Raw genomic sequence first — 144,179 nt, 5'->3', positions numbered from 1 at the left:
CTAATGATGATAGTTGCCATCAAATAAGTAACAAATAATTTTTTTGATAACAAAGGATTTCTATTTTATTATTGATTGGTATTTGCCAGTTCAAGGATATTAGTCCTAAATATCTATATAAAATATAACTTATATATAAGATATTAACACTAATTTTTGAGAGCACAGATTACTTGACCAAAAAAAATCAATCTTTGTAAATATATTTGTAAATAAACATATATTTATATAGATGAATATGTGTATATATTTATATATATGTGTATATATAAATATACGAGGCTCTATCTCTTATGTTTTGAAGTGAGAGAAAATAAAACCAAGAGTTTCTACTCACAAATAAAGAAAACTATGAAATGTGTTTAGATATTTTGAATTATTTTAGGTGCACAGCCTTGTCTGAATCTGGCCTTCTGGACAAAAACGTCTCCAGTAGACTTTCACTCTGGGTATTGTTTTCTATACTTGAAGGGAGTAACCAAACTTTAAATTATCAAGATGCTTGTTATTCACTCAGGAATATGCACATGCCTTAATTCTCTTCCTTCAGACAACTGCCTAAATGTTGCAAGTTTTATACATATTATCTAGAAGTGGGCAGAGAAACAAGAGAAGGCAAAGGTAGAGTTAATGAAAACATCTGTTCATTCTGTTAACAGAATGAGATTAAAACTATGGAGCATAAAGGAATTTAGAGTAATTTGAACATTTTGAAGTATCCGTTTTTTCCTGCCTCTGCCCAACTGAAGTCATTATAAAGAAGGAATCAAATATGTAATATTACATTTCGAACTGAAACCGCAAATTACTTTCCAAATTCCTGTCCAAAACTCTCCCACACTGGCAGTTAATTACTAGATATCATCCTTTGATTTTGTAACTTGCCACGTATCTATCTGTTCGGTGACCGCTGCCGTTGATTACTGCCCACGTCATTGTGTTTACATTGATTGTATGGCTTAGTCGCCTCGTGTTCTTCATGAGCTATATACGCATTTTGGTATTCATATTTATTATGTTACTGTCTGATATTTTAATATTGGCAAATGTTTGCTGTAACTTTTGACATTACTTTTTATAACCCTCTTGTTTTTATAGAGCAATGAAAGTTAAGGCTTTAAAAGTAGTTGCCTTTCTCATATGGTCAAACATATTTCTTCTTTATGATACCCCAGTGCTTCATCTTTTTCCATAATTCTCTATTATTATGTATTTTAAATATTTTTTCCTATCACTTTGAAAAACTTCAATGTCCGTTCTTCATTAGAAAATGTGCCAAAAGTACTACCCCATGTGAATATGCAGAAACAATTACTATAAAAGTGTCATCATGGTTTAAATGTATTACCTTGATGACTATAAAGATATATATATATATATATATATATATATATATATACACATATGTTTTTCAAGTTATTGGAATTAAGATGTATCTAAAACAAGGGCTCAGTTCCTTTAAAAATAATAAAGCTTTTTTTTATGAACATTACATATATATCCACCAGAAATTTTTTTTTGCAATTTTCTACACAACCATTTTAAGACCTTTTTGAAATAAATAATGCTGTTTTGATTTTAAATAAGGTGTTCTGTTGATTTCTAAACAGCATTTATGAATAATCTTTAGTAGCTGTTGATATGCAAGGGCTCTTTCTACATTTTAAAAAGCAGCTAAATAAAATAAATTCTAGACACCAAAAACAAGGACACAAACTTTTATTGAGAGCAAGTCAGACACAGCAATTTTTTTATTTAAGTTGTAGACAGATGATAGACAGATTCGGACATATTCCATGTCTTTAAATGTAGCATTATATGAAAGGTGAATTTTATATTGACTATGAAACAGAGCTTTTTATTAATTCCTGTTCACCCAAAAACTAAGAAAAATTAAAACTCGTGTAAGGAGTATCAACATTCTCACAATAAACCAATTTCCCTCCTACCAGGTACCAGAGTCCTTCTTCCACCCTCAAAGCTTGAATCACAAAAGCAGTAAATCTTCCAGTATAATTACCAATTTATGTTCTAATTTATCCCATAGGAGTGTCTAATATGTCAAATATCCCTCGTGCAATCTGAATCATACCCTTGCCTTTCCTAGGTTATGAAGAATCAAACAGTCATCTAACCCCATCATGTTACTTATAATCACTCAAGTCTGTGGCCTTCGTGTAAGATGGCAGCACAGAGCAGTGGGCATTAATGTCAAAGAATAGTTTCAGTGCTCTTTTGCAACTACACTGCCTCATCCATGAGCACTAAGCATTTACTCATTGAGCTTACCCTGAAAAAGTCTTTGTTGACAAAATATTTTGTGGTTGGTTAATTTTTGGTAAGAGCACAAAGCTAAAAAGGCCACGGTTACTAGGCGTTGGATCCCCATAAGAGCTAGGTGCTTGGCCGTGTCACACTATAGATGGTGGCCGTAGACCACCCACCTCACTCAGATTCCACAGGGATTCAACACTTCTGCTGGAACAGTTCATAATATAGGCTCTGCTGATGGTAGGTTAACAAAATGCTCCTATTCCATGATGGATAACACAATACTGTGTTCTGAAGTTAAGTGGAAAATTGTAGGGGTCATCAGTAATCCAGAAAAGAAAATAGGTTGTCCAGGTGGAATGATTTAGAGGATCTAAATAAATAGGAAATTGTCCTAGTGCACTAATCTTCTACCTAAATTTATCAAGAAAGACCTGATTTCCCTGGCTTTATTCTGAGAACTTGCATTGTCAAGAATGAAATCTTTAAGTTCCACAGATGAAGAGTGACAGAACTTTTACGTGATCAGGTTGCAAAATATCTGTTTGAAAGAATAAAAGGAGCACTTCAATCTTGAATTCAAAATTGAGTCTTGTAAACAGTAAATAATAGTACATGATACCCTGGAAATATATGACCAGGAAGAATTAAAGAAATTTCCATTAGAATGTGCAGGATTTGTTACACATAAATAAGCAATAATCTAAGAAGGGCTAACCCAGGGTTTTTCACAAAATGAAAAAGAAATAAACAAAGGGTTGAATAGTACAATGAAGACTGTATTGCATTCAGACAATAAGGAATTGTCTTTTTATTTGCGGGGCCAAAAATATCTTTAACGGTGGTGACAGAAAGTTCAGAGTGATATATATGGAAGCATGAAATGAAAAATTATGAAACTATCTAAGAATATAAATATAGACTCTCCCTTTTCATAAATATTCAATACATTATTTGACACACCGGTTTGAGTGAAGCTCCATAAGTACAATTTTAAGCATCTTGATTTGGGCTGAGGTCCAGTAAATTATATATTCCCAACTATCAGACTTTCTCACTAAAAATACAGGCTCACGCTCTACTTTGAAAATACCCTAAGATAATTATTTCCATTTTCATAGTAACTAGTACAGTTATGACGAGACTTCTCTTGGGTTTCTAAGGAAAGAAAATTCTTCTGAGATACTGTTAATAAGAGCAAGTATAGTAATAGAGAAGGATATCCTCTTAAAATTTCACCGAAGCTGTCATTTTCATTTTTAATGAATTTAACTATGCCAGATGAGATTTTATTTTCCATCACAGAAATAAACTATCTGACTCTTTAATCTATTGCCCACCCATCTTCTAGCCCCTCCTTGTACCAACCTTACAATGAATTTCATTCATCCTGAGAACATAAAGCCAACATTTAGTCAACACAATTGTCCTGACTGACAATTGCTCAGCCCCTCTAGTGAGAAAATTTAGTGAATGATAACACCTACGAAGGAGGCCTATACAGAGTTTTCACTCTGTAGATGCCAAGGAAAACCACTTAAAATCTTTTCTGAAGATAATAGGAAAGCAAAGTATTTTGGAAAGCTTATTGCCAGAGTCTATAAAAGCATATTTAAAAGAAAGAGAACGGAACCAGTCTTTCCAGCACCCTCAATGTACAGGAAGAAAGATACCAAAAGAAATACAGGTCATTTCTAAGAGTCCTCTTTCATTTGAAGACTGTGTTTTCCAGTGTTGCTACTTTTAAAGCCGAATCATGCTACAGTCTCCAAGAGTACTTGCTATTTGCTATCTAGTGCTTACCACACGAGGCTATATTAGTAAAGTTTTAAAAAGCAAATGCCCAAGAATGAATCTAAAGCATTTTGATTTGAGGTTACCAGACTGAATTTTGTCTAGGGTTATTTCCATATTATTCTACAGTGAAGCAGGGGTTAACCTCTCACATCTTTAAAGGGGATGACTCAAATAAGGCAGGCAAAGACGCATCTCAGGAAAATAGAATTAGCTTTTGCTTTAGTGGGCACAAGAACTTCTCAGTTCCATTTAGTTTATAAATGCATCATTGACTCGAATTCATCAATTCTTTGTTTGGTGTTCCCCTTCCTGATTTTCCGATAAGATATTGTATTGTATCTTGAATAAGCATTTCTGGAGATATCACTCTTCTTCTCAAAGGTTGGCTGCTCATCAGGTGTCACAGGTTGGGAACTAGGGCTGCTCAGTGGGGAGTCCTCATTTGCATTTCCTTCCTCTTTTAATTGGGAATCTTCAACATTTTTTTTCTGAAATTCTATCACTCGAACTTCATCTTCGTCATCATTGCAACCATCATCATCATCGTTATTAATTTCTTCATCCCAAACCTCTTGCTCCTCCTCATGTTTAGAATGCAACACATCGACTTGGCTAGGTTTCCGATATCCCAACCATTCAATTTCAGTTGCTTGATGAGCTTTGTTCTTCCCGTCCTCCTCTCCTTTCTCTTCTAGAGATTGTTCAGCAATCCTTTCCTGTCTACTTATTTCCTGGTTACCGACGCTCAGAGGAATCTTCTTCCATTGATACCCTGTAGCAAAATCAATTCATAATTGAAATACCCAGCTGTTATTCTTTAAATTACCTTTCTGGGCAATCATTTCCCCACAATATTCTTTATAGGATATTATTCTGTGGGCTATGGGTATGTTTTACACAATAAAATGGGTTGCACCATCTAATTAGTTTGGGCCATGGGTGGTCAGGAGTCAAATGCTAGGCTAACCATAACATCAAGCCCCCCAAAGCACACACAATGTAGTCTAAGATCTGCCTCTGATTTCTGGAGAGCCTAGATTTAAAAATCATGCTGAGATCATCTCTATATAGCTAGATTGGCCTATCATTTTAGACATGTCCCTAAAGACAACTGAATCAAGTGGTTTGGTATCATGGAGTGACTTTTACATGGCTTAATTCATCACAAATTTCACTTTTCAAGCAGATCACATCAGCATATCTGCACAATTACTACAGCATATCAGCACAATATTTATTTTACATGCTAAAGAGAACTAATTATAAGAGAATGGAGAGTGGAAGTTGTTCTCTAGGCTTTTACCACTAAAGGAACTTCTTTTATATATATATTTTCTAAATTTGTTCTTAATGTTTATTTATCATCGACAGAGAGACAGAGCGTGAGTGGGGGAGGAGCAGAGAGAGAGGGAGACAGAATCTGAAGCAGATTCCAGGCTCTGAGCTGTCAGCCCAGAGCCCGATAGAGGGCTCGAACTCAGAAACCATGAGATCATGGTCAAAGTCAGATGCTTAACCCACTGAGCCACCCAGGTGCCCCTCTAAAGGGACTTCTGTGGGAAGTTTCAGTCTATCGTATGCATGACTCCAAGATATTGTCTGGATTCTGTCCCTTGTTGGGCCTTGGTTCACTATTCCCTTTCAACACCATAAGAGTCTTTAAAATAAAATGAGAGACAATGTTCCTCTTTGCCTTTCCCCTCCACGATTTTCTACTTTTACTGAAAGATGTTCACAAATCCATGTCCAGTTAAGAATTTTCATTTTTTTTTCATTGTTTTGTTTTCCCAACTACAGGAACCAGATTGTAAACTCGTAAAAAGAGACAGAAGTAAAGATGGATTATCATTCCTAACTAGTTATACACGGTTCCTATCAGCATGTTGGTGCCTAGTCAATGTTCTTTACATTATAAATAAATATATGTTAGAATGTTTGCTATAATATTAAGCTTTCTTTTATTCACTTTTTTTCCCCCACAGAAACAAAGAAGCTGATCTTAGAAGAAGAAGAAGAAGAAGAAGAAGAAGAAGAAGAAGAAGAAGCTGATCTTTTTGCTCATATCATGACTCAGGCCTGGAGTTGTCACGCACGAAATTACTTCTTGAATTTAAATTACAGTTTTTCCTCAGTTTTTTTAGCATCTTGCTATTTTCAACCCAGGAGTATTCTCTTTGGAGACTTTATAGCTGTTTGTCATTGTGAAAACAGGAGACACCAACATGTGTCTTACAGGAAAAACATATGTTCCACCAAACACAAAAGGATTTATTCTGGGAAAAATTCACCCTGAGACCATCTACTTGAAAATCCAGATTGCATTCATTCTCTGTTTGATAAAAATGAAAGATTCCAGCAAACTGTTGTCTCCAGCAGACTTCCTGATCAGAAATTTGAAAGGGTCTCCTCATGGACCTTGACATCCCTGCCTCTGAGAACTTGCTACATTGGGAACAGAAAGATTAGGGCAAAGAAGTTATTTAATTCACTTCACGGGGCATAAGTTTTATAAATGACGTGTGATAATGTAAAAGCTTAAAAATGGTTGTTCCTTACTACATTACTACAATAATGGAGGTTCCACCACTACATATGGACAGCAGATAGTCTGAGAGGCATCCAGGCAAAGTGGACAAACCCAAGAAACTGCCAGTCACATCCCTGTCTTTTTTGGTATCTATTATTTTATGTGATGTTCTAATATTTTTTTTTAAAAATGTATCTCTTCCACATTTTTTCCTGTTAAGGTCTTAACTAAGCTAAGTCGCTCAGGTCTAATGAACTGACTTCAATTTTGAGACAAGATGTTTATGGCAGCAAAAGAGGAAATGAGTGCTTCATTAATAGGTGTTTATCCTGTATTTGATTTGGAAATTGCTTCAACATAGATATCTTCTCAGAAGTAAAGTCTGAAAGATTTTGTGTCTCTTAGTCTCTTGAGTTTATTTGAAATATAAGTCTCTTAAAAATCAATATTCTCTTGGGGTGCCTGGGTGGCTCAGTCAGTTAAGCGTCTGACTTTGGCTCAGGTCATTATCTCGCGGTCTGTGAGTTCAAGCCCTGCGTCGGGCTCTGTGCTGACTGCTTAGAGCCTGGAGCCTGTTTCAGATTCTGTGTCTCCCTCCCTCTCTGACCCTCCCCCGTTCATGCTCTGTCTCTCTCTGTCTCAAAAATAAATAAACGTTAAAAAAAAAAAATTAAAAATCAATATTCTCTCATTTTGTGAAAGAACACAATTAAAATTAACTTCATCACCTGGGAGATTTCATTAACAAGAATTAGATAACCATCTTCTGCTTGCATCAGAGGCCTGGAATTTTTCTACAGATCAAATAAATTTATAGTGTTATTTTAGGTAAAACTTTAGGACAAACCCCTTTATGAAACATTCATATTTTGCTAGGTACCTGACGCAGATTTGGAGACACTAAATAAACCTGTTGTTGTTGATGTTGTTGATTTAGTGGACTAACTTACTGAGAAACTGATATCATATGGTTAGGTCAAGGCATGTCAATCAGTTATGCCAATCCAGTCAGTATTAGTCTTGATCTTCCTAGAATACTCCTTAAGGTGAAACCCACAGATAATCAGGACTACTCCCTTATCTGTCTCTAGCAGCTCTGAGTTTTTGAAGGCATTGCCTGGATTGCTTTTTCAACACCACACTCACGCAATATCCCATGCAAAACCTGCCATCCATATTCAGTCAAACAATTTCGGTGTACAAAATGGAAGTTCGTCTTACCTCCTCTGAATGTCATTTCATCGCTACTCGTTTCCTGGAGAGAAAGATCTGCCACAGCCTTATGAACAATAAAAAGATTCTCTTCTGGTTTTTCTGAGGGGAAAAACAAAAAACAACCGACACCCACAAGATTAATCCCATAATACTTAAAGCCATTCAGGATTAAATAAATTATCAATTTAGACTCGAGCTAGGTAGATCTATTTGATTTGCAATTGTGATCCCTAAAAGTAACCATTTCACTTCTTCCAATTCATTTCTTCATTGGTTCCTACTTATAAACATAAGGATAACCTCTCACTTTACATCTATATAAAGGTATTGAACCATGAACTGGGATACGTTCAGGTATATTTCAGAAGAAAAACTTGAAATACTGAATTTCCTTTGCTTAAGTAATATGTGGGCTGTAGACAATAATGATAAATAACGGCAGCAAACGTTTAAGCAACACTGAGTAATCCTTGCAACAACCGTACAAATGTCAGTACTGTCATTTCTGCCTTCTGCTAACAGAGAAAGCTAAGGCTTCAGGAGGCTAGGGGAGTTGTCTAGGGTCCCAGAGCTATCAAAGAAAGAAGCCTGAATTTGACCTGAGGCAGAAGTTTTGTCCTTCTGCTATCCAGCTCCAGTAGAACAATTGCTCAGGTCTGGGACACGGGTGGGAGGAAGGACAGCACATTCCTGTCATAATGGTTTATCAAAAGAGAATCCTGAGTTTATAAGCCAAATCAAGCAAATCGAAGACAAGGAAAATGCTTTACCTTTGAGAAGCTCCCCATCGGTGGACCAGCTGACAAGCCTATTCCCTTGTAATTTTTCATTTTTCTCCTGATTTCCTTCTGTGGGTAAGTCTTCAAGACGGCGTTCGACCCGGTAGTATGGTGGGGTGCCATCCACATCACTAGCTCCCTCATTTGTTTTAGGGATTGGTTGTTGACCATTTTCAGGTGGTGTATCCCCGTTGCACTCAGCCTGACTGAATGTCCCGGGAACGTCTGTCATGATGTGCAGTTGAGCTAGACGATGTGGAGACAGCTTTGGGGAAACTGAGTGAACAGGTCCTTGATAGAAGCGTTCCAACCCCTACTCTAAGAATACAGAGTATTTACTTTAGTACATAATAAATGCTGCTTTTCTTAAAGGTATCCAGATAGAGCTTAGAACCAAAGCAATAGGATTTGTTAGATTTGCCACCAGCCCACGAGCAAGCATCCGGCCAATCACCACCTTCTTTGTCACTGAGCAGCCCCACTTGCTGAATTAATGGCAGCCTTTTGATTTACATAAACAAACAATCTGAGGCAATCAGGCTTTTGTGTTGGCATGTAGATGGGGACTTTCAGCTTGTCAGTCCCCCCTCTGGGAACAGAGATTTTTGTCCCTTTTCATAATGGCCCTTTGTCATTTTCCTTGTAACAGGAGCCACAATTGTTCCACAGCTTTAATCCAGAGAGAATGACCACCTTGAGGCATATTAGTTCTGTGTCACCAGCTTAACATTTCCAAACGGATATTGTTCAAGTAAAACCTCAGCTATGTTGTAGGGGATAATGGCATCATTTCTCATTTATTAAAGAATAAAAACAGCTTACCGAACCTGTAAACAGGACGACCTTATTGTAAGTGGTTCTGGCAGCAGATTCCATGGTGTACTTTCAGGAGCTCAGAAAAAAGACCGAAGTAGAAGCAAAACAACACAAAACAAAAACAAAAACAAATCTTGCTGTATCTTGCTAATACCAAAAATTTTACATTTCAGAATAATCCACTTGGTCTGTAGCTTCTTTTCCTTTAGTTTATTTATGTCTACTGAAGCCCAAACCCATCCTTTATAGCCCTAGTAGAATTTCCTCCGTGAAATTTTCCCTTTCCCCAGTCAGATTTATTCTTGATATTCCCTATTGATATTACCTGATGCTGGTAAAATTATAGAGCACCAACACAGTCTGCCCTTGAGGGAAACTGGTACTTATGGAAAACACCTGCTACTTACCAACCTTTCCTTTTTAAAGGAAGATGTTAATTCTTTTTCTTTTTTCTTTCTTTCTTTCTTTTCTTTTCTTTCTTTTTTTTTTTTTTTTTTTTTTTGGATCTCATATAGTGCAAATGATTCCAGAAACTTTTGCCCATGCTGCTCCCTCTGCTTAGAATGCCCTTCTCTTCCTCAAGGCCAAATCCCTGGCCTAACCAGTTCCTTTAAATCTCAATTCTTCAGCTGAAATATTGTCTCTTCCGTGACACTTTCCCTGACCCACAGGGGTAAGATGGGACTCCTGTTTCACATTATTTTGTCCTTCAGAGTGTTCTTCACAGTTATGATTAAACACGTAAGTGCACAATTATCTGCGTGACATCTCTTTCACCAACCAGAATCTAAGATTTTTCTAAGCAGGGACCATGGTTCGCTTGTATACATAGGTCTCCAGCATGTAGTATCTGCTTCGAACTAGGTAAGTAAGAGATACAGATAGACAGATAGATAGATAGACAGATAATAGATAGATAAAATTGAATAACTGAGTAAATTTGACTCCCTATTAGGTCATTTCTAAAGGGAATAATAATAGAGGTTGGCAAATAATTAAAAATTGTCACCTTTAAAATTGTGTTTAGGGCTAAGCCCATTAGGATCTATAGCAGAGATGACAAATATCTGACACTCTGGCCTCATCATCTTGTCACATGTCCTTGGAAGACATGTCTAACAGACTCTAGAATGCTTTCCCTTATCATCACTGGCTCTTCCCTACCCAACACACTGATTGTTTGTGTAGGAGAGGAAAAATAATGGTCCCTCTACCTTTTTAAGTCCTTGGCTGAGACCCCTGCAATAAAAGATTAACGAAAAAAGGAACAAAAGTTTATTAACATGTGTACCTGATATATACAAGGGAGATACCCAGGATAACTGAGTAACTCCCTGAAGGCCCAAGCTACCAACTTAAATAGCATCTTCAGTTAAAGACAAGAGGAAAAAAAAAGTTGTATAATGAGGGTTGGTGTGGGGGCAGTTATGACGAGTTACCAGGAAAAGCATAGTAAACAAGGGTGAGGTTTGTTATCCACATTTGAGTGGGTGCCTTTTCCATTAGTAAGATTCTCTCGTGATTTAGAGTCATTTTTCTTTTCCTGATACAGAGAGAAAGACAGATAACAGGAAATTTTCTTTATAAATGTCAGTTTCCCCTATGAAAGAGTAACTTCTCGTTTGTTTTCAGAGCTTCTTCAGTGTCTGCTGCTTCTCAAAAATAATCGGCTCAACATAATCCTGATGCCAAAGAGACGCATTTTGAGGTGGCATAATCTGGTACCCTTCACTTAGTTTTCAAAGATTTCTTTAATATTTATATAGCACTTATTATATGCCAGGCACTGTTCAAATTGCTTCACAAATAGCAACACATTTGATTTTCATAACAGTGCTATAAGGTAGGTGCTATTATCATGCCCATTTTGCACACTAATGAAATGAAGCACAGAGAAATAAAGGAACTTGCTCAAGGTCACAGAGCTAGTAAACTCACTGATGAGGTTGCAGCATAAATGAAACCTAGTGCCATCCTTGGCCTAGCTACTAATGTTTCCTTGGGCCAGAGGTCTCAGTGGGCTCCATCCAGCCTGATGCATGAATCTCCTTGGCAGAGAAGTAGTTGTAGCCAGGAGAGGGCAGCAGAGGGCCTGAGGCCATATCAAGGCCTTCCCAAGACAGACAGCCCAGCTGCTGTGGACAGGGTTGGGAGGCCAGGAAATTTCCTCCCACCAGTAATAACAGGGTTATCCACTTAATTCCAAGATCAGAATCTGAAGCTTCAAAGGCAGGTCAGACGGCCTCACAACTTAGAGCTGGAATAGCCCTTGATCTGGAGAAAGAAGAAAATATTGAATGGAATCAGGGGAAATGAAGACACTAAGACCAAAGCTAGAAATATGTGGGGATATACTAAATTGTGAGGCCCTTAAGGGCAGGAAGGGGCACAAGTTCAACTGAATGCCCAGCAGTAAACATAGACATAGAGAAATGCTCGCATTGGCTTTAAAGACCTGATTCCAATTCCCGTTCTCCATTCCCTCAAGACTGCCATACACTTCAATTCAAGGATATGGCAGAGCACAGAGAGTTTAATTTGTCTCTCTCCTACTCCTATATTTCCGTGACCCTGTAACAACATGCAACTTATACTTTAGTTTTTATGGAAGTTTTATTTTTCTTCTTTGGATTATCTTCTTTCTGAATGCCCTGCTTTGACAGTTGTTTTCTGGCATTAGAATTAGTTCAGCTTTGAAACATAAAAGAATAATCCAGAGTTCTGTCTATGCAGCATGTTCACCTCTATAAAAAGCAGAGTCTTTATGCTGTCCTACAGAATAGGAGGTCAGGTAGACGTTTGTAACATACATTATTTTTCCTACAAGCACATGGTGACACAAGATACATTTAGCACCAAGATGAGTCTATCCAACTACCAAATAAAACATAGGGTGTTTTATCCATAAAGATATAATAGTAATAAACTGTCACCGATTGTCTGTAATGTTGGGGAGAAAATCGTTTTCTATACCTTTCACAATTCTTTTGGTTGGTCTAGGAATTAAATTGACATGAAAAAAAGTAACAGGAGAAAAACAAAAGTTTAATAACACATATACCTCCCGTATACACAAGACAGACCCAGGAAAACTGAGTCATTCCCCAAAATAGCTGAAGTCACACCTTAAATGCAATCTTTAGCTCAAGACAAAAGATATTGGGGATGGGGAGTTACTAATGGGAATTTATCAGGAAAAGCACAGTAAATAAGGGCAAGTTTGTTATGCAGATTTAAGTCATAGGCTTCTCCATTGATAAGAGTTTCTAGAGATTGTCATTCCCTTCTTTCTGGTAGAGCAGACACCCTTAAAAATGGAAATTTCCTCTATAAAGGTGAATATCTCTTAAAAGAGGGTAATTTCTACTTGTTTTTCAAAACGTCTCTATTTTTTCTGCAGTTTCTTAAAAGTAACCAGCTTAAAATAATCAATATTCCAGAAGCATATATTGGGATAACAATATTTTCTCCTCTTCAGTAAAAACTTATGACTTGTACAGTTTTAGAATTTGCACTAATAGTCTTTAATTCAAATACTATTGCATAATCTCCACTGCATGAAATATGACCTTTTTAGATGACTTAGTGGAGTGTTTGTCTTTTTTTCCTGGTGATTATGCTGAATGGTATAGGACATTGTATAAATGTAACCATCATCACATCTATAGTAAAATATGATAATAATGAAAGGATAATCGTTTGGGAATATAAAGTATCAAAATAAAATTATGTAAATACCCATATTCCATTTGTCAAATACCAAATGATAAATGTTAAGGCTATATTAGGTCCAGAAATAAGATTTGGGGGAAAGTCATAAAATCCTAACTTTTAATAATATGTAAAAAGCCAAGCCACAAGTCAGTGTTATATCTAAAAGATGGCCAATGATCACTGGAGAAAAACAAGAAATAAATTTGAAACATCAGCTTTTGATCCTGACAGCTTGGAGTCAATTCTTATACAAATTGATTTGTATGGCTGGAAAAGGGGTATTCCAACAATCAGGGGTGAAACAGAAAAGTAGAAGCACTAAGGGATCTATAGCTTGATCTATTGTGATCTCTCTATCTATCTGAAGGGTTTTGACCTTACACAATGTTGAGTGTTGCTTAAGGGGTCTCTGTAGGTTTGTGGTTGAGTCTGGTACTGGGGCTTAAAGTCTACAAAGGCAGGAAGTTGGGAAAGAAAGATGGATGTGAAAAACAAGAACAAGCTGGAACACACAAGGACAAATTGAAACCTCAGTTCTCGCTGCCTCTGACCTCAGTGGTAGGAGTGTCCTGTAGGAGAAGGTGGTCCTCTTGTCAAGGCCGAGAAATCAGAGAAGCTGAAGGAAGATCCAGGGGAAGGTGGGACACTTGCAGGCTGAGTACCGCCATGCAACAGGTAAGCCAACAGGTCAATAAGAGTGTATGCGTTACAGAATAGCGAAACAATCAGGAAAGAGAATTTGGGGAAATGTAGTTTAGACTGGCCAGGTTGATACATAACATCAGCAGGATGGACTTTCATCACCTCTCTGAGCCGGGGTGGTACTACAGGCAAACTTTCGGCTCAAAATCCTACCAAAAACCCATAGAACCTTCTATAGGGAATAGGTAATGCCTCAAGGGAATGTGCAGTCCTGAAGGAGACAGGATAATCCGAATCGCTTCATTTAAGGGATTAACATTCCAAATTGGAGGGACAACCCAGCTAAAGGAAACAGCAGTATAAAACATAACATAATAAAATCTATCAGTATCCATATATCCATAAAAAGTAATTGCCTGCCACTTAGTACAAATTAGATTAAGTTGATTATCTGATGTCATCTTAATACTTTGTGTTTATATTTATGCCTGGTATAAAACCACACTTTCATTTGGCAATATAAGATTTCAAAGTATAAAGGATGGGGTTTTTCCCTCAAAAAGCTAAGACTGAAGTTTATGAGTAGCATGTAAGATTTTAAAATTTATTAGAATAGGGACACCTGGGTGGCTCAGTCAGTTGAGCATCTGACTTTGGCTCAGGTCATGATCTCACAGTTCGTGAGTTCGAGCCCCACATTGAGCTCACCGCTATCAGTGCAGAGCCCATTTCAGATCCTGTATCACCCTCTCTCTCTCTCTCTGCCCCTCCCCCACTCATGCTCACTCACTCTCTCTCTCTCTCTCAAAAATAAAAAAAACATTTAAAAAATTTAATGTAATAGAATTTGACAATTCAACCACATCTTACAAAAACATGCTTTCCCATCTTGGAGGCAAGTCGGGGTTGGGAGCAGGTGTTGTCCATCATCTCTATAAAGATACAGACTTTCTTATACCCCAGTAAAGGTAGATCTCTTTGTGGTCCTAGAGTCTGAGGCCTGGCATCCCAGTGAGTCCCCAGTACACCTTTTTTTTTTTTTTTTTTAAATGGTACCTTGGTGAGTTTTTCTTTTTTTTTTTTTTCAACTTTTTATTTATTTATTTATTTTTTTTTTTTATTTTTTATTTTTTTATTTTTGGGACAGAGAGAGACAGAGCATGAACGGGGGAGGGGCAGAGAGAGGGAGACACAGAATCGGAAACAGGCTCCAGGCTCCGAGCCATCAGCCCAGAGCCTGACGCGGGGCTCGAACTCACGGACCGCGAGATCGTGACCTGGCTGAAGTCGGACGCTTAACCGACTGCGCCACCCAGGCGCCCCGGTGAGTTTTTCTTTAAGTTTGTTTACTTATTTTGAGAGAGAGAAAGAGAGAGGTCATGAGCAGGGAAGGGACAGAGAGAGCAGAGAGACAGGGCGAGAGAGAATCCCAAGCAGGCTCTGCACTCTCAGTGCTAAGCCTGATGCGGAGCTTGAACTCACAAACCATGAGATCCTGACCTGAACCAAAACCCAGAACTGGACACTTAACCAACTGAGCCACCCGGTGACCCTTCCCCAGTACAGCTTTTAAAGAAAAGTACTGGTAGAAACAAGCTAGGTATTTCTTGAGGACGAAAAAAGAAGAAGCCACAGCATAAACTCATGTGGCCAAGGCAGGGAGGTGTGTGGGATTAGAATTTGTCCCCTCAGAGGACAAATGAACATTATCATCACTGATCCCTATAGTGGTCAAGAGGAGGGACTCAGGCATCAGATGACCTGACATGAAATCCTAGTTTTGCTGCTTTGTAATCCTTGGCAAGTGTACAAATCAGGCCTCTTTGGGTTGCAGATTAAAGAAACACAATTTAAAGGATCTTAAACTCTGTGAACATAACAGATCATTTAACTAGAAAGTCCAGAGTTGGTTTCCTACTTATTTGGATCCAAGCATTTAAGCAATGTCACAGGTAACCTTTCTCTCTCGGCCACAAGCTGGTGAGTATTAGGAGATTAGGAGGTATTTAGGTGAACCTGAGGGTTCAATCTTTTTCCATGTCTCATAATATCTCTAGCTGAGTGTAGTGGGTATTCAAAGGTGTCCAAGTTCTAATTCCTATAACTTTTGAATTGTTACCTTACATGATAAAAGGGACTTTGCAGATGTATTAAATTAAGGATTTTGAAATGGGGAGATTGTCTTGGAATATCAGATCAAACCCAATGTAATAATCATAAGGGCCCTGATAGAGGAGAAGCTACAAGGTGAAAGGGAGTACTAGATGTGACAAGATAGCCCATAAAAGCTGGAAAGGCAAGGTAACAGATTCTCCCCTGAAGCCTCTAAATGAAACACAGGCCTGTCAACATCTTGATTTTAGACGTCTAACCTCCAGGACTGAAAGAGAGTAAATCTGTACCGTTTTGAGCCACTAAATTTGTGATAATTTGTTACAGCAATAATAGGAAACTAATACACTGAATTTCTTGCTTCTCTGCCTTGGTTTTCATTGACTGACTAGGGGAAGAAAATTTAGCTTTCCAAACCATTTGCAGGATATGTATTTTTGAATCTCAACTATCATGGACTGCTTGCTACAGGCCAAAAAGATTTCCCATAATAAGGTTGTATTTTCTTCTCTTTTCATCTTTTTGACAGTACAGGCTTGATTGAAACTTGTAGTTTGGGTGGAGTTAGATCACCAAAAGGCTGTTTTTTACTCAGTAGATGGCAAACTGGAGGCTGTGATATGCTGGCTCCTGAGACTTCTGCACATACATGAAGTTTGAATCTAATATGGCTTCAGTCCTGTCCCTTCCTGCCGTCTCCAGGAAAATTTCAGTCACTGGAACCGTTTAAAATGGCTTGTTGTAGAAGATCGTTGCAGACAATGGTGGCATCTGTTCCATCTAATAACACCCACTGGAATGAGTACCATGACTTCATCCTTCTCATCTTGGATTGGAATGAGTGTGTGAGTCCCAGCCTATGGCCGCTACAAACACCCCCCAGTGCACTGCCTTGCTAGAAACTGATCCTAAAAGTGTATGAAATAATAGGGTGACTCTCTAAACCCTGACCCATAGATCTATCTCTCGTACAAATCCATGCAGTAGAGAATGAATCGTGTTTGAGATTATTGGAGAGCAATCACACAAGGAAGGAAAAGGGAAGCCCCATGAAATAAGCTTCAGAGTATACTATCTTACATACATAAGGAAATGTTCTCCAGAGCTTTGGGCCAGAAAATTATAATCTTGTCCTACAGTGGGATTTCCCTTGATGCATTTTAATGGAAAACATGGCTTCACCATTCATGAAGAGTCCCTAAGTGTTCAGTGGATAGAAATGGAATGTGTACAGATGTTTATAAAACCACAAAAAGGGAATTTTAACTGTATATGCATATACACTGTTTGGCAGTTTAAAAGCATTTTATAATCCTCCTGGGGAAGCAGAGCTATATGAAAGTAGTATCACCATTGGCAGAATCTTTCCCGAACTATGTTGAATGTTACTATGAGTTTAGGGCAACATATTTTTCAGAGGAGAAAGGCAACAAAATAATTAAACACATTTTCCTTAAAGAAAAAAAAAGAAGTAAGTCATCTATACATTTGAAAGAAGGTGATAGTGACATGACCATGAACAAATAAAATTTCTCTCCTAAGATGACTGTGACATTTTAGTTTCATAAACTTTGTCTCAAGGTGAGCAGGAAAAATTTGCATACTCCCAATGAGTGAAATAAATCTGTAGGTGTATTAGCATCTCTTGTAACGCCTTTGTGTTGAGTCCAAGAAAAGAACATTGGATAGCTGTGTAGATTCTCCTGACCTTTAGATGAGGGGGGCAATGATTTTAAAGCTCTATTGATTCGCTTACTCATCCCCAAGCATTTGAAGACAGAAAATGCACTATAGGAGCTGAACAACTCAAGAGAAATGTGGGGAGAACAACACACTCAATCAGTGGGGTCGACACAGTAAAGTAAATTTGGGCTCTCAGATTTGTCCACATGGACCTTTGTAAGAGTCTTCTGCCTTGTTCCGCACCTCCAGTCTCCAGTCCTTTGTCCCCCACCTCCCAATTGAAATATTTTGAATAACCCCTTAGTACATTATAATAGACGTCCAAAAGAAAAGGAAAATTTTAAAAGATTCTCTATTTGCCATAATCTCCTACATGTGGGTGCACACACACACACACACACACTTAGCTTTTGCCCATTGCCCCACTGATTATTAGAGTACAAACTCATAACATGATACAGCTACTTTTCAGGCTTATCACTAAAAAATTCCCAGCACTCTTTTTCTAGACTAGTAATAGACAACTATTCTACACTATTAAACATGATGCCCCATTTCCATGTCTTGGTTTATTTTCCCACACATGGAACACCTTCCTCCTCACATCCCCTAGCATCGTCTTCACTCAATACCAAAGTCAGAGTCATGTTTCAAGGTACATCACACACATTATATCTTCTTTTTTTTTTAATGTTTATTTCTTTATTTTGAGAGAGAGAAAAAGAGCACAAGCTGGGAGGGGCAGAAAGAAAGAATCCCAAGTAGGCTCCATGCTGTTAGCACAGAACCCAATGTGGGGTTTGATCTCACGAACTGTGAGATCATAACCTGAGCCAAAATCAAGAGTTGGAAGCTTAACCAACTAAGCTACCCAGGAGCTCCAACATTACATCTTGTACCAAATGTTTTATGACATTTTTAGCCACAGTTTCTACTTGGACTTTTCTTTGAGCCTCCTTCACAATTTATCTTTATATTGTTTTATGGATACCTCATTATTTTGCCTCGCATTATTATTTGTGCAATTGTTTTATCTCACTACCAAAAAACCTTGTTCTAATTGAAAGACCTCCATTTAAATCTCAGTTCTCCTACTGAAATGCTATGTGAACTTAGGAAAATTATGTAATTTTCAGGACCTCAAAGCATCCAAAGAATGCCTTATGGAATTTTTGGAAAGATTAAATTTTGTGACAAAATAAATGTAGATAACCTGTTACAGTACCTGACACATGATGAGAGCTGAATTATGATAGCTATGCTATTTATTAATATATTATCAGGTCCTTGCAAGTTTTGTGTGATTCACTTTTGTATTTCTGCAGGGGCAAGCATTGCATCCAGTCATGGTCTACATTATATACATATGCTTTGAATAGGCCATAGAAGATTCTGGCATTGGAATGTGACAGGAAAATTCATTTGAACATATCCCTGACCCAGTTTTCCATCCTTAATTAATTAATTATTTTAATTATTTTTTTTAATTTGCATCCAAGTTAGTTAGCATATAGTGCAATAATGATTTCAGGAATATAATCCAGCAATTCATCCCCTACGTATAAAACTCAGTGCTCATCCCAACAAGTGCCTCCTTCATGCCCCTTGCCCATTTAGCCATCCCCAACCCGCAACTTTTCCAGCAACCCTATTTGTTCTCTATATTTCAGAGTCTCTTATGTTTTGTCCCCCTCCTTGTTTTTATATTATTTTTGCTTACCTTCCCCTATGTTCATCTGTTATATATCTTATATTTCACATGTGAGTGAAGTCATATGATATTTGTCTTTCTCTGACTAATTTCACTTAGCATAATACCCTCTAGTTCCATCCATGTTGTTGCAAATGGCAAGATTTCATTCTTTTTGATTGCTGAGTGATACTCCATGGTATTTACATACCACGTATTCTTTATCCATTCATCTGTCCATGGACATTTGGGCTCTTTCCGTAATTTGAATATTGTTGATAGTGCTGCTATAAACATTGGGGGCTCATGTCTCCTTTCGAAAAAGCACACCTGTATCTTTGGATAAATACCTAGTAATGCAATTATTGGGTCATAGGGTAGTTCCATTTTTAATTTTTTGAGTAACCTCCATACTGTTTTCCAGAGTGGCTGTACCAGTTTGCATTCCCACCAACAGTGCAAAATAATTTCCCTTTCTCCACATCCTCGCCAACATCTGTTGTTGACAGAGTTGTTAATGTTAGCCATTCTGACAGGTGTAAGGTGGTATCTCATTGTGGTTTTGATTTGTATTTTGATTTGTATTTCCCTGATGTTGAGCATTTTTTCATGTGTCAGTTGGCCAGCTGGATGTCTTCTTAGAAGTGTCTATTCATGTCTTTTGTCCATTTCTTCACTGGATTATTTGTTTTTTCGGTGTTGAGTTTGGTAAGTTCTTTATAGATTTTGAATACTACCCCTTTATCCAATATGTCATTTGCAAATATCCTCTCCCATTCCATAAATAGCCTTTTAGTTTGTTGATTGTTCCCTTCAGAATCTAAGGAGAGACAAACGGTTTCTAAGACAAGCAAAAACTAAAGGACTTCATGAACATTAAACCATCTCTGAAGGAAATATTAAAAGGGGACACTTTGAGCGGGAAAAAGACCAAAAGCAACAAAGACTAGAAAGGAACAAAGGCAATCTCCAGGAACAGCAACTTTATAGGTAACACAGTGGATGTTCTTTAATCTCCAAGTATTCTTTGTCTTTCTAAATTTTTTCTTGTGGTTGATTCCGAGTTTCATAGTGTTGTGGTCTGAAAATATGCACGATATGATCTCGATCTTTTTGTGCTTGTCAAGGGCTGATTTGTCTCCCAGTATGTGATCTATTCTGGAGAATGTTTCATGTGCTGCACTCGAGAAGAATGTGTATTCCACTGCTTTAGGATGAAATGTTCTGAATATATCTGTTAAGTCCATCTGGTCCAGTGTGTCATTCAAAGCCACTGTTTCTTTGTTGATTTTCTGCTTAGATTATCTGTCCATTGTTGTAAGTGGGGTGTTGAAGTCCCCTACTATTTTATCATTGTCAATGTGTTTCTTTACGTTTTTGATTAATTGATTTATATATTTGGGTGTTCTAAGTTGGGGAAATAAATGTTTACAATTGTTAGATCTTCTTGGTGGACAGACTCCTTAATTATGATATAATTACCTTCTTCATCTCTTGATACAGTCTTTATTTTAAAGTTTAGATTCTCTGATATAAGTATGGCTACTCTGGCTTCCTTTTGGCAACCATTAGCTTGCTAGATGGTTCTCTATCCTCTTATTTTCAATCTTAAGATGTCTGTAGGTCCAAAATGAGTCTTGTAAATAACATATAGATGGATCTTGTTTTCTTATCCATTCTGTTACCTTATGTCTTTTGATTGGAGTGTTTAGTCCATTGACATTTGGAGTGAGTATTGAATGATATGAACTTTTTGCCATTGTGTTACTTGTAGAGTTGGAGTTTGTGGTGGTGTTCTCTGGTCCTTTCTAGTCTTTGTTGCTTTTGGTCTTTTTGGTTCTGTTTTGTCTTTTCTCCCCTCAGAGAGAGCTTGGTTTCTTAAAAATTTTACAGGGTTAGTTTAGTGGTGACAAACTCCTTTATTTATTTATTTATTTTTTTGTCTGGGAAACTATCTCTCCTTCTATGTGGAATTGCAGCCTTGCTGAATAAAGAATCCTTGGCTGCATATTTTTCCAATTCAGCATGTTGAATATATCCTGCCACTCCTTTCTGGCCTGCCAAGTTTCTGTGGCTAGGTCTGCTGCAAACCTGATCCGTCTTCCCTTTTAGGTTAAGGATTTTTTTCCCTTGCTGCTCTCATAATTCTTTCCTTGTCCGTGTATTTTGTGAATTTGACTATTATATGCCTTGTCGATGGTCGTTTTTTGTTGAATCTCATGGGAGTTCTCTGTGCTTCCTGGATTTTGATGTCTGTGTCTTTCCCCAGGTTAGGAAAGTTTTCAGCTATGATTTGCTCACATAAACCTTCTACCCCTTTTTTTCTCTTTTCATCTTCTGGGACCCCTATGATTCAGATATTATGCCTTTTTAATGCATCACTGAGTTCTCTAATTGTTATAGCATGTTCTTTTGCCTCAGTTTCCCTCTTTTATTTTTGCTTCATTATTCTCCCTAAGTTTGTCTTCTATATCACTGATTTGCTGCTCCGCTTCATCCATTTTTGCTGCCATGGCATCCTGTAGACATTGCATTTTAGTTCTAGCATTTTCAGTTTCATCCTGACTAGATTTTACTTCTTTTCTCTCCAAGAACGGGATTCTATGCTTTTTTCAACCCCAGATCGTATTCTTATAGTGATTCTAAATTCTGGTTCAGACATCTTGCTTATATCTGTTTTGATTAAGTCCCCAGCTGTCATTTCTTCCTGTTCTCTCTTTTGGAGTAAATTCCTTTGTTTTGTCATTTTGGAGGAAGAAAGATAATTAAGAAAATATAAATTTTTTTTAAAAATTAAAAACAACACAAAAAATCAAAGAAAGTAAGCTAGATCCTAGGGGTGTTTTGGTCTGGTTGTCAAAAGAAGCCTGATAGAATAGATAAAAAAGGGAAAGAAGAGAAAAAAAGGGAAAAAAAGGAAGAAAACATTTAAAATAAAAAAGTATATAATAAAGTAGAATAAAATAAAATAAAGTAAGATTGAAATAATTTACAAAAAAGAATAAAAAATATAGCAGAAAAAAATAAAGAAAAATCTTTTTTATAAAAATGGAAAATAAAAATATGTGTTTCCTCTTTCTGTGTCCAAGAATATGAAAGGAAAAAAAAATTGAATAGATGGACCAGCGAACAGAATGAAATCCAAATGAAATTACATCGAGTTTCCCCTAGAAGTCAAATTGTGAAGCCCTTTATAGTCCATAAACTAAGCAGACAGAGAAACTTATGGTGGTCCTCTAGAGCTTAGTTGGCACATTTGGACAAGGCTCGTAACAGCTCTGTTTTCCACTAGGTGGCAATGCTTAGCTTACTGGGTTGGACTGGTGTGGCGCATATGTGTGCATGCATATGCACAGGACAGGTGAAAATGGCATCACCCAGTTTCCTAGTTTCTAGCATCAGAACTCTGTGTTCTCGCCAACCAGCAATCATCACCCCCTCCTTTGTCTCTGGCTTCTATCCATTCCCTGCCTTTACACTGTCCACAACCAAGTCATCAGTCTGCCAAGCTGCACCTCCCTCCCTAATTTCATCTCAGGTGCGGCTATGTTTCCAAATCCCTCATTTCTAAGGGCCCTGTGGCTTGAACCTACTCTGATCCTCTGGGAGAGGGTCTTGCTGAACAATTGCTGGGTGCTGGCCCACTCCTGGGAATGCTCACGCTACCATGTCACTGCAGAAGCCCAGAGACTGCGACTAGGCGCCCACCCTGCCCCCCCAAAATTTGCATGATTGTGTAGCAGCAGCGGTTAAGGGACTATGGTAAATCACTAAAGACATCTTGTGCCAGGCTTCACTGCACCCTAGGGTTCTTGTTCCTACACCAGCGAACGTGGCTGTAATTTGGGGTCTGCTGGGACCTTTGTCTGTGGGGAGGCTGCACGGCCTCTAGCAAATGTCCTCCCGGCAGGGGAACCGTCTCTCCCTGTGTGGCCCAAGGACCCCTCAGACCTTGCTGTCTGCTCCTGGGGACTCGCCCTTTCCACCAGAGCACCACCAGGTATCAAGCTGCGGGGTTTCCGACTCTGTGCTCCCTTGTTTATAGAGTCCTAATGGTATTGAAACCATCTCCTTTCTCCTTTCTCCTTTCTCCCTTTCTCCCTTTCTCCCTTTCTTGTTCAGTTCCTTTTGGGTGTTCCCACTCTTTCTCTTTCTCTCCAGCTGCTTTCGGAGGAAGTGCTTTTCCTATACTCTCCTCCCTGTCTCTGCCCTCTCTCTACAAACAAAAACAGCTCCCTACCTTCCAGGACTTATCTCTCCCCCAGTTCAGCTCGCTGTGCCATGTACTTACTGAGTTCTCTGATTCAAATTATGCATATTGTTGTGTTAGTCCTCAGATCAGTTTTCTAGGTGTGCAAAATGGTTTGGTGCTGATCTAGCCACCCTATCCTTTTATAAATATGCTTTTATCAAATATTAGTGATTCAGGATCTAAGTGTTCCTTGGGTTCTCTACAATGTAGGATTTAGAAGACACCACCTACGGGCAGACAGGCAGAATTTAAGTTAGAAAATGAAATAAAAATACAGCCCTAAGGCCACACAGAATGCTGTTCTCTCTCACCTCCTGGCTGCTCACCGGACAGACCCTCGTGGTAAAATACACATTGGCTAATACATTCTTCATGTTAAAAGAGTGTATTGTGTATCATGTATTAGAGGGATTTCTAAGTCAGCCCTGACTAATTTGAAGATGGATATTCTGGGTCAAATTTCTCAGAGTAGAAAGCCCCAGCAGAGGAAGAGCCTGTGCTGAGACAGGATGTGACTTATTTGACGTGTTTAAGACCAGATTGTGGCCAGATAGACCCAATCCCATCTTTCAAACTCCTATTATCTAGTATACCTTGGGCAAATCATTTAACTCTTGAAAGCCACAATTCCTAATCTGAAAAATTGAGATTATGATAGGACCTGTTCATAGAAGCCTCCTGTGAAGATAAGGGGTGCCTGGGTGGCTCAGTTGGTTAAGCGTCTGACTTCAGCTCAGGTCATGATCTCACAGTCTGTGAGTTCGAGCCCCACATCGGGCTCTGTGCTGATAGCTCAGAGCCTAGAGCCTGCTTCAGATTCTATGTCTCCCTCTCTCTCTGCCCCTTCCCTGCTCAGGCTCTGTCTCTCTCTGTCTCAAAAATAAATAAAAACATTTAAAAAATTTTTAAAAAGCCTCTTGTGAAGATTAAAATCATGTCAGAGAGCTCAGTGGTTGGCATCTAACATATTCTCTAGAAAGAGCCTGCTTCTGTGATTAAGCTAATGCAGGATATTCTTGTTGCCATCAAATTTCGGTTTGTCTCAAATCTCCTGGGTTCCTCATTTAAAACACAATTTCTACAATGCTTTTAGATATTTTGATTGGGTTAAGTCCCTGAGCATATATATGATAACAAATATCTGGGTGATTTGGGTATACATTCTAATAAACACCTATGATAACTGACCTCCAACACACTCCTAAACAAAGAAAAATAAAAAACAGCAACTCTCTTGAAGGGTAAAACTTATTTCATTATTTGTATTACTTAAGAACTTAAAGCCTTAAGACAAACTTCTGGGAACAGTAATAACAAAAAACAACAATAATAATAAGCATACCCAACACACTCTAGAACTTATTATGCACCAAGATTGGTCAAAACACTTTGAATACAGTAGCCCTTTATTCTTCAAAATAACCCTTTGAGATAAGTACTCTTGTCGCCCCCATTTTACAGATGAAGAAACTGAGGCACAGAAAGTTTAAGTCACTTGCCAAGGTCTCTCTATAAGGAACAGAGCAAAGAGAGCCAGGTTCTAAACCAAAAAAGTCAGGCTCCAGAGCTGATGCTCTTAAACACAGATCCACCCTTCATCACAAATATGGCAATGTTCTCTACCAAACCAAATCACATGGACTAAACAGCTACTCTTCAAAAAGAGGGACTAAGTTTTCTGTAGAGTTTCTCTATTTAATGAAACAGTCCCCAGGAGAACAGGTCACTAATACTGTAGTCAATGACAGCCTTTTACTGCGTTCAACTTTTTTTTATTATTATTATTTCTTTTCATTTGTTGCTCTCCACTTTTTTTACCTTACAATATCCCCATGCTGAATTACTGTTGTTACCATGTTTTAGTCTGATGTTCATGGATAGACGTGCAACAGTCTGTACACGTGTGTGCACCGCTAATTAAATTTTTTTTTCTTAACGTTTATTCATTTTTGAGAGAGAGAGAGACAGAGACAGAGACAAAGCATGAGTGGGGGAGGGGCAGAGAGAGCGGGAGGCACAGAATCCAAAGCAGGCTCCAAAGCTCCGAGCTGTCAGCACAAAGCCCAACATGGGGCTCTAACCCACGAACTGTGAGATCATGACCTGAGCTACAGTGAGACACTCAACTGACTTAGCCACTCAGGCACTGCCCTCTAATTTTAAAAATGAGCTGTCTGACAAAACCAACCCATCCTTACTGAAAGTCAGGGTTCACAGAAGCTGGAGGGATGGAGTCCTAACAACCTCCATAGAAGGCTGGTTTTTGGGGAAAGAGCTAATGTGTACTTAAAAGCTTAAAGTTTATACCTCATTTTTACCAACTATAGCAAGAGACATAGTTTAATGGGTAGCATCTCCTGGGCTGTATTTTAGGAGATCAATAGCTAAGAATAAAATTCATTCATAGGGCTGGATTTTGCAACCAATATTAAGGAACAACTTGCCACTTCTTCCATCCAAAATCCCAAGGGAGAAGAGGAAAATAAGTAAGGAAATGACAGTAGTCAGAACTCATAGTCATCCTTAAGGGGAATTGGTGGCAATTCAACAGTGATTTCTTTCATTTCTCCTTTCTAACCCCGCATGGTCTGTGCACAGGCTTTGGGATAATAATTATGTGTGTATAGATAGAGCATTCCAGGGTTCATAACCAGGCATTCATTTGATACGACTGAAGCAAATCATTTCATACTGAGTCCAGTTAAGAACTTTCCAAAAGCTCGGGCGCCTGGGTGGCTCCAGTCGGTTGAGCGTCCAACTTCAGCTCAGGTCATGATCTCACAGTTTGTGGGTTCGAACCCTGCATCAGGCTCTGTGCTCACTGCTTGCTCAGAGCCTGGAAACTGCCTCAGATTCTATGTCTCCTTCTCTCTCTGCGCCTCCCCCACTCACGCTTTGTCTCACTCTGTTTCTCAAAAATAAATAAATGTAAAAGAAAAAAAAAGAACTTTCCAAAAGCAATTCCTGGCAAACCAGGATCACAGACATCTTGTCAATGAACTGATGTGGGCTTGGAGAAACAGAGGGTGAGTAAGGACCTGCACTTTTGCATCATACACAGAGAACTAACAAGGTGCCTGGCACTAAATATGCACTTGATAAGTGTTTGTTGAATGAATGATGCATCTTACCCAAATTCCTTCTCTTACAAATGAAAAACTCAACCTTCATAGAAGTAGAAAGTTTCATGAAGCAGAAATTAACGCAGGAGAGAGGAAAAGGAGCCAGGCATATAAAGGAGAACATGCTTCTGTCAATTACCTTCCTTTTTTCCAGTTCTCTCTCACCCTTTGTCTGTATGTCTGTGAGTCCTTCTTATTCTCCCTTGTGTCTTTGTTCATTAAGCTAACTGGCATTAATCAGTAACTAAAATATGTTGTTTACGTAGTGAATTAAGGAAAATTAAAGCATTTAAACACACATCTTTAAAAAATAAGCTGACTTCAGTTAGTTTTGAGTTTTTTCTGTACATCTTTACAATAGCAAATTGCTTTTATTTGTCTGTCTTTGGGTTAATACACCTCAGGGGTGAAGAGGTTCTCAATTTGTAGTCTAACTTACCAGCACCTTACCTTGCTGGTTAATTTATGTAGTTCTCTGGCTCTCATTTTATTTTAGTGGCTAAAGAAGAGAATGCACTTGTTATTTTATACATATTTTAATTTTATATAAATTATTTTATATGATATATAGTAATTTATGTTTTCATATTTATTTATATTTTACATATTTATATTTTATATATAAATGTGCAATTCATGAAAATGGAAGAATGTGTAAACTCATGGAAATGGAAGAATTACCACTTGAGAACTCCTGCCTCTTGTGTCCCCTGCCCAGATGCTCAGGGATGAAGGCAACTTGAGTTGAATCTATGAAACGTACCGTCCAAAAGTTTAATGCCCTCTACAGCATCTGTTCAACATTTGACTATTTTCTTTTTAAACATCTCTAAATCATGGAAAATTCAGCACTTCATGGGGGCAGCCATGATTTGAACTGCTCTCAGTTCTGAAAACCTCTTCTTGTGTGGAGCTGAACTTTCATGCCCTGAAACTTTCATACGGTTATTGTTCTTGATTAAACCCTGTGAGCCTCACAGAACAAATCTGATCTGTCTTCCACCTAACAATCTTTCGGATATTTGAAGACAGCTTTTATGCCCATCCCTGTCCCCCAAATCTTCCCTTTTCTGAAATAATCATCTCTGGTTCCTTTAGCTATCCCTCATATTACATTATATTGAGTATATTTGCACTGTCCAACATTGTTCTTTGAACATATTCTTGTTTGCCCGTGTACAGAGCTGATCGTGGACAGAGAGACACTGCTATAGACACACTGCATCAAAATATTGAAATAGTTTCACTATAATGAATAAAAAGCCATGATTCTAAGACTCTCCCTCAGTGCTCACCACCGCCCTCCCCTATCAACTGGGACCCTCCTGACATCTTTATGACCAATAGCTAAGAATTGTTCTTAGACCACTGTCTTTTTGATTGGTAAATGACCAAGTCATATCAATTGCTAACTATTTTAAACATGACCCATTCCTAAGTATCTTTTTTAAAAGTAATGCCTGGGAAAAAAAAACTTTATAAAAAACCCTGCATTTACTCAGCACTTCTGTGCCTAGCACAATGGCAAGTGTTTTCAAATATTATTCTCATTTTATTGTTATAGCATGACTGTAAAGCAGTCATCATTATATTTATTCTATAAATGAGAAAACTAAGATCCTCAGAGGATACATATTGTATCCATTGTTTCACAACTATTAAATGCCAGAGTTAAAGTTAAAAAACAGATCAATGGTCAAATAAATTTGGGGAGTACGGCCAGTTCTTTATCTTCTTGCAAAATCATGTTGAACTTGAGCACATTAAAGATTCTAAGACGGTCTTCAATAAAGGAAGTGGTTTATCTAATGTATTTGAATTTTTCCCCTTGTGATGTTTAATACCCCAAAACACGTTAGTGAACCAATGCTTTAATTATTTTTTAAACTGATCCTCACTTTTGAGTCATGGTAATCTAAATGGTGACTGAGAGCCCCATATTATTTTCATGTCATTGTTAAGGACCCATTCTCCTTTCCCACCATTGGAAAATGTGTTCTGAACCCAAGGCCAAAAACTTAATTTTATCCCTCCTGTATTATATTTAGTTAAATTTATGTATGGGTTCAGATTGTCAGTATCACAACTCTGTCATGCTGTAGAGTCACTGTTCCTCCTGGTATAATTCATCCTCAGACTAGCTGACCATAGTCTCTAAATCTTCAGACAAAGAATAACAGATGTTAAATAGAAGAATTGGGACCTTCACTTTCAGCCTCAACGTAATGAAGTTGAAAGCCATCATTTCCATCCTTCTGATTAAAATATCTGGTTAAACTAAAACTCAGTGACTTTTCTTGTACCCATCAGAGAACTCAGGTTTCAAAACAAAACATTACTCTGTAATCTGGAGAGACAAAGTCTATAAGTGTTTACTTAGAACAGAAGGCACTGGGACCATAAGCCATTAGGAACATTTATAGAGTAGGTCTGATAAATTGCTAGAGGCTAAGTCAGGATTAGTGTGAGAGGAAAAATTCCTGGGGCCATAGTCTTAGAAACGCCCCCACATATTTTTGAGTGTTACCTCCAGAAACCCAGCCAGGTTCTCATGGTGAAGATCTGAGAGAGATTCTCCATTGGCTCTGGAGGAAAAAGGGGAAAAATCGTCATTGTGAAATATCTTGTAGTCTTCTCCATAACAAAGGCCTACCCACGGAAAGGGGGGGAGTCTTTCCCTGAGCCTTATTCCAGCTGAATGAGGCCATTCCCCCTGCCCATCCCCCTCTCACCTCACTGTACCAGTTAATTTTAAGGGATAAATTAAAAAGTGATGCCACTGAAGAAACAGTTGTGACAGCCCAGAGAAACAGTACCCCCTCAAAGAAAAGACTGAGATTTAATCATAAAATTATCGAATGTTTTCCCTCCCCTATACCTTCCCACCACAGCAATGGGGCTCTGGTATGATAACAGAGGATTACAGATGAAGGAGTTGCGAGACACAGAGTATCTCTGAAGAAAAGTGCATGGGGAAGCCCAAATCAAAAGAGGAGACCTTTAAGAAAGAATTTGAAGCCTCTGGCACCTGAAGCTTTAGTGAACATTAAAGCATAGCCCAGTTTGTAGCCAGATTCACATAAATCTTTACAGAAAAAGCCTGTTACCTATTTACCTGTCTGACTGCCTCCCCCCAAAAAAAATTACAAAAAGAAAACAAAAAACATAGTCAGGAGAGACAAAGCAATCATTAGAACCAGACTTAATATGTCATTGATATTGAAATGATATTGAAAATCAGAAAGGGATTTTATAATATAATTTCTATGGTTAATATGTTAGGGGCCTTAATGGAAAAAGTATGCAACATGCAAGAACAGATGAACAATGCAAGAAGAAAAATGAATCAAACAAAAATCAAAAGGAAATACTTAAAGAAAAGAACCCTGTAACAGAAATGAAGAATGCCTTTGATTGGTTCATTAGTAGACCCACTAAAGCTGGGGAAAAAATCAACAAACTTAAAGATAGGTCAACAGTGACTTCCTAAACTGAAATGTAAAGAGAAAAATGATGAGGAAAAAAAATAGCACAACATCTAAGAACTATGGAACAATTTCAAAAGTCATAATATATGTATAGTTCAACTATTAGGAGAACGGGAATGGAGCAGAAGAAATATCTGAAGTAAAAATGGCCACAAATTTTCCAAATTAATGATAGATGCTAAACCACAGATCCAGGGAGATCAGAGAATATCAAGCAGGATAAATGACATAAACAAAAGAAACACCTGGTCATATCATATTCAAACTGCAGAAAACCAAACAAAAAAGGAAAATCATGAAAAAAAGCTAGGGGAGGGGGAGTGCATCTGTAGAGGAACAAGAATAAGAATGACAGCAGACTTCTCATCACAACCGATGCAAGCAAGAAGAGAGTAGAATGAAATAGATTGCTGAAAGAAAAAAAAATAAATCCACCAACCTAGATCTCCTGTGAAATTATCCCTTAAAAGTGAAGGAGAAATATGGGGCTCCTGGGTGGCTCAGACAGCTAAGCATCTGACTTTGGCTCAGGTCACGATCTCGCGGTCCAAGAATTTGAGCTCCTAGTTGGGCTCTGCTCTGACTGCTCAGAGCTTGAAGCCTGCTTCAGATTCTGTGTCTTCCTCTCTCTCTGCCCCTTGACCATTCACTCTCTTGCTCTCTCTCTCTCTCAAAAATAAATAAACATTAAATTTTTTTTTAAAGCGAAGGAGAAATAAAGACTCTCTCAGACAAACAAAAACTGAGTGAATTCATCACCAGCAGACCTGTCCTGCACAAAATGTTAAACAGGCACAGATCCTGGGAGGCAACATTAAAAATCCTCTTTGAATGACATCATTCTGTTAAGCATCCCTTGTTTGGACATATGTGAACCATCTTGCAATAGGTTGCTTTAAATACATACTTTTTCATCCTTTCCCCAGAAACTTTATGAAAAAATTCCAATATGCCTGTGGAATATCAGATATAAAACAGGCAATGTTTTTTGCTAAAAAACAAAATGATGAATTCTGTCATAAGTTGATCATAGTGAACTTTTGTTGGATCCTCTTCTAGGATTTTATGAATCATCTCTTTAATAATTCATTCTGGAACCTTGCCCAACATTAATTTAAAGTTCACTAATTTGGAATGGCAGAATACATTTTTTTGTTCCTCTTTTTAAAATTTGAATCTACATTTGCATTTTCTTATCTTCCATTTCCCGCTTTATCCTTAAAATTTCTTCATATATTACTGTCCTCATTTGCACCCTAGGATATTGTACTCTGGGGTTTGGTTTTCCCACAGCAGAAAACTTGAGCTCATTTTTAGCAGCAGGATCATCTTATACCATTTATCTCATCTTTATCTTTATTCTTCCATACCAATGCTTACTCTGCATAGTCCAGTGTAGAAGTCAGTCTCTTTCACAGAAAAAGACAAAGCAAAATAGGAATTAAAGGTTCTACTCCATTATGTCAGCCATTGGCTTCATACCCTAATGGTGAAATACTGCCCTATTCCTGAGTCTGTTTTTGTGATGATCTTATTCCTGTCCTAAATGAAACTAAGATTTTTTTTTTAATTTTTTTTAATGTTTATTCATTTTTGACAGAGAGAGAGAGACAGAGCTTGAGCGGGGGAGGGGCAGAGAGAGAGGGAGACACAGAATCCGAAGTACGTGCTAGGCTCTGAGCTGTCAGCACAGAGCCAGACGCGGGGCTCAAACACACAGACCGCGAGATCATGACCTGAGCCAAAGTCGGGAGCTCAACTGACTGAGCCACCCAGGCGCCCTGCAGCTAAGATCTTTTGATCGTTTTTGGTTTTATCATAAGTTGCAACCCATTTTGGACCTGAGCCTTTCTAAATCTGATCTTCAGAACTTTGCTTTCCCCTCTGTTGTCACCTTATATATATATTTTTAATATTAAGAGCCCTTGTTTCCATTGCTGTAAATCTAAGGTCAATTGGAGAAGTCTAATATGATTTCTCTATTGCCACCCATGTCAATTCTCTTCTTTCTCCATACATTTATTACACTATATACAAATGCAGATGAATAAAGCTCACTTCCAGTCTATATCCCTCTTGAAACAAATCACTAGCAGAGGTTGAATCTCTTCTCTAGTTAATAAAATGCCTATCATTAAGGTATCAATATAAGGAAGCTCAGTTTCCTGTTTCTTAATTAAAAAAATTTTGCTAATTTCTATGTTACTTATATGAGATATTTATTAATAAAAGAGCTCGATGAAATGTCAGAGAAAGGCAAATACTGTATTCTATCACTTATATGTGGAATCTTTAAAGAGCTGAACTCATGGAAACAGAGGAAAATGGTGGTTCCCCAGGGCTGTGGGGTGGGAAAAATGGGGAGATGTCGGTTAAAAAGTTCAAACTTCCGGGGCGCCTGGGTGTCTCAGTTGGTTGAGGCTTCTGGTTTCGGCTCAGGTCATGATCTTGTGGTTCGTGGGTTCAAACCCCGCATCAGGTTCTGTGCTGACAGCTCAGAGCCTGGGGCCTGCTTTGGATTCTGTCTCTGTCTCTCTGTCCCTCCCCTGTTTGCACTCTGTCTGTCTGTCTTTCAAAAATGAATAAACATAAAAAAAAAAAGTTCAAACTTCTAGTTACAAGATAAATAAGTTCTGGGGATCTATTGTACCGCATGGTGATTATAGTAAATAATACTGTATTATATACTTGAAAGTTGCTAAGAGAGTAAATCTTAAATTTTCCCGTCACAAAAAAAGGTAATTATGTGACACGATGCAGGTGTTAGCTAATGCTATTATGGTAATCATTTCGCAATATATATGTGTATCAAATCAACAGATTGTACACTATAAACTTGCACTGTGTTGTAAGTCAATTATATCTCAATAAAGCAGGGGGGTGTAGAATAAAAAAGAGCTGGAAATATTTGTTGCATAGTGCATACCATAATACAATACATGATCTTATAATGGAAACGGCTTTGTTTTTCAAAAATCTGGGTTTGTCTGCTGTCCACCACTGACTAAACATAGAAGGGACCTTGTAACTCCTTGTGCCTTTGCTTCTACATCTCTAAAATTGGGTTAATGAATGAATATGCTGGGAAGCCTGGGTAGCTCAGTCGGTTAAACATCTGACTCTTGGTTTTGGCTTAGGTCATGATCTAATGGTTCAGTTCCTTAAGTTTGAGCTCCTCCTCAAACTGACAGCACAGAGCCTACTTGGGGTTCTCTCTCTCCTTCTCTCTCTGCCCCTCTCCCGCTTGCATGCATGTTCTCTCTCTTTCTCTCAAAAGAATTAACAAAACTTAAAATAAATAAATAAGTGAATATGCTGTTAGTACCAACCTCAGAAGGTTAAGGGTAAATAAAACAAACTACATGAACTTGACCTTAGTGCCTCAAGACAGTGAATTCCAAAGTTTGGAACATGATGCTTCACACAGCTGTTGGACGTGTACTAAATAGCATTAAGTCACATAGTAAGAAAATTATTTCAGTTCTCTTTAGTCCTTCTAATTATGTAAAGAAGAAAGTCTGCGTTCAGTGTTAGTACGGTTTCACACCTTTCTAGCACTTGTTAATCTCCCTTTTAAACAGAGAGAAACTAGGTCAAAGGCCTTTCTTCAGCAGGCAACGGCATTTATCTACGATTTGATTACATTATTTTGTTTTAATTGTATTTCTTTTTACCATTGCCTTCTATTTATGCCAACAATATTTGTTTTCAATTTCCCATTTCTTTTTCAAATAAAGTAATTTAAAATTTTTTTAATTGATTTATTTTAAATAACAAGTGAAAACTGGTACAGGTGAGTTGAGCTTTGGCAAAAATCATGAACTTAGTTATGAAATAGTCTATAATTCAATGTACACATTTTTAAATGTATTATACTAGCATTGCCAATGAAGTTATATTCTTTTTTTTTAATGTTTATTTATTTTTGACAGAGAGAGAGAGACAGAGCATGAGCGGGGGAGGGGCAGAGAGGGAGGGAGACACAGAATCCGAAGCAGGGTCCAGGCTCTGAGCAGTCAGCACAGAGCCTGACGCGGGGCTCGAACCCACAGACTGCGAGATCATGACCTGAGCCAAAGCCAGACGCTCAACCAACTGAGCCACCCAGGCGCCCCCAGCCAATGAAGTTATATTCTTATTATCAAGTTGTTTCTTATTAATAAAAGAAACTAGTTCTTTGGTGCTTGGCACAAATTCCTAAGACCGACTCTCAAAGCTTCCTCCACAGAATTTTAAAAGGATTCATCAATAAATAATGAAAATACAATTTGCATGTGATACCTGATTTTATCTCCTTTAAGTTGAGGGTAATATCCTGCCTCCTTTGCATGACCTGCAGTAACCATCTGAGTGTTGAATGCACAATTGTTGCTAACTAAATATTCAAATGTTTGAGTTGATATTTAGACGTATCAAGAAAATTTGTTTAAGATAGGAATACCTCCTGCTCTTCTCAGATGTTAACTACCAGAACAATTCCCACACCTAACTTCCACTCTCTCAAATTTGAAGTTATAGCTCAGATAAAGTAGAGAAGAAAGAAACCATTTCTTTAGCTATTTGTTGATTTCATATCGTGAGCCAGTAGCCTGTAAGCAGTGTGTGTGATGTCTAAGACTAGCTCAAGGAAGTGTACTTTCTCCATAATTTAGATATGCTAAGCCTTTGGTTACCATGCTATACTGTCTTCTCTAATTCCTTCCCAACTCGGTCTCTACCCCGATCACCATGACAACACATATCTTATAAAGAGAACCTTTATCAACAGGTAAGGTAAGACCTTTGATGTTACTCTTCAGGGATCTCATCCATATCCATACTCTCTGTGGGATCCTGACATTTTAATGTCTGAAATACCTGAATTCCAAATAACCAATAGGAAAAGGGAAATAACTCTTCTACATTCTAATCACAAAGAAGGTTGCTCAAAGTCCTAAGCCAAAAAGAAATGCAAAATGTTTCCAGAACCTCATCGTGGAAGATATTTAAATATTCATGAGAAGCATTATTATCATTAGAATATCTAAAAGGAAATCCAAAAGCTGCAGAGGAAGGCCAGGGCGAGGTGGATTTAAAATTCGCTGCCCTTGAAGCCAGGGCAGTAGGGTTCACACCACTCCATTTGACTGGCTTCTTCTTTAAGCCTATATAATCTTCTCAACTAGTACTTTGCTTTTCCTTTTATTTCTGACTCTTGGTCTTAAGGCCCTTAATAAAAAAGTGACATGGATGACTGCCAAAATAACATAATTGGCTAGAATCCAAAATTCTGACATTTGTCTGGCATGCTAGGTTATTCATTGGAGCCTAGATTTCTGAATCCTTTGAATATTGGGCTGGCTGACTGCTCGCTGATAACAAGCTTTCCACCAGACTCCCATCTGCCCTCCGGTAGGAATCTGGTTTAACTACTTTGTGAAAGACCAAGCTCCATTTTGCCCTTAATTTCTCCCATCATCCTCCGAACAGCCCAGTGAAGTAATCTTGCTGGCTGTTTTCTATGGAGTAAGAAACCTGAACTTGTAAAGTTAAATAAGTTACTCAAGGTTATGGAACTGTGAAGGGCAGAGCAAGGTTAAAATCCAGGTCTGTCTGAATACAAAATCCATTCTCTTCCTATTACGACAGCCAGCTCCATAACAGTGTTATTCATAATGTCAATCTTAAGAATGTCTTAGAATATTAAAAGAAGTATTTCAATTGACTTGCATCCAATATTAGCTTATCACTTGCCTTAAGAAGCAACTATTCTTCCTCATCTGTCCAATCAGAAATTCAACTCTCCGAGGATATTTAGTATCCTCTCTGGCAACTTTTGATGGTGAAACAGCTCTTCTGTTCAAATGCTATTGCTGTCAGTTCATATACATGTGGTTAGAAACAAAGATGGCTACCATGCCCGTCTCCCTTCTGCAGAAAACAGACAATAAATGGACTCCCTCATCTTACTAATGCTTATAATTGGTCCATCATTCAGAATCCCAAGCTTATGTTCAAGTTCTATTTTTCTACTTACCTTCTGTGTGTGCGTGTGTATGTGTGTGTGTGTGTGTGTGTGTGTGTGTGTGTGTGTGTTTACCATGCATAACTTTTCACTGTTTCTTTATTTGTCAAGTTTAAGAAAGTCATGTGTCTGGAGCTCATTAACAGCATCTCTAACAGACCAACAGCACTTGGAATAAGCATGAGCAGCCTGTAAATAATACTCCTCCCATGTATGTATACTGAACTTTGAGAAATATTCTATGATTCTTTCAGCTTTCTCAAAGAAGACACAGTTTCATCTAGAGAAAAACAAAGCTTGGGACAACTGGCTTCCTTCTGAAAGCTTCCATATGTAAGTCTGTGACTCCCAAATTTTCTGACCAGGAATGCATGTTGGCACCTGTTTATGGCATGTAGAGGTAGCCTGAAGTACATGGATTGTGTGTGTGTGTGTGTGTGTGTGTGTGTGTGTGTATTTGTGCACCCTTCCCTAAGTTCTTCTCATAAACCAATTGTTAGAAGAAGCCCCAACAGGATCTCTTACACCAAGAATGTTTTTATGAAGTTCTGGCAGTCCTTGGACCACAGTTTTTAAGAGCCCACTATTATTATCATTTATTGGAACAGCTTATTACCACCCCTCTTCAGTTCTCAATAAGAACAGATTTCCACATCTCTCTGAAGTGCAAACAGTGTGTTCTAAGTCATAAGGAGCCCACTATGTCCCCCACAGTGATTTCTATTGTTCCGGTTGCATCCTGACTGATATAGTGATGTAACTATGGGTCTAACACAGCTTCCTTCTTTAGGATTGAGGAAGCAAGTCTGCTCTGAAACAGTAAAGGAAAGAGTGAGGCATGAAAAAGTGGGTAAGCCGATTTCCCTTGTGTGCTTCAGAGCACGCAGATCACCTGCATCCACTACCTGGCAGGTGAAGGGCTGAGGGTAATGTGCACATATAAAATTCTCCAACATAGTAACCCAGCCTGGGGACTACAGGTTCCCAAAGGAGAGAAAAGGGCGGACTCAGAGTAATTTCAAGGGTTCTGCCAATACACATAAGTTCCTACCATAAATTTTGCTGTGGACTAATTAGTACCAGAAGGGGGCAATGAGAAAATAAAGTAAAATGGATTCTAACATTCCAAATGAGTAAGAGTTGTATTTTAGAGCAAATGTGTTAGCCCGGCCACATTTTCTCCATGCCCTGGCTTGCTTCCCTTCACCACCTTGGTCTTTTCTGGGTCACTGCACACCACAGCCGAAGGAGCCGCTGTGGCCTTCTCTGAGACTGCCCTAGACACCTGGGTGGGGTGAGACAGGGGAGGCAGCGGTACTTTTAGATGAAAAGGGGATCCACCAAAACAGAGAAGTTGCAAAAGTTGATCCCTGTCTCATTTTCACGCATTTCTTTAATTCTTCTTTCAATTTCGACCACAGGAAAAACAGGGACAAAACCAAACAAAACCGAACCTTGAAAAGGCTTTGCAAATATCAGCCAAGATCACACTGCGTTCTTAATTGAAATAATTATTGCAACCAGCTCTTCATGTCAATAGGAATGAGCTGCATGTCTGATGTAGAGGTTGGGGCGAGACCGTCAAAGCAACTCTGAGAGCCCCTGGACTCAATGTGATTGCACTCTACGATGTAAAAAGAGGATGGAGAGGGATATGATGAAACATGATACATGGCAAAGAAGGCCATGTCAACATGCTTGGCAAGCATTCTCCAGAAACAACGGTTGAATTGAACTTAATTAAAACTAGCTAACAAAGTGGAATTTCAACCTGATTTTTTCATATTTGATTGTAAGGCTAAAAATAACTCCAGGCAAAAGTGAATACTGTGAAGAATAGAGAAAGAGTCTTAGAGGAATCTGATAATGCCATCGGACAACTGGAGACAAATTAAACATTTTTGTGGGCTGAGATGACTAAATGTGACAATACATCAAGAAAAAATCATAAATCACGAAGTAAAAATCTTAACAGAAGGGAATAAAACATGAGGAAACTTCAAGCTTTCTCTATGGGTCAAACCACCGCCTCCTTCAATATTCATTAAGAACCTGGGAGGTGAATATTATTATTCCTACTTTAGAGATTAGGAGGTCATGATTCTGGAAGATTCATAACATGTCTGAATTCACAAAGATATTTGTGTTCCCGCAAACGTTGGCAGGTATTCTACAAAGAGTTCCATGGTACATAATTTTTTTGAAAAGCAGATCATACTGTTTCTCTCTTCTAGAGATTAGACTCTGAGAGGTCATGCAGAGATCAATCTTTTTAACTTTTTAAATATCTCTTTAATTCAAAACTTCTCAAACTTATAACATGATGGGAAATGTGTGTGTGTGTGTGTGTGTGTGTGTGTACTTACCACCTTTGTGAGCACATGAATGTTCTACCAGAAGCATTTTGAAAAGGCAGCAAAATGCTATAATGGAACTAAACCAATAAGACTAAATTTAATACAGATAAATTTAAATCACATATTAGATATTTTAAAAGTGTAATTATATAAGAACAAAATTCAGGCCAACAGTGTATTTTAAAATGCCCAGGAGAAGGACTACTACAAGCCAAAGATGATGACAAAGCTAAAAGTTAATGAAATCTTAGACACCTTAATAAGAGGATGCTGTCTATATCAAGGGAGAGTAAGGTATATGTCTGGCCATAAGTGAAACCTTGAAATAGAATGTTGACAAATTAAAGGAGGATCAGACATTGACAGTGAAGTTGAAAGTTCTGGAAACTATGTCACATGACTTTACTGGGGAATCTGGGACTATTTCATTAATGTAACTATTTGGAGGTTTGAGGTTGCTAAGATGCGGTAGTTAACATTCTTCCCATAGTTAACAGACTGTGATAAGGATAATGACTTACTTACTTAAGGATAATAGACTTACTTGGTATTTTCCTAGAGTCCTGAATGAGGAGTAACACTTTATAGTTATAAGGGATTAAGTTTAGTTGTCACATAACAAAATGACTCAGAAGAAAATGGACGGATGAAAGATCGGGCCTGTTAGTCTCTTAAAAGTCACCGAGGAGCAGAGGTGTTTTTCTAGTTACTTCACTTAATGGGAATATACTCTAAAAATTCAGCTGTAGTGAAAAAGGAATTTTCAAAAATGCCAAGGGAGCCTGGATGGCTCAGTTGGTTGAGCATTCAACTTCAGCTCAGGTCATGATCTCAGAGTTTGTGGGTTTGAGCCCCAGGTTGGGCTCTGTGCTGACAGCTCAGAGCCTGGAGCCTGCTTCAGATTCTGTGTCTTCCTCTCTCTCTGCCCCTCCCTTGCTTGTGCTCTGTCTCTCTGTTGAAACAAATAATAAAAACATTAAAAATATTTTTTAAGGGGCGGCTGGGTGGCTCAGTCGGTTGAGCGTCTGACTTCAGCTCATGTCATGATCTCACGGTCCGTGAGTTCGAGCCCCACGTTGGGCTCTGTGCTGACAGCTTGGAGCCTGGAGCCTGTTTCAGATTCTGTGTCTCCCTCTCTCTCTGACCCTCCCCTGCTCAAGCTCTGCCTCTCTCTGTCTCAAAAATAAATAAACATTAAAAATTAAAAAAAAATTTTTTTAATGCCATAGCCATGTTCAAAAAGGAAATAAAAGTGTATTTACTGGTCCAGAACTGAATAGCGTCTTTGTTTATCAAAGAACTCTTCTGTTGACCCCATGGCGACTTCAGTCATTGACTATGCTTGCTATGGTGCTTCTCCTCTTTGCTGTTGTAACTGCACTGACCTGCCCCACAACCGACTAACGTCTTTCCCTTTCATGGCTTCCTCTACTTCAAGGCAGGAGAACCTTCCTGGTGGCTTCTCCTCACTAGTTTCTCTGTTGTTTGGCTTCTGACATCTGTGCTCTCTGGTGATTTTCTCTATGACATACCTTAAAACCTCCTGAAAGATCATCTTATTGGATTTTTCCTGCTAACCATCCAGGGGAGCACATTACCGTTAGATTTCTCTTACAAATGCCTTACAGACTGATCTCTCCAGACAGCGGCCTTTGAGACAGCCACTCAGCCATGATCTACCCGGTTGTGACCAGGGTGATGTGATAATAACACCGCAACCTGTATGAGAGACATTCGTAAGAGGGGCTGTAAGTGGCAGACACATTAGATGGCCCACCAAATACCACCATCTCAGAGGAATGCTCCAGAAGGTACTTCTGCTTTGTATGAGAGAGTAAATAATACCTTTCGTATAGTCCCTTCTAACACCAATATTCTATTATCTTAGAGCGTAACTCTAACCCATTGTTTTTTCTTCATACTGAAAAACTAAACCTTAAGTCTTATAGAAATAATGGATTACTGGTACCACGTTTGATACAAAACATAAGTGAACATAATTTTACTTCTTCCAATAGAAGTCTCTAATCCAGAACATTTATTAACAAGTGAGACAAAAGAGAGAAATGAGAATAAGCTGTAAATATACATGGACACAAGTTTCTATTTTACATAAGCCACCCTGGCTCTTACTTGCTGAATTTAAGTAGATCTCAGTATCTTTGAGATTTGGTTTCCTAATTTGAAAAATGGAGACTATGATCTGACTTTCAGGGTGTGAGAATCAAATTTTATGAGTATGAGAATTCTGTATAAGTTGTAAAAATTTCTGTAATGCCTTAACCGATAACCCGGAAATGATTCAAGTCACAGGATTTTGTTTCCCTCAGTATCCAGTTAGCAAAATAAGTTCTTTCAAGCAAATGCACAGTGCCTGTTTTCTGCCCAGAAGAAAACTGGGCACTTGAAATTTTCAAAGGAGCACAATAAATTCAGGCATCCTTCTAGGTGATGAATTTACAACCAGCCAGTAGTTCTGCCTTGATTCTTATCTTTCTCTTCCTCATAGTCTGTTGTTTGATTTCCTACATGATTCAAAAGTATAGAACCACCAATTAGTTTATATTTCATATTAATCTCTGCAAACCAAGTTGAGTTACAATCTGGACAATAAATCCTAGAGGAAATACCCAAGAGACTGTCATGACACATTGTTCTCTGGCACAAGCAGAGATAATAATTAAGAATCACATGACTTAACACTAAATATAGATTTCCTGTGTGGTTTTTGTCATACACGCATCTCAGCCTTTTTTTTAAATGTTTATTTTAATATGCCCCACATTTAGCCTCTGGGAATCATTTCAGTGAGAAGCTGGGAAGCTGCAGTAAATTTTTGATTACTAAAAAGACAAATGGATGGGTTATTTAAATATCTTTATGTTTATGACAATAGATTTGTTTCAGATCAATTGTCCCATTGTGGCTAACTCATAAAGAATTCACATCAGAGTAGGAGAGGCTATGCATTGTTTTTCTCAATACATTATTATCTTGAGATATTCACTCAGTCAACCAACATTTATTGAGCCCTCACCGGGCTAAGGCATTTCTTCCCGGGCTAAGGATACTGCAGTCAAAAACACAAATGAGTCTTCTCCTCTGGTAAACTGTCAATTCTGTTTTGGAAAGGCAGACTGTAAACAAGGAAATAATAGAGAATTCCAGATGGAATAAAATGCTAGAAAGAAAAGAAAGTGGGGAACAGAATAAGGAAAAGCAACAGGGACAGGGATGAACCTATTTAGATGAGGAGACGATGGCGGGCCCTCAGAAGGGAGGTACCAAGTGATGAGGAGCCCGCCGCTCGCACACTGGAAGGAAAAGTCGTCAAAGCGTAGAGAACCACAGGGGCAGGGCGTGCTCGGGGAACAGAGGCCAATGTTGCTGAAGCACAGAAAACAGAATGCGGTTGGAGATGTGGTCAGCGAGACAGGCAACAGCCAGAGTCTACGTGCGCATGTGCGTCATGATGAGGGGTTTGTGTTTAATCTAAATTCAATGGGAAGCAATTCGAGCTTTAGCAAGGCACCCATCAGAGCTACATGTTTTAGTTTCTTCTGATTATTGGCGATAGGAATGGACTTAGGGAAATCATTTCCGTTTTGGAAACGTTGAATAACACGGACCAGTTTATTTTATACTGGTTTCTGCATTGCATAGTAGGAGTTCAAAGCTGATAATAATAATTAAAAGAAAAAAAAAAAAAGGGGGTAGTCACATAATAGAAGGGTTGAGCCTTCTGGTTCTGTGATCACTGTAGGAAGACCAGAGATTATGAGTTTGTGGAATTTTCTACTTCCTTCCTGTATAGTAACAGATGACTCTACTTTGTCTTTACATTTTACCCAAGATGATAACTTTTGGGCCACCTGGGTGGCTCAGTTGGTTAAGCCTCTGACTCTTGATTTTGGCTCAGGTCATGATCTCATGGTTCGTGGCATCAAGCCCCATGTCAGGTTCTGCACTGACAGAGCAGAGCCTGCTTGGAATTCCCTCTCTCTCCCTCCCTCTCCTTCTTTCTCTGCTGCTCCCACCAAAATAAGTAAAATAAACTTAAAAAAAGACTATAAGTTTTGCACAATGTTGTTTTAAGCACACAGCCCTATTACCTAATTTCAATGAAATGTCATCAGCATAAAAAGCAAACAACAAAACAGAACAAAATTTGATCAGCATCGATGTGGACAATGAAAAGAAAAAACAAAATAATAGTGCAAAAATATGCAAAAGCAAAGAGGATAGAAGAAAGAGAGGGGGAGAAGCCTGACACACGCCTGGGGAATACAAAGAAAGTTCATTTCTAATCATCGGTTTCTGTGTACTTTTGAACCGAGAGGGTTTTGAACGGAGTGAGTTCAAAAGGTGGCCAAGACGGATAAAGTGTCTTTGTTAATCGAAAAATTTAAAGTGAATCTACTCAAGAGAAGCATATCTACAAGCCCTCTAATGAATTTCTCAGTGGGGGAAAAAAATCTGAACCTAATTCTTTAGGTTAGTTCTCTTTAGTGAAAGACAAGTCTAGTGAACCAACTTTTCCGAAACGCTGAAAGGAAAATGTTGCAGAGAATTACGGCTGCAAACCATTGCAGTTTAAGCCTTTCCCCTTGATCTATTTTATTTTATTTTTTATCTTCTTTGTTGGCTAATCTGAGAACTCTGTGTCAGGCTGCCAGGCAATGCAAAGGTCTGAACTCTTTGTGACGGGAATTTGAAATAATCACATTATGTCTGTCAAGGCTTTGTATTTGTAGAGGTAAACAGTAACAATCAAGAGAAAAAGTCTGCAATCTGTATTTGTATTACAGGGATAATGACCAGGACCCAGTGTACTTAATGGAAGAATAGTGTGGCATCGCCAGCTAAGTCTTTGAAGTACAAATATGATCGCACAGGGTTTCCCATAGAAAACTTCTTCCTTGAACTTTGTGACCGTTGGTATTTTGGTAAACCTAGTTCCATAGCCTTATAAAGGATGCAAGGGAATTTCAATAAGAAGGTCATGAAAGTAGACTTGGGTTGTAGAACATTTTATAAAGCTTTACTTCTGTAAGTCTCAAGGTAATTGTAAACATCCAGTTTTATCAGTTCATTGCATCTGGGAAATAAGTCAGCTGCTTTTAGTCATGGAATAAAGACAGGAAGAAATTTAAAGGTTCAAAGCTCTGAACTCTCTTAACTCATTTTTTAAACAATTACAGAAGATATTTTGTCAACATGAATAAATAACACAAAGTGGTACTTGAATTAAAATTGGAGGTGTTGCTACACTAGATAAGTATTTATATATTATTAATGGTAAAATGGCCGAGGTAAATTGGATAATGGGGCTGGAGGGGAGGGACACATTATTTTTTTTGTGTGATATAAAAGTAGAGAACAAGTTTTCTTTTTTTCTAGTACAAGTTTGCTCTTCTAGAAGCAATATTTTCCATCAGTGGAGGAAAAAGAACTATAAATAGGGATGGTGAAAGAAAAATCTGGGGGAAAATATCAAAAGCGAGATGCTTAAGCAAGATGAAGGCTTAATTCATGTTTTGGGGTCACTTTATAGAAGGCCATATGGTTTTGCAAAAATCAATCAATCAGTCAATCAATCAATCAATAACACTGGTATCTAGTAAGAAACACCTGTTTGCGTCCATTATTTACCATCCAGGTGATCTAGGGCAAGTTATTTCACCTTCCTGAGCCTTGATGTCCTTAACTCTAAACTTAAGAGTCCAAATGAATTTCATGGAGCTATTGGGGGACATAAATGAGATATCACCTTAAAAGCAGCTGACCAATGGTATATAATACCTAAAACACATTCACATCTAATTCACAGTGTCTTCACTAGTATAGCAAAACTATATCAATTTGTATTTAAAAGAAATCTGCGTTAATGCAAGAAATAAGAAAACTAAAAGAGTTCCATATTTTCATTTCCCTTTAATATACTGTATCTTCCTCTGTAAGTATACTGAGGGATTTTATTAGTGGCAATGAATTAACCACCCTTTATATAAATGCACTTCTTCCTGTTACCTTAGACTCTCAGGATAAAAGACAGTGGGAAACTTGCCTTTTTTTTTTTTTTTACAGGTTTAGGAATGAAGGAAATAAGTTAAAGCAAGAGGCTAACGAGATACGCAATTTCTTCTCTCTCAGTGGTACTTTTAGAGAGGCGATCAGAGCTGCTAGAGAAGAGCACCAAACGTGGAATAATTTAAGGTGACATTTATTAGTTGGATAATGACCTGAGTTCTGAGAACTCAGATAGGATTAGCCATAAATAAAGAAATTCTAGAACCAACGAAGAAGATTTCTGCACTTTCACCTTTTTAAAAAAATTTTTTTTAACATTTATTTTTGAGAGACAGAGATACAGAGCATGAGCAGGGGAAGGACAGAGAGAAAGGGAGACACAGAATCTGAAAGCAGGCTCCAGGCTCCGAGCTGTCAGCACCGAGCCTGACCAGGGGCTCAAACTCACGAATCACGAGATCATGACCTGAGCAGAAGTCGGATGTTTGAGGGCGAACGCTTAACCGACCAAGCCACCCAGGCGCCCCTGCCCTTTCACCTTTTTAAAAGGGTTGGGAAGATAGAAACTGAAGTGTTACAGTTTTTAAACGTAGTTAAATTTACTGAATCTTTATTGTGGTTCAGGCACTAGGCTGAAAGCTTCTTTGTTTTTTGAAGCTTATTTACTTATTTTGACAGAGAGAGAGAGAGAGAACGAGTAGGGGAGGGGCAGATACAGAGAGAGGGAGAGAATCCCAAGCAGCCTCCATGCCCTCAATGCAGGGTTCGATCCCACAACCCTGGGATCATGACCTCAGCCAAAATCAAGAGTCAGACACTTACCTGCCTGAGCCAACCAGGTACCCCTTGGCATCCATTTTAAAGTTAACAAAGTAAAGACATATGATATCTGTCCTTCTCTGACTGACTTATTTCACTCAACATAATACCTTCCAGTTCCATCCACATTGCTGCAAATGTCATGATTTCATATGTGGATCTTAACAAAAGTCCATGGGGGAAGGGAAGGGGGAAAAATAGTCACAAACAGAGAGGGAGGGAGGCAAACCACAAGAGACTCTTAAATACAGAGAACAAACTGAGGGTGGATGGGGGCTGGAGGAGAGGGGAAAATGGACGATGGGCATTGAGGAGGACACTTGTTGGGATGAGCACTGGGTGTCGTATGTAAGCCAATTTGACAATACATTATATTAAGAAAATAAAAATAAAGTTAACAAAGTAGGCCAAGATCATATAATTTTTAGACAGAGGATACCAGCATCTGACTCCAAAATCCTAGTTCTTGACTACTTCACTGAACTGTTCGGTAACACCAGTACATGTCATGAAGCCTCCGCTGAAACATTTCCACTTACACAGCCTCCTGGTATTTAGCCATATTTTATGGGAATGAATTCTTCAAAAGGAGCAGTATGATATGGGATACAGTCTGATAATTTGTCCTTGTTTTCTTTAAGAGCCTGTAAAGTCTCATGTTGGGATTCCTATTTTAAGTGAATTTATAAACAACAAAATCCATTTTCTTCTCCTCTTGTAAGTATCATTAGGTACAAATTTCAGTGAACTCTGATTGTCAGATTGTTTTTCAGGAATTCTCTCCTGTGAGGTAACCTCTCGCTTTCAGTAGAGGTAATAATTAGTTACCGTCTCTGTAGCTCACATTTATTGAGAGCTTAGTATGTGCTAAACTTTATATATAACTTATCCCATTTAATTCTTACAGATCTCTACAGGTAGATACTACTATTATCTCCGCGTTATGGCGAAAGAAACAGGCTCGAAGGAGGTAAGTTTTGTCTTGCCCGACATTACAAAGCTAGCAACAAGTAGTGGCAAGATTTGATTCCAGAGCTATGCGCCTACAAACCCAAAGTCTCCATCATGTAAAAGTTGATTGTAAAGTTGATCATTGTAAAAGTTGATTAAAGTCACATTTTACATTTTACACTCTTGGGCAAGACATACAACCTCACTGTTCCACAATCTCCTCTTTTGAAAAATGGGAACAATAATATAACTGGCTCTCAAAGTAAGATGAATAGATATGATATAAAGTACAGATAAGAGTTTGAAAAGTGCTAGAGCATATAGTAAGCATTAGATAAATGCTAACAGAAATTTTAATTCTACCCAACAATGTTCTTTGAGTAGAAATGCTAAACTCTATATAAATATCTTTGTGTGTTTCTTGAGGTCCATGTAGAACCAAGTTACAGTAACGAGAGTGAACCTTTCTGGAAAGAACTCAATCTGATCACACACTGTTAAAATGCTACAGTTGTTGGCGGTTAATCCTACTTGGATTTGTCCTTTGGTTCCAATCCCACTGTCCATGTGAACTAGTGTCCAATTTCTATGGAGAAAGGAAGCTATAAGTGAAAGCCCCTATACTGTTTTGTGATCCAAAATATTTATAAGACTCTGGTGTATGGAAACGGGAATGCAAGGTGCCATTTCTTTATGATCAAAGTAACATGGGAAAGAGACCCTCCTAAAAGTGTTTTCTAAGAAGTTAATAGCGTATGCACTTTTTCTCTAACTTTGCCATTCAGGTTGGCCACCTTAGATGGCATCTCATTTTACACCACATCAAAGGACTATCCCAAAGGCTTACATTAAAAAAGAAACAGGCTTTACATATAGCCCTATCCTTCTAAAATTGTTTGATTTGGAATTTCAGGAAAATATTAGATTAAAGGCATATTTATTCTATATTTTTCCTTGGCATCTATGAAAAGTGTCAAAAACTTTTTAAATGGGGAAGAGCATTACAAGTTCAGAAAAGAGTTATAAAACAAACAAACATGGAAACAAAAAATCATGGGACCATATTCACAAAATCTACCAATTTCTGTACAATGTTGACCAAAATGAAGGCAAAAGCTATAAACATACATATTTAAAGTAAGCCAGAGAATTGCTAACGATGTTTCCAATGATATTTTAAATAAAATAAGAAGGAATAAAGGCATGGAAGTCCACAAAAGACTTGGGGAATGGCCCTAAGAGAGTCAACATCAACACTATGCAAATAGCATAGAAGTAATTGATACCGAGGCTCAAAAAGTTTTGACCTCAAAAAATCCATCTGGAGGTAACATGAGAAGAAGAAGAATAAAGAGAACAAAGACCAGATTTGTAGTTAAAGATGAATGCAACTGAGCAGAAATAAATCCAGAGTGATCACTTCTAAAACCACAGTAAGCCAAGTGGCTCTGTTGAAACCCAAGATGACCTCAGACAAGTTCACCTGCTCACCCCCAAAAGAACCATGCAACAAGGTCAATAAACAATTTTGAGTTGATGAGGACTAGTGAGGCACCATTCCCAATCTGAAGCTGTCCATGGCCCTGACTCAAGCCATTAGTGTGTTCCACACTGCTCTTAATCTAAGGGCTGGTAACATTAATTTCTTCATTCAAGACTAGTAACAGACATTAAGAGTCCAACATGAGACCCTCAACCAGAAGCTACAAAAACCTTTGTAAATGAACAAAAGGAGAAGAAAATAAGATAATACACTAAGAAATAGAAAACCATTAAACTATCCTGCTCTATGCTTAAAGGGATTATAAGCATATTCATAATCAAGGGGTTATGAATTCTCAAAAGGGATTTGGTGAAGAGCTACAGTGATCAAGGACATACCATAAGGGGCGCCTGGGTGGCTCAATTGGCTAAGTAACCAACTCTTAATTTTGGCACAGGTCATGCTTTCATGGTTTGTGAGTTCAAGCTCCTCGTGGGGCTCTGTGCTGACAGCATGGAGCCTGCTTGGGAGTCTCATTCTCTCTCTCTCTCTCTCTCTCTCTCTCTCTCTCTCCCTCTCTCTCAGCCCCTCCCCGCTGAGGTGTGCACATGCACACGCTCTCTCTCTCTCAAGAAACAAATAAAACAAAACAAACAAACAAAAAGCACCATAAAAACATGTGACCCTATGTAAAAGTCACCAGAAGTAACACATAATATTATTAAAGTCTTCAGATATTGGAGCTATCAGATACAGAATATAAAACAGCTATGTACTAAGTATTTTTAAAAATAAAAAATTGACTTTTCTTTCAATGCACAAGGACAAAAAAGTAATGATGAAAATTTGAAAAAGAACCAGGTAGGATATTTAGAGAATGGAAGCATTGAAATTAAACATTTAGTGGATGGATTAAATAGGAGATTAAGCAGAGATGAAAGGACCGTGTGAAGAAATTATCAAGAATTAAGTAATTATGAAGAAATCAAGATGAAAACAAAGTGAAACTAGGAGATGAAATATGCAAAATCTACATGAAAACACAGACGTATAGAATAGGATTTTCTAGCACACATCAAATTCAAAATGTGGAGGGGGATAATAGAAAGAATGAAGGAGAGGTGATATTCAATAGATACAGCTGAAAAATTCCCTGACTTGCAAGATAAGCAGCCTTAGGCAATGAAATCAAAATATAATATGCCATTCAGGGTAAACAAAAGAAATTAACACCTAGACATATTGTAGTGAAAAGGTATATTATCAAAGATAAAAAGAGGACATTATAATTATTCACTAAAAAAAACTAGCAAAGATAATAAATTAAGAGCAGATTTCTCAAGAGCAAAAATTGAATAAGGAAAATTGTAAAATAAAATCTTCAATGTTTTGAGAGAAACTGCTATGTGCCTATAATCACGAATCCGGCAAATCTTTATTTCAAAAAATGTGAAATAAAGATTTTCTTACATTAGGAAATGTAAGTTCACCATTAGACTCTCACTGAAAAGATCAATATTGGGAAGAAAGAAAATGATGTCAGAAGCACTATCTGAGATAAAGAAGGAATGGTAAGAAATTAATAAGGATGAGAGTAATAAATATTTACAAAATAATCATTATTATCATATTTGTATGGTTGGAAGAAAGAATTGAAATACTGGAAAACAATAGCATACAATTCAAGAGAAGGGTGATCACAGTTAATGGGTAGTATCTTTGGTTTCTTCAAAAGAAGAGGTTAACTGTGTCTACTAACTTCAGACCTTGCTAGATTATTAAGTGCACATGGTACAAGTTCAAGCATGCCCATTGAAAGAACAAACTGGAAATGTATGCCTTCAAATCCAACCTAATGGGATGAAAAGCAAAAGCAAAATACATTCATTTAAAAAGGAGAATTTTTATTTTTTATTTATTTTTATGTATCTATGTTTTTGAAAGGAATTTTTAAGAGCATAGAAAAAACAAGTCAATAGCACAATATAAGATACTAGAACACATACTAATAAAGTAAATAATCAAAACAAATAAAATAAATGTTCCAAATAAAAGATAGATTTTTTTAAGGATGAACTTTTAAAAATCTGGCTATGTTATGTTTACAAGAGACACATTTACAAAATAAAGATCCAAATGTGTTAAGAACATGGAAAATGATATGCCAAATCAAGAATTGCAACAAAAAAACTCTGTAATATCTATTTTATATTAGAAATATGGACTTTAGTCCAAAAAGTATTAGAGACAAAGACATCTCTACATAGTGATAGAAGTTTCCAGGGGCACCTGGGTGGCTCAGTCGGTTGGGCATCCGACTTCGGCTCAGGTCGTGATCTCACGGTTCAGGGGTTCAAGCCCCGTCCGTGTAGGGCTCTGTGCTGACAGCTTAGAGCCTGGAGCCTGCTTTGGATTCTGTGTCCCCCTTGCTCTATGCCTCTCTCTTTCTCTCTCTCTCTCTCTCTCTCTCACTCTCTCTCTGTCAAAAATAAATAAACATTAAACAAAAAGAAGTTTCCAGTAATCAGAAAAATATAATTCTAGACACTTATACACCCATAAAATAACTCCAAAATATGGAAAGCAAAATTTTATTTAAACATGAGACGTTGACAAATCTAACAAAAAGTGAAAGATTTCTAAACATCTGTCTCCATTTAATGGCCAAGTATAAAAAATTGAATTGTATTGATTTGGCATCCAAATATTAGAGAATACACATCCGCTCAAATGCACATGGAACAACAACAAAAAAGGCGACCATGTAACAAGCTAAAAGCAATCCCAGCTAATCGTAAACAATAATTATTACACAAACTATATTACCTGCAGTGTAATTAAGGGATTCAATAACACAAAAGTCGGGGTGCCTCAGTGGCTCAGTCGGTTGAGAGTCTGACTTTGGCTCAGGTCACAATCTCAAGGTTCGTGAGTTCGAGCCCCACATCATGCTCTGTGCTGACAGCTCAGAGCCTGGAGCCTGCTTCAGATTCTGTGTCTCCCTCTGTCTATGCTCCTCCCCTGCTCACACCCTGTCTCTCTCTCAAAAATAAATAAAGATTAATTTTTTTTTTAAAATAACACAAAAGTTAAATAAAGTATCCCATACTTTTAGAAATATAAAATACAATTCTAAAAAAAAAAGCCACAGTTCTATATAGCTCATTTGCAAAATAAGCATTCATAATGCAAATTTAAGATATTTAGAACAAAACAATAAAAAAATACACATCCAATGTTTGTCAAAACCCATGGGATCCATCCAAACTAGTAATTAGAAAGAGATGTATAGCCTTAAATAATTACTTTAAAAAGCGCAAATCCATTCTAAAAAATTAGATATGTAACAGTAGACTAAATTTGAAGAAAGTAGTAGAGGGGAGAAAATTTTGAAAGCAAAAATCAGTAAAAGACAAAATATAGTAAGTACAACAAAGATAACATGTATACTTTAAAGACTTCTGAAATAGACAAGCCTCAACCAAAACTGAAAGGGGAAAGTGAGAAGAGACAAACAAATGTTAGGATTTTTAAAGATAGCATAACTAAATAGTTAATGAAGATTAAAAAGAAAATCAAATGATACCATGCAGAATATTATGCTAAAAGCTTTCAAAACTTACATGACATGAGCAGTCTTAGAAGTATGTAAGTTATTAAAAATCGCTCAAGAAGAAACAGAACTATTTTTTTAATTTTTTAAAAGTTTTTATATATTTATGAGAGCTAGAAACAGTATGAATGGGGGAGCGACAGAGAGAGGGGGAGACACAGAATCCGAAGCAGGCTCCAGGCTCTGAGCTGTTAACACAGAGCCTGACACAGGGCTTGACTCACAAACCGTGAGATCATGACCTGAGCTGAAGTCGGACCCTTAACTGACTGAGCCACCCAGGCAGCCTGAAACAGAATTTTTGAATAATCCTATAATTAGTGTATAAAGTCAAGTAAAAATGTACAGATCTTCTTGAGAAGTAAATAGCAGGCCCAGATAACTTTACAGTTGAATACTACGAAGTTTCCAAGGAATAGATCATGCCTATCTTTCAGAAACTCACCAGGAGAAGAAAAAAAAGAGGAAACACTCCTTGATTCAATCCTTAGACTGATTGGTAGGTCCCAGAGTTACAATAAGGAAAATGAAGGTGATTCAGAGAAGACTTCTGGCCAGTACCAAAAATTTGGGATAATCCTCAACCTCAGATGGGATAGGAAGAATGGGGTGGCAGGGGGTGATTGAGTACCTGCAACATAGACAAGGAATAAGAAAACCAGGAATCATTAGCATGTGCAGGGGCCATCACAGTGAACAAGGGACTCTTACTAGGATAGAGTGAGTATACTAATTAGAAGAGAATATTTAGAAACATAATTGGTAATTTCAAGGTGATATAATTCAATGCTAAAACGTTCTAGATATTAAGAACTTGATTCTGAGTTTTACAAAAATAAGTCGATGTACCAAAAAGAAAAGTAGACCATGATTTATGAAGGAAGACCATCATAAATCAAGCAAAAAATGAAGAAAAATGATGGCAACCCAGGGTGGGGGGGAGAGAAAAGATTTGGAGAACGGAATACGCAAATTGTTAAGCTATAAAAAGTGGGAATTCAAGAAAAAGAGAAGGTAGAGATAGAGCAGAGGCAATAATCACAGAAACAAAATAAAGGTAAGCCATCATTGGGTGAAAAAGGAGGTGAATTGTTCAGATCGAATGGTCAATCTAAACACGTGTAATGCACACAGACACCACTGATGCTCCTTAGTCTGATAGGCAAAATGTATCTGAGAATGTTTTCCAAGAATAAGTACCCAAGAATTCCAAGAGTACGTATTTCAAAATATACTTTATAAGGGAAACAAACTGGCTTTGGATTGTTTACATGCAAAATGAGAACGCAAAAGAGAGAAAATATTTATTACCGTCTTGAGAAAGGGCTGTCATCCTAAAGCACAATCCCCACCAGTAAAGCATTCACTTAAGAAAGCAAAGAAGAGGTGTTTTCATATATCAAAGGTTCAGAACATATGCATCTGATGAAGTTTAAAAATAAAGTTGTGGAACATTATACGTGGTAAAATTCAGTTTAGGTAAATGTATTAGATGTTTACAGTTTTTAGATATTAAAAACTACAATTTCATACATAAATTATATTTTTTACAGTATAATTTCATATAGACATGCCCAAAGGTCTGTAAGAAAACTCACTAAAATATTAACAATACCTCTGAGGACATGAGTAGGCGTTAACTGGAAACATTTTTTATTTGATTTAATAAAAGCCTTGAGATGCCTTGGTGGCTCAGTCGGCTGAGTTGTCTGACTCTTGATTTTGGCTCACGTCATGATCCCAGGGTTGTGGGATCAAGCCCCAGGACCAGCTCTGTGCGGAGTGTGGAGCCTGCTTAAGACTTTCTCTCTCTCTGTCTCTCTCTCTCTCTCTGTCTCTATCTCCCTCCCCCCCCCCTTCTCCACTTGTGCTCTCTCTCTCTCTAAAAAAACAAAAAGCATAAAAATTATTTTGTCATTGCCAAGCAACGATGCCCATGAACATTCTCGTTTGAGGATAGTCTCCTAATCCATGCTTAACTCATGTTAAACATGTTCTCTCTTCTGGCACCTCACAGAGGATTTTGCTCTTAGAAACCTGACATTTAAAAAAAATTTTTTTGTTTCCAAAATGAGCCCAAAGGGCACACATGTCTCTCTTGCTTTCTAAAATGACTGCCAAATTTTGTGTGTCCCATGCTTAGTGATGCATACACAACATTTAGCTTTTTATTATTGTTTGTAAGACAAGAGGGTCAATAAGTATCTTGTGGATCCTTTTGTTTATTAAATTTCCCCCCTAAAGGAGCAACAATCAAAACCCTCCAAATAAATGACACAAAGGGAAAGCATGCGGATTTGTGTGTGTGTGTGTGTGTGTGTGTGTGTGTGTGTGTGTAATTCTTCAAATTGTAAAATCAGCAGAGATACTGCAAACATGATCGGTTACACATTAAAATCCAAGGATTTTGTTAAAAGCAATGAACATCAACTCGACAGTGGTCTGGCAACATACCATTTCTAATCTCACTGTATCTTTTTTTTTTTTTTAATTTTTTTTTTAACTTTATTTTTGAGACAGAGAGAGACAGAGCATGAACGGGGGAGGGGCAGAGAGAGAGGGAGACACAGAATCGGAAGCAGGCTCCAGGCTCTGAGCCATCAGCCCAGAGCCCGACGCGGGGCTCGAACTCACTGACCGTGAGATCGTGACCTGAGCTGAAGTCGGACGCTTAACCGACTGAGCCACCCAGGCGCCCCTCACTGTATCTTTTTACCAGGGGCTGGTTCATCTGTCACCTCCAATGACAGAGAAAGGGGAGACGCTCGTTTGTTACAACTGGCCTACAATTTCTGAGACAGATTCTAAGTCTCTTGAGTATTTAAATACGATCGATCCCAAACCCTCTGATTACCAATAGGTTTGAGCACCCATTTGAGGCCCCGATGAGCCTGCCCATTAGCATTATTTGGTGCCAAGTCAGAGAGAGAAGAGTTTTGAGGGACAAGAATCAAAGCCAGCTTCAAAACTTCGCACGTGCGTGGACAATGCTAGGTACTATGGGACACACAGAAATGAATAAGTAAGCAAATCCGCCGTCAAAGAAGGTAGCATTTTTAGCAGCATAAGGTAAGAACATGTATGACGATATATTCCATACTGTTATATACAATATAAAAAAAAATACAATCAATACTATTAAGAAAGTGAAGCGTAAAGACCAAGGAAAGGTAAAGGATGGACAGCTCACATCAAGGAGGAGATATCAAGGAGGAAATTGTGGGTGCGTGTGTGGATGTGAATGCATATGTGTATTCGCACATCTGTGGTGTGACGGGGAGGGTGGCATCTGAGCCATTTACACACAATTTATTGAATTTGAGAAAATTAGAAATGGAGAGGGGGGGAGCTGTATGTAGATCAAAGGAACGGCATCAATAAAACAATAATGTCGAGAAAGCTTGGGAGTGAAATGGTGGTGCAAAATCCCAAATTCAACCCAAGATAATTTGGCATGCACTCGATCAATCTACAAATTTTGTTAAAGCAGGTGATCATAAAAACCGGAAGATTTCATCTAAAAGATACGGGTGTATATTCATTCAGCAACATTGTAACCTAAAACCAAGTATCCTTCTTTGAGTATGGATTGGAATTCCAAAGGCATCATTCTCTTAAAAAGCATTTATCTAGAATATCCAGCCCCAATTTCTTTAAAGTGTGAGGTGAATTCATAGACCCTTGTGAAGCAAACCAATTGCAGAATTTGAGGCTTTTATTATTTTCTTCCAATGTTTTATACTGTCCTGCCCAATTTCAGTAACAATTTTTTTTTAAATTAAGTTTATTTGTTTTGAGAGAGACAGAGACAGCACGAACAGGGGAGGGGCTGAGAGAGAGAGAGAGAGAGAGAGAGAATCCTAAGCAGGTTCGGTGTTGTCAGTGCAGAGCCAGACTGGGGATTCCATGTCACAAACGGTGAGATCATGACCTAAGCCAAAACCATGAGTCAAATGTTCAACTGACTGAGCCACCCAGGTGCCTGCCCCTCAGCAACATTTTTAAATAGTAAGTACACTTGGGAATTACAAACAACCAAACCCTGAAGAGCATAACCTCAACAAAAGTTAGATGAACACACCGAATGTGAATTAACCCGGGAGTGGAGATCTTGTGTTGGTCTGATGAGGCAGTTATGCAGAGAAGTCTGTTAAGAAAGCCTCTACTGCAGTCCAGAGGCATGAGATGCATGTAGAGAAGCTGGGGAAATAGAGCTGAACGGGAAAATCAGGACTGTGTTGAAGAAAGCATTGAGAGCTCTGCTAAGGGGGCGCCTGGGTGGCTCAGTCTGTTGAACAGTCCACCTCCTTACATCGGCACAGATCATGATCCCAGGGTCCTGGGGTTGAGTCTCGAGTTAGGCTCTGCACTGAGCGTGGAGCCTGCATAGGATTCTCTCTTCCTCTCTCTGCCCCTTCCCCACTTACACTGGCTCTCTCTCATCTCTCTCTCTCTTAAAAAGAAAAAAAAAGGGGTGGGGGAGATTAACCTAGCAATCGAGTAGGAGGAGAGGGAGTAGGCAGAGAGTGGGGGTAGGAGTGTGGATTGTGCAGGGAGTTTCTTCCACAGTCTACATTTAGGTCCGAAATTGCAAACTGGTTTCCAGGAGGCTAAATATGGCTGCCAGATATATTTTCTTTGGCTTGCACTGTGTTTTCTCAAGTTCAAAATTTAGTTGTCAATGTTTAGAAACGGGGAGACCATGACCATGGACAAGACAGTTAAAAACAGAAAACCTGAAAAACAATTCACGGGAGCCGAGTAGCAGCTGCCCTTCTAGCCAGAAGCTCTACAGTCCCCATCTCTTTCTGCTGTCCTGACACTGAGGCTGATTTGTCTTTATCTTGCCTATACCACTCACTCATGTATGTACTCTCCCTAATCTTTGTAGTTATAGAAGCTGGAAGGTCTGTCCATTTGATAAAATCGAAATACAGGATATCTAGGAGAGACAGGGAGAGTGGGGGTCAGGTATATTAGAAGCAAGGAATTCTGGCTTGAGAAAATGGCTGAGGAACACAAGTAATATTTCAAGTTGTGACACGGGATGAAAACCCCAGGGAAAAGGGTAGAGAGGGAAAAGCAGAGAGCAGAGTATGTAACTCAAGGAATGGCTCCATTTGGGTCAGTGAAAGAGGAATTAGAAAAGGAATAATCAAGAAGGCAGGACGAGAGTATTTCATAAAGGAGAGAGTCTGACTGCAGAGAGCAAGTGTTACAAAGAGGTTGAGAAAAACCAGGTTTAATATACACACATATTTAAAACATGTAAAATTATGACTGGATCCCCTAAGTCTAGGAGTGGAGACAAGTTATCTTGGAGTATGATTTTGTTATGAATAGGAAGTTTCTAGAGTGGATCTTTAATTAGGTAAATATAATCTACTGTCTTACAGAAATAACAGGACCTTTCATCAGCTAACTGCAGCTGCCCCTGGCATGCAAAGTTGGGCACTATTGTAGGTGAGACAAGAAAACACTGATCCCTTTTTAGACTCTAAACTTAGCCATTTAAGACCTCCACTGCATTGAGATTGTCCTTAATGAGATCCACTCACAGGGAAAGGACACAAAGGAGATTGACCACAAGGGAAGGAGTAGTCTCAACAGATGGTCTTTGCTCAGTACTAGAACCCTGCTAGGCATGCAAAGAGGGGTTGCTCCCATGTGAAAATTAGAATAACTCCTTCCAATTCAGCCATCCCATCATGAAAGGAGTCCTGAAGACAAAAGACTAAGCATGAGAAATTGAAAGAACTGCCATCTTGAGAGCTCACGTTCTCTTGGCTGAATTAAATACCAGATGATCTAGACTGTCCTCTTTCCAAAAAAATCCCAAGATACTGAAGCCTTGGGACCAGGAAAAATACCAATCAGTGCCCTACACTCTGGAGAGCAGGATTTCATTGATGACATTTTGTGACACAAACAGAAAGAACAGTAAGTGAACCTGGGCTGCCGAGTAACTTCTCACAGTCTCCATTTTTCTTTTCAGGAAGTTTGGAAGCACAACCAAGTAAAGTCCCAAGGTTCTCAGGGAATTTGGAAAGGAAGATAGAATAGGATCCATGAATGATAGTTTGCTCATGCTAAGTTGAGCAAATCCGAGGATCACAAAATTTATTTCAATATTGAAGACATATGACCTTCTTTTACTTTTCATGTTGGTAAAGCAGACTTAAGTATTAAATTCAGAATAAAGAAAGATGGCAAACATTTATAGACCTGATGGAAGAAATATGTGGCTAAGTACGAAAGATGTGGGACATGGGAAAAACGGATTCACATCAGTCAGTACCTTTTCTCAGAAACAGGGCCAGAGGGAAAGTAACACAGACACCACTGGGGGTAAAAGAATTGAGGATATTCTTTTCAGATGGCTTCCATTTCAGTCAAGTAAGAGTCAAAATCATTCAATCATTTCAATCATTTCAATCATGTTGAAAATGAGGGAAGGGCACCTGGGTGGCTCAGTTGGTTGAGGGTCAGACTCTTGGTTTCAGCTCAGGTCATGATTTAACGGTTCATGAGTTCGACCGCTGAGTTCGACTCATGAGTTCATGAGTGCTGACCGCTCAGAGCCTGGAGCCTGTTTCAGATTCCGTGTCTCCCTCTCTCTCTGTCCTTCCCCCACCTGCACTCAGTCTCTCTCTCTCTCTCTCTCTCTCTCTCTCTCTCTCTCAAAAATAAATAAACATTTAAAAATATATAATAAATTAAGACATGTAATTTTTGATAGTTTTCATAACTTTCTTATCCTTTTTCTCTTATCACTCAGAGTCCAACCCTTTACCAATAAGAGAGCCGGCAGAGAAATCATGAGCATAGAACAGTGTTTCTATGGTTCCTTGACTATTTGTGTAAGAATCTGTCGGGGAGCTTGCTTAAAAGGAAGATTCCTGGACCCCACCCAGACCGATTTGACAGACTTTCTGGGATCTGATGCCTGCATTTTACAAGTTTCCCAGGTGGTTCTTATGCAACAAGCCAGCACTTGTCTGAAGACTGCTGTTTTAGAACCACTATCTTAGCTCATGTCTAGTCCAGCAAGTCTTAGGCACGACTACTCACCCACATCCTGTTTTTAATCGGTGGCTCTGTCTGTAGTTTTAAAACTAAAATAAAAGAGTCACACACTGTGGTGAGGAAATGGCAATTCTGTCTAATTAGGATCAGTCGCATACCCATTACTGTCTTCTATGTTTCACCTATGTATTTTTAAAAAAACACTTTAAAAAATTTGCCTGTACATCACTTATGGTCAAGATTTGAACAATACTATAATTAAGTACAATTATATAATTTTATAATATTAAACTGCATTGCCTAGTCAATCAGTTTATCATTGTCCACTATTTAGTTGTGGTGGTGATGAGGTTTAAAGATATATTGACACATTAACTCAATTTCTGGACATTTGGGGAGAAAGCAATTACAAAATTTCACCCTCCAAACAGTGTCATTATGTACTTCTCATTTCCTTTCTGGCATTACGGGTTCATTAGCATTTGCAGATTCGGATAATAAACAATTGGGGCAAGAATGGAAGACACTGTCTTCAAACATCCACTGAGAAGGGAAGGGGTACTAGGCGATATCTTGTGTGCTTACCATTTTGAGCATGGACATCAGTAATAATTTGTAATCTTACCTGAATGCTCTCAGGTTATAATCACGAAATTGACACTGTCGTAAAGAAAAGAAAAGCTTACTGCAAATCCAGGTGATTTGCTTAGAACAACAGTTTTAAATTTTTTTTTTTTCAACGTTTTTTATTTATTTTTGGGACAGAGAGAGACAGAGCATGAACGGGGGAGGGGCAGAGAGAGAGGGAGACACAGAATCGGAAACAGGCTCCAGGCTCCGAGCCATCAGCCCAGAGCCTGACGCGGGGCTCGAACTCACGGACCGCGAGATCGTGACCTGGCTGAAGTCGGACGCTTAACCGACTGTGCCACCCAGGCGCCCCAGAACAACAGTTTTATAATTTCCCTTATCATATATCTGATTGATTGATTGATTGATTGATGACAAACAACTTTTTTTTTTTTTTTTGAGAGAGAGAGTGCATGTACAAGAGCAGAGAAGGGGCAGAGGGAGAGGAAGAGAGAGAATCCTAAGCAGGCTCTGCACTGGGCACGGATCTCAAGAGCTCCATCTCAAGACTGTGAGATCATGACCTGAGCTAAAATCAAGGGTCAGATGCCTAACTGACTGAGCCACCCAGGCACCCCTCATATATCTGTGTTAATGTCACAAATGAAGTGAAGTTCTTTGCACTCCTTCCCTAAAGGGTTTATGTACAAAAATAATCACGTTTCTGACTCCAAATTGAGTTAGGTGGCCCTTATATAGGCTCCTAAAATATATTATATATCTTCTTTGCCTTAGAATTTATCATAATATAATATGTGTCTTCTGACACAACTGTAAGTATTGAAATAAGAAAGTTTTATCTGTTTTCAGTTTCTAACACAGTTCCCCCTAATTAAAACTGGTCAATTGTTCATTGACTTGTTGAGTGATTGAAGAAACAAATGAAAACTGAACATAAGCATTCTTTTGTGAATCAAAATTCTTGTCCCTTTAAAAAATATTTCGTTCATCTGGTAACTACAAAATTATAAGAAGGAAAATTGTACATGCCACCAAAGGTGAATTAAGCTGTGCACCTTGGAAAGTCTAGTAGACAGTCTTACGAAAGATATCACAAAGTTACACTCTTTATCATGGAGAATTTAGTTAGTAGTAGGTGTCCTCACCGTTGTAGATTTAGAAACTTGATTCTGTCATCATCAATATTGTTCCTTGTAATCGGTCCTTTCTCTGGTTGCTTTTAAGATTTTCTTACTAAGTGTTCCATGATTCCACTATAATGTGTGAGTGTGGGTGGATGTTATTTGCCTGTTCAAAATGTAGTCTTTTTTGACTCTTGTAATTCATGGATTTTTTCTTGGATTCTGTTAAATTCCCTTTCATCAGCTTTTCAGAACAGCAACCCTCTCATTTCCTCTATTTCATTAGGTGTATCCTCAATATTTTCATTCTCTCCTCCCTCTCTTTAACCTATTTCTAATATTTTCACTCTTTTTGTCTTTCTTTCTCTATGTGAACGTAATTTCCTACATCTTTTAGTTCACAAATTCTCCGTATCTATGTTGGGAGGTTTTGCTCCTCCCATCTGGAAGGTTTAAGTTCAATGACCATGTTTTTAGAGTAAAAATGTGCTTAAATTTATTTAAATCTTCCCAGTTAATCTTAATTAAAATAAAATTCCACTGTGCTTCCTATCCCTTCCTTTTATTCTTTTCAATCAAATTCCATGTACTTCTTTCTAATAAACTTTATTTCTTAAACAGTTTTGGTTTTACAGAAAAATTCTGGAGATAGTTCAGAATTCCCATATACCCAGCACCCAGTTTCCCCTATTACTGACATCTTATGTTAGTATGGTACATTTGTTACTGTTAATGAATGAATATGGATGCATTTTTAGTAACTAGAGTCCATACTTTATTCAGAATTTCTTTTTACTTAGTGCCTTTTTGTTGTTGTTGTTGTTCCAGGATGCCATCCAGGAGACCACATTACATTTAGTCATCATACCCACCTTGGCTTCTCTTGGCTAGAACAGCTTCTCAGACTTTAGTTGTTTCTAATGATCTTAACCATGTTCGGGGGTTACAGTCAGTATTCTATGAAATGTCTCTTAACTAGGATTTGTCTAATGTTCGTCTCATTATTAGACTCAGGTTAAAGGTTTGAGAAGGAAGACTACAGAGATGTAGCCCTTCTCACTACATCATATCAAGCCTACGTGTAATCAATGTCACCTGTCACTATTGATATTGATCTTGATCACCTGACTGAAGTAGTTGTCAAGTATCTCTGCTGTAGAGATACTTTTCTCTCCCCTTTCCATGCTGTATTCTTTGGAAGGAACTAACCACGTTTAAGGAATGAGGTGCTATACTCCACCTCTTTGAGAGTGGAATGTCTACATAAGTTATGTGGAATTTTTCTGCACAGGAGATTGGTCTCTTCCCTCCATTCATTATTTATTCAGTCATCCATTTATATCAGTATGGGCCCACCCATGGGTATTTATTTTATATCTTTGGCTACAGTCTAATACTCTTAATTAATTTGTTGCTCAAACCTCCACATTTGGCCATTGGAAGCTTCTGTCTCCCTTTGATATCTCCATTACAATGAGGTTTTGTTTTTATATTAAATACTTTACATTCTGGCACTACAAAGTACTCCAGGTTCTTGTACATTTCCTGCCCCAGTTCTAGAATCAGTCATTTCCGCAAGGAATCTTGGCTTCTTTTACTGGAAATGGATTTAGAAACCAAGATCTTAGTGCTAGGTCTGCTCATTGATTCTAGGGTATCTCATTCCTTCTATACCTTCTCTGCTGACAGAGCAAATTAATATGTGTGAGTATATTAACCTATGTATATAATATAACTATAAATATTTCTCTGTGTAACCATCTGTATCAGTATTAAGCTAATACTGAGTGCATACTGATGTCTCTATCTATAACCCATTTCCACATGGACCACCCTAGTCTCTTCCCTTACTTACAGTAAACTCCCACTCCAATAGAGAAAATCCAGGCTCTCATCATCAACCAGGCATTTATTAATAGTTCAACTCTAATATACATGTACAGAAGTATCAGAATGGTTTACAGCCACCCCTATCAGAAAAAAAATTTTTTTCAACTGGGATATGTTTATGTATGGTTTCTTTTGCCTTTAATTTTATAGACCAATCATTCCCAAAGTTACTTAAGTCGGCTCCTTTTCCTTATCTTTTCTTAAGTAGGTGTTTCATAGATTAGTAATACAGTCAGAGTGTCTTGTCCCATTCTGCATTTAATCCTGGGATCCTCCAATGTTTTAAATGTGTTTTTGTTAATTCTCATACATTAAGTTATTTTTTGTGCTGTAAAGTTCTATGAGTTTGGACAAATAGATAGTGTCATGTATCCACAATCATAATATCATGCAGAACAGTTTTATCATACTTGTCTTGGTCTGCTTGGGCTGACATAACAAAATTCCACAGATTGGATGGCTTAAACAACAGTTGTCTCACAGTTCTGGATGCTGGGTCCAGATCTAGTCCAACATTAAGGTTCCACAGGGTTTGGTTTCTGGGGAGAGCTCTCTTCCTGGTTTGCAGATGGCTGCTTTGTCCTCAAATGGCCATTTCTACCCACAAGGCTCTGCTCCTGAGCAGTCAGTCACCAGAACTGTGAGAAAATAAATTTCTGTTATCTAAGCTTCTCCATCTGCAGTATTTTGTTTCTGTAGCAGTATTTTGTTTCAGTAGACCAAGTAGACTTAGATCTATAAAACTCACCAGGGCTCCATCTATTCAACTTTCTCCACATACACATCCGTCCATCCTACCCCAGCCCTTTCAGATTAGCTTCTTTAACTTAGCAACAGGCATTTAGGATTTATCAGGTCTTTTCCTGTCTCGATAGCTCATTTTTTATACCTGAATAATATTCCATTATATGGATATACCACAGTTTATCCATTAACCTATCAAAGGACATTCAAGTTGCTTCCAAGTTTCAGTGATTACGAATAGAGCTGTTGCAAACATCTGTGTGTGGGTTTTGTGTGAACATAAGTTTTCAATCAGTTGGGTTAATACCTAGGAGCACAATTGCTGAACCATATGGTAAAGCTATCTTTAGCTTCATGGGGAAAAAAAAAGCCAGACTGTTTTCCAAAGTGACTGTGCTATTTTGCATTCCTACCAGCAATGCAAGAGCTTTTCTGTAGCACTACATCCTTGATGTCAATTGGCATGGCCAGTTGTTTAGATTTTAGTTATCCTGTAGCCATGTAGTAGTACTTCATTGTTGTTTGAATTTGTAAATCCCAAATAACAAATAATACTGCATTCTTTTCATGTATTTATTTACCATCTACGTATTATCTTTGGAGATGCGTCTGTTTAGATGTTTCGAACATGGTTTAATTAGGTTGGATTCTTAGTTTTGAACTTTAAAAGTTCTTTTTGTATGTTGCATATAAGTCCCCTTCTAATATGTTTTTTTGCAAATATTTTCTCTCAGTCTATGCTTTTTCTTTTGATTCTGTCAACAGTATCTTTCCCAAAGCAGAAGTTTTTAATTTTAATCAAGTCCAGTATATTGATGTTTGGTTTCATGAATCATCCTTTTGTTTTACCTAAAAATTCATGACCAAACCCATGTTATCTTCCAGAAGTTTTAGACTTTTAAGTTTTATATATAGGCCTATAATTCATTTTAAGTTACTTTTGTGAAATGTGTAAGGGCTTGCATATGGATGTCCAGTTGTTCCAGAACCATTTGTTGAAAGCACCATCCTTTTTCCATTTAACTGCCTTTACTTCTTTGTCAAAGATCAGTGGCTATATTGTTACAGGTCTATTTCTGGGTACTCTCTTCTGTTGTGTTGATTTACATGCTATTCTTTTGCCAATATCATGCTTCTTAATTATTATAGACTTACAGAAAGTCAAGAAATTAAGTATTGTGATCCCTCCAACTTTCCCCTCCTCCTCCTCCTTCTCTTCATTCTTCTTCTTCTTCACTTTGGCTACTCTAGGTTTTTTGCCTCTCCATAGAAATTTTACAATCAGTTTGTCAGGGTCTATGAAATAGCTTACTGAAATCTCGATGAGGATTTCACTAGATGTATAGATTAAGTTAGGAAGAAGTCACATCTTAACACGATGAAGTCTTCCAGTCCTTGAACACAGACTCTCCATTTATTTAGATTTTCTCAGACCGAATTTTTCACATATAGTAACAGTACATATTTTTTCAGGTTTATACTTAAGTATTTCATTTTGGGGTATTATTATAAGCTTTGCTGTCATGTTTTTGTTTTTGTTTTTATTTCAAACCCCAGTTGTTCAGTGCTTGTATATAAGAAATCAACTGGCTTTTGTGTAGTAATTTGTATTCTGTGAACTTTCTGTACTCACTTATTACTTCCAGGATTTTTGTTGTTGTTGATTCTTCCTGAATTGCTACATAATCATGTCATCTGCAAAGTTTAATTTCTTGTTCTCAGTTTGTATATACTTTTTGTTTCCTTTCTTGTCTTAGTACACTAGCTAAAACTTTTAGCACAATGGTGAATAAAAGTGATGACAGGACATCCTGAGTTTGTACTTGATCTTAGTGAGGAAATAGACAGTTTCTCACCATTATGATATTTGCATATATTCTTTAATAAGGGACTTCTCTTCTATTCCTAAGAAATATAAGTCTTATTTTCTTTCAAACTGCTTTATTTACTCATATTCTGATGATTCTGCTATTTGTGGCATCTCCTGACTTTTGCTCATGGTTAATCATTTCCTTTTGTGCTTTGTAGTTTTGATTATGAGAATTTTATTTTGTTTTTCTGTGGCATTCCTGACCTATGCTCATAAAGATGTACCCACATAGAAGTGACAAATTTCATCGTGTCGATCACTGAATTCACTTAAATACACTCAAATTCCCTGAGAAGAATTTTAAAGGAAGTAGCTAGTTCACACTTTAATATTCTTTGAAGTTTCCTAATATTTCATGCACCTGAGCAACAATGTTGGGAGGTCAGTAATGGACCTGAATTCAGTTTCCTCTTCAGCTTTTTTGGTTAGTTATACAATCTTGGCCAGGTTCTTTAATTTCAGAACTCTTTCATCTTACTACTTCTGTATTAAAAATTGTTAACATTCTCCATTTATATTTACTCAAAGAAGTTTAGAAAAGACTCACTGTATTATCAAGTTTGTGAACTCCTTGAATGATGTTGTGAACAAATCCTAAGGCACCTCCTTGATCCCCACCTCCTGATATTCACGCCTTGTGCCATCCCTGCTCTTTGAGCTTGGATGGATCCCATGACTTACGTCTAACATAATGTGGCACAGTTGGTTGGATGTCACTTGTGCAGCATGTCCTGCGATGTGGCAAAGATGATGTCACCTGTATGGTTACATTGCATTATTTAAGGCTGCCTTGCTTGCGGTCTCTCTTTCCATTGCTGGCTTTTGGTGAGCGAGCTTCCGTGAATCCTATCTATGGCACAAAGAAATGATTCTGACAGCAACCTGAGGGAGCTTAGTAGTGTTTCTTTTCCCAGTCAGAACTCCACGTAAGAAGTCATCCCAGATGACACCTTGATTGCAGCCTCATGAGTCCATGAGCAAACCCAGCTAATATTTGCCCAGACACCTGACCCACACAAATTTTGAGCTAATAAATGTGTTTGAAACCTCTAAGTATGTAGTAATGTGTTAAACATCAAACAGCTAATACAAGGGCAAAGCCTCAATTAAGTAGGTAATGCCTTTTAAAAATGTCAGGGGCACCTGGGTGGCTCAGTCAGTTAAGGGTCCAATTTTGGCTCAGGTCATGATGTCGTGATTTGTGGGTTCGAGCCCCAATGTCAGGCTCTGTGCTGACAGCTCAGAGCCTGGAGCCTGCTTCCGAGTCTATGTCTCCTTCTCTCTCTGCCCTTCCCCTGCTGATGCTCTGTCTCTGTCTCTCAACAATAAATAGATGTTAAAAAAATTTCTTTGCAAAATAAAAAATAAAAATGTCAAAAAATTAGGTATCAAGAGGTCATCCCAGATCTCTTAAAAATCTGCTTTTAAAATAATCATTTCATGTAAGGTGAATAGGTAAAGAGATAGAGATAGAGAGAAGGGGGGAGAGAAAGGGAGGGAAGAGACTTCTGACACTGAAGAATAGCATTCCTTATTCCAGAAAGGTATTAACTTTTTTATTGCCCATATTCTGTAAGGAAATAGATACAAAGTACCAATAACCTTGCAAACTGAAGGGTTCGATATAGTTGTTATGTAGTATTTACTATACTTAAGTTGTATACATCCATAAATACTTATACTGTATGATCAGTACACACAAATTATACCCAAGTTTGATTTCTTCAGTTCAAACTAGGATTTTTAATACTATTTGTACATGCAACTAAGATATAAAAACACTACAAAGTAGAAAGTGATGAAGAAAAGCTCATTTCAAAAAACAGAGTACCCACGTTTCTGACACCACAAAGGTGGTGTTCCTTTAGCCACATGACAGAATAATTCTCAATATGCTTCATTCAAATTTGGCTTCTCGATGCCATGCAACAAAAAATGCATTTTCACAACCAGTTATCAATTAGTGAAATCCACCAATATCGCATATTTGACAACTTTGGGATAAGCAAAAAACAAAGCACTTAGCTTTTCAATTATTTTCTCAAAAATTACATCAAAGTGAGTCATTGTGCTCCAAAAGATTAGAGAAATGAAGTCTTCTAAAGCCCCACTGAGGTCACAAGTCTGAAAAGCTCTGCTGTGAGAAATTTACCCACATTTCCACTGAACAGCTAGTTTTCTTACAACTTGTGAACACACAAAACATGAGATACCCTTCCTTCCTGTACTTTGGTTAAAAGTGCTTTTCTTTTTTTCCAGAACATATCAAACTCTTGACTCTCATTCTTCTTACCTCAGACTATAGTAAAATTTGCTCTGTCCCTTCCCTGAACTTTTTTAGATTTGACGATTACTGTAAGGAAGATGTATTTAACACTTAAAGCCAGAAGAAAAGCAAATAACCTATAACCTGCTTTCCCAGATGATCTGTGGAAGTTCTTGAAACACTGATCACGTTGTAGAAGAATTTAAAGTCATCTTTCCTCAAATAAACATGATGATTTCTTTCCCCCGGATTTGGCAAAATAAGGTTAACAAAATACACTGCAGATGATCGTTCTAATCTATGATGGGAAATAAACAGTGTCAGGCAATCACAACTGGTTTGCAAGCCCTTGCTGAAAATAAATGTATTGTTAACCACGTAGCTATTAATGTGCCCGTATTTGAAAACTAGCCTGTGGAGGCCAAGAGAAAGAGTTATTCTAAATGTGTTTGTTTTCTTTTTTACCAAAGACAATTTTTGTCCATGCAGAGTCTCTGAGGGGTGTGCTTTATGTACTCTCTGAGGAGTGGGGGCGGGGGGAAGTTCTGTGGTGATGACCACACAGAACCAGCAAAAGAGTAAACAATATCTCGAAAGACTGAAGATAGGCCAGAGCCAGAAAGAAATGGCTTTCGATGGAAGCCTCGCCCTTGGCCATGGGAACTTCTCTGAATTCCTCCTCCTTTCTGTAGGCCTAACACCTATCTAACAGGGTTGGATCACATGGAAAGCATCTTTAACCTGCTAGGTATTCAGTAAGTGGTACACAGGATTGTAACTGTTCCTGTGAAACACTACAAACTGCTTTTCATATGAATGATTCTCAAGCAGAGCCGACTGGATAATTCTAAGTTCAAATAATTAATGGAAAGCAGGTTCCAATTAGAAATCTTTTTATATTTTATTTTTTAACATTCATTTATTACCCTACAGGCTTCCTCACGCTTCCTTTTTTTTTTTCTCAAAATGACTCATTCTTTTGATTTAAGTGTGGTTCCACTCAAAGTCACCTATCAAACATCTCTTTCTCCCAAACACACACACACACACACACACACACACACACACAGCTTTAAATCAGTAAGGACTATTTATTACACTGTCTACTCTAGAATATAGGTCATGAGCAGCTGTATCACCAGAACAGAGTAACCATGGACTTCAAATGAATATTGAATGAAAATGTCATTGAAAGGCTAGAAGTAATGTGATACTAACATGACCAACACGCAAAAAAATGCTAAGGCAGTAACTGTGGAATCTATAATATAAAGTGAGGAATAATGCGAAAAACTCTACAGGAGAAAAATCCTTTTCCTGGCTTTAATTTTTCAAATTTCAGACATTTGCTCAAAAACAAAGATTACAAAGTTGTATGCAGGATCTTGAGAATTCTAGACTTGCCATCAAAGTTTAGGCAGAACAAAAGTTGAATCGCGTAAGTGACATTCTCACCTATTTTGGTTAGGCTGACTATAAAAAAGGCCGTATCATAATCTTCCTCAGCACCCCTATTAGACAACATGTTTCCATGGATCTCATGGATCTAAACCCTAATATTAACTTATATGCTTCCTGCTTTATTGTTGCTGTGTTTGTGAAACATAGCTATCATCTTTATTTATAATCCTTCACAGATTTAAGCAGAAAACGTTCAAAATTGCCTATTATTAAGCCTCCCTGGAGGCTCCTGATCTTAAGCAAACATAAGGTTCCGTGACCTACCAATGAACCTACGGAAGGTATCCCAAATAATTATATTCCGTCACTCTTTTATTTACACTTGACTCTGAAAAGTTCTCAGTTTTTCACATAGATAATCCAGAAAATAAATATAACCCTTGCCTTCACAGGCAGCATTAAAATGAGCAGGAATGTGCATTAATTTGTTATAGTATCTAACTTATGACTTAATTCCCCTACCTTCTGGTTATAAACAGAGCTTTCCTGGCTACAAAACGACTTAAGAAGCAAAAATCATGACACAAAAATTTAAATAAAGGTCACTATTGCCATGAAATGGGGTTTCAGTTTTGCAATCCCTCCACAGTTTCCCACCAGGCCGGGTGGAGTTGTTCTAAACAAGTCTAGAGATATTTACGAAATAAGCTAATACAAAAGGGCAAGACAGCCCATCAGAAGCGACTCTCTTCCTCTTCCACTGCACGGTGAAGGCCGGGGATGAATTTTAAGAGTTGTTTCCGGACACTTCCCCTTCTGCTTTTCCGGGGCAGGGTCCCAAATATGTTTGAGAAGTTGCCCTCCCACAAGGGGGACATGGACCCACTACTGGCAGTACTAATGCTTCGGTTCCTCCTCGAAGAAGACCTCTTCAGAAAATCGTCCCCATCCCTGGGGACAAAGCACTCATCATCTGTGCTCGTCTGTCGACTGAAGGCTCCCCTGCTTGAGTCCTCAGACACACACGTCTGGTAGCCATCTTCGCTGTCCATCGTCATGGAGCTCAGACAGCTACTCTCGCTGGATAATCGATTCCGGTCCAGGAGGGCAGGGCTGGGCCCAGGCAGGGTTCCAAACAAAACTGATTCATCTATGTCCATGTTCTCCAAACTCGAGCAGTTACCTGAGTCGCCTAGAACGCAGAAAAGAGAGTCTACTGTGGAATGCATATGAGCATCACTCCCTTCGAGTAAATACACAAAACTTCTCTTCAAAGGGCGCAAAAAAGAAAGAGTAAAAGTGAACAATATTTTTCACTGAGCTTCACCTATATGAACAAGTGACTTATTTTGAGGCCATTTGATAAACCTTGTAGGGGTGTTTCCCAAACTATTGTTCATGGACTAGCTTCCATGTAACAGTGTTCCACAGTCACAGAAATGGTAATGCTAAATGAAATAAATTTAAACAAGATTCTTTGTATAGGAACAGTTAAACTCATCTGACAGTATGCCAGGGTGACTTGTCAATCTCCAAGAATATAATTTCTTTTTTAAAATTTTTTAATGTTTTATTTTTGTTTTAATGTTTTAATTTGTTTTATTTTGGGGAGAGAGAGAGACAGAGCACAAACAGGGGAGGGCCAGAGAGAGAGGCAGACAGAATCCAAAGCAGGCTCCAGGCTCTGAGCTGTCGGCACAGAGCCCAAAATGGGGCTTGACTCACAAACTGTGAGATCATGACCTGAGCCGAAGTCAGATGCTCAACCGACTGAGTCACCCAGGCACCCCCAAGAGTATTATTTCTTAAACTGAAGTGACTCTGCAACATTCACTAAAATTCTCACAGAAATGGGGTTCTAAAGAATATCTTTGGGGAAAAAAATAAAGAATATACTTGGGGAAATGCTGTCTTATGGACTTCCTCCATTTAGTTCCTCTGATTTTTAGTTACCGTATTTTTACTTATTTTTTAATTTTTTTATTTATTTTTGAGACAGAGGAGACAGAGCATGAGCAGGGGAGGGGCAAAGAGAGAGGGATACACAGAATCTAAAGCAGGCTCCAGGCTCTGAGCTGTCAGCACAGAGCCTGACGTGGAGCTTGAACTCACGGACTGTGAGATCATGACCAGAGACGACGTCGGATGCCCAACCGACTGAGCCACCCAGATGCCCCAAGGTACTGTATTTTTTAAACAATTATATAATTATTGTAACATAAGTTGAAGTATATGGGAAACACAGTTATATAACCTGCACCTATAGGCTGATTATAGAGAATTCAAAAGGTGTTTAAAACAGAAAAAAATACCTTCCAGCCTCAATATTCCTTGTTTCTTCCCAGACTACTTTAACACCTAAATGCTCTGGAATGCTACTGTGCCCAGAAAACATCCCTGTCCTGAAATAAGTAACAATTCATTTGTACAAGTTGAAATTGATCGGCTTAGCTAAATTTGTTCATCAACCTTTCTCTGTATCTGGGCTCTCCAAACTCAAATTTTAATTGCACACCAACATCCATCCTGTCCATACCCCACTTGCTTATGTACTACCTGAGTTGGTTGGTATGCTGCTGAAAGAAAGGGGATTAATTGTTATACCAGCCTGAGAATGACATAATTAGGTGACTCTGCTTCAGGAAGAGAAATAGGAGAGACTTTATTTTTCTATTTGATCTGCAAGGTTCAATATGTGAGCCCTGCACTGACTAGTCATAATGCTTTCCTTTTTACTAATAAAACCTACTTTACATCATCTGTCAACGAGGTGATGAATTCTTTTTGATTGGAAAGCCATTGAGAATCTCATGCCTCGTGTATTTATTCTAGGCCTAGAAAAAGTAAACTAAAGAAGTCCTTCAATCTCTCAAAAAGAACATGTACAAAAGTGGCTTTATGCGGAGTTGTTTCCCTTAATCCTGAACGAAACACCTTGTCCGTACAAGCCTGTTCCTATAGAACCCCAGAACTGCCTGTACTTATTAGACCAAACCCCATCTCCACTGCAGAATGCTCCAGAAGGGGAGGCAAAGGTTTCCTAAACACTCTCAAGTCTACAGAAATCCAGGAGGTAGCTGGATTTTTATACCTCTGTCCTGCTAGGACACTTCAGACCCCCCCCCCAAAAGAATCTATTAAGAATTGTTTTAATATTAATTTTAAAACATACAAAAGAGAAGTAACTTATACATAAATTTCATTTAAGAGAACAAAATTTCAACACAAACCTCTATGTCATACATTAGTGCCTAATTATGAATTAAATGTCTTTTTTCCCATAAATAAGTTATGACTTGAAACAGACATTCTGGGTTATAAATGGAGACTTTAGCTCAGTGTTATCTTAAGAAGATATAACCTATGTTTCACACCCACATACCTAGTGGTTTCAGTGAATTATTTGTATGTGCAAGTTCATTCCTCAGGTTACAGGAGTCACATAGCAAATGTCGCATCAACAAATTTTTCAATCAACCCATTCCCTTCAGAATTCACACAATTGCGAGAGCCATGCATTGACTATTGGGATGATCATTCCGATTTCTGTCTTGGGTTTACGGGCCAAGAAGAAGAGATTCTCTGCACTCATGTAACTTGTATAATATGAACAAATGACAGGAGCTCTACCCAAGAAGCGTGCTACCATTCCAGCTTCCATAGTTTCTGAGACTCACACAACCCCCGAGCCATAAACATTGTCAGGAATTTAACTCATCTACGGCTCTTCTAAAATCTCCACGTGCCTCTTGCAATTGTGCACATGCATGTGAGCATGAGCATGTTTTCATGTGCCGATGTGTTACACGTATGGAGGAGAGGAGGTGACTGGACTTACTCACCCTCCAGATACATAGGTCACTCCAAAAGTCATGACAAAAAACATACACTAGCATTCCTGATCCATGCCAGACAATTTTTTCTTACAACGATGATAATCTTAAAATAACGTAGAGGCAGAAATACAAAAAAAAAGATGAATGTTAGTGTGGTTTCTGAACAGGAAGTCACATTTACCATGAAGCAGACGCTGTTCCTGTAACTGCAGAGATCTGAACTCCACCCATTTTTTCTTCAAGGTTTGCTGATAAAGAAGAGAAAAAGTGTTAATTATTGGGAATCCCCAGTGAAGGTAGCAATTTACTTCTGGGTGTTGAGATTTGTCATTAATTTTTTTCTTCCTTTCTTTCTAGCACTAACAAACCCTCTCATTCATTCAGAAGATTATCTTCTATACAAAAGGGGGATATTGGGAATGCTACTTTCTCAAGAAATAATACAGTAGCACCAATGAGTTGAAACAATCGACAATAGAAACAATGACTTTTTTTTTATTTTCATTTGTTTTAAATATTACATAACTGATTGTTTGGGTCTGTGTCCATTTACTAGCTGTTGAGGCAAGGATTTACCACCTAGGCTTCCCCCACACACAAGATGAAGGCATTCATAGAATCCAGACCCTGGGATTGTCATGAAAATTAAGTAAGTTAGTAGATGTAGAATGTTTGGAACAGTGATTACAACTTAGTAAATGTTCAGTAAATGCCATCATTCTATAAGCCTGGGGCATTAAACCAGTGTTTTCTGCTGCACACCTATTTATCTTTCATACCAAAAAGGGGAAGCTGGCCTGTCTGAAAGGCTTCCTTTGGAGGGCTAAACTTAGAACACTGCTAATAAGGACCCTCACTTAACTGCTTCCTTCCTTGGCTGCTCAGCACGAGAACAGCGTCCCAGGGTGGGAATGAAGTGGCTGCTGTCAGTCAAGACTGCTCAGGAGACCTGGCCTAACCCATCAAAGGGGCTGAGGTGAGGAAAATCAAAGCCAGCCAGGCAGAAACCATCTGACAAGGATAGCTAGAGGCTCATTCTCCCTCACATCCTTTGGCCTTTACCCTACCCCAGTCCTTGCCTGTTGCCATCCCCACAGCAAGCCCAGCAGGCAGGCACAGCTCAGATTTGCCTATGGCCGCTTCATCCCAAAGGAAAGGCAGCCTAGTTGGAAACAGGCACTGCTCGGTAAGAAACAGTCTGGAAGAGGTAGATAAAGGCTGAAAAGAAAGAGGGAAAAAAGCACATCTGGAAGGGGAAAGCATAAGGAAAAGAAAATAATACACTTACAAGAATATCGTCGAATGCTTAAGGGAAGAATGGCTTTCCTCAGTTCAGGGACTGAACAATCAGTGGGCGGGATTTTCCAAGCCTTGGTAACAGTAACACTAAGCATCAACCCTTAGAGTTACCTATATGATATGCAAGCACTAAATCAAAGCCATAAAATGCCTGGCTCAGTTGATGTCTTGTTTTTTCTACATTATACTTTAGTCAGCGTGTCTACGAGATGGCCGGGCTACCTGAATTACAGCTCCTTTTATTTGTGCAAACTGTGGTCCTATGAAGGTCAGAGTTAAGGACCCATGGAGAAAAGAACTAGGATCCAGCGCCTTCCTCCTTACAGGGGTCTATCTCCTGCAAGAGAATAGAGTCCAGGAGAGGAGCACGGCATAGGCTGACAATCAACACTAAACACAGAGAGAAGCTTGCACTTGCTTTCAGAAATACAAAGTCAGGCCTTGCCAAATAGTTATTTTTTGTGAAAACAAACGTTTTAAAATATCTAATCCGTTGATTTGGTCCAGTTATCTAGGCACGTCATCATTTAAACCAAGAAAACACCAGAGTAAAGAGCAGATGTGTCAAAGTGATTAAGAGTTTTTGGTCTCTGTGGAAGCTTCCCCATTTTCCTCAGAATCTGTTTCTGCCTGTTCTTAATATTACAGTGGTATATTTGGACCAACGAGAGCTCTTGCCATCAGAAGAAAATGAAAGCATGTGGGAGATCTAACCCTACTGGGCCCTATTGCCTCAGTGTACCTAGCTCAGGGCCTGGTATGCAACAGCTGCTTAGTAAATATTGGTTGAATGAATATATCAAAGGATGGCTTCCTGAAATCAAACTCAACTCTCACAGACAGGTATTTTGAGTTGGATGTATTTCCAACGTTTCCAATATACGTGAGACATACAGCTAAACATTTCCATCTTTACGACTTTTATAAAGTGCTCTCGTGGATAATACGCGGTTTAATTTTCCTAACTGTCCTACGAAGTTCGAGACTAGGAAATAAAGGTGCAATGTACCAAATACTTCCCAAGGGCTACGAACCCAGTAAAAAGCAGAGTTAGATTAAAAAGTAGCCCCTCCAGCTAGCACAGCGGATGTGCTGTTTTCATGTTAAACATCTGAATCAGAGGTCCTGAGAAAGGGAATCCCTGAAGCCATGGCTCAGAAGGGACCACTCTTTCTAAAGAAGAGCTTGTGGCCTCACAGAGTCTTTGAAAGATCAGTGCGTACTTATGTGGGACCCACAAACTAAATGTCATTGTGGGAAGGGGAAGCCAACTTGACCCTGGTTACACGTCAGATCCAGACATTTCTGGCTCGTGACCATGAAAATGAGGCTGAGAAAAGCTGCTAATGGTGGCTATGGCTCATGTAGAACTCGAGCCTAAAGAGGCAATTGTATAAAAATGCAGCCTCATGACCTGAGCCAAACAGGACACTAACCCTCTAGAAGGCATCCACAAGGCCAGCCCTGGCTTGGGATTGGGAGCCTTGAAAGTGCAGGGTGGAGGAAACCCAAGCACAATATTGAGTGGTAAGGGAGAGACCACCATATAAGGGAAATGGGCAATATAAAGTCCAAAGGTATGAAAGACTAGAAAACCGATTGTCAGCACATGGATTCTCTCCAAATAAAATGAAAACGAACAGTGTCCAAAGAAGACTTTAAAACAGGAATATTTATAATCCTCTGAGGAAGAAATGAAACCAATGTTGATCAGAACAAGAAATCTGAAACAAAGAAGTAAAACGAGAACGGATAGACATGAAAAAGAATGATCTGAAAATTAAAAATTAATCCTGGGGCGCCTGGGTGGCTCAGTGGGTTAGTCGTCTGACTTCAGCTCAGGTCATGGTCTACCGATTCATGAATTCGAGACCCGCATCCGGCTCTGTGCTGATAGCTCAGAGGCTGGAGCCTGCTTCAGATTCTGGGTCTCCCCCTCTCTCTGCCCCTCCCGTGCTCACTCTCTGTCTCTGTCTCTTTCTCGAAAATAAATAAGCATTAAAAAAAATTTTTTAAGAATCAATTAATCCTTAAAGCTGGATGGAAATAACTCATTCTATACAGCATAAATACAACATTACTGAAGAACTAAACAAGAACCTAACAAAGAAGATAAAGTGATACAAAATATGAGTGGTTAGGAAGCAAGGGAAATAAATCAAAAGATTCTAAAATATGTCCAACATGAATTCCAAAAGATAATTCAGGGAATGGTGAAGAAGGTATATTCAAAGAGATCAAGATGATAGTTTTCCAAAACTGAAGAAATTCATAAGTCTTTAGATTGAAAAGATAGTGCATTTTTTAAGCAATATAAATTTAGAAATGAATCCAGACCTAGTCACATTTCAGTGAAACTTTAGATCAGCAAAGACAAAAGAACATCTTAAAAGTCACCAGAAAAAGACAAAAGATTGCCACAAATTGAAATACTGGTTTTTGAAAAGACTCAAAAATAGAAAATTCTCTAGAGTACCATAAAAAAAGGCATAAAAAGTAGTACAAGTAAAAATGGGGACATAATCCTTCTTGTGAAGAAAATAAAAATATGAGAATAGAATTTTTATTATCAACTTATGCGATAAATTTGAAAAATTTGAAAATCTATTAACAAAAAAATTAATTCAATAAAACTGACTCAAACAAAACAAAACAAACAAAACAGAAATCCTGAGAAGTCTTATAATTAATAAGGAAACTGAAACAGAGTTTAGAAGTATTCTCACCAGAAAAGAACCTTAAGCCCAAATGATTCAGATAGTTACAAGAATTCTAGCAGAGAAGAAAAGGGGAAGATTCTTCCCAGCTCACGCTAAGAGTCCAGAAAACATGATGCCAAAACTAAAGAAAGATAGTTTGAGAGAAGAAAACTGCAGGCCATTTTACCTATAAATGAAGCTACCTTCAAAAATCCTAAAGAATATATTAGCAAATCAAATCTACAATTATATAAAAAAACGATTGTAAATTATGACTAGGTTGGGTTCTTCTACAAATGCAAGAGTAGTTTAACATTAGAAAATCTTTAAATGTCATTTGCCATATTGACAGATTTTTAAAAAATACATAAACAGGAGGGGTGCCTGGGTGGCTCAGTCGGTTAAGCATCCGACTTCAGCTCAGGTCATGATCTCGAGGTTTGTGGGTTCGAGCCCTGCATCAGGCTCTATGCTGACAGCATGGAGCCTGGAGCCTGCTTCGGATTCTGTGTCTCCTCCCCCTTCTCTCTGCCCCTCCCCTGCTCACACTCTGTGTCTTTCTGTCTCTCGATAATAAATAAATTTAAAAAAAAATTAGAAATACACAAACAAGAATAATACATGCAGAAAGCAGTGTTTGATAAAATTTAATACACAAGCACTATAAAAACTACCAGTAAATTTGGTATGGAAGGGAGCATCCCAAATCAGAAAAGTATATTCATAGAGAGAGCTCGTTCCTAATAGGAACAAGTAGGAATTCCCTTTAAAATCAAGAAAAAACAAAGATGCCTATTATTATAGTTTCTATTCAACACTGTATTATAGGCTATAGTCAATGTAATGAAGAAAGAGAAACTGTTATTCTCAACGGTTACTATCTTCACAGAAAACCCAAAATAACCTACAGATAATTTGTTTAAATGATATAGTTTAGCAATAGTTTGAACAAGATAGTTTGAATGACAGCATAAAAATTGACTTTATGTATCTATACATCAACCTCAATCAAAACGTTTATTTTTTATAACGAAACTATAATACAAACAAAAGTCATTCATAGAAAGGGATACATCTAGCGAAAGACATACAGGATCTACTTGTGTAAAATTATGAGACTCTGTTGAAAGAGATAAAGAAAACAATTAAAAATGGTAAGATTATGAAAACTTTTCCTCTAAGATCAGGAAGAAGACAAGATGTCCACTCTCACCACTTTGATACAACAGAGTGGAAGTCCTCGCATGATAATCAGACATACAAGGAAATAAAAGGAATCCAAACTGGTTAAGGAAGAAGTAAAACTGTCACTATTTGCAGCTTGTATGACACTATATATAGAAAACCGTGAAGATTCCACCAAAAACTATTAACACTAACAAACTCAGTAAAGTTGCAGGAGACAAAATTAAAATACTGAAACCTCTTGCATTTCCATACACTAATAATGAAGTAGCAGATTATAATTGCATCAAAAAGAACAAAATATCTAGGAATAAATTTAACCAAATAGGTGAAAGACTTCTACTCTGAGAACTGTAAGACATTGATGAAAGAAACTGAAGACAACACAAATGGAAATATATTCAATGTGCACCCTTTGGAAGAATTAATATCATTAAAATGTCCATACTACCCAAAGTAACCTAAAGAGTCAATACAGAATACAGTCCCTATCAAAAGACAAACAGTATTCTGTAAGTTTATTTATTTTGAGAGAGAGAGAGAAAGTATGAGTCGAGGAGGGGCATGGAGAGAAGGAGAGAGAATCCAAAGCAGGCTCAGCACTGTCAGCACAGAGCCTGACATGGGGCTCGAACCCAGGCACCATGAGATGGTGACCTAAGGCCAAAGTCAGATGCCCAACAAACTGAGCCACCCAGGCACTCCATGAATAGCATTTTTTAAAGAAATAGAATAATCCTGGGACGCCTGGGTGGCTCAGTCAATTAAGCACCAGACTTCGGCTCAGGTCATGATCTCATGTTTGTGGGTTTGAGCCCCCGTATTGGCTCTGTGCTGACTCCAGAGCCTGGAGCCTGCTTTGGATTCTGTGTCTCCCTCTCTCTCTGCCCCTCCCCTGTTTGTGCTCTATCTCCCTCTCTCTCTCAAAAAATAAATAAACATTAAAAAAAAATTAAGGGGCGCCTGGGTGGCTCAGTCAGTTGACCATCCGACTTCGGTTCAGGTCATGATCTTGCGGTCTGTGAGTTCGAGCCCCGTGTCGGGCTTTGTGCTGAAAGCTCAGAGCCTGGAGCCTCTTTCGGATCCTGTGTCTCCCTCTCTCTCTGACCCTCCCCCGTTCATGCTCTGTCTCTCTGTCAAAAATAAATAAACATTAAAAAGATTTAAAAAAAGAACTACAATAATCCTAAAATTTGTATGAAACCACAAAAGAACCCAAATAGCCAAAACAATCTTAAAAATGAACACCAGAACTTGAGGTATCACAATCTCAGATTTCAAGATAAACTAAAAAGCCAAAGTAATCAAAACATTACACCAGCACAAAAATAGATACATAGATCAATGGACTAGGATAGAGAGCCCAGAAACAAACCCATACTTATATGGTTAATCAATCTATGACAAAGGAGTTAATAATATACAATGGGGAAAAAATAGTCTTTTCAGTAATTGGGAAAACTGGACAGCTACATGCAAAAGAATGAAACTGGACCACTTTCTTATACCATATAAAAAATAAACTCAAAATGGATTAAAGACCTACATATGAGACAGGAAACCATAAAACTCCTAAAAGGAAACATATGTAGTAATCTCTTGGACATTGGTCTTAAAAACATATTTTTGGATATGTCTCCTCAGGCAAGGGAAACAAAAGCAAAAATAAATTATGGGGCTACAACAAAATTAAAAGCTTTTGCTCAGCAAAGGAAACCACCAATGAAGCAAAAAAGCAACTGAATGTGAGAAGATATTTGCAAATGATATATGCAACAAGGGGTTAATATTCAACATATGTAAAGAACTTCCATAATTCAACACCAAAAAGCCCCAAATAATCCCATTAAAAATGGGCAGAGGGCCTAAATAGACATTTTTTTCCAAGGAAGACATACAGATGGCTAATAGACACATGAAAAAAAACACTCAACATCAGTTATCATCAGGGAAATGTAAATCAAAACCACAATGAGATATCATTTACATCTGTCAGAATGGCTAATATAAAAAACCCAAGAAATAAGAAGTACTGGGGAGTATGTGGAGACAAAAGAAACTTCATGCACTATTGGTAGGAATGCAAATTGGTGCAGCCACTGTGAAAAACAGTATGGAGTTTTCTCAAAAACTTAAAAATAGAGAGGCGCTTGGGTGGCTAAGTTGGCTAAATGCCCCACTCTTGATTTTGGCTCAGGCTATAATGTCACAGTCCGTGAGGTCGACCCCCAAGTAGGGCTCCACACTAACAGCTTGGAGCCTGCTTGGGATATGCTCTCTCCCCCTCTCTTTGTCCCTCCCCTACTCACATGTATGTTCTCTCTCTCTCTCTTTCTTTCTCTCTCTAAAAATAAATAAACTTAAAAGAAATAGCCAAGATATATAGGCACCCTAAGTGTCCATAAATAGAGAAATGGATAAATGGTGTCCATAAACAGTGGAATATTATCCACAAAAAAGAATAAAATCTTGCTATTTGTGACAGCATGGATGGACCTAGAGGATATTATCTAAGTGAAATAAATCAGACAGGGGAAGACAAATAGCACAGGATTTCACTCCTATGTGGAATCCAAAAAAATTCCACAATCAAACAAACAAACAAACAAACAAACAAACAAAACAAACAAACAAAAAGAAACAGATTCAAAAAATACAGAGAACTGGTGGTTGCCAGAGGGGTGGGGAGTGGGAGGATGGGCGAAAAAATGGCAAGATCGTCTGTCACGAAGAAAACTCAATACCATACAAATGTCAAGCATTTTGAAATTGAGCTATCTACATAAAATGTGGTATCAATCAAAATTCTAAAATGTACTTACAGAACTTGACAATCTGATTCTAACATTTATATAGATGATCAAAGAACCAAGAATAACCTGGAAGTTTTGCTCAACGGAATACCAATATTTAAGGTAAAATAACTGAGTTTGAGATAGACAATGGATTGGAATACGGAGCCCATAAGAAAATCCATGCATATATGAAACGTGCTTGAAAACAGAGGCTTCTCTGCAGTTCAGTTGGGGGAAAAGACGGACTATAAAATAAGTAGTACTGAGAGAACTGAGTATTCATATGAGAATCAGAGAAAATTAGAATCCCATCTCAAATCACATATAAAACTTAACTCTAGATGCATTCAGAATGCAAGTGTAAAAAAGAAAAACTTTAAACCTTTTAGAAGAAAATATAGAAAGTGCAGATTACCTACAAAGGATAAAAAAATAGGAGATCTTTCGTAAACAAAAATATCAAAGGCGCAATACATTTAAAGTGCTCAGGAGACAGAGCATCAGCTAAGAATAACTCAGTCACCTCGCAAAACTCTCCTTCAGCAGTAGCAGTGAAAGATTTTCTTGACAAAGAAAGACCTACTTACCCTTGCTAAAAGCAAGTACTACGGCAAAAAAAGAAAGTAAACCCGGAGGTAAGGAACAGAAAAAAACAGCAAGCAGGCCAGTTCAACGTATGAGTGTATTTGTTCACTACCAGATATCTGCAACAGAAGCCTGTAGTTTTTCTTTCTAAAAGTTGAGAAAATTCTCCAAAGGCAAGCAATAATAAGAAAGATGGGATCTTAAATGGACATTTAAACATGTTAACGTTCTTAATGATGTTCTATGAGAGGATGGGTATATTGAAGAAATTCATGCATCATTTAAAAAATAGGTAAGTATGAATATTAAAACTTCAAGAGAAAACATTGAAGGAGCAGAAATTGCTTAGAGACATGAAATGTGTTTTTTACAGGAGAATACTTTATTCCATGAAATATAGTCCTATTTGATCAGTCATACTTTAAATAACACCACCAGTTTATTTTGTACATTTCTTTCCTTTTTCTACAAAAGGTTAAAGAAGCCAGGTTTATTTAACAACAACAACAACAACAACAACAACAAAAAGATGCTCACGAATACCCTCTTTTACAAAAACAAATTAAGTTTTGACAGTTTTAAAACCTAAATAGGGGAGCCTGGGTGGCTCAGTCAGTTAAGGATCTGATTCTTGATTTCGGCTCAGGTCATGATCTCACACTTGATCCAGCCCTGAATTGGGTTCTATGCTGAGCCTGGGGCCTACTTGAGATTCTCTCTTCTCCCTCTCCCTCTCCCTTTGTCCCTCCCCATTTGCACTTATGCTCTCTCTCTCTCTCTCAAAAAAAAAAAAAAAAAAAAGCCTAAATGTAATTTACATTTACATTTACATTTAACTGTTTATTACATACAAAATATTCATGATAAAATGTTAGAGGCATTCCCTTTAAGGTCAAGAACAAGAAGATTATCACTCTTGAACAACATGGGGGGGTTGGGGCACTGACCCCTGCACAGTAAAAAAAATCTACATATAACTCTGCACTCCCTAAAAACTTAACTACTAATAGCCTACTGTTGACTGGAAGCCTTAATAATAACATAAACAGTTAGCACATATTTTGTATGTTATGTTACATACTGTACCCCTACAATAAAGTAAGCTGAATCCTTGCACTTCAAACCTTTGTTGTTCAAGGATCAGCTATGTTTGAATAATCAGGGAGTAAAGGGCCAAACCTTTCAGTATCTGCAGATAATATTGTGTCTAAATAAAAAAATCTAAGATAATCTACAAATATATTGGAATAAAGAGACTTCAGCAAGACTACTGGATTTAAAATTTACACAGGGGCACCTGGGTGGCTCAGATGGCTAAGCGTCTGACTTCAGGTCATGATCCCACGGTTTGTGGGTTTGAGCCCCACATCAGGCTCTGTGCTGACAGCTCAGATTCTGTGTCTCTCTCTCACTCTGCTCCTCTTCTGCTCACTCTTTCAATCTCTCTCTCTCTCTCTCAAAAATAAACATTTTTTTTTATTTACACAAAAATAAATAACAACAACCTAAAAGATCTTTTAAAAGTAAAAGATCATATTGGAGCGCCTGGGTGGCTTAGTCGGTTAAGCATCCAACTCTTGATTTCAGCTCAGGTCATGATCTCACGATTCATGGGATCAAGCCCCCCATCGGGCTCTGGTCTGACAGCACAGAGCCTGCTTGGGATCCAATCTCTCTCTCTCTGTCTCTCTCTCTCTCTCTCTTCTCTTCCCCTCTCTCCCACTCATGCATGTGCACTCTCTCTCTCTAAAAATAAATAAACATAAATAAATTAAATTACAGTTAAAAGATCATATTTATTATAGCAAGAAAACTTAGAAGGTACATAAGAATAAACATAATAAAAGATATATAGAAGTGCATGAAGAAATTATAAAATATTTTTGAAGTACATAAAAAACCTGATTTAAAAGATCAAGTCCTATGTTTGAAGTAGGAAAAGTGAAAACCATAAAGATGTCAATTGATATTTATTCTATAAATGCCAATTCCCATCATAATCTGAACAGAGGAATTTTTAAAGAAATTTTACAAATTAACTCAAAATATAGCTATAAGTACAATAACAAGAGTACAAAATCAGTGTTGATACAGAAGGAAACAGAGGTTATTGATGAACTAGATGTGGGGGGAGGGAGGAAGAATACAAGATAAAACAGAAACAGTAACTCTACCCTCACCGGCGCAAAAATTAAAATGTACACACTTCAGGGGCGCTCAGTTGGTTAATCGTCCAACTTTGGCTCAGGTCATGATCTCACAGTTCGTGAGTTCCAGACCCACATCGAGCCCTCTGCTGTCAGCACAGAGCCCGCTTCAGATCCTCTGTCCCCAGCTCTGCCTCTCCCCCACTGGCACGCACATGTGCATGCTCTCTCTAGTTCTCTCAAAAATGAATAAACATTAAAAAGAAAAGAAGTACATGCTTCACAAAGAAAATTAATAAACACCAGCTATTGTTAAACACAGTCCAGGCAAGCAACCTGCCTGTAGTAGGCCGTGTGGTCTCTGCTTAGACTGACCCCCTCACTGCAATGCAGGGGAGATCTCTGGGATAAAGAGATCATTGCAATCTGTAGGACCATGACTCACACGCACATAGGTGAGGGCTGTACTTCATGGCCTGGCAGAACCTCACCCATCTAGCAAACTGAGATTTTCAAGACCCCCAAAAAGCCATCCCAGGGAATTGTATCTAAACATCCTGCAATATGCACTGTCTCCTGGAAACTTAATTTTTTTTTTTCTTCTTCAGAGTTGATTGCGTGTTGGCCAATGAAAGTAGATTCAAGGACAACCACAGGAGCAGAGGGAGATGATTTCTGGAGGAAGAAAGAGGCTGAACAGAAAGACACAGAAGAGGAAAGTGGAAAAACAAAACTTCTAGGCCCTCCTGCAAACAGGCAACACGGGGGGAAAAAAATGAAGAAAAGACCAGCAACTCCTCCTTTGTTTCTTCCCCAAACAAAATGTAAATCAAGAGAGATCACAGGTGCATGAATGAAAAGTTCTTCAAGTGATGTGCCTTCCTGTTGCTTTTCTGAGCCTCACAGAAACACCGAAGGAGGAAGGAAGAACGTGATTTGCACTGGCTTGTGGAATTTAATATTCCTGTAAAGGTAATTGTGTGGCTCTTGATAATTCAGCAGTTTAGACTCATCATGACATTTCATCTTCAAGGGCTATTTCAATTCCTCAAATAGATTTTTATTCTACCACTCACACGTTCAAGGATGAAAAAGGTACCTCACTGTATTAAATTAAATTACCTTTAAAACTTGTAGCTTTGCTTCAAGCTCTGTTCTTTTGAGAATCATTGTTCCATTAAGAGTCTCTATCCTGTTTTAAGAGAAAGGGAGGGGGGAAGGGAACAGCATGAGTGATTCTTTCAAACAAGTACCATCCTTGTAGATTATGCCACTTTGAGCACAGTCTACACTTAAAAAAGCAACATAAATGTTATTATTTTCATGGCACTTCAAGTATCTGCACCTAGGCGGAATCTTCTGACAATATTCAGAGAAAGAAAATGGAACAAAAGCAACACAAAAACAAAATGTCCCCTAGAGAGGGAGGTTGAAAGAAAAGATACTGTTTAACTTGTAACCCGTGGCTTGCTTTATAGATGCCAGCGTATGGCAATGATTGTTGTTCTCTAATGGAATCTATTCTTATGGTCTCTGACTGAATCACCTATTCTATTTGGTGAATATTTACTGGGCATTTACTGTGTGCCAGAATTTAGATAGTCATGCTTAGCATGAGGGGTCCAGCAATGAAACCAACGTGCAATAGGGATTTTCAAACAGTGGTAGCAACATGCTCTTTCTTGGAAAAGGGAAACATCCTTTCTTTCCTGGGATGCTAGGGACCTTTACTCTGTAAATTGACTTAATTTTGCAGCTCGAACAAACAGAACTGAAACCACTAAGAGATAATAACCTTCATATGACTCTCACATCTTGGAACCTTTTAAGTTTATAAACCTTAATCCTAGCATTATCAGTTTGATGCTGTTCTTTTCTCCCTATACCAAATGCCTTTCTAAAAATAAAAGGACGTGTTCTATCCTGAGTGATTTGTTTTGTGGGCTCATGTTGAGGCCTTTATTTTGACTACTAAGTCAGCAATCTGAATAAGGTAACAAATTCCATGTGTTAGTCACACACCTAAATGTTTTTAAAGTATTGGTTCAAATTCCTTCTGACAAATAAGCTGTAACTATTAAGATTCAGGAAATCTTTCAAGTCATGGGGGAATAATAGCATTAAATATGGAGACGAATTTTTCTCTATTTCTAATAGCATCATTCCCAAGATAATGAAATGATAATGAAAGCCAAGATGTTGTCTCCTTTCTCATTAGGATGGTCTTGTCTCTGGTCACGAGTGAGGATCCCTATGAATCTGTTTCAGTGGGAACTTTAATGCTGACCTGAGCTGAACAAGCAATAAATGTCTATGTGCCAAACCTCAGGAATACACTGGTCACCCTCTTCAGTATTTATACAGTTGTCTCTCATTTTCCTGACGTCTGAATTTCCATTTGTCTCCACCCACTACTCCTTAATTACATCTGCGTTCTACCCACTTCAACCATTTGGAACATAGCCTCCTGATTCTAACTGCCACCATTTTCCCTGGGATTCTATATGGCTCCAACCATATAGATTCAAGTTTCTCTGGAGTAAAGAGCTCCTTTACCCTGAACTCACAGGATCCACAGAGTTGGACCATCAGGAGTCCCACACACAGTAAGAACATCTTTGAAGCTTTAGACCAGAATAATTGAAGAGCATCCAGGGGATTTTCTATTGGCAGCTTGCAATGAGCAGCTGTGGGGTAGCTGAAGAGAACAGATCTTGGCTTCCAGAGCGGGTGGTCAAATCCTAGCCCAGTCACTTACTATATCACTGATCTTAATTCCACCTAACTTAAGCTTCAGGCACTTGATCTATAAATAGAAATAAAACTAACATCACAAGGTGGCTGTGAAGGATGAGCGAGATAATGCACACACACCCCACCTTAGTCAGAATAAATGCTTAAATTACTTAGCCTGACAAGACCCATGCTCTGCCCCCTGGCCAACTCCCTGCCTTCATTTCTTATATTCTCCCTAATCTACCAACCACCCATCACACTGGTTGTTTCTCTATCTCTTGGACATGCCAAGCCCATTTTGAGAATTCACAGACCTCTCTCTTTGCCTGAAAGGCTCTCACCAGAAGTTCACATGACCACCCCTTCTTTTTCCTTATGTCTCAGCCCAGATTTCCCCTCCTCAGGCAAGATCCCTCTAAACGCAGGTAGAATCCTCTTACTCAGTATTCTACCCCGTTCCTCATTTTACTTTCTTAATAGCAGGAACCAAAAGTTGAAACTTCAAAATTACTTCTTTTGAAGGCTTTCCTTGTCCATCTCCCTCCACAGATAATAAAGCACTACAAGAGTCCTTGTCTTTGTCTCTCCTAAGCCTATATCACAAAGCTGGAAACATAGTATTTGCTCAATAAATATCATTTGAATGACTGAGGAAATTCCATCTTTTAACTAATTACTGAAGTCTTATTAGGCTCTAAAGGATGGTATGGTAGAAAATTCAGTCAAATATCTAGTTGGGAAGAACACTCTCCCATGAGTAAGTCTGGACTATTAGTAAGTGTGAGTGTGTGTCGCAGGGCAGGGAGGGTTGACCAGAGTTTTCTTCCTGCTAAATGGAACACTAGAAGAGAAAAACAATTGGCTTGTGGTGTGAGAGTAAAAAACTCAGCCCTCCTGACCTTTTATTTGTTCTAACCACAAGATTATATCAACCATGGAAGCTGGACTAATTCCTCTCTATCCAAAGAGAATGTGGTGCCAGTTTAGTTGAATTTAACATTAAGATAAATAAATAAATAAATTTTCTAAATGTCATCCCTCCCACACAGATGTTGGGGCTATTGATGTCCTCTGACTTTAGATGTTGACAATACTTTCAAGTTTGAGGAAACCTTGAGAAACAAAAGGGACTGATAATACACGTCTGTACCCGATCCCAAAGCTTTGGTGCACTGCCTCCCTTCTTGTGATCCTGAACAAAAAGCCTATTCATTCACTCAACAGGCATTGTGAGAGACCATAACATTTCTGAAGCCCCATGGGAAGCAGATGGATAGTTACGTTAACACGTTTCCTGAAGATCTGATCAGGTCAACGACTTGTTTGTGGGTAAAGCCTTCCGTGCTCACACCATTGATATTTGCAAGGACATCACCTGGGAGATGCCAAGAAAAGTGAGTGTTAAAACACTTGCTTGAAGAATCCCTCCTGACATGCAAATAAAACAAAACAAGCAAGCCCCAAACCTTAGCAACATAAAAGAGGGAAGAAAATTCAAAGCAGCAATCACATCCTGACCTTCGGTAGCATAAAGATTTCTTTTCTTGCTATTTAAATCATTCCCAACATGAGCAAAGTTATAAATTACCAGTTTGCAGGCCAGCGTAGTGGGCTGGGCTATCCTCCTGTATTTTGCAAATCAGAGTGCACATCTCAGAAGAGCACATGTTCTGGTTCTGGAGCCTGTAAGTCTAAAAATTCAAGTGATACATAATTATTATTCAAAAAACTCAAAATCTATGTGTCAAAAAATAAAAGGGTGTTGATTACGCAGCAGAACAGGTAAAGGTACAAAGAACCATTGGAAAAGCTTTCTTGAATATAAACTGAATCAAAGGTACCAGTCCTGAGATTCTATGATGAAATCTGTAGCCAACCCTTTTCATTAAAAAAAAAAAAAATCCAGGGTGAGACTAAAAGTGGGATAAGACTGGCTCAAGATTTTCCATTTTCAAGCCTGAGAGACCACCTGATGCTCTCATTATTACATATCTATTAAGAAAAATTAGGTTTCTTATTTCCCAATGGGATAAAACAATAGTAGCCAAAAAGCAAAGAGAAAAATCTCTGTGTGGTTCTCCCAAGCTAAAGCACTCATTACAAGAGCATATGGAACAGTACACATCCAGGAAGGGAGATGTGCCAACAATAATTATTTTAAATCAGAGCTCTGCAAATAATGACAATCTGCCCTGTATTTTTTCAAAAGTGCTATAATTGACGTGATTACCTTCTTGTCTAAGTGCTCTCTGGTATGCCTGCCTGAATACTCACCGGTTCATTAGTCACTCAACTAAATTAGAAAAAGTTATGCTTCGTCTCTTGCCTCAGTTTGTCAAAAGCTTGGTTTTGTTTTTATTTTTGTTTCAAATTGTACCAAGAACACTCCATAAATATTGCTCGATATAGTGGCCCAGTGACCTATAACAAACATATTTTTCTTTTGCACACATTTAAGTTACGAAGCCTAGTTCCATTTAGAATCAAAATCAGTATCTGAGTTGAGTAATCTGATTCCTAAAGTTATTCCTATTACAGTACTGCTTCTCTGTGGAGAAATTAACGCCTGATGTTCACTCCTTCTTATTTTACAGACACACAGCCTCCAGAACCAGAAGTCAATCATGTGCATGCAACTCCTAGAAACTTGACTTAGTTAACATCTAAGGAATCTCTATTCGCTCTGCAAGGCATTTAGAATCCCTATATCATAAAGGTACGAGGGACCTTTAAAGGTCATTTATTACACTTCCCTCTATGTCAGATCCCTTTAACAGCTTTTCTGCCAGGAAGCCTTGCTACAGCCTGGACCCTTTCAGGAATGAAAAGATGATCTAGTCCATGCGGTACATGAACCAAAGCTCTAACAGTCACTCCTCTGGGAAACCACCGTTATAACAGCTCTTACTAGCAGTGAGAATCTGCCCTCCAGGTCCAGTGATCAAAGTGAGTACAATGAGGGGAAACATGTTGATTTACACAGCCAGCATATATGTGCACAACCAGTGTAAAATTTGTGGATTGGGGACAGAGAAGAAAAGGCAGAAGCCCCATAGTTCTGGATTGAAATAGTCAAATAATCCCCCCCGCCCCCCTCACACACACACACACACACACACACACACACACTTAGTCTTCTAGTTCCCGTTTTTAGAAGCCAATGACAGAACAATCCCCTGCATTTCTCAGAGATATAAAAGTCACATAGCCCTCTCTCAGGCCCAGTGACCTTTATTCTAACACCTGCCATTGTTTGATCTACTGGTACCGGGCACGTTACTAAGGACTTTATATGACGTATTGTTTCATTTGAAACTCCTAAGAATCCCACCAGGCAGCGCCGAGAGAACATGAACTTGGTGTGTATGAATCTAACATTTGTGTTGCTATCAAACTGTGTGACTCTTACTAACAGTATAAAACTAGCACCCAGGGAAATCCAAAGGGGATGTGTAGTTTCTTTGCCAATGTGCCCTTCACTTGGTAGACCAGAACCCAAATACATGTTAACCATGGGTGCACGATGTGGATACATGAGACTCTATCTGGTCTTCAAAAAATTCCCAGAGTATTTCCCCTATTTGATGACTACCGTAAATCTTAGGACTGTTAAAGAATAGATTATGGTGTGGGGACGCTTGGTTGGCTCAGTCGGTTAAGCGTCCGACTTCCACTCAGGTCATGATCTTGCTGTTCGTGGGAGCTGTGGTGACGGCTCAGAGCCTGGATCCTGCTTCAGATTCTTTGTCTCCCTCTCTCTCTGTGCCTCCACTACTCTCTCGGTCTCTCTCAAAAATAAATAAACATTTAAAAAAAAAAGAATAGATGATGGTGTGGAGCTGGCAATGGAAAGCATATACCAAGAGGAAATTGGCAGAGGACTGGGTTCCTGCTTTACTGGAACACACTGCAGCTCAGAAATAAAATCATTAACTCGTGTTTATCTACAAAGGTTCTAGCTGCTGTAACCTGCTGTCCACTAATGATAGTTTTGACTTGTGCTCCATGTGGAGTCAGCATTCATGGTATGGGGGAGAAACATGGGGAAACAATGACATATATCATAGAAGAGTTAGAAGAAAATCCTCATTTGTTACATTAAATAGGATAAGTGAGTAGTCATAGATCTTGTTTCCAGTAGCAACTGCTACATACCCTCTGGATAATTCTCATTTAAAAGCAAGCACAAAAGGCAGTGTCTCCACAGCAGAGAGAGAGAGCGTTTCATATGAATGGGGAGTAAGAGAGAGTACTATGCTTCTAAAACCTCATAGAAGAATCATAGATGTCACCGAATTTAAAAGTAGAATAGTTCAGGGGCGCCTGGGTGGCTCAGTCGGTTAAGCGTCCGACTTCGGCTCAGGTCATGATCTCACGGTCCGTGGGTTCGAGCCCCGCATCGGGCTCTGTGCTGACAGCTCAGAAACTGGAGCCTGTTTCAGATTCTGTGTCTCCTTCTCTCTGTGACCCTCCCCCGTTCATGCTCTGTCTCTCTCTGTCTCAAAAATAAATAAACGTTAAAAAAAAAATTTAAAAAAAAAAGTAGAATAGTTCAGAAAGTAGAAAGTATCTTTCTTCTTCCTATAGCCTTCTCCCTATTCATTATAGCTAAGGTTCCATTTGGTTTCTTTATTCAGAAGGCATGTTTTACTTATTAGCAGTTTCCTGTTCCTAATCTTCAAATACACAGCATCTTTCCAATTTGGGGGCTGATATTCAGTCACCAAAGTTTTTTGAAAGCAGCACCAAAGTTAAGATCTCAAAGCTGATGTGCACTATAAGAATACGATTATGCAAAAGAATATGATTATCTAAAAGAAATGCCAAAGTGTGATGGAGGAAAAAAAACAATAATACATAAGCTATTACTGTTGCACTTAATTGGACTGGACTTCATCTGACCTAACTCACCATTTTTACAAATATGGCCATGAAAAAGCAGAGAGCAAATAAGAAATGAAATTTTTAAGCTATTAGAAATTGAAAGCTATATGAGGCACCTGGGTGGCTCAATCAGTCAGGTGTCCGACTTCGGCTCAGGTCATGATCTCATGGTTCATGAGTTAGAGCCCTGCATCAGGCTCTGTACTGACAGCTCAGAGCCTGGAGCCTGCTTCAGATTCTGTGTCTCCTTCTCTCTAGCCCTCCCCTGCTCACGCTCTGTCTCAAACTCTCTCTTTCTGTCTCTCTCTCTCAAAAAATAAACATTTTTTGAAATGTCAAAAAAAAAGAAACTTACAAAGACTGTTAGAAACTTCCTAGAGCATGAGACAATATGCAGGTAGACCCAAATGTTCTAAAATGTTTCAAATAGTAATTATAAGGTGTTGTCATTAAGAAAAAAGTCCAATTTTCTTCATCATATCCAAGATAAAATCCTTAGTATCTCAAAATGTAACAGAGGTTCCACACGAATACATGCAGTCCCATATACACAAATATACACGCTTTCAAGTATTTCTTGAATGCCAGAGAATAGATTTAAAATCTGATATACAGTACAAAAATGATTATGCAAAACACATCTTAAATGCAAATATATAAAATGCACATCTGTAATAGAGTATTTCACTTTCTTATTTAGAAGATCTGGCTGAAACCAAGTATTTCTGATCAGGCTCAGACTTACAGGAAAACTAAAGCAACTCAGAACAAGGAGCTGAGCAGGTCTCAGGGGTTTTATTTTGGCTTCAATGTTTTCTTTTCTTGATGGCACCCAGCATGCTGAAAAACTCCCCCAAACCACTGCACACTGGATAAAAGTCACAGATACAAGTCACGGAGCCCATGATTCTCTGATCCTGTCTTCCCTCTTTCTTTGCAAATATCATACTATCAGTGCCACTTTCTTCATTAAAATCTGGAAAATTGAAAACTGCCCACCTGGATTTCAAATCCAAAAGTTCCATTATCTTGCTTTTCCACGGTAACAAGCTTTCTGTAACAAAGAAAAAAAAAATTGAAAATATGCATGAAGACCAAAGTATCACATTTGTCACATACATATCATTAAATAACTGCCACAATTACGAACAGCTGACGTTCATGTAAACCGTAGTATGTGAGATTCTGTGTGTGTGTTTGTGTGTGTGTGTGTGTGTGTGTGTGTGTGTGTGTTGTCGTCCACAGTCTGAAGAGCTGTGCTTCTGAATGCCTTGGTGAGAGACACAAAAATACAAGAATCTCTTTACCTTTGAGACCAGGAGAAGTCACCTAAAGAACTTGATCTCGTCAAAGCAAGCTGAAAAATATAATAAGCACACAGTTATCCAAAGGTCCTTAAGACACAACTATGAAGTGTTGTAAATCACCAAGCACTTTGTTCTTTGTCACCTTCTTTGGCCCAGCTCTGGGAAATTGTTACGTAAAGGTAGTAATTTCCATTTTCTAGTGGTAGCAAAGGAGAGCGGGGAAGGGGAACATTGGAGCATTAAAAGGCTAAATGAGGCTCAGATAATAATACACCCTGGCAAAAAGAGTCCATGTAATGTGGCAAAACTCCAAAGCTTCCAAAAGGAATGTCATCTCTAATCTCTATTTAAAATAGCCTCCGAAAGATTAACCATAGCAATTTCTAATCACACGGAAATCCAAAGAAAACAACACCCACAGAATGGCATATAAAACTCAAATGCTTGATAGTTTTTTGAGATACTGATGAAATGACTGTATTTATTATAATAGTTCAATATGTTACTGTTTTTAACAGGATAAAAGAATCTCTAAAGAACCAACTCATATGCAGAAGCACAATTCAGGTGAAACCAGGGACTCAAAACCTCAATTCTGCTTATGATTGATTTTTGCAGAAGGTCTGGAAGAGTGCGGTGAGATCTGTAGCCAAGAGAGCAAAGGAACCAAGTAGTATAAACAACAGGAATACTATCACCTTTCCTCTTCAGCATATTTTGGAAAAAGATCCTATAAACATAAACTTCCGAGATATCTTCTACCCTTGTAAATAGGAAAAGTAAGCAAAAGGCAGCATCTTGTTTTTTCAGATGATGGCTGTTTTTTCTGTGTTTTTGTGTTATTTGTTTAGGAATTAACAAATGGTAATCAGCCCTTTCTCAAATGTTGGTCCAGTGGCCCAAAATGTAAACTGCAATCCTAGCTAACCCACGGGTGTTTCATGGTCAACCTGACATGCCTGTCATCTATCAGTGAATACATTAAAATGTCAGGGGCTGCTTGGGTGGCTCAGCCAGTTAAGTGTCTGACTCTTGGTGTTGGCTCAGGTCCTGATCTCGCGGGTTGTGAGTTCAAGCCCCACATCGGTCTGTGAGCTGACGCTATGGAGCCTGCTTCGCATTCTCTTTCTCTCCCTCTCTCTCTGCCCCTATCCCGCTCATGCTCTCTCTGTTTCTCTCTCTCTCTCTCAAAATAAATAAATAAACTAAGAAAAAAAAAAAAAGTCAAGAGATCAACACATAGTCCAAACAAATAGAGGCTGAAAATCAGAAGGCGAAAAACACATAAAATTAATGCACAAAGAAAACCCTCATTAAGGCATTTGTTAGGACAGAAGCCTACGTCACTGTAATGAATCTGAATTATCAAGTACCAAATGCCAGCCTTTTCACAAACTTTCTGAAATGGCTCAGCGTTCAGAATTTGGCTACTGATTGGTCAGTTAAGCTAATGTAATGAAGAGATGATCTCTCCTCGCTTTGATGCAAATTGATTACGTTTTGGAATTCCTTGTCTTTTCAGTTCCACCCCTCAAATCATTTGCATCATCCTGAAGTCTGCAATCAGAAGGCTCAGACCCAAAAAGATTCTCTAGATTTGCCAGAAATTATTTATTTTCAATTTGTAAGGACTAACGATAGATGGCCCGCAACAATGTGCATAGCTTATTTCATCCTGATTTGTCCTACTAACCACAAACATGGGCTAGGGACAACTCAGCTATGCAGTAGGGCTGCCTTCTTATAAAAGAGAGCAATAAACTTGATATTGCCAAGTATTTTCATCTTGCCAGCACACTGCACTCACATTGTCTCAATCGACTTTCATTATTTGCATCTCCCTGGCTTTTATCCTTGTTTCTGATTGCAAGCTTCTTAGGTAGGTCATATCTACCTGTTACCTGTTATCATAACCAGGGCTTATATTTAAAAATACTACTCTTGCTATCAATATTCATCATATTATTCACATATTCTTGTATGTGGAGACTGTATGTGTATTTATATAAAGGGTATGCTGGATCAAATACCTCGCCTCTGTACAGAATTATCTTTATCCTTAGAGCCACGTGGGGACTGTACTTGTTTTACTTTCTACCCCAGTGCCTAGTGCAGTGCCTGGAATATAGGGGAAACTTCAAAATAGCTAAATAGACAAATAGAAGTAAACTATTAGACACCAATGTAAGTAAGTAGTGATGAAAGATCAAGTACAGGAGAAATGCATTAAAATATTCTTCAACTTTGCCCTTCATCAAATTTTAAATATTTGCAGGAAAAACTCAAGGGTAATCATTAAAAATATAAAATTAAATTTAAGAAAATCCCAAACACGTGGAAACATCAAAAATGAAAAAACAAAAAGAACAAAACCATCTCAGTCCAAAAACAGCAAGACCCATAAAGGATTAATAGGAAACAAAGGAAGTTCTAATGCCTTAATACATAACTGCCAAATGAATAAATGGTGGCAAAAATGAATGAGTTATTTCCAGCCTTTCCTCGCAATTTTAAATGCCCTTTTGCCAGGAAAATAATCATAGCACTGACAGGAACCTTAAGATTTCATCTGGTCCACCTGTAACCTGCCTTCTAAAGTAAAAAAAAAAAAAAAAAAAAATCATTCCAGATAAATTCAAATATAAAATAGTTTAACTCCACAAGACAAACCCAAAGCAATTTTCCTACTTTTCTCTGGCTAACCTTTCTATCTAGCTAATCGACTAGTTGAAAATATTTGCCTAGCACACCGTGAGGCGCATGGCAGAGACCCAATTCCTGTGGCTCACCTGATTTGGGTTACCAGTGACACACACACAAAATCAGACTAAGTCAAATTGTAAATTAGTTTCTACTCTAAATTAGCAATGAACCCCTCTTAGGCACCTAATGTTTAAAGAAAAAACAATTTAAACAAATTAGGCACCATCAAATTCTCTGACATGTGCCACATCTTGACACACAGCCTCCTTGCATGTGATCTGGGCTGTCAGACTCAGGCCATGTGGAAAGGAATGTTCCCAGGGTTCAGCCCGTGCTCAGGCACCCGGGTATCTGCCTAAGTGGGAAGAAGCATGCCTAAGGCTTTATCCAAAGCATCACCCTTTGAAAAATATTTTGCCTACAGCCCTTTTCCTAGAGTGAGCGGTCCTGTTCTAGGCTCTAACCTGTTCTAGGCTCTAACCCGTTCTAGGCTGTAACCCGGGGCGTCAGTGCTCCTGAATGCGCTCCCAGCCAGAGCCTTTTCTCGGGGTTGCAGCGGAGACACCAAAACGTATGGATAAGGAACGGGTGTGTGATGAACGGCATATGCCGGCAACAGCTGTCTTTTATTACACATTATCTAATATGAGAACTCTAGGTTTGGCAATTTGGCAGGCCTGCAAGCCACACATTCAATGACGACCGCTGATTAGACAAAGCTCCTTAACCCCTTGTTAGCCACTAATATAAAGATGCCTGGGGTTGAGTTTATGATTCCTCTTCTTTTGTTTTTAGTCAGAGGGCTTCAAAGATCAGGCATTAATATTCAAAACGGAATTTTTGCCGCTATGCGGTGATTTACAATGTCCCTCTTTAGGGGGAAGCCAACACTAAATATTTCAGCTGTCAGTTTGCAAAAGATCAGGGTAATCTGTAGCTCAGCCAGAGAGCCAGCAGACTCACAGGAGCTCAAAGTTCAATACTGCAGCCACTTCTGCTGCTAAGTAACAGATTGTTACTTCCTGGTCCCCACTGAGTGAATGCATTTCCGGAAAGTATTGGGGGTGGAGAGAGGACATATATTAACATGTTTCTTTTGTTTCTATTGTTTGTTTCAAAAGCCCAAATCCTGTGCCTTGTTCTCTTCTCCAGTCTCTGCTGCAATCTCCCTAATTCTTCCAGGAATCCAGGTTTGTTTTTTTTGTTTTTTTTGTTTTTTTTTCTGTTTCCCTTTTAACCCAGGAACCTTGAGTTAGCAGGGCTCTACAGACTATTCTAAGATACAGCAAAATAACGAAACCGTGTGCAATTTCCTAAGTCGTAAGTGCCCTTAAGGAACCCAAATAAACATCACAGCTTCCCAAGAAAGTCTCACTGTGGACTCATGAGCTTCTTTTCCAAGAAAAACTGTGGGCTATTCACTCAAGGCATGCCACAGTATGAATTAGAGAATACTTTTCCAATTATTTTGTAGTGAAATTAACACAGTGTTGTACCTAAAAGTATTCATTTAATGATCAAGATGCCTTGTTGCAGTTAGAAACTTGGGAGTTCGGGGTCACAGACGGGTGAACAGACAGAAATCATGTGAAAGCTTCTGCAGGGCAGAACCCATCCCAGAAATAGACACGTTCCAGAGTTTAGCACAAAATTCCGTATCAGAACTTTTAAGTGAATTCACCCTTTCTGAAGTTGCCTATTGAGTAATAATTCAATAACCTGGAGAACGTCAGGCAAAGACAACCTGTGGTACCAGTGAAGCACATTCCAGTTTCTAACCCATTTGTCAGGTCCCTGGTTCTTAAACTGCCTTCCAACTGCAACCTACTACCCTTGAGGGAGCGGCCCAGAGGTACAATCACTACTCCTTTGTTATCACCACATTTATAAAGCCTATCTGTATTTCCTCCCGTCTCCTTCCCACACTGTTTCCCTTTGCAGGGATTTTTACCCCCAAAAAATATGTTCAGAAGTAGAAGCTGTACTGAGATGTCTGTCGCCTCCTACAAATACAGGTATTGAGATAAGAGGAACACACAGAAATCTATTTTTAAGCAATTCCAAGTGTAAACACCCAAATGCTTCCGAAGATTAATCTGAAACTACGTGCTCACCAGATACAGCTTTGCAGAAACCAAAGCCAACAATAACGAGAAGTATGAACTGTTGACGTCAGCCCTGAAAGTGTTGAAAATAACAGTGGGCAGAAAAACACCTGCTCATGTGGTTGCCTCACAGGGATCTTGTTGCCTGCGATTCAGGGAGTGCCAAATGGGTGATTATTCTCTACAAACCACTTAAAGGAAATGAACATCCATTTGGAAAAGCCTGAAATGTTGGGATAAACTTGCATCAAGTCTCATTGATGCTAACTGTACAGAATCATAAGTATCATGCAGAAGAGAGTTTTTGTTTTGCCTTCTTTTTTTCCTTAAAGTCATTCTCACAACAGGAAGAAAACACTGTTTGAATAGGAGTTTGCTATGAGAAAGAATAGGAGAAAAGGGAGAAGACGGGGCCTAAAAAGATGAGAACATCAGACAAATTTGTCGGTGTGAGAATGTGGGCATTTGTGTGTATATAGGTTAGATACCTATGCACAATGCATGTGTTTTGTATGCCCAAATCCCTCTCCTTATCTCCTTCCAGTAACCTCGTACTGACTGCCTTCTTTTTAGTGGAAGCTATCTTCCCTCGAGTTTAAGACCAGATGTGACTCCTCCGTTTTCACTGCCTTTCACAGCCAAGTCCCCGGGTCTCCTCTCCATTCTGTCCATTTCCTTTTTCTCCAACTACTATAAAAGTTGGTCCCTCACTGCTAATCTCTACCCACGTACACACCATGTTTCTAGAGTGAGGTTCCTAAAACCCTCTACTGCTCAAACATGCCCAGTGGCTACCTGTGTTGGTCAAATCACTGCTTCCTCAGGGGAAGTGTTTAGTAAAGCAGCCCGCCGGCTTCTCGGCCTTTACGCTAAGATCAACGTAAAGGAGCCCAGCACCAAGGTCTCCACTCCCCTTCAACAGACACTTATTGGGTCTTCCAAACATAATAATGTGCTGTTACCTCAATGTGCCCTAAAGGCCCCGAGATCTGTGCCTTGGCATTAATTATTCCCTTGCTCTGGAATACCGTTCAGAACTGGAACATCCTATCCTTCAAGGTTATATTAAAAGACATGTCCTTGAATTAGAGCATTTATGTTGTGTAATGCCTATTTTGTTCTGCCTACTGAATTGTTAACCCTAAAAGGCCAGGAAATGCGTTCTTTTCATCTGTGTACCTTCTACACACTGCTCCATATCTGAAACCTGAATAAAGACCTTGGTGCTTCCTATAGCTGCTTTATTTTCAGACAGGCAGTAAATTGATAGAAATGTTCATCATTTGATTAAACGTAATGTCATAAAAGCACTTGCGCATTAAACGAAGATCAAAAATCCCAACCATGGCAAATTATGCCCTTATCTTCATTGTGAAAAATAACGAGGAATCAGCTGTATACATTGCTGAGAAAAGATCATGACTCGCCCACTATGCTCTAACTCTCTAATCCTGAAATTAGAAGGCTTAAGAGGAGCACATGATGTACATGGAGGATTGAAGGGCAAAAATTCATGCTTTAAAGCAATTCCAGTTCTGAATTCAGATATGTACTTGGAGCATGATAGCAAGTTATGTAACTAAAACCTGAAGAGGTGCTAGGGTTAAAAAATTATTTTAAAAATTGGAAATTGTAGAATCAAAGAAACGAAAAATAAACTCAGCTGGACATGGATTTTCCTAAGCGAGTTTTCATCTCTAGGGAAATCCCTTACAATAAAAATAAAAATGATAACACGATGGTTGAGCACCAACTTTGTGTCAGGCGCTATGTTAGGCACGGCGCATTTTCTTCACTTACGCCAAAGAAGAGCTCCTTAGGGTGGTTCTATTATTATCTCCATTACAGAGAAAAGAACGAAGTCTTAGGCAAGTGGCTTGCCCAAGGTCCCACCAGCTAGCAAACAGCTGAGCTGGTACTCAATCTGCCAGTTTATCCAGTAAAAGCCTTCATTCCCAATGGCATTAGGTATGTACCTGTGCCCCTGCACTGAAAATAATTTAGTCAACAAACACTGTCCTGGAGAAAAGGTACTCTCATTCCATTGAAAATGACTATCACAGAGTGAGGCTGGGAGGCATAGAATCAATGGGACACATACAGGGGGAAAAGATCAATGATTCTCAAATGGGCCACATCTGCATGCACTCTCTAAGTTTGATGCCCTTAACGATTTTCATTTTACCTGAACACCTCTTCAAATGAGAAAAACAATCTTCTTTTAAGTTTGGCCTTGAAAACAATATTTTATTATGGTCTTAAATCTTTTGGACTAGTCCATGAGCAACCTGGGCTTCTTAGCTGCGTCCTCCCCCATACTCTTAAGTGACTAATTCCAAGCCTCTAAAGTACAAGTTCAGTGCAAAGTCAGATAAACATATCACTCTGCTCCCAAGAGAACAGGAAAACTCTGAAAGTACAAAATAGTAATCATACCTGCTTTCTTCCCCGAGGCAAAGTGGCCACTGTGTCTGCCAGCATTTGAATCCTTCTATTATCATCCATTCGGAAGCTGCCTGTGAGTGTAGAGTCAGAGTTATAAGATGGACCAGCACAGTAGTCCACCAGATTGCCATTGCTGTTCTGTTGCAGGAGCCTTTGTAAAGACATTGTGAATAAAGATTACTCCAGCTAGCACATGGTTGAGTGGCCTTGCAGGATGGGGGAAGCTAAAAACTCTAACCCTCTGACAAGTAATCAAAAGTAGCAAAGCAGAAAGAGCCCATGTGACTTCTGTGGTTTTAGGTACTTGTTACACAAACCCTATCTTGCAGTTCACTCCCATTTCTCAATGCCTTTTTTCTTTAAGCCCCTGGGAGAAACAATACTTTTACCGTTAAAAAAAATCAACTTATTATTTTCTCTTTCAAAAAACCAGAACTCTTATGCATTTATGAGCTGTGGCAAGTTGTGTTCAAAAAACCATCTGCCTTATTTTAAAAGGAAGAAAGAAATATTTCCCCAAGTTCTGCCATTTGCTACCCACCCATTCTCCTACTTAATATGGGCAGTTCAATGTCAAAGTCAAGATACGCATTCAGTTCTTGTGGATATAAGCAAGAATTACAGGGTCCAGTCATAATGTTCTCTTACAAAGTCCTTGTAATGTACTTTCCCCAAAGTACACCCTAGCTCATTAATGTTCATCAAAAAGGCATTATATCTGCCACTTGGATAACCATTCAGCATTCTTCCAGTTGCCCTTCTACTACTTTGTCCTGACTAAAATTATCCATCATCTTACAAGGAACAATGGGAGGAGAAGACCAGCACGTTCAGAGCTCAAAGTTGACCCTCTCTTAGACTGGACTTTGCTGCAGTATCAGCCTATGGTCCTCGGGGAATAATGGAAAGAACAGGAAGTTATCAGGCAAACCAAGGTGGCGCAAGAATGTTTCTTGTTGGTCCCGGCATGAATATGGGTCAAGGACGCCATCATGAAGTACTCAAGATCACAGATACTTTTTTTGGTGGGGGTTTGAGACCTGTAGTTTTGAGACAACTGGTTTCAGAGGAGGAGCGGGGATGTAAGTAGAGAAAAGAATCAAAACAAAAACCAAAAAAAGAAGTTTTACCTACTAGAAAAAGTCAACTGTGATTTTCAAAATAATTGTGAAGGTCAGTAGTAGGATGTAAAGGAGTTAGAAAGTTTTGAACTAAAATGGAGGTCAAGGTAAATCCAGGCCGAACAGAAGCTGCCAAATATAAAGGGTAAAATCTTGAACAAAACGATGTTTCTAAAAACATAAAAATATCTAAATCAGGTATTACAACTGCATTTGCCTTCAGGGCCCAGATGGGTAAAATAATATAACATAAATGTGTAAAACAAAAGAGAGTGGTAGAGACTTTGACAACTAAAGAATGTGTCAGTTATGAAGACATTTATGTGGTGTGTGTGTGTGTGTGTGTGTGTGTGTGTGAGAGAGAGAGAGAGAGAGACAGATTTTAAAACATCTCCAGGCTATGAGGTACATGACTTAAATCAACACTATTAATTGAGGACAGCAGTGCACCTGCCCCCTCAGAATTTTATAAAGTTAAGTAAATATTTTCATATTTCAAAATGCCAAATGGAAATTATACACTTGCCTGATATAAGGCCATATAGCAAAATGACAACGAAGCATTACAGATGGATGCCAAAATTGTATCAATTTAATTTGTTATGCTGACCTTAGCTAATATAAATTATAGAAGTTTATTATTAAATTAAGAAATTAGAAAAAAAAGCTTTACTTATTTTATGACATTTGTTTAAGAAGGAGAATCTTTCAAATAATAAGATCCATTGCTGTGCAACCAGAGACAAAGGCAGAGCTGACATTCAGTCAGTATATACCAGATTGGTCAGTCTTGTTAATTATATATTTAGGACCTGGCCTATTTTGATTGGCCAGTTCCCTTCTCTGATTGTCAAAGTCTTGTGTCATACCAGTTATTAAATATTTTTAATAACATCCTCCATCAAAAATAGCCTTTGTGATAAAATGTGGAGAAATACTAATATTTTCATACAAATATGACTTCAAGCCTCAAACCCTTGATTCACAAAGGTGTTCTACTATTTACAATTTATTTGTTCTATAGAATTTACCTCAGAGTAATTACACTATTCTGAACTCTCTTCCTCTTCATCCTCCCCTTTATTTTATAAAGCTGATTCAGAAAATAAATCAGATCAATCTATCTACCTACTCAAAAGATTTCAAAATTGCCTCATTGTCCACAAAATAAAATAAAATAAAACTTTTAAAAAGTCCAGTTCTTATCTAACTTTATTCTCTGAAATGTCATATCATTTTTTTCAGATCTTTCTTTTGAACTTAACATATGATATTTAGATTACACCTGGAAAGTAAGAGCCAATTTGTATCTTTAAATGTATACTCGTGTCCTATGTATAGAAAGCATTCAAGCAATGTTTGTTAACAAAAAGGGGAGGGAAGTAGATATTTAACAAAAATGAATTAATATTCATCTAAAGCACCAAAGAAGAAAAACTAAACTGGTAGAAAATTCTTGTATTATGGACCCATAGTCCAAAGAGCCACAATCTTACATAAAGAGAAATCTGAGAGATACAGAAAGAATATCTTTTAAAATATGTCTGTCATGGGGCACCAGGGTGTCTCAGTCAGTTAACTACCTGAATTTTGGTTTCAGCTCAGGTCAGGATCTCATGGAGTTGGAGCTCTGCATCAGGCTCTGTGCTCTCTGTCCCTCCCCCACTCATGTTCCCTCCCTTCCGCTTTCCTTTCCCTCTCCCATTTCTCTCTCTCTCTCTCTCTCTCTCTCTCTCTCTCTCTCTCTCTCATCTATCTCCTTCTCTCTCTCAAAATAAATAAGCTTAAAAATATATATATGTCTGTCGTCTACTCAGAAAGCTAACATCCCATTATTGGGGGGGGGACATTCTTATTCGAGGCATTTTTTCATAACTATGCAAATACTCATGGATTGAGTTAAGTTTTAGTACAAATGAATTGAACCCTGAGGAGCTGGAACATGGGCAAGATGTGATAGAGGCCTCTGAGAAGGGTATATACCTAGAGGACGGAACATAGAAAGTCAGGAGGGTCTAGAAGGCAAACTTGGCCAATTCCGTAACACCCATTAAACTCATAGACAGCTATAAGAAGGTTAACAACAGCGGTTTCAGAGCCTAACTTTTTGGATTCAAATCCTGGCTCTGCAAGTAGCATTTGACCTTGGAAAAGTCATTTATTCTTTCTGCTATGGACTGAATTGTGCCCCACTATACTCATATGCTGAAGCTCCAAACCCCAGTGTGACTGTATTTGGAAACAGGACCTATAATTAAGGAGGTAATTAAAATTAAATGACGTCCTAAGGTGGAGTCATGATCCAATAGAATTGATGTCTTGATAAGAAAAGACATCAGAGAGCTAGTGCCTGCTAGCTTGCTCTCTTGTCTCTCTGCCATGTGAAAACATAGGGAGGGGGTAGCCGTCTGCAAGCCAGAAAGAGAGGAAAGAGAGCTCTCACCAGGAACCCAATCTATGGGCACCTTGATCTTTGACTTTCCACCCTCTAGAACTGTAATAAATTTCTATTGTTTAAGCCACCCGGTCTGTGGTATTTGTTATTACAGTATTGGTCCAAGCTGACTAATACACTCTCTAAACCACAGTTTTTACATACCTAAAATAAAAATTTGTAGGGAAGGACAGATAAAATAGTCCATGCATAGCACTTGGTTCAAAGTAGAGTATTATTATTGAATTTTAAGTAATAAGAATTCAAAAGGAAAAACTTCAAAGGAAATTACTTTAATTCCCTATGAAATGCCTTATCTACTACCAAATGCTCATATATGCAGCAAGGGTGAGCAGTCTAAAGGCCAGAGTACATGTGAAAACCTTGCTGTCCTGTACCATTTTGCAATGCTTGCAAAACACTGTCAGAGCCAACGTCAGAAATTTCTGGGTTTCCGTTACCCCTAATTCATCTATTCATTAGAGTAGATATGGGACAGAAGGAAATGGCTGCTCAAAAAAAAAAAAAAAAAAAGAAAAAAAAGAAAAACCCAAGAATTCCTTTGTGTCCTTCAGGTTTTAAGACAGTTGTTGGGTTTATTTTATTTTGGCTGTTTGCCTTTATTTGCACAAGAAGTCTTCATTTGCTTCCTGGAAAACCATAGGGTTTTGTTTTGGTTTGGTGTTTGGTTTTGCTTATTTGTTTTATTTTTGCGTTTTGCCTTCATTTACACAGGAAGCCCTTATTTGGCTACTTGCACTGACATAGACACAGGTTATAGTCACACAGACAATATTTGAGTCTTTTATGTTTGAGTTTATGTAAGGTGAATTTAATTTGGTAGGGCTACTCTCATATCTGAGAGCTGACTAACAGTGACAACTGGTTTGTCCTATTTCTCACCTATTTGTGTGATTGGACTGGGTGGATGGGTGTCTCTATCTTCCTCAAAAACTCTGTGTGGGTCCCTGGGATTCTGAGAGAGTTGCTTAAAGGGAATTCTCCTTCTTCAGAAAAAGGTAAACAACAATCAGGGCTGGCTCTGAAAAATAACAAGCTCAAGAAAGGGAAATAATAGAAACAGAGATCATGAAGTCCCTATATTAGAAACCCTAATGTGGATACAAACCAAATATTAGCTTCAAGTTGTGACGTACTTATTTCAAACCACACACACACACACACGCAAGACTTTAAATCTAATATAAATAATAGTTAACAATAGATCATATCCATTATGTTTTATTACAAGTACAAGGAAATTTTCTGACCTATTAAAGCTTAATCCAACCAGTCATGAAGCTATGGGTAGACTATAGTACCACCTAAGAGATTTAGCTGCTGAATTCATCTAGGGTCCTAAACAGATTATCTAGATCAGTTGTTCATGAATCCATTCAGTAAGATAATTTCAAGCCTTATTTCAAATGTAAAAACAGATTATCTTTGTGCATTCATTTTGTGCATTTATCGCATAGAAACATAATTAACTGCTTTTTAAAAAAATTTATTTACATCATTTTACCTACTTCAGGTTTAGGGAGCGTGCTCTGAGCATGATGGGAATATGCCAAAGATGGGTCTCTAAGAAGGTCCATGTCAAAGGTATAAAGTTGTATGTGGGCCACTTTGAGGTGATACCTATGTGTGTAGGTTTTATCCCGGATCTCTGTGGGTGTGTCAATACATCTATACAAAATGCTTTGTAGGTACGAAGGACTTAAGTCTTCAGGACACAGTCTCTACAAATTATTTTAGTTATTTTAGTTATTTATTTAATTTGAGAGAGAGCGCGCACAAGAGAGAGCACGTGTGCGCGCATGCAAGGGAGGGAGGGGCAGAGGAAGAGAGAAAGACTCTCAAGCAGGTTCCACACTCAGCGCAGAGCCCAACGCAAGGTTGGATCCCAGGACTCCGGGACCATGACCCGAGCTGAAAGCAAAAGTCCGAGCTCAACCAACTGAGCCACCCAGGCACTCCCCTACAATACTTTTAAGACTGTACTCCTCAGAATACAGTAAGAAGAATACTCCTCTTCTTCAGTAAGAAGATCCTTGAGTTACCCGGAGGAGAAAGGTGTGCCAGCTTCTGGAATTTCCAGCCCTGACTTGAACCACAGTAGCTCCATCTTTATTTGCTTTGTACTGTGTTCCTCCTCATACCACATGGTTTCCTTGGCTTAAAAAACGAAAGCTACAGGCTGATAGAACAGAGAAACGAATCACAACACATACTGTGTGAAAAATAATAGCCTGTTAAGTCACTCGTTAAGAAAGTGTCAGTCCGCAAATGAGTTTCCCGGTATTCACAGACATGGCTCTCTTTTGGAGGGAAAAACACTAACAGTGAGATAGTTAGGGTTCATGGGGACAAGCCCCAAATGAAAAACATTGTGTACCTGAGGCGCTTTCTGTTGCCTACTCCTGTGAAACTGTTTCTCCTCCGGGACAGAACCAGAAAGGGGCCACAATGCAGCCTTATATACAAGCCAGACTTAAAATGGGAGACCCCGGCTCCAAACCACACCAATGAGCTTCCTGAATTGCCTGTCAGTATTGACCAATCAGAACAAGGCCCTTCCAACCTTTTTGCAGAAGGGCATTTTCTGTATGGGAGGCCTGCCTGACTGGGGTCTGTCTGTTGGTGCCGTTGCTCCTGTAACAATAGTAAAGACTCTTTAAGCGTGAACACAAAGTAACGAGTGATCAGTAGCCCAAGGATCCGTAATTCTGGATTTGCTGAAAAAAGTTTTTAAACTACTTTTTTTTCCCCATGAATTTATTAAGAGAAAGATGAAGATGCTTTAAGCAAACTGAAGTACATTTTCATCCTAAAGAAGTCATTCTCTGATATGAAGATGCCTTTCTCAGAAATATAAAGTCTCTAAGAGAAATAAATTGGCCACCTAATTACCAGAATATTTTCCTTGCTTGAGGATTATTATCTTAAAAAAAAAGTAGCTATTTTTTTTTCTTTTAAAGTTGCTTCATTAATAAAGCATTTGGGGTATGACCAACACGTTTAAACATAAAGGTCAAAATATGTATTGTTTTTTATTCTAACAACCATAAAATAGGTGAAAAGTATCAGCTACACCTAATAAAAATTACTTCAGTAAAGTATGTGGTTTCCATTTGAACATAGGGGTAATTCACTGAAATGAGTTCATTCAGATCCATTTGAGTCAAAGAATAGGACCTTAAGCATGTGGGCAAGAAGATAAAATATTTACAAATAGATAATATATACATATGTGTGTATACATAGATGAGTGTGTGTGCGAGAGAGAGAGAGAAACTATAATCTTTATTGGTGATATGGTTGCATAACTAGAATATCCATGACAATCTGCAAGCCACTGAAAAGTAGACTCAGTAGACGGTTTTCTTAAGTGTGAGTTTCAAAGGATACCATATAAAGAGAAATGAATTTATCATACTGCAGCAATGGATGAAAAGAACTGAAATAACGGGGGAGAGAAACATTATCAAAAGAGCCAAAAACCATAAAATAGGAATGAACCTAGCATGTTTAAGATTTTATGAAGAACATTATAAAATCCAGACTAAGGAAAAGAAATACCATGTTCCTATATGAGAAGAGTCCTTCTTATAAAGATATCTGTAAATTTCCTAAAGTATTCAATGTACTGCACATCAAAATCCCCACAGGTTTTGTTAGCTTGTTTGTTTATAACATTTTATATATGTTCTTACACTCCTCTGAACAAGAAAGTACACAAGACTAGCGGAGAAGAATTTGAAAATAATAGTGGTAGGTAAGTATGGGAATTGAGAAAACTATCGTACCTGAGTATCAAAAAATATCATAGGAGTTAACACCATCAAATAGAATAGGTCAATAAAAAGAATATTAACAAATAGAATATTGTCAAATGGAAAGAGAATCCCAAACATATCCATGCATATTCAGGTATTATATCATTAAAGCAATTAATTTCATTAGGAAAAGAATAGACTCTTCAATAAATGTGGTTGCTACCCATGTGGAAAAAAAATAAGTGATAGTATTTTATTACGATGAATAATAAATTCCAGATGGTTTAAAAAGTTAAACGTAAGAAAAAAAATTTACATATATAAAATAGTAGTGGAAAATATAGAATATTATAGTAAGATCAGGTTGGGAATGGTTTTCCTAACAATATAAAAGTCCAGACAGCATTAGCAACATAAAGATTAAAAATTTATGTCCAATGAAAACTATAATGAACATAGGTCAAAGCTAAATGGCAGATACCAAGAAATTGTTTGTGATGCGCAATTGATTACAGAAGAAATACAAGGCATCGACACATTTATTAAAGGATATTCAAACATGTTAGCAATCAGGAAAGTAAAACTTGAAATACTAGACACTAATTTTACCCACCAGATAAACAAAAAATAAGAATGGATAATACCTAGTACTGGTTACGTTACAGTTAAGTGGACTCTTAGAACTTTGTAGGAATATAAATCAATAAAGCTTTATTAATAATTTGACAGTATTGGAATCAAAATATACACACCAGGAATTCTACTAAGAATTTACCATACAGAGGTACTCTTAACACATGCAGAAAACAGTACAAAAATGTTTCTTGTGACATCGTTTGTAATTATGAAAAATTGGAGTTTTAAATGTATATATATTGGGAAGTGTCTAAGTAACTGATGATAATTCCATGGAATATTCTGCACCCATTAGAAAATACAAAATAAATATGTACATGCATAAAGATCTTTAAGGGAAATAAAGCAAGAGAAAAGAATAATGTGCATAATAGGATCCCATGTTTGTTCCTTAAAAAAAGATCATTTATGTAGATGTGCACAAACATATGCCAACCTGTGAATACTGGTTACTGCTGGAGAAGGTGCTGTGGGGGCAAGGGAGGAGGGGTATGAAAGAAGCCCTACAAAATTTAGTCTATGTGTTTTGAACCTTTAATAACAAATATGCATTCCTATACTAGTCGGTCAACTTAAAAAAATACCAACAATTCACAGAGAATGTTAAAAAGACAATCACCTTTTGTTGATAATAATATCTTAGCATTTTCAAGGTCACCATACCTGTTTAAGCTTATTGATGAGAATTATTGGATGTGTGGTGTTTGTTCACAGCCTACGATTTTGCTTTATTTAATGGGATATTTTGCACCCATTTAGGGAATTCTTTCATATTTCTTTATCATTTTCTGTCAACCAACTAAACTTCTTCCTCAGGAAGGACCGCTGGACTCCCCACAACATAGTGTAGTAAAGGAGAGGAACACAATCACAAGCCACTGATTTTTATGCAAGTAAAGGGCACCGGTTCGTCCTATTGAAACCCCCTCCTAAATGGCAGAACTGCCAAGTTCAGTTCTCATTAGCCTTCTATTACCCCTCCCCTTCCCCACCACACACGCATAGCTCCATTTCAAAACCCAGATCTTTCATCAAAATTCAAGGTAAACAAGTGACAGTGTTTCTTCTTTTTCCCTCAGTGAACACCTTGCATCACCCTCAGTACTCAGCTTTTTCTTAACTCGCCCAGGGGCTGCAGGCAGTGCCACACCACAGAATGGGGAAGGGTTTCAGAACTGTAGAAGGGAGCTTCTTAGAAAGCAAGACACCTGTCTGGGACTGGAATTTTGCATACTACTTGGAAGACTAAAATACCTACTTGCTAGGTAGGTAATTTCCTCCTGGCCTTTGAATAAAATCCAAACTCCTTAGCCTGCCCTTTGAGGTTGTGTATATTCTGGTAGATCCTATGACCTCATATCATACCACACCCTGGTTACACTGCCTTTCTTCTGACCCTCCAACAGAAAGCAGTTCCTCCTCAGGGCTTCTTGCACTCACTTTTCTCTATGCCCAAAACAGTGCTCTCCCCACCATCTTCAGGTGGCTTGTCCTCTGTCTCTTCAAAGTTCAGCTCAAGTATTGCCTCTTGGAGAGGCCCAAACTATTCCTAACTGAATGGATAAAGGTGTTAAATAAGCCAGTCCAAGCAGAACAACTCTGGGAGGGAGTGTGCACCTTGGAGTTTCCTAAGTAGACAGCTACTGAACACCTGGAGCTGCCTGGATTGACCTTACTGCCTGTAAGGGACTTGCTTTTGACAATAGCAAGAGAGGCAGCAGAGAAAGGCTAGCAGGAAGCAACTTAATGGAGTGTACTTCACCTTCTCCATTTTGGCTTTTAGAGTCTAGAGAGATGGGGTGTGTGTGTACGTGTGCATCAGAAGGAAATACAGAAGAACAATAAGGTAACTCTTAGAATATCAGAATTCTCTATTTTACTTCCATCCCTGTCTACTTACAAAAAGAAGGAAAGACATGAAATCTTAATTTCTCTGAGATCCAAATGTAATACAGGGAAGGACAGTGTATTAGTCATTTCCTTGTGTCCATAAAGTTATGAACAGAGCTGGCTAAAATGGGCATCTATAAATTTTTCCTAACTATTATTTAATGGAAATAATAAAGTCAGACAGACACTGTACAAGGTAGTAAGCACAGGAGACAAACCAATGACAACGCATCCTTCTTTGGTAAATCCATAGTTAGAATCTTCAATATAGAATCAATTAAATATACAACTGAAAAAACATATATATCCTTGAAGTCATAAGAAAATACTAGCTGAATTTACCGAATGTTAGACTGGAAGGAACCTAAGAGTCATCTCATCTAACTCCCTTAATTTTGGGGTAACAACAACAACAACAACAAAAACAACAACTAAGCCCTGGAAAATGTAAGTCTCACTGAAGAGACAGAGTAATTTCATGGCAGAACTATAAGTAGACTGCTTGGTATCCTTCAATCCTACAAGCATTTACTGAGTACATAATCATAGTAACATCTTGGCAATGTCTGAAGTGTTTACTCTCATAAAAATCATAAGAATAGTATTATATTTATCATTATTTTTCAGATGAAGCTCACATACTTGCCTAACCTTACACAAAGAATATCCAGGACAGTCAGGATTAAAATCCACAGCAGACATTTCCAATGATAACAACATTAACCACTATGCAATATTGCTTCCCCAAAATTGCTCTAACACTATGGGGACATAAAGATGAGCCAGATAGGACCTTGCCCTCATGGAGATCAGAATCCAGACATATAGGGAAAAAAGTCTCTCAGAATGATAGCAATTAAAACAATAATTCAAGGGGCACCTGGCTGGCTCAGTTGGTTAAGCGTCCGACTTCAGCTCAGGTCATGATCTCGTGGCTTGTGAGTTCAAGCCCCGCGTCGGGCTCTGTGCCCGGGCACAGCTCAGAGCCTGGACCCTGCTTTGGATTCTGTGTCTCCTCCTCTCTCTGCCTCTCCCATGTTCATGCTCTGTCTCTTTCTGTCTCTCAATAGTAAATAAACGTTAAAAAAAATTTAAAAAAATAGATCTAAAAAATACTATGGATTTACTAAAGAGGGACCAATTATTTCCTCTACTGTAGCTCAGTTCATTCCCCTAAGAAATTTACAATCTAGATACAGTGGTCTGATTTGTACATAATTAAATCATAATAAAAGGAAGAGTACCACAGGGACTGAACTGTGTCTCCCCCCCAAAATAATGTTGAAGTCCTAACCCTTGGTACCTGTGACCTTATTTATTAGAGTGTCTTTGCATACGTAATCAAGTTAAGATGAAGATTTAGGGTGGGCCCCAATCCAGTATTATTACCCGTGTCCTTATAAGAGGAAAACATCATATTGAAGGGAGACACATAGGAATCACACAATGTAGCAGAGACAGATTTTGGATTTCTAAGCTTTGTGGGTGCAAGTCAAGGGACACCAGGGATGAAAGGGCACCACCAGAAGCTGTGAAGAGAAAAGGAAGGGTCTGCCCAGAGTCTCAGAGGACACATGGCCCTGATGACACCTTGATTTCAAACTTCTAATTTCTAGAACTGTGAGAGAGAAAAAAAAAAGTCTGAGTTAAGCGGCTAAGTTTGTGGTAACTTCTCATGGCAGCCCTAGGAAACGCATACACATCCATTCTTCCTTATATTTAAAGAAAGTATAACAATATTAAAAGTGGAATGTGTGGTCAATCTCAAGAGCAGGTGGTTATTCAGCCCCTCCTTGATCTGGGTGCTGATTCAGAACACAGCGAAAGGTCTGTGAAGTGACAAGTATTGACATTTTATACACAAATTCACGACAAGGAATTATGCTGAATTTGGAAACAATGATACTTTCTCTTTAGCCAAGCACTGATCATTCTTTTTTACTAATCACCTGGATGGGGCTGGGGAGAAGGTTGTGAAATGAATGATCTAACCTAAGATAGGTAGACAGCTGGCCTAGTTCCCAAAACAAAAGCCTTGGGAAATTGCCAAGAAGTCCGGACGCTAAGCTTCTGGAGGCAGCCAGCTAGGGTTTTTCCCTCCCCACTGATGGAAAAATACAGGAACTACTGCTTCTCTGGACGAACACGTGATCATATGGTCCTGCCAGTGTCAGCCAGAAAGTGGTCCACATTTCTTGTTGAGCAAGGATATGATCTACTTAAGAGTACTGATTTCCAGTGTTGAGCAAGCCTATCGATTACTATATATATATATATATATATATGCCCATTTGCACCTCTGACTGCAGAGGAAATTGTTAAGATAAAAGTAAGTGAGGACCCAATAAGGACAGTAGCAATGACTTAGGCTCCAGAAGATCTTGTTTCCTTCCCCAGCTCTGCCACCTACCAGTCTGAGGGCTTTGGCAAAGTCAGTGACAATCTGGGGTACGTTTCTCCATGGACTCAATGCCGGGGGAAATGCCACATCATTATGTGGATCAAAATAAATGACATAGGAAATGGAATAGGAATGGAATGGGAATGACATAGGAATGGAATAAATGACATAAGGAATGGAAGATCTATGAGATTGTAGTCTTACAAGAATTTAAGGGTTTTAAAGTTCCCTAGAGGATGCTAGAATTTGATGCACAACCTACACTCTTCTGGTACCATATTTCTAAAAACCACTTTGGTCCACTTCCATTATACACACCATAGCAGTGAGAACGTAGTATTTCAAACCCAGGGATGCCATCACATCAGCTACAGAGTAAGCTTCAGAGTCCTTCACATAGTTTGTGGCCCCTTCCTCGGCCTGTATCCAGGACCCTTTCACAGCTGTGTATCCCTGTGTGTGACCTTACACGTACAGTGCTTATGAAAGGAGTAAGGCCAACCTTTCGGCTTGAGCTCTTAGGCCCCTGGGCAAGTTACTGAACTGATCTGTGTGCTATTGTCCTCACCTATAAAATGGGACTAGTTATACTGCACATCACCAAGGAAAACACAAGAGTACACAGAACCTAGTATTGTTCAGTAAATGCTTCCTGAAACCATTATTACTCATACTGTTTACTCATATTGGCCCGCCAGCCACCCTGGACTGCTGTGTTCCTTCTATACACATGGTTTTTTCCAACTTCTTACCTTTGTTCACAACACATTGTTCACCTGAATCTATCTACACCAGCTCTATCCGTAGAAATCCAACCCATCCTCCCAGGCCTGACTTAAATACCCTATCTTTCACGAAGCGTTGCCCGACGTCCCCAAGCAGATATGAGCATCCAAAACACATTTTTGGGGATCTCTCTTATGATGAATCACATTTCCTCCTCTCCCTTAATAAGTCGTGAGCTCACCTCTCCACCCCCCCTCCCCAGGATAGAATTCTTTCCTCATTCATCTCTGTATCCTTCCAGCTAGCACTTGGAAGAGTGACTTTCTCATAAGAGCTGCTCAGTAAGCATTTGATGAATGCATTCATAACCTGCCCAAAGCTCTGGCAGTTGATTTATTCTCCTGGTGGTTCTTTACTCTGGGCAATGTAGGCATTTGATGAATAATAGTTACTGTGTTTTCAATATCCATGTGTAATTTATGTTTTCTGGATTGTTTGGCTTAATTGTAATGAGTGTGAAATAATTTGGTAGTTTGAAAGGAAAACTTAATATGGTAATAATATACATTTTATACTTTATTTCTGTGCTGGTAAAGTGCCATCAACTGCCATTGAAATACTATACTTTTCAAGGAAAACTTCCACGTTAAATGTACCCATAGACGATAAGAAGCATCCTAATATCAGAAATGTAAACTGTGGAAAAGATATGCATCAGAATTGAAGAAGTGTAATTAGGGCTCCTTTCTCCCAGCATAGACCCCTCAGTGCTCTGAGATGTACACACTTTATAAATTAGACTCACCTAGCCAGTCTTGTAGGGCAGAATGCAGCCTGTCACTTTGTTTCAGACTTCTCTTTTTCTACTTGATTGAACCTCATGTTTTGTCACTTCTGCCTCTAGAATGTCTAACGTCTAACATCTGACCACCTACCTGCCTCTTCCAAGCTCGGGCCCTGGGTCCAGCAGCCTACAACACAACAAAATGGTAGGCAACTGATCTCCCTACGTACAGTCTCCCCCAACCCAACTATTCCTGTCTGACTGTGTCATACCTCAGGCCTACTGAATAAAGTTTACACTTCTTAGCCTGGCATTAAAAATCAGTGAGAATCTAATTCTTACCTAATTTTCCAATCTTAGCTTTTAATCCAAATAAATTTAGAGCCCCTAAGGTGTGAAAGCCTTCCTCCTGAGAATATACCTAGCATTGTTATACCTCAGCATCTTTGTTTAAACTCTCCCCTCTTCCTGTGTCTGGGTGGCTCAGTCCGTCGAGCATCCAACTTTGGCTCAGGTCGTGATCTCACAGTTTGTGAATTTGAGCCCAGCATCGGGCTCTGTGTTGATAGCTCAGAGCCTGGAACCTGCGTCATATCTGACATCTCCCCCTTTCTCTGCCCCACTCGTGCTCTGGCTCTCTCTTTCAAAAATAAATAAACATTAAATAATTTTAACTGTCCCCTCTTCCTAAAACCTCCCCCTCATTTCTATTTGTTGAAACTTCCTCCACTGTTAAGAGCTAAGCTCATGTCCTGCCTCCTTGGTGAAGTATTCCCTGATGAGAGCAGCCAGCCTATCTCACTACCGCTAAACTCCTATAAAATTTAGTATCTGCCTCATTCACACAGCCCTTGACACATCACCATATATTCTAGTCACTTATGTGAATCGTCGTCCTCCTCCTATTAGGATGAGAACCTCATTTTATGTATATTTATCCCCCTCATGGGCTTAAACCACATATTGGTTTAGTAAAAATTGAATGGATAGATATCAAGTGAGTAAACAAGGTTCTTGGAGCAGATAACTCACTTGACCGGATGTCACGTGGAGGTTTCTGGAGTGACATGGGGGGAGTCAGAGCCGATGAAAATTACTGAAATTAAGAATTTTACTTCAAGCTATTCCATATGCTCGTTTGACAGGGCACTCAGGAGCGTGATACAGGAACGACTGGCACGCTTAAGGATGCCCCTTAAAGCTATTGGTAAAATGGCCACTGTCCCTAACCGATTGGTTTTGTTTTGACCAAGTAGAAAACATGCAGAGTAGAAGGGCTAAACTATTAAATATTCTTGGGGTCACGGAGGGGAAACTCTCAAGTGTATGTCACCACCGAAATACCTGTTGTAGGTTAGCGGTGTCAGAAAAAGATGTCACCACTTTACAGGAAAGAGAAGAGGAAGGAAAAATATGTCATTTTGTGGAAAGAGAAAAGGAAGCATTTCACGTCTTCCCTGCTGGTGGTTCAACTTCAGCCGACAGGCTCTGTACCGCGGAGGATTTCGGGACCACCCTCCTCGGCAACACTGGAGAAGCATAAAAATGAAGTCTGTAGAAGAGATGCATCTGGAGAGAGACAGTAATTACTGGCCAGGACTGATTAAAATTCTCGCTAGGACCTCAGAGAAGCGCTGAGCGTGGCTAAGCAAAGAAAGGAAAGCGTAACTGCTGCTTCCCAGAGCACGTGTGGAGTGAGGAACAAAGACAGGAAAATATATCACTGGCTCCTAGCCACAAGCTAAGAAAGTGAACGAAGGAAAAGCCAGATTGTATCGATCTGTCCCTCCTATCTATGATATGATATTCAACGCCCTAATCAGTGTGTAGGACAACGCTTTCGCTCCCTGTAAGCAGATTGTTAATATTCCCTAGGTCTTTCTCATGCTGCTGCATTTCATCTCCCTCAATAACAGCAATCACAGGGGCAAAGTTTGTTTGTGTGAAACACTTGTCTCACTCATACACCTGGAAAAAAAAAAAAAAAAAATCCCGTACGTGTTACACACTGACACACTGATGTTTCCTTCCCTCTTCACTCCAGAAAACAAACTTAAGGTTTTACTCCCTGAACCAGGGATGACAAGGTAGTTTTTGTTTTTGGTTGTTTTTTTTTTCTTTCTTTCTTTCTTTCTTTCTTTTTTTTTTTTTTTTTTTGCCAGGTTGTTGACTCCCACCTTTCCCTGACCTAGAGAGTTGGTTTACTAGCTGGTTTCTCAAGTAGATTTTTAAAAAAATAAATGCTTTTGAAGTATTCTGTCCAAGATGTAGGGCTCACATGAGCAAAGGTCTTCAAGGCAATTAACTTTGATCTGTTTTCCAATAACTGCTAGCTGATGATGTTACTAAACTTATGCCTTTGAACTTTTGCTAAGGATACAAATTCCGTTCAGGAGTAAATGGGGTGGGCCTGGGTGGCTCAGCCAGTTGAGCATCCAACTTGATTTTGGCTTCGGTCATAATCCGAGAGCCCCACATTGGGCTTTGAGCTGAGTGTGACACCTGTTTAAGGTCCTCTCTCTCTCTCTTCCTCCCTCTGCCCCTCTCCCCCGCTCACGTACTCTCTCTCTCTCTCTCTCTCTCTCTCTCACAAATGTAATAATCAGTTATACCATTATAGATTTGTCACTGTCCACTGTATCCCTTGCTTGCTGTTTGCTATCCTTTGCTTAATGGTTTTGTTTCTGGAACATGGTTCACTCTCCCAAACAAATGGAAAGCCAAACCATCTAAATCAATGAACTCCCTAGGAAAAACAGCGTACTTGAAAATGCTGGCAGTGTTTAGGGACACGCTAGTCTGTAATATGGCTTTTGTCATTTGCAAGTGAACCACCATGGCTTAGTGTAAATTTCCCTTTTTCTCCACTTTTTAAATGTGATTTCCCTGAAGGCAGGAATCATGTCATGAAAACTATGGACTAAATGGGATCTTTTTTTTTTTTTTCAATATATCAAGTTTATTGTCAAATTGGTTTCCATCCAACACCCAGTGCTCATCCCAAAAAGTGCCCTCCTCAATACCCATCACCCACCCTCCCCTCCCTCCCACCCCCCATCAACCCTCAGTTTGTTCTCAGTTGGACTAAATGGGATCTTGAAGATCATCTAGCCCTGCTTACCAAACCCTGAGGCCCTCTTTGTCATTCCCCAGGTAAGCAGTAGTTAATTATTTACTTAATTCCGTGGGTGCTTGAAGGATTTAGGTACAGAGAGGAATGCAGTTGTGTGTTATTTTGCTTTTAACTACTGGTAGTTTGTTAGTAATAGTTTTGTAATTGTCTGTCTTTTTCTTTTCCTTATTCCTCCACTTTTTTACAAAAACGCTAACAAGGTTTGCAAAGAAACACAAAATTGGCATGCAAACAAGTTTTGAGAAAAAGCAGGGCAGGCTGAGAGGAAACCAGCGGTCTCCCCAGAAGAAAGTGTACTTGGAAAAGTGTAATTTTTCTATTTACATTCCTTTTTTTTTTTTTTACAGCTGTTTTTTGAAAACGCCAAGAATAAACAAGATACAATGGGCTTTGTAAAGGGAAGGAAAAGAAGATAAGCGCTGCACCCAAATGCCAACATCACAGATTGAATAGAATTGTCCCAGGTTTTATGACTGTTTCATCCCTAGCTTGAAAAATACTGTATATTTTTTGTCACCAAGGCTGATTTCACATACTTTGTACGTTTCTCCTGTATTCCTGGTAGATGAGAAGCCTTCATAAAGTTTGAGATGGGGGGACCTTAGAAATAACTCAATACAATGCCTTCATTTTACTGATGGGGACAGTCTGAACCAAAGAGGTGAAGCCACTTGCCTGGAGAGACATGGAACCCTGGAGTAGCTGCGGAGTAAGGCCTGGGACTTCCACTTCCCACACCAATGCTCCTTCTGCCAAACCACACCACCTTTTACTAGAAGATCATCATTAGAACCTACTTTGCCTTTTTCTTTTCTTCCCGCATAACTCCAGGCTACTAGACTTTCAATCATTTTTATGATCTTTCAACTAATCAGTAAGATTTTGGCATGGTGTAAGATCACAGGTAACTTTTCAATAAAATATAAAACCATCAGTTCATTTGCCCATAATGGCATCTATTGTTCTAGCTCTCTAGCTTTACTAGTTTTCTGTTCCTCTTAATAAAAATAGTCCTTTGCTGCTATTTTCTGTTTGAAAACCAAACTCTCATACATATTTCTGGTTTTTGCTCTTTTCCTACTCCTTTTCATGTGCTACAGATCAGACTGCTAAGATTTCTGAAGCCTGACACAAGAATCGCTTAGTGCTCAATCCCGCTGCCTTACTGCCTGTCATCCGTCCATCAATTCAAAAATGAATATGTAGGAATGTATTTCACAGTCTTGGCAGGACAAATTTTTTAAAGACTCTGACTGATTTACAACATTTAACCAAATTGCTAGAAATATACCCTGACAAAAAATAACCCTCAATACTAAAACATAATTATAGGAAAGAAAAAATAAATTCTTTCTTCAGGTACCTGGAAAAAAGTCTGAGTTATAACAACACCGAATGAATTACTGTTTTTTGTTTTGTTTTGTTTGCCTGTTCTTCTAAATTAAATAAACTAAAAAACTTTTTTATGCTTGGCTATTTGAGGTGGGGTAGGAAAGGAGATAGAATATAAATTCAATCATGGTAACTGGCATTTCAATGGAAAACAAGATTAACATATTAAAACAATAAAAACCCATTGTACTAACTACATACAGTGGGTTAGCATGCCCTTCTTCCATGAGAAAGAAAGATACTATGCATATGAAAGGGGTCTCACATCCTAATAAATATTCTCTCTGCTAAGCCCTTGGTGTCTCAGGTAGAAAACTGGGAAATGCAAACTCAATTTAATACACAAATAATAAAGTTTAAAAAACACACATGCACACTGCCACAGGGTTTTTGATCAATATGAGTCTTCGTAAGAATAAGAACTTGGGGGTAGTCATTCCAAAAATGTTCCAAGTGTGCTGCTTAGAAAATTATGCCTTCTTACCTCTGGAAGAATAAAATGGAAAGAAAGAAAAAGAAGGCAGAACATAAGGAGAAAGAGGAGGAAAATAGGAAACAAAGAAGAATAAGAAGGAAAGCAGCAGGAGGAGGAAAAAGTCAGACTCTTCCTGAGTTAGGGGAAGACTCTCACAGAGAGAGGAAGATAGTTCTGTTTGCACCCAGATCTTGTTCAACTTTATAATTCTTGTCTTTCTACCCAACTGTCTTTTCTAATCATCATTCTGTCCACACTAAAGGTTCATCTAGAATCACAAAATTTAAAAGATATGATTAGAGCAAAAAAGTCCTTGGGACAATCCCCTTCTTCTGCTACATTTGACACACAAGGAAACTTAGGTAGAGACAGTGTATTAGATTTGCCCAAGAACACAAAACATTATTCTAAATAAACTAGAAGAGATAAATTCATTCCAAAACAAATTTACTCAGAGTAAGGGGTGGTAAGAGTGGTCTTTTACATCAGTTTAATAGTAAGTTACACCTGCGTATGAAAACACTCAAATTGGAGGATTAAAATGTCCTTTGTGAAAAACCGGTCACAGGAGTATCTTTTCCTGGTCCCTGAGTTTCTTAACTAGAAGAGCCTGAGTTGAACTGGTTGGCGAAAAGCAAACTTTGGCCCACTCAGTTTACTTCATATAAAAAAACTTAAATATGGAGACTAGTGATCGAAGCAAAGAAAGTCCCAAGTTTAGCATGTCATAAGTTATGGATATTTGGAAGAAGATGCAGAGAAGAAATCAGGAAGAAGCTAAGAGTTGAATGACACGGTTTGGATAAAACACAAAGGCTGACCTGATAACTAGTCTGTTGATTAACTACAAGAGGACAAGACTTGATGTCCAGACAAGAGCAACCCAGTTATTACTACTCTTCAAATGACTACTTGAGGTGACATTTTCCAGAAAAGAAAGACCATTCAACATTAGCATGTACTGTCAAGGAATTTGTGGAGTGTCTTTTTTTGGAGTTTTACAAAGTTAGGCAAGACTTCTAGGGAAGAGAGTTGGATGAAATCCAGTGGTTACATATGAGAACTGAGCATCCTTAAGTACCCATCTAGCCCTAACAAGTCAAGCAAAGGATCAAGAATGTAAAATAAGGTGGGGGGGGGGGGTGCCTGGGTGGCTCAATTGTTAAGTGTCCAACTTTGGCTCAGGTCATAATCACGTGGTTCGTGGGTTCGAGCCCTGCGTTGGGTTCTATGCTGATGGCTTAGAGCCTGGAGCCTGCTTTGTATCTCCCTTTCTCTCTGCCCCTCTACCACTCGTGCTTTGTCTCTCTCTGTCTCTCAGAAATAAATAAAATTGTTAATTTTTTTTGGAAAAAGAATGTAAAATGAGGAAAAATATTGTATTCTCTTTTAAAAGTAAAAAACAGGTAAAAAAAGGAAATGACCTTAGTCTATCTCCTAGCATTTGCAGAAGAAACACATTGTTTGCATCTACAAGGACTGAAAGACACTGTCAAAAATTATCAGTTTGTGGGGTGACGGTTCCTGCCAGAGTAACCTAATTGTCTTTGACTCACTTTTAATCTGGGTGGATGTGGTGAGAATGGCTGATGTTGCTTAACAGCATTTAGTGTTGGTGTTAAATATAGAAAATTCACAAAAAAGATTCTTATCTACAGAGGAGTGGAAAACATTGTTATACATGATGAAACAGTAAGACAGAGAGGAAGGTGGGAAATGTCCCCCTTCCTGTCACATAGTTCATCTGTGAACAAAGTTCCCTCTGGCTTCAAAAAAAATAAAAAAAAAAAAGACCTGTGCTCAAGAGAAATAGGTAAATGTGTGGTCGGGACTGAAAAAGCAAGTCCAATATGAATAACATTACCCCCAAGAAAGTATACATTACCTGAAGGTAATGATGGAAAATGATGCACTATTCAAAACTGAAAACAGGATAACTAATTATTACAAGGTACAAAGAGAGTCAATTCTGAAAGTGATACCTTTTAATATGAGAGAAGGAAGATTTGGAACAACAAATCACAAAAACAGCTTTTCTTTAAAATAGCAGTTTTATGACTTTACTGTACAATTTTCTGTGACCCTAACCCTCAGTCTAGCTTACACATTAGTTGGATCTTATTAATCTAGTTGAAGATGAAAATACACACTGGTGGTCTCACTTCTCATAAGCATACCACACAATAGAGCAATAGAGTCACCTCTAAAAAGATGAGGAAAATAAAGGCATATATATATATATATATATATATATATATATACATATATACACACACACACACATATATATATACATATATATATATATATATATGTCTCCTCTGTATTAGGAGTTTGTTGTTAGACTTGACAAATTCTAACACGCTAACACTTAAGTGCAGTCACTGTGCATCCAGTGTTTGAGAAAACTGTCCTATTGTCTTTCAACAATTATATCTCTTAAGCATCCTTTATTAAATCATATTTAAAATGTCTGACTTGGAATATATAATCAAAGTAATACGAAAACAAACCAATCATACACATTTCACCACACTCGCTTTATACGCTTTATATAGAGAAAAACTCGAGTTGATGGTCTGGATTAAATTTAACTTTTCCCCCAGAATCTGTGAAAATTCAATTCAAAACAACAACCTTTAGCAAAATCCCACTATATATCTGGCTCTAAGCTAAGGAAAAGCAATGCTGAATTTTGTAAAACATTGTCTCTGCCCAGAATGAGCCTACAGTCTAGTAAGAGATCAACATACCCACTTCCATAGAATAAAAGACAGAAAATGGTACAAAGGATTTCAAGAAGACAGAACTGAGAGACTGATTTCTTCTTGGGATGGGGCAGGAGTTCTCTTTAAAGGAGGAAGATAAATTTAGAGATACTAGTATAATTTCAATAGTTAGATACAGTGGTTATGGAAAACTCAACATTTCACATACGGATGAGGGTCCAAACGGAGTCATCAAGAGGAGAAAACAGAGAGAGAACTGATCAGAGACTGGTAACAAGGCTGGTGTTTCAGGAGTGTGGGCTGCTTAGTAAGAGACAGCTACCAAGCACCTTACAGGGACTGAATGGGTAAGGGCTCTTATCTACTATGCTAAATACTTTGGACTTGATTCAATAATCAAAGGGGAATCACTCATTTTTTTGAGCAGAGGTATAAGTCAACTAAGTGGAAATTTTAGGGAAATTGACTTGATCGTAAGATAATTGGAGGGAAAAGAGCTAAAGGCCAGTTAGACTAATGTCATAATCTTAGAAATAGGCAATAAAGGCTTGAACCAGAGTAGTGTCCATTCGGGAAAATGGGAAAGAGGAGAAGCCAGCAGTACAGAAGTATAGGAATAGGACTTACATAGTGACTCTTAGGTACAAGGCACAATGGGAGTGCAAGCTGAACTCTGAGCCATACTGAGGGTGATGATACCTTGGGCAGGAATGGCAAGGAACCTAATGATTTCGCTCCACTGTTGGACTCCATTTTCACTGCCACTTCTGTAGCCAAGCTCCTACAAACAGTGCTCAACCTCTGAGGTCCAAAAATCAAACTGCATTGGAAAATCTAATCCTCTCCTTATCCCATGCTACAGAATTCATTTGTAATGGCAGGTCAACAATTGTTGAGATTGTGTAGTTTTCTAAAAACAGTAATTCTGAAAGCCGCACTAAATGGGTATCTTGAACTCAGCTAGATAATCAGAGTCTGACCATCCCTTCAGACTAATGTCCAATCAGAGAATCTGACCTGAGCATCCAAAGACTGTAATGGAATTTGTTTCAGTTGCTTCCTCTTCCTGTATGAGACAACTCTCACTGGGTACCAAGAAGTCATACTCTACTAGTGAATCTTATCAGTAGAGGAAGAACGTGGCCTTTAATGACCTATTCAAGAGTAATGTTTTATTAAAGTAGTTTAAATGTTAAAAATAATAATGAACTAAAGGGTAAATGAACCCAAACAATACATATGGGTGGAGAAGCCAATGTAGGCAAACATGACAGAAAGCTCCTATGGGTCACTGAGAAACATTTAGCCAAAGATATTGCCCTTGTGTCTCTGTTCGGTTTTTTCTAAATGCACTTAAATATGAACACAAGCTCTTTTAAAATTGTATCTCTGGTTCTAAGCTCTTGTAAGCACATCATCACGGAACCTTAATGATCGTATGGTCTCCCTCTATTGAGGCCAAACTAGGAGGAAGAGTAGAGCCCCTGGAGCTTGAATTTCCCCAGGTAAAACCCCCACAAGGGAGGCAACGAGTATGTGTACTGCAGGTGTACATGTGAATGTGGAAGGAGGTGGGGGAAAGATTATTCCCAGGGGCCAGGCTGGTCTGATTTGGGGTTATCGGTTTGAGTGATGTGACACCAAGAGACGACAAACGTGTCAATGTCCAGTGAGCAGAGGTGATGGAGAGCTGACTGAGGAAACCACGTGTGAGAGGATGAAGGGCAGGACAGAGGAGAAGATACACAAACAGAAGCGACAAAATAAGATGTAATAGGAATGGGTTTTGAAACAAATTCTGTGAACAGGGACTTCCCTCGTGTTTCCATATCTCCCTGTGCATAGCCCATCCCGCTTTTCTTGTTCAGGAGATGTGTTCTTTGATGCCAGACCTCAGCGGGTGTTAGAGACTTAATGTCGGTACAGAAGGCCCACAGAGATACCATTGTGTCAAAGCTTTTCTCTCATAGGCACCTATAATAATTTTTGCCACGAAATCTAAGAGCCAACAGGACGCAGCCTGGACACTTGGCCCTCACCTTTTCTACCCCAGGCTTTCACTTCCATACTCATGTAACCACTGCCAAACCATTACTCGGGCTCTTGAGTCATCCAGGTGAGTTTCACTAGGACGGGGCAGGGCTTTATGCACCGACTATGGTCCCTAGAGGATGCAGTTTTCAGCACACCTGCTCACATGAAACTCAACACGGCATTCGTCCCAGTTTCTCCTGCACAGTCAAATGGTACTTTTCACACACCTTTTTGGCAAAGAAAACAGCTCAAATGCATCTGCGGTTACCCCAGGGGAATCATTTTATAAGAATCTTTTCTTTTTAAATATAATTTATTGTCAAGTTAGCTAACATACAATGTGTGCTCTTGGTTTCAGGGGCAGATTCCCATGATTCATCGTATAAGCACCTTTTCTAGCAACCACTAACCATCGTCTCTGGTGAGATTTTATACCTGAATCTTCTTTCTGAGATGATGGGCAGCATCCTCATGAGAATGAGCCATCCCCCCTCTTCCCTTGTTAGCCCAGTTCAGAAGTGCAAAGAACTTCTACCTGTTCCTCCTCCTAACCAGGATTCAACAATTCAATTTCCTGGACATTGATTCATCATCTACTATGTACAAAGCTATGAGATGAAGTTCTGGAAAATAGAGGGATGAGCCTAACATGAAAAGCTACTTGGGGGATAACTGTATTTTATAAAGATGACCTCATAGATATCCCATAGGCTTTCCTTACAATGTGATTTTTGAGAGGCAGGATATACATTCTATTCCCTTGAGTCTAGATAAGGCTGTGGCTACTGCAGAAATATGCTATGTGACATCCAAGGTTAAGTTATTTAAAAAAAAAAAAAAAAAAAGGAGTTTCTATCCTGTTCCCTTGAGATGCACGCAACCCAGCCACCATGCTCTGAGGAAGCCAAGTAGGTCCATGGAAAGACCATGTGTGGGTGTCCCGGCCACCATGTTACTTGAAGTTCCAACAGAGAGCCAGCATCAAACACCCACATAAGAGCAACTGAGCCTTCCCATGATTCTAGCCCTACCTCTGAGCCACCCCCACCAATACTGAATGGAGCAAAGATTATGTTCCCCTTGGGCCTTGCTCAAATTGTTGATATGTGAGTAAAAAAAAAAAGAAAAGAAAAAGAAGAAGAAGCATTTATTTTAACCTCTGAGTCTTAGGATCACTTGTTACTTAATGATAGATAACCAGAACCATCATGCATAGCATGATGTCCTCAGAGAGCTCACAGTCGATTTAGGGAAATAAGCATGTTCACAAATGACTATGATATGTCAAGGTATAACACAATTACCTTAGGAGATCCACAAATGAAACTGAATATGCGTGTGTATGCATGTATATCCGGGCTTATGCATAGGCAACTCTGAATACATTAAAAATTCATACCAGTTACCTCTGTGGAGTAGTCTTTGGGGGTAAGGGAAGGAAGACTTCTTTTTGTCTACCTCCTTGTATGTTTTAAGCTTCACCCTATATATGGACTTACTTCCGTAACCACAGAAACTGTTTAAATGTCTAAAATAATGATAAAATAAGTTGAAGGAAAAAGCTAGACTTTTGCTGCAAGCACCTTACGGGGACAGAATGCAATGAAGCCATTGGGAAGAGCTGCCTCTTCTCTCTCTATGCTTCTGTTTTCACATCTGTAGAAAATAGGACCAGCCTCCGAGGGTTCTGTGAAAATTTAAATGCTGTATGAGCACCCAACGCCGGTAAGCACTCAACAAATAGAAATGAAAAGATCTAAGAGATCCTGAACTGCTGAGTGTTGCCATGGCACGCAGACAGAGGGTCCCAAGTCACAGAATCAGACTGTTGCTTTAGGAACAAAGACATTGTCTCTCCTACTGAGAGTAGAGGATAAAACGGAAGCAGCCCTGTTAGGTGTCATTACAAGAGACAGTGTATGATGGCAGTGATTATAATGTGAAAACTTCTGCAAATGCTACACGGACCTACTCGTTTTCCAAAATGTGAAGAGACCACTAAGAGAAAACTTTCTATCCCAGTTCCCCATTCTGCTTCCCCTTTCATGATTTTCATTGGGTGTAACAACTTGTCTGCGTCTTACAGATGACTGCCATCCACAGGCGGCAAGGTCAGTGTTTACAGTACTTTTGCATCTAGTGTTCAGCTTTTCCCTGTATCTTGAGAAACTAGGCATTGTCTCAGCTACATCAGGGGAACACTGATCTTTCCATTTGTTCTCATACATAGTTTCCCCATTCAAGTTATATAGGTCACCCAAAAGATAGGGAGGGATAAGTTAACTTCTTCGTCGTCAAAGTGCCCCACGTTCTAAAACGTTGGTGACAACATGATCTATTTCTAGAGGTATGAAGGTTTGGAGCACTCTAAAAGAAATGGAGAAGGTGAAGCCAGCCAGCCATGAGATTACGTGATGGGTGAGTATAACCATAGTATTTTCATAATTGGCAATGAGTTATCTTAAGTGTTGTATGTTTCAGGGCAATGGCATCATCACCATGCTTGCAAAGTCAAATGAGTAACGAGCAGTTCCTCTCTGACTCAGAAATTTCTGTTGTTTCCTGTTTGATTTAACTTCCCCAAGTATCTTAGAAACAGATAAAATATTGCTTCAGCTTCTTCAAGGTGACCAGACTTGATATTTTTTTCTTATGGACCAGGTGTTTCACCTCCTCCAAGCTTCTGGCACGTCAGGAACCGTGTTGTATCTCCATTTCCCTTTCCTTAACTTAGCCGTGAAGCCAGCCTCTCAAATGCAAGAGAACTCTCTATTCCCACAATGAATTAAGCAACAACAAAAATAGCAAAAGAAGAGACATCATGCTAAATGTGGTCAAGAGCCAACTTGTTCAATTTTGCGAAAATTTAGCCACTTGAAATCCCTTTTTAAACAGGGATAAAATTAAATAAACCAAGAGAATGACTAAGTAACAAACAAATCTTGCTGATTCCATCACTGCATAACGCATATGAGGAAATGTCTGTGTGAACTGAGATGAATACGAAGAGTACACCGTACAAACTATGTACCCGGAGTTCCCTCTCATACCTTGAGTGGAATTGGACAGGGGCATGAAGCATCCCTAATTAGCTCTATAGGAGCTTGTCTTGACGGGGACAAACACAACCTACAAAGGTTCCGTGGCGACGCTTAGCTGGGACTTCTGAAAGATGGTTCAGGTCTCTAGCAAAAATAGTAACAGTAACAACTGGACACAAGATTTATGTGATATGGCAGTCATCCCAGCCCTCCTCCAGACCATTTTCCCCTACTTTTCATTGTCACTGCTGGTGGCAACATTCTGGAAAGAAAGTGAAAGGAAGGCCATGTTCAGATAACAATGAGTCAATGATTCTTTTATACCTTTTAAGTACCCTTTTATCATAAGTCTTTGGCACAAGAGGTACCTCAACAAGAAGGCACTCAGTGGAATATGAATAAGGTCTGACGATCTTATGTATAACTTGTGACTATAGTTGAGAACACTGTATATTATATCATTGAAATTTTCCAGGAGAGTAGAACTTAAATGAAAAAATAAAAGGGTGAGGTGATGGATGTGATAATTACCTAATGAAGCAAATCCTTTCACAATGTCAAAATCATTGTGTTGTACACTTTAAATAGCTTACAGGGGTACCTGGGTGGGTGGCTCAGTTGGTTAAGCATCTGTCTCTTGATTTCGGGTCAGGTCGTGATCTCATGACATCAAGCCCCTCATGGGGCTCCATACTGACAGCACGGAATCTGCTTGGCATTCTCTCTCTCCCTATCTCTCTGCTCCTCCCCCACTCACATGCTCTCTTTCTCTCTCTCAAAATAAATAAATAAACTTTCAAAGAGTAAAACTAGGGGCGCCTGGGTGGCTCAGTTGGTTAAGCGGCTGATTTCAGCTCAGGTCATGACCTCACGGTTGGTGGGTTCGAGCCCCTCGTTGGGCTCTGTGCTGACAGCTCAGAGCCTGAAGCCTGCTTTGGATTCTGTCTCCCTCTGTCTCTGCCCCTCCCCCACTTATGCTCCATTTCTCTAAAAAATAAACAAAAAAAATTTTTTAATAAAAAAATAAATAAATACCTTACAATTTTGTCAATTATATTCAATAAAGTTGGAGTGCAGAGAAAGGTGTCTACTGAGGTTGACATTACTTCAAAACAAGAATCAGAGCCCCACTAACGCATGGCATGTGGCTAAATGCACCTTCTATTCTTAGCTGCCCAGGCCATGCCTTTCTCCACCACTAAAAGTGCCTCCTCGATGGTCTAATTAGAACCAATTTGACACCTGCTCTATCTTCAACCCCTCTAAGTAAGAGATTTCTATACTTTCTTAGCCACCTGTCAAAGTGCACATAGGCACAACAGCCCCTCCAGTAGCATAGAAAAAAATTTTAATTAGTTTCTCGTGTTCTTTCTCAGTTTATGTGTTCTTACAGTAAGTAAACCCACATTATAAAGGTGGGTTTTTTTAGATAATAAAAGTTTTAGAGCATGTCAAAGAGTCTGTAGATTTACAGGGTTACCTAGGAATTACTGATGTCAACAATATTGATCTGGTAATCCAGACAACACTTTCCCCTATCCCCAAGAGGAGTGGTTTCAACTACAGTAACTCCGATCATTTTTTTGGCCAAGAAATAACATATCTAAGCCCCTAACGACCAACACGCAGCAGACAGTACAAAACAGAAACAAAAAGAAAACAAAACAGAAAACTAATGCCGGGTGACACTGCTGGTCTGGGGTGGGCTACTCAGGGCTCCTTGCTGATTGCTGACTCTGGGGTCTTCCAGATTGTTATTCCTCTAACAAGGCCTACTTGCCCCCAAGAAGGCCCTTTGTTTGCCTTGTATTATGAAGTACATGTTTACATCCCCACCCCTACCACATTTATGTATTGAAACCCTAACACCCAGTGTGTTAGTATTTGGTGATTAGGCCTTTGGGAGGTAATTATGGCATAAGGGTGGGGCCCTGATGATGGGATTAGTGCCTTTCTAAGAAAAGACAAGTGAGCTTGCCTGTCTCTGATCTTTTTTTTTTTTTTAATTTTTCTTTTGATGTTTTATTTATTTTGGGGAGGAAGACAGAGTTGCAGCAGGTGAGGAGCAAAGAGAGAGGGAGACACAGAATCCGAAGCAGGCTTCAGGCTCCAAGCTGTCAGCACAGAGCCCGAAGCGGGGCTCGAACCCACGAACCGCGAGATCACGACCTGAGCCAAAGTCGGACGCTTAACCGGCTGAGCCACCCAGGCGCCCTGTGATCTTCTCACCATATGACACACAGCAAGATAGAATCGGGCTCTCAGCAGAACCCAATCATGTTGGTACCGTGATCTTGGGCATCTGAGTCCTGTGAACTGGGAGACATAAATGTTTGCTGTTGAAGTCACCCAGTCTGTGGTATTTTGTTATAGAAGCCCAAGACTAAAATCCCTTGAAACCTGTGGCAACTGACACAGCCACCAGTCTCACGGGGCTCTTCTGGACATGTTGCTCCCAGTGTGTCACAGGCCAGGAAGTGCTGCTGGGGCACAAGGGCCTTCTGAACCTCAGGGATTATCAACAGAGCTCAGTAGCAATGCGGTGTTCCCTATTGTATATGAATTTTTAATATGTCCCATAAGCTGAGAACAGTGGCCCAAAGCTTTTCACACTCCCTGTGCCTCCGTAACCTCACCTGCAAAATGAAGATAATGCATCTGTTTTTGCAGGATTGTTCTGGAGATAGCGAACGATGCTTTGAACGGTGCCTACAATATTGTCACTCAACAAAAAAACAACACCAAGCTGTAGTAGAAGTAGCATCAGCCGCACAAGTGGTATCATTTCAGCCTTGCCCAGACAGATCTTCTCTAGTGGGGTTATTCACAAGGTGGGTCCATTCTCAGAGGTCACTCTGGGGCTCGAGCCAGCCTCCAGGAAAGTTAGATCTGCAGTCAAACCCCAGAGGGAACTTTGGATCCAACACGGCACATTCAGAATTTTGTCCACAAAAAGAAATAAACCATTTATGTATTTTTGTCTTTAATGCGTATTAAGTAACACTGAGAGAATGCCCCCAAACGTTAACAAACCAGAACACTACCCAAACTAGAGATTAATGACTGTTGTTTCCCCAGAGCCTGGCCAAGCTTGCTTTGGGCGATTTACTGCCCTATCATCCTGGTGCTTCTGGAATCCCAGTGTGTGCCCGTGTCACATGCATCATGCAGATGCCTCCCATGGAGGAGGGATCTGGAAGCACCAGACAGCTTTGCCACTCTTCTTCAGGCTCTAGATTGCTTCTCTAGGAAATCTCCCCTCTCCAAAAACTATTCTCAATGTCCCTCTTGTGTACTTATGTTCCCACAGCATGGGGGATTTTTCTTACCACCCCACACCATTCATTGGCTTTTTCTCTTCTGTATTTCCCAACAGGTTGTAAGCTGCCTCAGGGCAGGGTCTTAACTCTTTTTCACTTGTATCTCTAGCACCTACCAGAGTGCCCTGCGATAGGTGCTCACTTTGCATTTGCTAAATGAATTACTGAATACTAGAGGTAGAAGCAGTGGCGGGCAGGGTTGACATGAGAAGCTAATAACAACGTCAGGATTTCCAACAGGAAACAGAGGGGCTTTATGTGGCATGGAAGTCTGAAATGGCTCCACACTTCTAAAGAGATTTAGTGACTCGATGGGCATTTGAAACTACCTGTGGACATGCTGGTTTTAAATTAGCACTTTACAACTCTGATTGTGACCTCTGTATTTACAAAACAGCAGCTAAAACCACCACTGTACTACGGGTAGGTATGTCCTCCCTGAAAGAATGAGCTGGCCCAAGTGACAAGATGTTCCTGTAAAGCGGCAGAATACCACTTGCATCTGAAAATCTGGCACCAGGGGTACTGCGTGCAGTGACAGCCAAAACTGCCTTTAGAGATAAAGTGGAGATGAGAGAGGAGAGAAGGTGACCTTGGAGGAGGTGAATTCATAGGCATCATCTCCTAGACCTCACAGAGCAACCAGTGAAACCATGCACAGGCTATGATGATTCATGCCCTGGGACTGGTGATATCACCTTTTGAAATCCAACAGCCAGAATCTCATATCCTGGGCTGATGGAGAGCCCCATGGGATCTTACTAAGAGAGAGGAAAGAAAATGTTCTTCTCTATATAAAACAGTTCAATGATGACTCAATGGAAAATGCAGCTTTAAATACACCTGATTTCTGTGCAAGTTCATTAAAAGTAATTATGTTCATGGTTGAACCAAACACTGATACCTCCTAAAAAAACAATGAAAGTAAACAACATTCTTTTCTACCATACCTACATAAATGGCCACTCACTGTGGGCAGGTAGGCAGGTTAGTGCAAGGGAACATAGGAAGAGATCCCAGGTAAGTTGAGGAGACAGAAACTGAGAGGAGAAACTTGAGTGTGGATCAAGGATCCAGGATACTGGATGTTAGAGCCTGATCCCAGAAGGGTTTGATTAGAACCAAGAGGTCAAGATGAGAACCAAAATGTAGGGAAATAAATCCTCCTGGTCTGGCCATGGAGCAGAGCTTACAAGAGATAAATACATCCAACCTCCCAGGGGAGACAAGCATTTGAAGAAAATAATTAGACCTTCAATTTTCTCTAAGACATTTTATAAAGTTCAATTGAAATGGGGGGGGCAAATTGGAAAATTCTGTGTATATTTATAGAAAAATGAAAGTAACAGCTAACAGACCAATTACATCTACTTTTGTTGCTGCCCTCCTCCCCAGTTTATAATATAGCAGGGACTGGAAAGTTCAGAGATTTAATAACAGAGAAATGCTAAAGACTGAATTCCAAGACTCATTCCTTTTTTTTTTTTAATTTCAAGTTTTTATTTAAATTCTAATTAGTAAACATATAGTGTAATATTGTTTTCAGTGGTAGAATTTAGATTTGTATCATCACTTACATGCAACACCCAGTGCTCATCCCAAGTGTCCTTTTTAATACTTATCACCTGTCCACCCCGTCCCCCCTCCCACCTCCCCTCCAGCAACCCTCAGTTTATTCTCTATAGTTAAGAGTCTCTTATGGTTTGCTTCCCGCTCTCTTTGTTTCCCTTCCCCTATGTTTCTATGTCTAGTGTTTCTTAAATTCTACATATGAGTGAAATGATATGGCATTTGTGTTTCTCTGACTTGACTTATTTTGCTTAGCATAATACACTCTAGTTATATCCATGTCATTGTAAATGGCAAGATTTCATTCTTTTCGATGGCTTAGTAATATTCCATTATCTATCTATCTATCTATCTATCATCTATATCATCTATCTATCTATCTATCTATCTCCCCCTTCTTATTTATCCATTCATCAGTTGATGCGTATTTTCACTCTTTCCATAGTTTGGCTATTGTTGATAATGCTGCCATAAACATGCTGTTGATAATGCTGCATATGCCCCTTCAAATCAGTACTTTTGTATCATTTGGGTAAATACCTAGTAGTACAATTGCTGGGTTGTAGGATAGTTCTATATTTAACATTCTGAGGCACCTCCATATTCTTCTCCAAAGTGACTGCACCAGTTTGCATTTCCATCAACAGCTGTTGTTTCCTGTGTTGTTAATTTTAGCCATGCTGACAGGTGTGAGGTGGTATCTCATCGTGGTTTTGATTTGTATTTCCCTGATGATGAGTGATCTTGAGCATCTTTTCATGTGCCAGACTCATTCCTTTGGAAACATCTTAACCAGACATTTTAGAGGTAACACTGAAAATCTACATGACATCTGTAAAAACATGAATTTGGGCAGAGAACTGGTTTGTTTTAGAAAAACACCAGCTTTTATCAACATATCCCAGGGGATGGACTGGCATCTCTTTTCAAAGTTAGAGACAGAAGCACCCATCCTTGCAGTTTTTCTCTTGACTCCGTTGCTTTGAAGGGGCGGACCAAGAGCATTCATTGTTTCAACATTTTTATTCACTCTAGACTTCCTCCTGGCTCTGCGATCATCTCTGATTTGAGATCATATTTGTGTACCTCTCATCATTTTCAATGATCTGCCCCTCTTCCTTTGTCTCTATTTTGCCCCCATACTTCTTCTTTTGTTTGTTTAAAATAACTTTCCACCCATTCTTGTCTCTGTTTTAAGGCAGCCTGTAAGAGATAGAAATCCCCACCACTACCTGTAACCATGAGGAACATATGTCATGATCTTTCAAGTCCTTTTTTGTTATTATTTTTAACTGGACGCATAAATAATTGCATATCCTCTCTCGCTACACTTAACCATGTTCTCTACTCACTAAGAACTACTCACAACATGATTTTAATTGTAGTGAGATGGTCCACTCTATAGCCATGCCGTATTTTCCAGTTATTACCAACTCATCCAACTTTATTAAATATTAAGTAGTTTCTAACATTTCACTATTAGAAATAATGATGTGATGAAAACTTGAACATAAATAGTTGTCCACGTAACCATTTTCAGAGGATAAATCCTTATATAAAAATATTGGTTTGAAATGATGGATGTTTTAAGGCTGTCTATGGATATTGGTAAAATTTTGGTAGAAATTTTCCATCCATCCTGAAGAACTCCTGACAACCTTGATTACTGCCAGTTAAAACTTGCTCTGTGAAAAATGCCACCTAATTTTTGTTTTAATTTGAGTTTTTGTCTTTCTTGTATTATAGGAGGGTAAGTATTTTTCATATTTTGTTAGCCATTTCCATTCTTCTTTTGTGTATGAAACATTATAATTTCTTAAACATGCTGGTTGTTTGTCTTTTCTTTTTGTCTTATGACATACAGAATTTTTTTATTTTATCCATCGGTATTTTCCTCTGTGATTTTCTTAGTTGTTTTTAAGTTTAGAAAATCCTTTTTCATCCAGAGATCAGATAAATATTCATCTATATTTCTTCCAAGTTATTTTGGTTTAACTATTTAGATTTAACTCCTTAATTTATTTGGAATAAAATGGATAATTATTTTTAGTGGGGGGGAAGGTGCACTAAACTGCATTTTTAAAATCTAAATATCTGCTTTCCTGAATAGCACTGTACAAATACCTAGCTTCTGTTTCATTGATTTATGGTGCTTCATATTTCCTATTAAGTTTTTCAATATTCTATTTCCAGTCTATTTATTTTTATTACATTAAGAGCTATGATCTTTAGACAATGCTATGTTATTCTACTATTTTGTTTTTGTAACTCAGTAGGGTGATTAAGAATCCTACTCTGGAGGGGTGTCTGAGTGACTCGGTTAAGCGTCCGATTTCAGCTCAGGTCATGATCTCACAGTTTGTGAGTTCTAGCTCCACGTCGGGCTCTGTGCTGACAGCTCAGAGCCTGGAACCTGCTTGGTATTCTGTGTCTCCCTCTCTCTCTGCCCCTCCCCGTCTTGTACTCCGTGTCTCTCTCAAAAATAAATAAACGCTGGGGTGCCTGGGTGGCTCAGTCGGTTAAGCATCCGACTTCAGCTCAGGTCACGATCTCACGGTCCGTGAGTTCGAGCCCCGCGTCGGGTTCTGGGCTGATGGCTCAGAGCCTGGAAACTGCTTGGTATTCTGTGTCTCCCTCTCTCTCTGCCCCTCCCCTGCTCATGCTCTATCTCTCTGCCTCTATTTCTCTGCCTCTGTGTGTGTGTCTCTCTCTCAAAAATAAACATTAAAAAAAATTAAAAAAAAAAAAAAAGAATCCTACTCTGGAGCCAGGTTCTTGTTCTCAGATTTAAACTCTACCCTTTACGAGCTATCTAACAATGGGCTGGTCATGGCTTCTCCATGACTCAGTTTCCTTCTCTATAAAATGGGTATACCAATATTACTTCATTCATGAGGTTATGAAGATTAAATTAGTTTGTAAAATAAAATGCTTAGAATAGTGCTTGGCACATAGAGAGTGTCACAGAAGTGTCGGATATTTTTGTTGTCATTATTGTATGTTAACAGGGAAAGTCCTTGTAACCTTTATCTTTCAAAATTTTCGTAACTACTTTATCTGTTTTCCTTTCGGGTAATCTAAATTTTCAAATGGAGTTATATATATTTTTTTTCTGATGATAAACAATGCGTGTTCATTATAAGCACAATTTTCAGAAAATCCATAAATGTAGTTTACAATCACCTATAACCCCATCATTTGGAGACACATGTTTGTAGCACCTGCCTAGGAAATCTCCAAATATTAACTCTTTGTTAGTTGTGTAAAACATCTTATTTTTTTAAAAAAGTTTATTTTGAGAGAGAGAAAAAAATGAGTGGTTGGGGGTGGGGGAACAGAGGGAGAGGGAGAGAATCCCAAGCAGGCTCCACGCTGTCAACATGGAGCCTGACATGGGGCTCGATCCCACGAACTGTGAGATCCTCCCCTGAGCTGGAATCAAGAGTCGGATGCTTAACTGACTAAGCCACCCAGGTGCCCCTAAAACATCTTATTTTGATAGAAGGTGTCTGAGAGGCCAACACACAGAATGGGTCTCTACAGTTAAAAGTAAAACAGTACTATAATAGTTAAATGTCACTTTCACCCAAGTGACTAAATGTCTCAGACCTCTGCCATGTTTAATTTGACAGCTTTGGTTTTGTCTTTCTCTGCCTCTAGTACCAAGTAAACACCAACTGAAGTTGTGAACAGAGAAAAGAGTGTTCTAAGAAAAGAGCATCCCAGCTTTTGGAGATTGCTGTTTTTTTAGGTAACAATGAGTCACTGTAGAGTTACATTGTTCGGAACGGTAACTGTGGTGCAGAATTCTCTGTAGCATTGAGGTAGCTGCACTATCAAAGAGAAGGCTTCCTGGAAGAGGTGTCTCTACTCATCCACCTGTGCTGCTGCCTAGTCATCTCAGGATCTGTGTCTCCTAGTACAACATATAGAGAGGACGTAGAAGACTAAATTGCATCTATCATTTGCTAGACATTCTTTGTCCAAAGGATGGACAAACATGTAACAAATTACTTGGTTCTATACAGATGTGAAGAAATCTGTCATCCATTTAGAAAGCAGATATCTTGGGGCACCTGGGTGCCTCAGTCAGTTAAGCCTCCGACTTTGGCTCAGGTCACAATCTTGCAGTTCGTGAGGCTCAGGACTCATAGCTCAGAGCCTGGAGCCCATTTGCAATTCTGTGTCTCCCTCTCTCTCTGCCCCTCCCCTTCTCTCTCTCTCAAAAATAAATAAACATTATAAAAGTTTTTAAAAAGTAGAAAGCAGATTTCTCTATTTTGGCTACCTATGACTGTTTATAAGAATATATTTTTTAAGTTTATTTTTTATTTATTTTCAGAGAGGGAGAGAGCAAGTGGGAGAGGGGCAGAGAGAGAGGGAGAGAGGATCCACAGTGCACAGGGCTTGATCTCTCCATCCCATAACCTGCAAGATCATGAGCTGAGCCAAAATCAAGAGTTGCTGGCTAAGCCACCCAGGCGCCCCAAGAATGTTTTTAATGTAAGTTAATTCTTAAAAGACTTTCTTTTTTAGAGCACATTTAGGTTCACAGCAAAATGTAACAGAGAGTATAGAGTCCTTATATCCCCTTTGCCCCTACACACGCACAGTCTCTCCCACTATCAACCTCACACTCGGGGATATTTGTTACAGTTATTGAACCTACACTGATACATCATTCTCATTGAAAGTCCAGGGTTTACATTAGGGTTGACTCTTGGTGCTGTATGTTCTATGAGTTTGGAAAAATACGTAATGACATGTATCCACCACTGTAATATTTTACAGATTAGTTTCACTTCCCTAAATATCCTCTGTGCTCTATCTATTCATCCTTCCCTCCTCTGACATGCTGGCAACAACTAATCTTTTTATTGTCCTCTAGTGTTGCCTTTTTAAGAATGTCATATAGCTGGAATCATACAACATGTAGCCTTCTCAGATTGGCTTCTTTTCCTCAGTAATATACATTTATGGTTTCTCCATTGCTTTTCATGGTTTGATAGATCATTATCTTTAGTACTGAATAATATTCCATTGTGTGGACATATCACACTTTATTCATCCACTAAAGGACATCTTAGTTGCATCCAAACTTTGGAAATTATGAATAAAGCAGCTATAAACATCCTTGTGTAGGCTTTTATATAAACATAAGTTGGTTTTGTTTTGTTTTTTTTTTTGTTTTTGTTTTTTTTTTTAGCTCATTTGGGTAAACATCAAGGAGTGCAATCCTTGTATTGTAGGGTAAGAGTATTTTTAGTGTTGTAAAAAACTGCCAAACTCTCTTCCGTAGTGGCTGTACTGTTTTCTCATTCTCATTAGCAACGGATGAGAGTTCCTGTCATTCCACATCATGGCCCCAGCATTTGGTGTTGTCAATAATTTGGATGTCACTGTCCTAACAGGTGTGTAGTGGAATTTCATTGTGATACGGGGATCATACAAATGCTTAACCATCGTCTTGTGTATCTTCTTCAATGAGGAGTCTGTGCGAATCTTTTGCACATTTATTTCATCAGCTTGTTCATTTTCTTACAATTGAGTTTTAGGTGTCCTTTGTACTTTTTGGATAACAACCTTTCATTCGGTATGCCTTTTGCAAGTATTTTCTACCAGTCTGTGGCTTGCCTTTTCATTCTCTTGGCAGTGTCTTTAGCAAATAAGAAGTTTTTCATTTGATATCAATATTTGTCCCCAGAAAGGCACAAATGTTAATAAGCTATTAAGTGTAAGTTTTCCTGCCACCGCGGAATGAACTACTGGAGTCCCAATATTGAGATAAAGAAGCTGGAGGACACCTGCAGCCATCAACTCCTCCCAGGCTCCCTGAGGGAAAGGTAAGTGGCCCCACTGCTCTCAATTGCCACTCCGCACTGTGTCCTCCCCTCCCCCAGTGAAGTCTAGAAGGAAGATTGGAGGGGAAAGAAAAGCAGCAAGTCTTCAAAGTTGTGAGGCGACCTTAATACGGGGTGGGGGAGGGGGAAGACTGATGCTGAGGGTTTTTTATCCGCTCCCCAAGGACACACCTCTCACGGCTGAGCCAAGCGCAGGGGCTGCCAAGAGAGCCATTCTTAAAGCCAGGGAGAGGGGGCTATAGGAGGAGAATGCCAGCATTTCATGACTAACTTGGACATCTGCATATGTAGTTGCCTTGCCAGTTCACTTACTGTATCTATTTGAACTGAGGGAAAAAAGGGACGCGGAGAGAGGGCACAGCCCCGGGACCACTTGCAAGCTTTTGTCTGTGGGCCAAGGGAACTCAGGGGAAGTAGCCAGTTAGTGCAGTCTTGCCATATTCCGTGCACGAGGTCCGTGCACGAGGGCTGGCTGCTGACGAGCAGAGCCCAGCAGCAGTAGGGTGGGTGGTAGTGTTGGACAAGGGGGGTGGTGTTACACGTATAAGATCTTACTGGAGCTGGATCGCCTATACCATTAACTTGGAAAGGCCCCCAAAGGGCCCTCTGAAAACTGCTATATGGACGCCTACCATACAGGGAGCTTCAGCCTGCCAGTCAACCTTAGCCAGAGGAAGAGAAAATCTTTCACAGAAGAAGGATGAAAACCTCACTATTAAATGTGAGAAACTTGGCCTTTTCTTCTCCTTCCTCCCTGCCCCACATCTCCTCAAGTTGTTGTAGTCTGGAAAAGGGAGACAGAGATGGTGTCCCAGAGACAAAGCAAACCCCACCCTCCCATTCTAAGACCTCCTAACTGATGATGTCAAAGGGGATACTTTAAAACCGGCTTGAGGGGCGCCTGGGTGGCTCAGTCGGTTAAGCGGCCGACTTCGGCTCAGGTCACGATCTCGTGGTCCCTGAGTTCGAGCCCCGAGTCGGGCTCTGTGCTGACAGCTCGGAGCCTGGAGCCTGTTTCAGATTCTGTGTCTCCCTCTCTCTGACCCTCCCCCGTTCATGCTCTGTCTCTCTCTGTCTCAAAAATAAATAAACGTTAAAAAAAATTAAAAAAAAATAAAATAAAACCAGCTTGAGACTGAATTTTTATAACAAGGACAACTTTGTTGTCATTTTTTTTTTTTTTTTTTTTTTTTTTTTTACAGAAAAACCGACCAAAGGTCATGGTATCTGTCCAGAGAAAAGAGAATTTTGACAAAGCTTAAGCAACTGGAGACGGAAACATTGTTAATTTCACATGTATGCCCACAGGCCAAGTTCAGACTAGTCAGTAAACTCATTCTTCAGTTTAAAAAACAATGTGATATTGATGTTAAGGAAAAGTGGTCCCCTAAAGTGGTCACAAGTAAAAAGTGAAGGAGGAAGACAATATATGTACACTTTGCATTCTATTTTTTTAAATGTTTATTTGCTTATTTTGAAAGAGAGAGTGAGCGCGAGCAGGGGAGGGGCAGAGAGAAAAGGAGAGATTCCCAAGCAGGTTCTGCACTGTCAGCACAGAGCCTGACTTGGGGCTCTAACCCACAAACCGTGAGATCATGACCTGAGACAAAACCAGGAGTCAGACACTCAACCGACTGAGCCACCCAGGTTCCCCTGAATTGTATTTTTGAATAATGGAAGACCCTGAATTGAGAAACAAACTATACAAGCATACTATGCATGTACTTAGTAGAGTAGAGTTCTGGTATGTTACAGGAATAGAAACATGGATTTTAGAGTTAGAAAGACCTGGCTTCAAATCCCAGCTCTGCCATTTGCTACCTCTGTGACTCCTTAGAATCTTCATGGAAAATGGCCACAATGATGCCTTCTAACAGTGTTAGTGTAAGGATTAAAGAGGAAATATGATAAGCATAATATGTAGGAAGTCACCGTGTTCAAAAATGGTTAGCATTTTTTCCTTCATCATTTATTTATCATTACCATGCGTTATCATGGGTGTTTACTGAGAGGATATGAATAACATCAATAGAAATAACAGCACTGGTTAAATATATTTCAGTTGAAATTTGGGTTTATAGAAAAGCCCAGAACAATTCATGTTTCAGGGTGAACAAAGTTCTTCAAAACAGCTAGCATTTGGCAATAATTTAGGTACCCTAGTTTAGGGACTACATTCCAGGTACAAATACGAATGCTTTGGGATTTGCCCCACTATCTATGCCTTATCACAGTGCGTCAGGGCTAGAAGGGCACTTAGGGAGGAAAGTAAGGCCCAAAGAGGGTAAATGATTTTCCCAGGGACAGTCTGGTTGCATCTCACCCCCACTGGTCCTTCATACCCCCCGTCTATCAATTTGTTGGCTGTTGCAGTCATAGCATACATTTTGGTGCCTCTAAATTTTATCTTTGTCTTTTAAGAAAGACACCTAACAAAGGTATCAGCCTGTTTCCTCTACTCTTCATGCTTCTCCTTGGGAGAGTCCCTGGCAACGGTCACATGCACGCGAGCCAGACGGTTCAGTACAACCTGACATTGCACTGAAGTGCCAGAAAAGGATTTCATTTCATGACAGTCTATTTGATTTGTAGTCCCTGTTCCTTTCCATTTTTCTCTTCATTCATTACTCCTCCCATGGAGAGTGGGTGGCAGATAGGAACAACTTGCCGAATTTGGTGCATTTCATTTTGTTCCCTTTTAGAAGTTCTTACAATGGTTTTCCTGAGGAAAATCAATTAACTATTGACATAAATACTATTTGGGGATCAATTATAATTCCAATTAACTGTGCCATCTGGGTGGCTTATTACCACTCCTGGGAAACATTTGTAATGGTGAGAAAGGGTGCCTCCTGTCCTCATGTTTATGCTTTTTCCAGTCTGTGATCTATCTTCAGACCTTGCCCCTGGACCCCCAAGATCCAAGAACTAGCCTCCTGTTGGTTAACCCTGTCTCTGTCTTCCCGGAACCATTTTCCTGGCCACTGAGGTCTTAACCACTGACATTTCCCTTCTCTCCCCACTGCAAGAGGTAATATTTACTAATTGCATTATTGTATACCCCTCCCCTAAGTGCTTTCTGTGCATCATTAAACCCCTGGAGGTAGACAAGATGGCCGTCCTCAAAAAGGAGGAACCTGAATTTCCAACAAGAAAAGCACTTTGCCCACCGCCACAGAGGATTCAAACCCAGGTGTGTGTGACAAAGGCATGGCTTCTTCATCTCAACTGCTATGAGTCTCTCTCACAGCCAGGCTCCTGGCGGGCTCTGAACAGTCTTCTCATGAGGTTAACAAGCTAGAGAAACCCCACACATTTTCTGCATCTTTTACAAAATGAAGATCCCCAGGGATATTCCCCCACCACTCCACCCTGACTGGCTGAATCAGAATCACTACAGGTAAGACCCAGGAACCAGGACTCGAACACTTGTCATACTTGAAAAAGTTTGAGATCCACTGCCCTGTGTTTTTGATGCCAACTGTCCTTTAAACAAACCTTTCCTGGAGGCAATGCCCTGCCCCCTGGTGGCCTAACCCAAAAGTGTGACTGCCGTAATGACGGGTTTGAGGGAATTCTTGATGATACACTCACTGATCACCTTTTGACGGACAAATTATTTGATTGGGTTTCAGCTGCCTCTGTCTGAGTTCTGCTTACTTTATTCAGGCCCATCACACAGAAAGTACCTGAAAGCAATTGGCTTGCTGACTTGTTTCTTGTTTGTTTGTTTGTTTGTTTGTTTTGTAGCAGCTACAAAGAGAGATCGATTTTTGTTCAATAAATGTTTGATTGTTTATTCTTTGCAGATGATACGGAGCTAAGGACAGAGCTTCTGTCCTTAGAAAGACTAGTGTATATATAGATAAGAAAATACCTAATTCTTTTCCCTAAACACACACACACACACACACACACACACACACACACACAAAGAGAGAGAGTTTCCATGAGCTGCTTTGCTCTGCCTTCATCATTAGGATACCATGTTTGAGCTCTAGTGCTTAGCCAGTTTAAACTTGGCTTCTCACCAGCTTTTTCCTTTCTCTTAATAAGAGCTTATAACTTTCCAGGCCATTCTCTACTCTTTTCCCTTTTCCTGGCCATAATGTCACACTCCTGTATTTATTGGACCTTTCTGGCTGTTACCAAAAATAGCACGCATGTCACAAACACCACATCTGCCTTTTACAGAACACATTCCCACCACCAAATCTGCTGACCCTATAATATAAGAAAAAGTAGAAGAGATCTAGTGACAAGAACAACAAGAACAAAAAAGAGAGACCGAGTAACAGCAAGTAGAAGCCCAAAATATTTAGGAAAGAAACCCCAAAGAGCCAATCAGCTTACTCACTAAACACTTGACTAAGGACTTCCCAGTAATAATTCCCTCAATATTTTATTTATCTTAATATACAACACTTCGTTCAATCTTGTTTGCTTCCTCCCCGCCCCGTCCCCAAGAAAATAACACAAGAGGAGAATCAACCCGCGCGTTGCAAACTCAAACTTACCATAGAACTTTGGTTGGCAAATCTCAGACAGTGATTCCTCCTGGTCTCCAAGCCAGGCCACATGAGGTTGCCTGCCGTCTGCTCTACATGAATTTACAGCTCCATGCAATACCACAGGACACTGATGTTCTGAAAAAGAAATTTGATCTCATCCTGATTCATACCGCCCTTCTCCTCTTTCCTGAAGGGGGATCCCGTGTGTTTATTTTAGGACCTGGGCAAACTGTCTAGTTTCAAATACCTCACAAATAAAGAGATGGGAAAAAAACCCCGTAACAATTCAATAATACCTATGTGATTTTCAAGCCCCAAACAAATGGGAAATCATGGCTCTTTATTTTATAATGAATCAAGTGGGAGAAGAAACCATTTCTTATCTGGAGTCACCCCCAAATAAATGTTTCACGGGTGGCTTCTATGGGGACACTGAGGTCTCAGAGTTTCAAATGCTGCTTACTATAACCTAACCACAAAATATACTCAGCTTGTGTTTGTTTTCAGATTAATAAGTCTAATTTAATTGGAGAGAAGTTTCCTTCCACAGTTTCTTAAAACAAAATCGAAGACTTTTGGTTTATTTAGTGCTGTCAGCTAAACCCAGACTTACCTCAGTTTTTTCTTTGAAGCAAGACAGACATCGTTTGTGTGGTCTTTTTAACAGGGAACCATGTTAGTTTTTGTCCACATAACATTTGTTTCCAGTCCTTAGGAACAATAGAAAGAGAGAGCAAATTTGCTACATGTACAGCAACCAGCATATGAATATGTATTATGGAAAATTTTCCACACACAGAGAAAACCTCATGATTTGCTTTGGAAAACAAGTCACTTCAAAGTTGTGGAAAATAGGACCTGTTCCTTCCTTTAAGGCAAACTCTGCCGCTGATACTCAATTTGGTTTTTCTGCTTGTAACCAGCTCTCCCTGAATTACTTTGAGATGTTTGTTGTGTGTGATCAGCTGAGAGTTAATATATTGTAACCTCAAAACAAAAACACCCAAACAAAAAATCCAAACCTCTTTTTCTTGAATTTGTTCATAAAGGACAGCCATTCTTAATAAAACAAAACACAAACACAAAAACCTTTTGTTTCCCAGATCACACTTGAACTGCTTAATGATCGAGTTCTTAGAAATAAAGGCAATTTTTATAGTCATAAACACATGGGAAAACATTGAAGCCTGTATCTATTGAGATACAACTCCTTTATTTGCCACTCTCAAATATTTAAATATTATGGAGAAAGTGGTCACGACAGTTGAAATGTACCCATACAGAAGATATCTGGTTTGTCCTATGAGTTCCTTGTAATGCAACTGTATTTTCTGCCAGTGACTTGTCAAGGCTTTGTATTATGTGTTTAAAACTACATACATTAAAGAAACCACCCATGTTGGCACATTCTCCCAGTCGCCTGTATGACATCCTCTAGTTCTCCTTCAGAATCTAGTCCCCATGGGTCAGCCTGTCTGCCCTAACAGCTCCTTCCATGGCTGGGAAGCCCTCTATACACTATTTGCTCTAAAGGTCATTAGGATCAACCCCAATTCCATTTCCCCAGAGTGTCTTAAGGAAGCCTGAAAGAAATCTTTCCAGCGTTTGCTCTGTCCCTACCTCTCCTGTAGGGCTGGAGGTGGCTGGAGGAAGGCAGGAAGACCCGTGCAGCTGTCCTCTGCGAGATGCTGGCCTGGCATGGAGCTGGGGGAGGGCACAGTGCGAGCAGCTGGAGGAAGAGAAGGAGGAGTAATTCATGTGCCACTGCAAACATGATACAATGCCAACAAAAACACCATTCTTTTTCCCAAGAAGTTCAAAGCGCTTTGCAAACATTAACTCATGAGCCCAAGTAGTCATGGAGCAAATATTCCTTTATTATGCCCTTAGGGTAACCACTGCAAGCAAAGTCAAGAGAAAAGGGACTCTCTTCATTGTTTCATTATTCCTCAGGTATTTATTGAGCACCAACTATGTGCTGGGTATGAGGGGCAGAAGAACAAACAAGACAGACATGGTCTGCGCTCCTACAGCAGCAGTGGGGGGCACGAAGCACCAGACTCCACTGCATACGCTTCTTTATGCTTTGTGTTTGTCCAAATTGTTTAATGGAATTTGTTCCATTCTTCAGAATGTCTATAATGTGCTAAGTGCTGAGCAAACACACAACAGAAAAACTTTTTAAGCTACCTGTAAATCGCATTATGAAGACAGGAATTGGGAATATCAACTCAAAGTGCTTTCTTTTAAGATACCATAAACAAAGCTTTACTGGGAGCAGTCCTGTCTCTTGCAATGTTTATGGAATTACTGTGGTCGAACAAGGAGAGTTAAGATCAGTAACATCATACCAAGCAGTTTATATAAATAATCTGGCTTTCTAAAAATGATTAATCAGATGAGCAAGCATATTTGGTGAAGCAGAGAGCCATTATCCACAGGTCTTTTCCTGACTCCTTTTTATTTTATGTGAAAAGATGGCTGATGGGATGCAGAAAATGACTTATGCCAGTTCTGAACCCTTCTCTTCAGGCAATGGATTCCAGATATTTTAGAGTATAGGGTTATCTAAGACTAACTAGACAAGAGTCTGGTAACTGCTTTTAAAAAATGCATGACTTTCTGATGAATCAAGAGGGAGGTAAGCCTTTATGTTTTAAAGATGTTAAGTAAGGATTCTAGTCTGTCCTGGGAGTCACTAGCTCAACCCACTTTGAGGCTGAACATAGAGGCTGTTGCACTCCTCTGTCAGCAACTTACACATATTTTAAAAGTCTAGGGAATTATAGCACCACTTTAAACCCAGCCTTCCTCCCCAGCAAACACTTCCCTACTGACAGAAAATATTAGAGGTCTAATGTTGATCTGCCACTCAAGCGTATAGGTTAACACACAAACTCAGTGAGATTCAAGCCCCATATCTTAGTCCTTAAATAGGGTCTTCGTTTGGCCCCAAACTGCCTTTCCAGCCTCAACCTCCCCCTCCGTTACTCTCGTCACAGCACGTATGTCCATAATGCAATATCACGCTCTGCCTTTCTGCCTTGAAGGCTGCTCCCCTGCCTCCTACTCCAACACACACACACACACACACACACACACACACACTTTGCCCACCTGGAAAATTTTTCATTCTTCAAGATTAGATGAATTCTTTTGGTTATTTCTTCCTCAACTCCCACACCGCCACCTTATCACATATTTATTTATATAGGTCTCTAAAGCTTGAATGTCTCAGGTCTTGAGATCATATTTTATTCCTTTGTATCTTCAGCAGCTAGTATTAAATTTTTGATGAAGTTAAATTTTCTACAGAACATCAATATAGCACTTATGGAGGCTG

The 144,179-nt window shown here is 38.9% G+C and overlaps 2 protein-coding genes across 6 annotated transcripts; both read right to left on the bottom strand.

The window, feature by feature from the left end:
• Nucleotides 1-1,702: 1,702 nt before the first annotated feature.
• Nucleotides 1,703-9,037, bottom strand: ERMN (ermin). Its single transcript, XM_019456801.2, has 3 exons — nucleotides 8,581-9,037; nucleotides 7,817-7,909; nucleotides 1,703-4,840 (listed from the first exon to the last, which is right to left on the bottom strand). The coding sequence occupies exons 1-3, from the start codon at nucleotides 8,819-8,821 to the stop codon at nucleotides 4,323-4,325; spliced, it is 852 nt and encodes a 283-aa protein (XP_019312346.1). The 5' UTR covers nucleotides 8,822-9,037; the 3' UTR covers nucleotides 1,703-4,322.
• A 57,082-nt stretch (nucleotides 9,038-66,119) lies between these two features.
• Nucleotides 66,120-142,558, bottom strand: CYTIP (cytohesin 1 interacting protein). 5 transcript variants are annotated; one of them, XM_053908653.1, is made up of 10 exons: nucleotides 142,457-142,558; nucleotides 141,450-141,546; nucleotides 140,843-140,971; nucleotides 91,748-91,797; nucleotides 91,440-91,494; nucleotides 87,145-87,247; nucleotides 86,838-86,931; nucleotides 83,943-84,012; nucleotides 72,292-72,358; nucleotides 66,120-69,466 (listed from the first exon to the last, which is right to left on the bottom strand). In XM_053908653.1, exons 3-10 carry the CDS (start codon nucleotides 140,903-140,905, stop codon nucleotides 69,009-69,011), a joined length of 960 nt encoding a protein of 319 aa, XP_053764628.1. In that variant the 5' UTR covers nucleotides 140,906-140,971; nucleotides 141,450-141,546; nucleotides 142,457-142,558; the 3' UTR covers nucleotides 66,120-69,008. The 5 variants fall into 5 exon arrangements, with proteins under 5 accessions (XP_053764628.1, XP_053764624.1, XP_053764623.1 ...); XM_053908649.1 differs by lacking the exon at nucleotides 140,843-140,971 and adding an exon at nucleotides 98,992-99,151; XM_053908648.1 differs by lacking the exons at nucleotides 141,450-141,546; nucleotides 142,457-142,558 and adding an exon at nucleotides 98,992-99,151 and having other exon boundaries at nucleotides 140,843-140,952.
• Between the last annotated feature and the right edge of the window lie 1,621 nt (nucleotides 142,559-144,179).

Source organism: Panthera pardus, unplaced genomic scaffold (genome assembly GCF_024362965.1).
Source record: "Panthera pardus isolate Hobbes unplaced genomic scaffold, ASM2436296v1 HiC_scaffold_10, whole genome shotgun sequence".
NCBI classification, from domain to species: domain Eukaryota; kingdom Metazoa; phylum Chordata; class Mammalia; order Carnivora; family Felidae; genus Panthera; species Panthera pardus.
The sequence above is the reverse complement of the archived record's forward strand: the minus strand, read 5'-3'. Positions and strand labels throughout refer to the sequence as shown.

Bases quoted from the DNA above. Each gene is read 5' to 3' on its own strand.
- ERMN (XM_019456801.2), bottom strand. From the start codon at position 8,821: ATGACAGACGTTCCCGGGACATTCAGTCAGGCTGAGTGCAACGGGGAT. The intron at 7,910-8,580 runs GTAAAGCATTTT...TTTTCCCCTCAG, and splicing joins CGATGGGGAGCTTCTCAAAG to AAAAACCAGAAGAGAATCTT. The intron at 4,841-7,816 runs GTAAGACGAACT...ATTTTGCTACAG, and splicing joins TGAAATGACATTCAGAGGAG to GGTATCAATGGAAGAAGATT.
- CYTIP (XM_019456816.2), bottom strand. From the start codon at position 99,165: ATGTCTTTACAAAGGCTCCTGCAACAGAACAGCAATGGCAATCTGGTG. The intron at 91,495-91,747 runs GTAAAGAGATTC...TCTTTGTTACAG, and splicing joins GACTTCTCCTGGTCTCAAAG to AAAGCTTGTTACCGTGGAAA. The intron at 84,013-86,837 runs GTAACTATCCAT...CTCTTAAAACAG, and splicing joins TCTTCAGGAAACGTGTTAAC to GATAGAGACTCTTAATGGAA.